Consider the following 111,018-nt stretch of genomic DNA (forward strand, 5'->3'; position numbering starts at 1 on the left):
AGCAAAAATCAATTCTACAAATGCTTACGTCTTGAAATACTAATGCATTCAGACTGTTTTATATGCTGTAGCTGCACATGATTGCCAGTAAGAATCCTTCAGGTTTCTATTATTTTGGTCACGGGCCAAGTGGTATAATAGCATAAACTCAGCTGAGACATAAACTAAGATATACATACTGTACACGTCTCATTCTAGTAGACCCTTCATATGGACTATAATTATGAAGTGCATATACAGCTTGGCTTAATAGTAGTAGGATCTTCCATGAAGGATCTTAACAAGAACATCTTAACCTACTAAAATACTCCTGTTGCTGATTGTTTGATTTTGCAAATGCTCTGTATTTGATTTTGTTGTTATCTTATAGCAAATATTAACTTCCCCAATTGTAAATCTACAGTATTACAAAGCTTTAAAACCGCACTCTGCTCCTTTTGAAGATATCCCACATGTTGCCAGAGGGAGGTTGGATAATTGTAAGGCCATGGCCGCCTGATGTTAACCTAATATTTAAATGTGATTCGGATTTAAATTACAGACCCATCCTGCCACACGACAAACTCGGTATCCTACATCTGCCTTGCAGAGTTGTTTACCCCCATAGCAACGTTTTAAAGCCGATGCAGCTCATATTTTATAGCACATACAATTTTGAGGCTTTCTTTGATTTTCAAGTTGACGTTTTTCTGATCTCCGTGTGGATTTTATGACGAGGAGGAGCCACCTCGTTGGAGACAATTAGATACTCTAAGTTTGGCAGTGAAGCAATGCTTCAAAGTGGTGTTGGAGTTCCCCCTGGAAAAGTACCAGCAACTTTATTCGAGATAAGGGGGGAAGCAGGCAAAAACAAAACATATCGTCGCCAGAAAAAAGATCACATCACTCATCAACGTCCATGCACACACACACACACACACACACACACACACACACACACACACGTGTATGCTCCAGTCATTCCCCCTGCGGTCCTACGTGAGGCCAGACACCCTGAGAGCTGAGAAGCCCATTTGAGAGGCTAAAAAGACGAGTTAATGTTGAGTGTGACTGGGCGTAATTAAGTATTGCGCCACTTTCCCTGGAGTTTTGGAGCATGTGAGTTGAGTTATTAAAGTATGCAGGCCTCAGGGGCCCCGTGGTACATTACAACAGTGGAGGGGGGTATGTTATGTTGTTGTAGACTGTCTACCTGGATGCACGTGTGTGCTTCCAATACTAATGGGGATCGACTTTTTATCCACGTACTACTCACTACTACTACATACAAGTAAAGCTATCATTGCATTTTGAATTTTAGGAGTTCAACAAGAGGGTGATACTCTAAATAGGCCCATAAAGAGATATACTGTTAATGTGTGTCTGACAGCCTGATTTATTCGGAAGTTAAATATGGTAATAGTAAATGTTTTTCTTTTAGACAGAACCTGACGATCAGATTTAGGATTAACACAAGTTGGCGTTTAGAAAAGTCGACCTTTCTGCCAGAAAATTTCATATAAGAATTTGAAAGGTATTTGATACTGTGTTGATAAAAACATTTGGGAAAACTTGAATCTGCTGTTTAATCTGGAATTCCAAGGCGTCTGTAAGCGTGTGTTCCCCCCCCGTCTGTGCCAACAATCAGATTTCAGACGCATGTTGGATGTATCCCTTGGCCGGTGTGTGTTTGCCCTCCCTACCCCGCGCTGGCGGGATATGAGAGGTGTCAATGAAAGAACACTGTCCGTTTGCTTGCCGGGGGCCGTAAGAACCTGATGCACGTGCTACTGAGACATTCCTGTGGTCCTGTGGATTTTCCGTCCGTCTCCACGTCTCTTTTTACATACACATGCACTGCACTTTACAAAGGCACGCAGTGGTGAGGCGGTGACCTGGACATATGGCTCTTAGGGTCACACAAAATGTAAATGAGAGGCAGAATACCATGTTTTACAGTGTTAATTCCGACAGTATTTACCTAAGCAGTATAAGAATGATAAAAAAGCTATGTAGCATACAGATCATATGGTGGTTCCTACATGTTTTAACAATAACTTTCCCTAAAACCTAACCTAAACCTAACAAGAAAAATGTCAAAATGAGCCGTTCTCATCTTTTTTTTCCAGCTCCAGAATTTGTCTTCAATACATTGAAAATAGTTAATGTAAAGAGAAAGAGAAAAGGTTAGAGAAATAAAATAGCTACACAGCTGACAAGCTATTAGCTTGGCAGTCAAATAGATGTTCTGAACACATTTAAGTAAAAATTTTACAGCCATACAGTATTTAGCAAACCCATATTAAAATGATGAGAAGCTATGACGCCCACAGACTGTAAACATCACGGTTCATACATCTTTAATGGCATTCAAGGACATTTTCAAAGATATCCATTCATACCATGTGCAGGACAGACTGATTGGTTCAAAAATAGTTATTAATGGGCAGGTTTTATTTATGGCCATTAAAAGAGGCTATGTATTTTAACTGAATCCCAGTCTTTACTCGAAAAAATACAGTATTTACAGATAAGTATTGAGATTTTCTTCTGCTTATTAATGTGAAACTGTTCGGCATTCATACCCACAAGCATGCAAACAAACACGGGCGGAGCATATTCTCAGTAATTCAGTGTCTGTTATGAACACATGCAACTCAGTCTGGTTCTCACCGTTCAGAACGACTGGTCTGATGAGATGAGATTCCCACAATATCCCAGAGTCGTGTCATGCCCTGTCAATTAACCTGACGTGTGCACGCTCCTGAATAAATAAGAACCACGCAATGAGAGCAGCTTTACTGGCATCATTCATGTCTTAGCATGCCTTGACATTTTAAATACTGTGGTGTGGAGTATGTCTCACAGGACTGACTGCAAAACACACAACCGATGTACGGTCACACCTAGTAGGTGTTTCTCAATCGAGTGGCAAGACAGGAAAAGTATTTTCATGAATTTATTCACTTCTACCTCCCTAGCACTAGAGAGAGTATAAAGTTACCTGTTGAGTGAAAGATGCAGTGGAACCTGATACTATACCTTCAAGAGTAATTTATGTCCTATGCAGGCTATACGAATAATATACCTTAATATGTCATTTTAGCTTCCACAGAGTCATTTTAGTTTCCTTATCCCAGCACAAAGTGAACATGCGGTATGACATCTGCTGCATTTCATCCCGGCCCAAGGGTCTGCCCTCTGAGGGGGTTTTAGTGCTACACGAATAAAACTAAATTTGACCTGACTGTTCCCTCAAAAGGCTGAAAATAGATTAAAGACTCTTTACATCATCACCCTGTTTTCCCGTAAAAAAGAAACACAACAGATAAAAAAGTGACCTAATGCAAATCAAGACTGTAAACCCTCCTTCTTGGTGTCTCAGTAGCAGACAAACACTTCAACGCAAAAGGGTGTGCTAACTGTATAAACATGCCTTCATAAATGTTTCCACCTGGTTCCCAGGATTCAGTCATCAGAACCTTACATCACGCTCTCCGCAGCAGATTCGTCCCCTGGGAACATCCTGGCTTCTGGTTCTGTCTGTCCGAACTTAATCTCTGTGATGGACTATGCTCGCATCAGGGCCGGCTTTGATGAATCGCTCCGTTCTAGTCAGTCATTGCTAATCTATCAGAAAGAGAAATCTAAAGAGGAAGCTTGGAGGTCATTATTGGGCTTCTAGTTTCCTCTCTCTTCTCAGTCGGCTCTTTCATAAGACATGGAGGATGTCAACACCCTTTGTGCCATGTATGTTTTGCTTAGCAGTAACATGCTAACATGTGTTAATGCATAAGCATGTGGCTGTGAGTGAATGCAAGTAATGCTTTGTGGATGGTTTTGTTATTCAAGACTCTTTTTTTCCATTCATAAGCTTTACGTCACCTGACATGGATTTGACTGCTATTTCCACAGCACTCAGCTGCTGACCACTTTCACTCCTGCCACTGTTTTAAATCCTACTTTCTCCCTGTCACTGTCAAGTATCTCTCACAGTAAGACGTGCTTTGTTCAGTTTTCTTCAGATTTGACACTTTGACAATGAAATGAATCCCTGTTTGGTGTTTTTCTTTCTATGATTTGACTTCTTTTTTTTTCTTTTCCTTTTTTTTGTTTTTGTTTTGCTAATTGAATCTAGAAACATGCCCAGGTACAGTATACTTTTCATTCTGTCATCTCAGCTCTGAAAGAGCAGATGGAGGGCTGAGCTCATCTTCATTCACAGGATGTTGTTTGTCAAAGCGCTTTGGCTTCTCATATGACTGTCTGAGTTTAGGGAAGTTCAAGTGAAGAGCTCCCTCTTGTGGTGAAGAGGAATTATTCATTCGAGATCCATCTGCTGAACAGTGAATGAGCAACATCTGGAAATGATGGCTCAACAATTAAAAAAGCATACCCATTTGTTTGTTTGCTTTCAGGATATCAATGTTTGCATCCTGGAAAATTACCCTGAGTGCTCCAATCCTCGAGTTTTCTACATCATCCCCTACTTCTGCGGACAACACCCCCAGTGCAGGTAGGTCTGGGGTTCTCTTCAAGGTGCCTGACTACTTTAGACTTCTTTCCACATTGAACAGTTTGGTACATTTACATTGTGTGTCTGTCACAGGGAGCCCGGGGTGTGGGCCCTGGAGAGAGCCAAGCAGAACGTGCTGGAGAACTACCTCATCGTGGGTATCTTGGAAGAGCTGGAGGATGTTCTGCTCATGCTGGAGAGGCTCTTACCTCATTACTTTTCTGGAGTGCTCGAGATTTACAAGAGCCCTGGTAGGTGCTACAGTATCTTATTAAAGAAAAGAAACTCATTTAGCTGATGGTTCCAAAAAAAAATAAAAATAAAAATTAGCATTTTTAGGCTTTATTGAATTAGAAAGTCTTGGAAAGGCTTCTAAAAACCATTTGTAGATGGTTTCGATGTCAGAGTAAGAAAGATTATTCTCAAAGTGATTTATTAAATAAATAATGACACAGTGAAAAGGTCAGAGCACTTTACTACACCATAATAAGATACACTATGATCAGATTGTTTTTATTACGTTCTTATACGCCCACTCACACTTTAAAACAAGATTGAAAGAAAGGTTCCAAGTTTTCTTTTTGGTCATTAAAGTTTTTTATTTATTCATACACCCATAAAACATACAGTCAAACTTGAAAACAAACATTAGCAGCATCATCAACAGACAGTATATATCCAGCATACAACCGTATATACAAAGGCCTCCTGCAGATCTACATCTTTTTATTTATTTATGTATTATTTAAAAACAACCAAAATAAACATTCAACACCATGTCTAGAAATGTCCTACCGACAAAAAAATACATTCCCGGGCCCTCCTAAAATGTTTTTCATCATTGTTAATTCTAGCCAACATTCCGTGCATATGATGCAACTTCTGACATAGTTTCCATCCATTGTTTTGGGGCGACTGTACTCTAAGAATTATTCGAGCAGCTGTGACCATCCCATGTTTTAAAATCCCCGATCATATTTAGATACATTTGGCATTTCTATTTGGTCCCTTGACAAACACAGTCTTAGTGACAGAAGTATTGCCACACCGAGCTGTTTACTTTCTCCCAAAATGGGTGCACTAGTTTACATCCCCAAATTACATAACTGCACATAGTTTTCTAGCAACACCACTACGAGGGTAAACTTAAAAAAAAAATCATGAATAGTTAAAACTGTATCTGACTTTTTGGTCTTTTTTTTTTTCATTTTCTCACTGCAGAATACAAAAAAATGGGCAATATGACAGGAACGGTGCGCAAACAGACACCGACTCTGGAGGCCCTGCAGGTGCTCTACCATCGCATGCGCTACGAGTACGAGTTCTACAACTTCATCCGAGACCAGTTCCATCTCATGAAGAAAAAAATTGGGCTCAAGTCCATCTCCAAGCCCCCCGCCTACTCCCCCGCTTTCTTGCGCGAACTGTCCCGCCGAACCCCGGAGCCTCTGAGAGAAGACGAGGAGCTGGACTCAGAGCTGGAGGATGCCAACAGCTGGCTCGTCCATCCCTAGAGGCTGATAGATGAACAGTGGATGAAGTAAAACAAAAACAAAAAAAGAACTAAAAATCTGTCTAAAATTAGCTACAGAGAGTTGGAGGCAGCCTCGGTGCAAAAGGCAGTGTTGCACATCTCTTGGATCCTGACACTTGGGGTTTTTTGAGAATTCTCTTTTCCATCTGTGGAGTCCTGCTATGACAGCCTCAGCCCTCAGGACTTGAGTAATTGGACGGACAAAAAAACACACAAAAAAAACAACTGGCCTTTGACAGCGGGAAATCATATTAAGCTCAGTTTCTTGAGTGGAGTTTTGTTTTTAATTTGAGCTTGTTTTAGGGTTCATGTAAAGAAAAAAATAACTGTATTCACTGTAATCTCCAGGAGAGATTGGAGCGAGATGTGGACCGATGTACGTGTGGGGAAACATGTTTAATGTTAGCGAGGACTTCCCTGGAAAGAGCGTCACACTTTATGAAAGGGCTGATGTCCCTAAAAACTGGATTGGGACATGAATTTAAAAAGTGCCATGAGTTTTGTATGTATATTAGTTGTGCAGAATGTCTGTACGTGCCAAACGTGATAAAGAGATCCAGCGACTGTGAGAGAAGGAGCCCTGTGTTTATTGGCGATGTGATACAATTAAGTTGCTCGTATAAATCCTGGAACATAACTTTTTTTTTTTTGGTTTAATTTGTAAAATATTAGGTATAAATGAGGGTTAAACTGTATGCGCTCAATTATGAATTCAAAGAATTCCAACTGTGTGCGTACATGAATGAATGAGTTTTCCAAAATCCAGCAGTTTGTTTTAACATTTTTTAATTATTATTATTATTATTATTATTATTATTATTATTATTATTATTATTATTATTTGGGAAAAAAGTTCACATTATTACATGCATTAAGAGTAAAATGCTAAAAGCATTCATGGACCTTTTTTTTTTAATCCAAAGTTTAAAATAATTGAGCTTGCTAAATGCCAATGTTTCAAATGTGATGCATTAAAAAGCTGCACAAAAGCACTGCAGGTTTTTTTTTTTCTTTCTTTTTCTTTTTTTTGTGAGCCACACTTTCCAAATTTCTGCAGCAGAAATGAGGGATTTGGATGAATATCGACCGTTGATGTAAGTTTTGGTTGCAGACCATTTAAGGGATTTCCCTTCAAACGTTCTCTGTTGAAAGAGTGTGAAGTTTTGCGAACTAACTAACAATTCTTATTTACCAAACAGCTACGCAGACTACGTTTTCCTCGTCAGTCATAGAAAAAGTCACCCAGAGAATAGTAGGCCTAACCATAAGCTAACATGTGATCTCCACACTTTTACTTCCCCTCCTACTCCATCGCCTCTATCTTTGTTCATGTGTTCTGTGTTACCTTTTATGGCAGTTTAATTTATTATTTTTGTATTCATTTCCTCTGTAGATAAAACTCTCAGGAAGGAAAACCATGTCCAATAACTTGAGCATTTGTATCTTGGGTTTCTGGTGTGGTCTTGGAATTTAAACGGTGATTAGCGCAGACATATCAACAGCTCGGTCCCTGATAAGAAGAGAAATGCATTCCATCATTTATGGTCTTCAAAATAAAAGTCCTCTACCTACGGAAGCCAAGGTGTCAGGTTTTGCTTTTTCCTTCACATGTAATTACAGCTGGTCTCATTTCATATTTTCCACTCTGCTGTGGTCCAGCATGCTGATCTGCTTTCACCATGTTTGCAGCTCCATCCCAGAGGCAGCCTTTCCATCAACTGTAAAGTTTTGTAACATCTCAATCTGATGTTATACATTTTTGAAAAGCTCTTAACTTAAAACACTTTGTATCATCCCTTTAAAAGGTTATTCGGTGTGTCAAATATGCACTGCATGCTCTATTCTTTCAGAGATATTTCTTTTCTATCTCTTCTCATCCTCTGCTAGCTGGATCCACTGGGATTCATAACTTTTTTTTTTGCTAGAGTGTGACAGGGATTGTAAAGTCCATTTCAGGGTGCTTTGAGCAAGCAAACAGGGAATCTGTGAGTTGATGAATATAACAAAGAATAAGTGAAGTAATTTATGAGAGAGACCGTTTTAATGACATACTCTAGAAGCATTTATCACTTTTTGTTATGGTGAATAATAATTTAATTCGTTATGAGAGTTGTAACTGGAAAATTATAAAACCATAAAATGTATGAAAGCGAGAGAAGACTTTGTTTTCTGAAGAAGATTTTAACAATTTTCAGGTGTAAACTTTAAAAAAAAAAGTGTAGCACCTGCTGAGTGTTAAAGTGAACAACAGAAACCTTGCCATCCACTGATGGATGGATTGGTGAGACGTATCAAACATAAGCTCCAGCTCGCTGATCCCCGCTGCTCTCCAGCATATACTCCTGAAGTTTGTAAGGGATACTGGCTGTGATTGTGGTCAATGGTTTACCATCCCTCCTGTTTACTCACAGGGAAAATGCCCCGGGCCTCCTCCAGGTTCGTATCATCGTAACTGTTGTATATGCGTGTAAGGGGACCTCTGGCATTGCTGACATGGACCTAGAAGCTTGCACAAGATGAAGGGAGTAGGAATTTTGTCTCCCAAGATGTTGAAATGAGCAGGAGACCATAGAAGATGATAGAATTAGCCTAATAGAAAATTATAAAGTCCCAGTACCACAAGACTTGGCTTGATAAGCCAGCATGCCATAGGCAACAAGTCATTACTTGACACTTATTTTTATCAAATCTATACCACATCCTCAGTTTCAGTGTCGCATACCACAACGGCAACCGAAACGAATGCTGCCAGAGCTGAAATGAGGACCAGCAGAGTTCTGCTGGGACCTGCGATCTCTGGCAGAGTAGGAGCAGTTCCAGTAAGACAACAGGATGCCATGTTAAATGTTATTTCAGTGGTAAAATAAGAAATGGCCACTGCATTTTGCCCACACACATAATTAACAGCACAACAAAATGCATTCTCTTTGAAATTAGAATAACTTTATTCTCAGCTCAGAGGCTATGCTCAGAAGTAATTACGTGCAAAGTAGCAAAAATGATGACAGCAAGCCAAACAAAAGCACATGCTCCTGGTCATACATAAATGTGTTGCTTTAATTAAATTGTACTGGATGTGATACAAAAACAATCCAAACCCCTCTATGGACATTTGAACATGGGTTGCAATGGAGATTGACTCAGTTTTGAAGCCAGCCCCCAGTGGTCAGTTTAGGAACTGCAATTTTTCTTTCTTCCTTGTTGGTTTCGACCCCAAGGTTGAAATGAGAGGGCTGCAAGTGTGAGTGTCCTCAAGAGTGGAGAGACTACCAATAGAGGCAAAGGTTTTGATGATCAGATCGGGGAGGGGAGGAAAAAGTCGCGGTTGACCAATACATGACCTCACCAGGAATGTAAGTCATATGTCATATGATCACGAAAACAGATGGAGGGACTGTGTAATATTAAACTATCCAAGAGTTGGACAGTTTTCTTCGGGCAGACCTAAGTTAGGAAATCTACTGTCCTTCAACTGGAACATTATCACTTTACTGATCCTGCATTATCCACAAGGGCGATTCCCACTCATGAATGGCATTAAATAGAAATGCCTGATAAATGAATGTTACATGATATCCAGGTAATGCATATTTCATTGAACACGAAACTGTGTTTAAAAGGGAAGAGTTCATATGGGTCAAGGATTCTGGAGCACTTTCTGATTTCCCTGACAAAAAAAGTGGACTTGATTTATCAACAAGCTTTATCAAGTGCTCAAAGAATAACTTCTTTAATCTATCGTCTGATGTTTTGATGAACGATGGGCTCAAGGTACAGTTGGACGTCATTTACATACTGAGGTCTTTTGAAGCAACACAGCAGAACTTTTTCACCTTAAAGGAGCTTGAGGCTCCTTTTAAGAAATGAGACTCTCTAGCGCCACCCTTCACCACGACGGCCGTCGGGGGTACTGCAGCCAACAGTGAAGCCGGCACGGGAGAACGGGGAGAACGCACATGCAGCGTCATGTGACGTCACATCCGCAGCCCAGCGCGGGAAATTCGGGACCGAATTGCAGCACATTTTGCAGCACACAGCCTGTTCAAGGCAAAGGAGAGATACGCTAGAGGGCTCATTCTTTTGGGTTTGGAACGCTACATCTGACATTATTACTAGAAAACTTAAAATGTATACGGATTTTTTTCATAAATCTTGCCACAATCCGGCCTCAAGCTCCTTTAAGATTTACTTTGAAAATTCTTCTGATGTTTCATTGATATATATTTGAGTAAAGGGGAAATATAAAACGGAATTCTCAACCACAGAAGAAGACACAGCATCAAACACTGAAGGACCTTCAGGAGGAACCGTCCGCTCTGTCCAGTCCAGTTCTTTGTCCAGGTGAACGCCCAGCTATGTTCAGTCCCCCGCCACCTGCACCTCTCCTCCCACGATGGAAATTGTGTTTGACTTAGTCCTGGTAGTCCTAAAATCCACAATCTTCTCTGTTGTGTTGTTCACATCTAGAATGAAGCGATTGTTCCAACACTATGCCAAAAAGCAGATGCCGTTACACCCCACGGCAGCAGGGACGTTTGAGGTGTACACAGTGAAGAGAAACATTGGGAGTCCAGCCCCCTGCAGTCCCCCTGTGCTGCTGACCTCCTACTCAGACACACAACTCCTTGTTCTCAGAAACTATAGTTTGTGAAGAAGTTAATACTCCAGACGAGTGCGGAGGCGTTCACCTATGTTTTCCTAAGTGTTTTCACATAGAAGCGTAGGCTGTACTCTGTGTTAAAAGCACTGAAGCAAAGAACACGATCCTCCCAGTGTTGCCTGTTTTGTCCAGATGAGAGTACAGGCTTGTTCAAACTCTCATCGTGTATGACGTTAGGACATCTGGTCATTGATGGATGGATGAGAATTTTAGGTACTGCAACAGGGCAGGATGTATTTCACAGCACCAGAACCTTTTCAGGGCTCAGGTTGAGGTTGCGCCAGCCTAAAGGACCCAGGGGCTGCAATCTCTGGACATGCAGACGTGTTCTGCTTCATAGACAGAAGACAGAGAGGCAGGATGTGGAGACAGAGGTTTCAGTCTATTAAGATATGTGACTGAGGTGCAATATGAGACTTCAGAGCACAGGAGGGTTCAGGGTGGGTTATATTAGTTTGGCAATTTTTAAAAGTGAAAGGTATATTATCTGAGAAATCCCCTGCATAACTCTCGCCGAACAAGAAGTGAGTAACTTTGACGTACTCACCCACAAAATTGAGTATACAAACACACAATCTACACTTTACAGTAATGAACAAAAATCTATTCGTGGCACATCAGAGCTAATACAGAACTTGAGATTAACGTTAGCAGAAAGATTCAAGTAGAGCACTTAAAATTTTCCACTCACATGAGCCGGCACACACGCATACATCCACACACAGGTCATCCATCTGCAGTTTTCCACTCGGAGGTTGAGCACAGAGGGGTTTTTATGTGAGGGCTGGCGGACGTGGTGCAGAGTGAGCATGTGTCGTTGCAGTGGGAACCTCCTGTTCACCGGCAAACAGGAAGCTGCAAATGTCAGTGAGCAGCATTCACAATAGATAAATAAATGACTCTTGCTGATGCACAGTTTTCCAAAAACAGGATGAGGAAGAATGCCTGAAATGTTTTCATCAATAAAACCAGGTTTATTTAAACATTCCTAGTCTACTTTCAGTATTACCTTTAAACTATGGTTGCAAAAACCAGTGAATACAAATAAAACAGAACTTACAAGTGCACTGTTGTCAGACACATCATTTATTGTTCCAGAACAACGAAAAAAACAACTTACAAAGAAGCTATTCATAGAAAAAATCAATACAGTTGATTGTAAAACTGCCAGCTGGACCTGAGTTTTTTCAGCACCAGGTGATTAAATGTCTTAAGCTCTAGTATACCAGTTATTTCATGATTTACTCCCATAGTAGTAGACTATAACAGAATCCACTATATAAATCACCTTACTATTGTGGTTCAATCTGTTTTTGGTCCAAACATCTGGCGAAAAACGCTTGACTCTTGAACACACAGTGATGCAGTGTGGTTTTATGTACTTTCTCTTCAGTACGTCCAGCATCTAGATTGCAAACATGATAAAAGCATGTAGAAAACCCAGGACATCAACTTAACAAACGCACTCAATAATACACACAAACACACAAAACACGCCCACACATCCACTCACATTACATTGTAATGTAAAACTTATCAATGGCATCTTAAGCAAAATGAAACTGAAGATGTTTAACAGATGTAAAATTACAATATGCTTAAGATTACAGCTTCACAGCGATATGGATGCCCTGAGATCGATAGAAGTATGCTCAAAAGGTGATTACAATTCTAAAAAAATACAATCTGTTATATTACACTAACTTATTATGTTGTGTAAAACATGATACAGTGTGTGAGTTGTTTGTTTTTAAATGTAAAATATGCATTAAGGCAATGATCTGGACTGACTTTGGTTATTAATTAGTAACTACCCAGCCAGGATGTTCATGTGGGCCCTGTGTGGAGATGAAGTGGACTGCAGAGTGCACTTAGACTTGGCAAATTCATGTGTCCTTTATGGTTTCAGTATTATGAGCCAACTATAGGGAGCACAAGCTAAGTAAGGAGCAAAATAGTGTGGGTCCATAGTAGTTTTAGTAACTAATTATGGCCCACATTAGAAAATGAACCACCTAAAAACCACATAGAACCTCCTATCAGACATTTCTTGTGGACAAACACCATGGAACCTGTGGACAAATACACTTTGGGCCCATTCTGCAGCCCACTTTTATCTTGTATAGTATTTATCACATATTAATGCTAGCTTAGTAAACTATGATTACCGTTGTTGCCTCCTTTGTTTAGCAAATTAACTGATTAGTTTCTATTTTAAAGGCAGGGTAAGGGATTCTGCACAATTTCTAACCCAGAACACCTTTTGTCACATTCATGCAATCTCTCCTCAGCTTCCGCTAGCTGGATAACTGTCATCATGCACAGCCCTCCTTCAATAAACTGGGGACAGTTGGGATAACGCTCCCCCAAACCCATTACAAACATTGCTCCAGCCAATCACAGACAAGAGGAGGGTTCCTGCTCATGATGGACTGTGTTCTGCTCAGGATGGGAGGAGAAGGAAGAGGTAGCTTTCTTGATGGTTTGTTACAAATATCAGCAGACTTGACATCATCCATACATCCCTTACCCTACCTTTAAGTTTTATTTTTGTAGTCAGTTCATCCAGTAATATCAACCCTGAAGTATTTTCTGTTACTAAGTTGCTGAAACTCATGACATCAACAACAAAAATAAGACTGAAATTGAATTGAAACTCTCCTTTGGTAATTCATGTGACTTGTATTCTTGAGCTTGCAAGTCATGCACAAAAAGACTACACATAGTACATGATGTTGTTAAGATCCTGTATTTCCAATCTGACTCATGTATGCATGCAGAAGGGTTTGTGCAAGTCCTGAGGACCTATTTTGTAGTACACTATTGGTCATGTTGCAGGACAAAATGTCAAAATAAATCAGTCAGTTCACAAGTTTAGATAAATGCTTTTTTTCTTTTTTTTCCAATGCTGATGTTTCCAAATGTCTGGTTTTCCTGAAGCGTAGAGCTCAGGCCTTAGCTGCATGTTGGTTCAGCTCCACTCCATCCTCGCCACCTTTGTTGTACTGGGCTGAGCTTTCCTTGTTGGGTTTAAGACCAAGAGATTCAGCCTCCGCCAAGGTTGTAGTTAGAGGTTTACCCAGGGTCTCAGGCAACAGCATTGTCAGCACTCCAATAATGAATGCCAGGATTCCTACGATGAGCTGCACAAGCATCGTGTTCAATTAAAGAAAGAGCACATTTGATATAGTTAGTTTTACTGAAAGTACACATTTTTTTGGTGAAATATAATAAAAAACTAAATATGTAAATGTGACTGAATGTCAGCAGAATAGTCAAACATTTGTGAAATCAGACAAGAGATTATTTATTTCATGCAAGTCTATATGAACTCAGTGCTGGAGGGCCATATTACACCCAGTTTTGAACAAGTACATTTTATGATAACATCATGTTGCCAAAATCCAAATACAGTCATGTAAACACCTGTTTGGCAGTAAACAGAGCAACATTGTGTTATGATGCCTAGAAGGGGCTCTTATCTACTCTGTTGTACAGAGAAAACACAGCCGTAATACACAGAAATGACAAACAAAGCAGAGAAGATTCTCCAGTTTTCAGGCAACCTATCGTGTTTACCTTCATTTTTTGGGCATTTTTCTGTGTAACACCACATGATTTAAATTAAAAATCCTAGTGGATGTCCTTACTGAAACAATCAATAATGTGTAGTTTACTGTCTTGGCAATATTTTAAGGATGAATAGTGCATACACACATAACATAACCTGTAATTATATTCATGCTCTTATTGGGTTTATTATCCACCCAGAGCGTCATGCACAACCTCTGATGACACAATCTCCAACAACAAGAGCCTTGTAAACCTTTGGAGAAAATATATTAGAAGCTTCCTTCGGAACCACATAGAAATACTAACATAGATACAGATCAATACCCTGGTAATCTGGGTATTCAACATTGAAAACTATGTCTTGGGCCAAAGGGTTTGCCATGAGAAATGATGGGTATACCTGAGGTAGATAGATCCAGACGTCTGCCAAGTACACACAGAAAGGAGCCACCACACTGCCAACACGGCACATCATGCTGCCACTACCGACTGCCAGAGACCTGGAAGAGAAGCATACACACTCCAGGTCAGATATTCAGTTACAGGGGCGGAGAAGGGTGGGGATGAAATGGCAGAGAAAGGGGTTCCATGATGATGTTGCATCTGTTGATATTCTGGTTTGGAATCATGTATAATTGCTTACCCTGCCTTTATGTTATGATAAAATCATTTTTTTAACATTATAACATAAATGATAAATAGACATATCTCATGTTGTTACCTTGTTTATTACATCTTACCTGATGATTGTAGGGTAAAGCTCACAGGTGTACAGGTAGACGAGGCCAAAGGCAATTGCAACAGCAAACTTTCCTATCATGTTCAGAGCAATAGCTAGAACCTCAATGTCCTGTTGAGAAGGGGCAGCATAATAAGGATAATATTAGATGGATCCTTGACAAGTAAAAAACAACATCCCATTGATTTTTGTTCTTATGGGGAAAGGTCACACACACAAGATGGTACAGTGACCAAGCAGTTACACATAATCCATTTTCCAAACTGTGTAGTGCACATACACTTTATGTATGTACTGCATGTTGCTATGATTGCCATAGCAACAACTGCTCTGACTGACTCCTGCTGTTGTCGTGCATTGCATTCTGGGATACCTTTATAAAGGTAGACTGATCAATACCAAACAAGCACCAACTATCTAGCTTCCGGACTGAGGCTCATGCAGAACTAAGATACGTTGCAGTTCCTGGACTGGCCACTAGAGGCCGGCTGCAGAAGTGAGTCTATCGCCATCAACTGTCATGTTAAAATGTCCAACTTTAGAGCAGAAGCAACCAGCCATTTGTACTAACCCAGCTAAATGTGACAGTAATTTTTGATTTCACCGTCAAGTCAGTAGTCGCGTCTCCATTATCCATAGATTTACGTAAAACCCAAATATTGAAAAGAGAAAATCTGTAATGGAAACAGCTCCTAATTAAAAAAAAACTCAAATACTGCAAAAACCTTTTTACGCTTTCACAAGGGGGGTTTTCAGGTGATTCAATAATCCACTTTACTGTGTAATGGAAATGCCAATTTCCACGTCACCAGCAGCGCTGGATATGTGACATAGCCGGTCAATCTAAAGTAATCAAACACTAGTTTCCAGCTGTTCTTGGCCTTATTAATACGATATAGTTGTCCTGTAACACTACATCATTGCACATTACTTAAGCGCTTTGCCTCTGAATAATCATTTGAATGATCATCCGGTACCTTCATCATCTGGCTATTTTCTCAACAGCAGGAATCGCAATATCAAAGACTAAAGATGTTTTCATCCATCTTCTTCAATGTTATGATTTTCTTTTTCGTGGTTTTGCAGAGAAGTGTTGCAGGACGAGATACTGAGAATTATGCTTTTTCGAAAAACATGTTGAATGGAAACACCAACCCCTGCAGTTTTCTATTATGTTAAACAGTATGCAGCTGTAAACATCTGCCAGCTGTCTTTGGCAGGGATCCCCTGAAGGAGCTGGTAGCCAGAGCTAACTTTGATTGACTGTCGGCTTCCCGAGAAACATGGCTGAGCCCCATACGAAGAAAAAAAACATCAAAACTGCTCCTCAGAAACCCATGGGTCACGTGACCTAAAGCTTTGTCCATTGTTTCTTCAACACTAGAAATGTTCCCATAAGCAGCGATCATCTCGCCTTCTGCAGCATGCACAATTGTACAACTGCATCTCCTGCATTTTTGTAGAGAATTTAAAAGACTTAACTAAAAAACTAACCTGTCTCACGATGGTCTAAACCCAGCGTACCCAGCTATTAGTGTGTGAACAGTCGAACGCTTGGTGAATTCTGCTTCACAATGATAGGAAGAGCCGACATATATACAGTATGTAATCATTCTTTTTAACACTGGAGTCTTCCCTAAAATTAAAAAAATAGCAAAAAATGTGATTTTGTATGCATATTGTGTGTATTTTCTATGCATCTGATTATAGCTCTTGGACTCATCCAGGAACATTGTAAACAGCGCATTATTATAAATACATGGTTTACTTTGACTAATGCAGCCTTTAATTTATCTAGAGACGATAGACAATGGTTGTCCATATACGGTACATGTTCATGCATATGGGTGTTTTTAGTGTATAAAACTGCCTGAAATGAATATTTCATGCTTGTGTGTTCAACACAGTTAAAAGCAAAGGCTTGTATTATTGTTTTATACATTGTGGGTCTTCGTGGGTCACTGTTTGTAACTGTACACAAAACCAAATCTAAACCCTGATCAACAACGCTCCACTGCTTGTTTTACATGGATAATTAAACTCACCCTGTTACTGTGATGCAGCCTGTTGCCATATTATAACCTGCAGGGGGAAGGCAGCTGTCTGACGTAACCCCATCCAAATAAGGGATACTCTCCTGTTTGCACTAGGTCTAAAAAAACTTCAATATTGGAGATGTCCTGGTGTTAAGCACAAGCAGCTAATTTATCTAGCTTGTTTTTATTTTATGCTATTTCGTCTTATTTTAAGCGCCGCATTGGGAATGTATGGCACAAATATGTCTGTTTCTGGAAAAACACTGTCCCGACCACTCAGACCGAACACAGGGAATCTTATTTCTATCACAAGGAGTCAGTTGTTGAAAGAGTGGATTTCTTCCATGCTGCACAGATGGCAAATTTCCCAGAAACTCCCAACACTCTGCTAACAGAGTTTATTTGTAATATTTTGACAAAAAACAGGCAGATGCAGTTTAAGTGGTCACTGATACAAACACGGATTAGTTTATAGTTAGCTTTCAAGGAGCTATTAGTCCTCCTTACACCTCCGCCAATATTACAGTTGCTATGCAGACAAACAGAAACAGTCAGAGTAGCCATGGTAATGTTGCCCTTCTTTTTGAGAACTTTAAGCAGTTTCCCTAAATAATTTGGTGCCGTTTCACAGACCTGAAAGGTAAATTTATTCAGTCTGCTGTTGTTGGAGTACACATGCCGCCTCTACATGTTTGACTCTGATAAGATAGTCTTTTAAAGACAAAGATCATATTTACAGAAATGTTAAACAACTCTAGCCATCCAGTGGCCCAGGGCACTCCAAATAGTTTGCTCAAGAGCAGGAAATGCTTTAAACAACCCATTTTACTCTTATCCTACTCTGTTTCTGTTTCTGCTGTGCTGCTGACATTCAGCTACTTACATCCTGCTGACGGCAGCAGAACGGCCACATGCCATGTTTTAAATCATGATTTGACAAATGTTGGTGGTTTGACTGCAGAACTGCAGGACAACTAGCATACCATGAGGGTTTCTTTTGCCTCTACATTTACATTCAGATTTTGCAAAACAGTGCATATCTGTGCACGTACAGAGGGTACCACAATGACGAGCATACAAGCCACCCCAGCCAGGATCAGAGCCGGTGCACACGTCTTCTTCCTCCCAATCCGGTCCATTGCAAAACAGCCAACCAGGTAAGAGGGAACCTCCACTGCACCTGGAAACAACCAGTCACACTGGTCAGAGGTTCCCGTGGCCCTTATACAATGACATTCCGGCTAAGGGACATTAATAATTATCTGAGATGTTGGAGAAGCACAAATGACTTTAGCTGACTTTATGTCTGCAGGAAGTAAAACAGGGATTACTTACATTCCTTATCAGAATTAAAGCGAAAGGGCAACACATAAACATCATCCTCAGTGCAAGGATGCAAACATACCAAGTTGGTGAAGCATCTCTCAAAGCACTAATTTACATTTTAAAATATATAAATGTAAACCAAGTGGATGTAAGAATTTAAAAAAGTTATGTTATCACTCCATGTTTAACACATAAGCCCCTTTCACACAGCCAGTTCGAGGCGGGAACGTTGCGCCTTTAAGCCGCCTCGCTGTTCTGTGTGAAAGTCACGGAGGCGGAATGGGGGGGCCAAGTGGCCCCACCAATAAGCCGGCAGCGGAGGTAGTCACAGAGCCGAAACGGGGTCTGTGTGAATGACACAGCCGGCATGCCGGCATGCCACTAGACGCTGACGCTGTCGTCACGCCTCTGATTGCGGAACGCCGGCATGCTGTGTGAATTTACAGACGGGAGCGGCGTTATGCCGGCGTTGTATGGTTCTGTGTGAACCAACAAAGGCGGCGTATTGGCAGGACTTCTTTACACCAATATTGCGGAATCTCTGTGTGAAAGGGGCTATAGATTCACTGCGATGATGAAAGCGCCACTAAAAATACAGCAAACCTTGTTGTAATACCTGTCTGTCCCACTAGAGGTGATATAAATCCTTCAGATGAACAGGGAGTACACTGGCTGATCAGATACTCTGCTACTATTTCAGTCATATTAAGACATCCCCACAGATGCAGGAGTAACAGTTTTATGTCAACTCCCTCTCCTCAGGATGAACACACACCTTTTTTGGATGAAACATGTTTCTAAATTTATCAGTGACCAATTGGAAAGACAAGCAGTATCATGCTGAAAAGCTGCTGCATAGCATTTTCCTCATCAAATGATAAAAAGAAAATTAAAAAAAAAATCAAGATTGCACTTATATCTCTCAAAAAAATAAAGGATTGTTAAAGGACAGATTTGAAGCTCGAGGGTACCGTAATCCCAAGAGCAGGAAAAAATGTAAACTGGGACCAGACCAGCCGTTAAATATATGTTTCTGGCAATCCATTCTCCATATGTCCACATAAGCAATCGGTTCTGATGCTAAAGGGATAGTTGTCAAATGTGTTTCAGTGAAAGGACAACTGTTTGAAGTATGTCATCTGCAGAATTATAACATAACATTATCCAAACTGAACGAACATTCCTCCATCACAATGAGTTCAAGTTTTTCAATCCAAGGCTGGTGAGTGTGGCTCAGCAATGACATTATACAGCTGTTTACTCTAATGGGCCAGATGATTTGGGCATCAAACAGCTACAAAGCAACGCCTTTATATCAGCAAACACAGCAGTCTGACCAGCACTTAACCATGCTGTACCCTCCTATTTGATTTCTTGCTTGTGTTGTTCTCTCAGACGTAGATCGATTTGGATAAAAGTGTCTGCTAAATGACAGTAGTAGTAGTAGTAGTAACGCCTTAATTCTACACTCGCTGCTGTAAACACAGAATACAATCAGTGGACTGGCATGATGAGGGAGGTGGATACTGTGCACTTAGTTGTGTTGTGCACCAGAGGCTGACGTAAACTTTCTCGTTATACGCTGTACCCATTTGGTCTAAAGTGTCATGGTTACATAGTGTACCTTTAAATATAACTTACTAACTTTACACATTCATAAAAACAAATATGTTAAGATACATTAGATGTAAGAAGAATTAGCATTAAAATCAAAAAGTTAAGGGAAACCCTTTGCTTTCAAGGCAACTTGACTTGAGTAGTTCCTCAGTTCTTGATCTGTTTATCAGAATGTTGTATTACTGCAACCAATCTCATTTTCTCTATTAGCAACCACGGGGAAGTAATTTATATCAAGATAGTTTGGCTAATTGCTTACAGGCTACTTTTACTTTCTGTCATCATAAGTAGGGCAGTAAAAATCGATACACCAGACAACAGCAGAACAAACTAAAGAAGTGACAGAAAAGCTGAGGGATCAACATGTATCTTACTGTAAATGCTTAAGTGGAAAAAAGATTAAATATTTTCTGAAAGGCCAAATATTGGAGGCAACATATGGGTTCAACTCCTCTTTTGATTGTAAAGACAGAACTGCTTTTTATGTGTGATTAATGTCCTGTGTCATGTTGTGTCATTATGTACTGTCCTGTGTATTGTAATTGTACTATGTGTTTTGTTATTAATGTAAAGCGTCTTTGAGTGCCTTGAAAAGCGCTATATAAATAAAATGTATTATTATTATTATTATCATTATTATTATCATCATTATTATTATTATTATTATTATTATTATTATTATTATTATTATTATTATTATTATTATTATTATAATAAAGAACAGTTTCATGGTGTGGACAAATAAAATCCAAACTGAAATGTTTTGGATGCCACAAGCAGAGGTATTTTTATAAGGAAAACGGTTCCAACATTTAATGCCAATGGCAACATGTCTGAAATAGTTGAGCCTTTTGATGGATCAGTTATGCTTTGGGCTGCAAAAGAATGGATGGACAGCATGAACAATACGCTGGTGTAGACTATCAGTCATCCAGGTTATAGTAACTCTCAATGGCTTGAATCAAGACAACTGGACTTGCTATGCTTTTGGTCTTGAAGACGTTTCTGCCTCCATCCAGAATGTTTAAGAGACTGGTGGGGGTTTAAACCTATGGAAATCCAAACTGGCCATTGTCAAGTCAGCCATGACCCCCCCCCCCTCCCCCCCAAAAAAAATAAATGAATAAATGGCCACAGTATGGACCTCAAGAGGCACAGCTGTTACGTTTTTGCTTTGGGTATGGTCCTCACTTAAAGCACCTTGTAAAGCACCTTGAATTGCCTTGTTGCTGAAATGTACTATATAAATAAACTTATCTTGCCTTGCCTTAAATTAAGATGTCTTGAAGGAAGTGAACAAAGATCATTCAAACAAGACTGTTCATATTGCAAAGGACAAAGGCAAAGGAAGTGTTAGATAAAAAATAAATAAGATCACCACGAGGAGCCTCAATTATACATTAGGAGGCCTAAACCTTTGCGTGTCAGTGTACGTGGGATTGAAATGGGTGTAAATGTACATGGCAGAGGGTAAAAATACCATTTGCAGGTTATGTTTTAAATTTCTATGTTTTAGTAGAAGTCGGTTGTTAACTTTCCTCCATTTCCTACACTTCAGTCATCAATTCATCACTTACCAGCAAGAAAAAGGTTAACGTACTGGTTTCCTCCAAGATTGACTGAACCCAAAGAGAAGACGTAGTAGCCCAAGCTGCCGATGAACCAGATGGCCCACACTGTGCACGTGCGGCCCGCCATCCTCCAGCTACCAAACAGGTCCAGGATGGTTAGCTTCTTCTCAGGCTCCAATGGCCCCTGGCCCCGCTCCTGGTCCAGCAGCGCCTTGCCATTCTCTGTCTTCCTGGGGTCCAGGAGGTCCTCCGCCTTCAGCCTGCTTTCAATACCGTTGACGGCGGCTATCTTGTCCAGCAGGTCCTGCGTCTCCTTGTATCGACCTTTAGCCATCAAGTAAAAGGGCGTCTCGGGGAACTTCCAGCAAAAGAGCAGGTAGGGCAAGGTGCAGGTGGAGAGGATGATCTGGTAGATCCACCAGACTCGAACCAGGTAGCCGGTCAGAGCCACCACCATGATCCCGACTGCGAAGGCTGCATGCACATGCATGGAGGTCCAGGTGCGTACCTTGCTGCCGGTGAACTCTGTCACATACACAAACACCACCACCAGATAACCACTGGACACCTGTCAACAGCAAAGGGGGGACATTTGAGGAGGAAGGGGATGGAGATCTGGTAAAGATATACTGTTTTAGATTACTACTTGCAGGATTTGGTCATTTTAAAAGCTTGTAGTGAAGAGATGAATTGCATTTATGGACACTGTGTGTCAATATTGTAACCACACAATGTACACTGTTTGCTTTTTTAAGTATTTAAATAGTGCTAGATGTTTCTTTTAGACCACATATTCAGCTTTTCAAAGTTTTACTGACCAACAGCCTTTGTTGCAACAAGAAGTCGCCATAAATAAAGTTAAGTACTAAATTTGAGGGTAGGCTAAGCAGAAAAGACCAAAAGGAAACAAAAAAGAAGAAAATTAGCAGTTGTGCTAACGTATGTGTCCTTAGTTTCTTAAGCCACCAGTCACGCATGGCCTTAGTTTGAATCACATGTGAAATCACTTCTTTATTTCTTTATAATTTAAAAGTTGCATGCTCTTGGCATTAAAGGGATTGCAGCTACAACATAGCTTCAAAGTGTGGCTGTCCAGTTACAGCCTGCATTATCTGAGCTCCTGGTTCCATGTGAAAAACAACAGCTGTAGCTGAGGAGGGGGGGGTATAAAACTCACTGAAGGGTCCCTTTCATCACTATTTCATTACCATGTGTGCCTCCAACTGCAAAGACCCCTTTACTTCCCTGTATAAATGTATTTTCTATTGTTTTTTTTTAAAGGCACATGCTATCTATGAGGTAATTTTCTGTAACATATTTGGAGTTTAGCATGCTCAACTCACACATCTGTGCTAACTATTTGCTATGAATAAGCAAACTGATCAAGTTTTCTGTCTGTTTCATAGATGACTCTGCAGGGTCAGGACTTTCAGTGTACTTTCATTTTCAAAAGGTAATGCAATGTTATCTTGTTGGGTATTTATCAAAAGCTGTGGGCTAAAACATCTGCTCAACTTACAGTAGATGTAAACGTCATATTTTTACTATACATACAGTTTACAGGTTAGCATGCAAGGGAGAAGGAAATCCTTCCTTTGGTGTGCACTTTTGGGGACATTTGAATTCAGATCTTTCCAAAACACGCATTACTTTGTGTAATCGAATATTTTACCTTCACTGTGATCTTTTTTTAAGATGTATTGTTGCTTTTCTGGGAGAAGAAGTTTTTTTGTAATTCCCTGACATCTTTCATGAATACATGAAGCTAGAGTAACACAGTCGAATTATGCGGAAAAGCAAACATCTTGCTTTGATTTCCACGTTGGCCTGGCTGCATAACGACTAACAGAAGGTTAATCTGGAGGCTTTGCTTGGGGATATACGTGGCTGAGACGTAGTTGTGTAGAGGCAAAGCCAGAAATGCAGAAGAGAGTGAACCTGCTTGTTTATCAGCAGACTATGTAAATTACTACATTTGACCCATTACGGGTCACTGAACTCACCATGGCCAGTAGGAAGCGGAGCACCACAAAAAAGTAGTAGTTTCCAGAGAACGCCACACTGACCCCGAGTCCAAACTGACAGAGGCTGGTGATCATCAGAATCCGCACACGGCCAACTCTGGTGGAAAGGCACGACCCCGGCAAAGATGAGAAGGAAGACACAAACAGAGAAAGATGGCAATAGAGAAAGAGGGAAAAGTTATTTGTACAACTAAATCATCCATGAATAAAAGCTGTGCATTTGCCAAATCCAGTGGTTGAACCACTGGAGATGAAAGAATTCCTCAGCTGCACAAGTATTGCTTAATGCTGCAATCATACTTTTGATGGAGCTGAAGTTGCAGATTTAGGCAACAGTTGATTGTTATTATATAATCAGTCTATCTCTGTATTATTTTCTAAATAAATCACTACAAAACATAAAAAAAAATAAAAATAATTAAAAAGTGTGAAAATGGCTACCTGAGGTGAAAACTTATATTATTTGTACCTGCATCGGATAAAGGTCACAATAACAGTAGATCTTTACATCAAGACTTTCAGAAATAAGAGCAGAGGAATTCCCTTTGCTTTGAACATGGAAGCTCTGCTTCCTTTGGGAGCTCAGTAGTCATGAAGGAAATCAACAAGGGCATGTTGAAATTGCATTTCAGCTGATTTTCAGTGCTTGGTCTTCATGATTCTTTCAAGTCAGAGAACATTTTGCTCTTTGACTGGCAAATTTTGAGGCAACGAGATTAGGGTCTACATTTGGACCCACAATAACTGTGTCAAACGCAAACTTTGTGACCAGTATTCTAGTAGAAGAGATAAGCAGTATAGTATAACACTATTGCAAAAAGCAGATGGCATTTGTGAACAGTATTTTTTTTCATTTGAATGACTAAACGGCTTTGCAGCTCCATTGGAATAATGTTTTATGGCACCAAATTACCAAACAAATACTTACCTGCAGAACTCATAAAGAAATAACTTATGAAATTAACCCAATATATATTATATAATATATATAGCTTTTTTTATATATATGGGAATCATTTTCACACTGTTTTATTAGAGTTGATTAAACTTGTTTGTTAGAGCTGGGTCTGATTTACTGTAATTGGGTTGGTCAAATTCATTTTATATTGGCACAAATGACAAAAGGAAGGAAGGTAAAGTGCAGCAGTGTGGACCAACGTGGAAATACTTTCCAGCATTAAATAACACCAAAAAACTCTATTTTATGACAAATTTCACAACCTGTCAAATAATGCAGAGTAATCCCTTCTTGGTTATGTAATATGAACACCTGAAATATTTTTATGTATAAACAGCATGACCAATTTTCCTGTATTCTTCTTCTTTTGTCTCCTCTCTTGAGTGGTCGCCACAATGGATCCGTTTCCATCCTACCGTGTCTTATGCATGTTCCTGTGTTACACCAGCCAACTCCATATCCTCTATCGCCACATCATGTTTAGTTATCTGATAACTGAACTATCTCCCTGGAAAACAAAAGGGGGCTCAGGGCGGATCCTTGGTGCAGTCCCACACCCACCGGGAAGCCCTGTTACGCTACTACACAACCTGCAGCTGCCAGACAACCATCCTGCACAACACTGTACTTTTCTGCCACACTGGACTTTTCATGGAATATCACTCTGTTGCAGGATTTCTCTAAGAAGACATAACACAGCGTCCTCTGATATTCTTCTGAGTCTCCTTTCTCTTAATTCGAACATTTTTTGAATGATGGGGAAATTATAAAAAAAACAATGTGATCTGAGGATGAGACAAAAGCCTGTTTTGATTGTGTTCAGCAGTTCAGCATAAGTTGAAACTAAACCGGTGCTCACAGATGTACACAATGATGTAATGACATGGCTCTGTGATGGATCGAGTCTGTGGAAAAGCAGTCTGATGGAAGGTGAGGCTCCCAACACTGGCCCAAATGAGAAAAGAGCAGAACTAAGACTCTACCATTGATCACATTGCTCTCTTTTGATACGATACTGTAAGTCAGTGTCTCCCAACCTGGGGTCCGGGCCCCCCCTGGGGGGGCGCCAGAGATCTCTGGGGGGGCACGAAACTTTGTCTGCTTTGAAATTATGTAGTTGTAAAAATTATATTTGCGAATGAGTCATTCATAAGACATTGTTAGGAATAATTCATGAATGTCTTTGAATATTTTTATACACTGGTCACAAACACAGGAAATTATTGCATTACTTATTATTATATCATTACTCAACATTTAATCTACTCCGACAGGTTGTTAAAGGAAAAATGTTAAAACATTTTGCTCTCATATTAAAAGAGACATTTCTCAGAAATATTTTTGTCCTTTTGTGCATGTTATACATTGGTGACACAAAATGAAGGTGAGAAAAACAAAGTCATATGTATACAGGGTAAACCAAAGAGAAATTTATCAAAAAAACATAATTAATGTTCATTTTTTTCAATTAAAGACTCTTTTGGTGCTAGTACGTACGGGGGGCCCGGCTGGTCTTAGACACATATAGGGGAGGGGCTCCAAGGAAAAAAGGTTGGGAACCACTGCTGTAAGTGATAAAGTCCTTAACAACATGGTATACTATATAGTGCAATGAGAAATTGTTCAAAACCACCTCTGCCATGTGGCGTTACTCTTAACAGTCTTTGCAGTGATATTCTTTACAGATTATTTTGCAGATGCAAACACATTTACTTCAGGTGATGATTTCCACCTGATGGGGATCTTGTTGCCATGCACAAATGAACAGAACTTCCTCATATGGTGAAACCCCTCCCCTGTCCTTTTATACCCTCCTTCTCCTATACTGCAGCCCTACTTACCTGTCAGCAATGTCTCCAAACACCAGCGCTCCAATCAGCACACCCAGCATGAATGTAGGTTGGCACAGCTTGGCCAGCCACTCTCTGTCACACACCAAGTCCCAATCTGTGACAATGCTTTGGTGAACCTCGCTGTGGTCATAAACGTATTTCCCAAAGCACTCTTTGACAGTTTTGTTGCCAGTAAAGTCATATGTAAAGTCCTGAGGGCCGATGCGGAGGGCGCAGCTGCACCGACTAAGCTCCCACTGCTCCCCAGCAGCAGTCCTCACGACCAAAGGGCCACTTCCTGACATGACTGGCAGGATTTCTTCCAGACTAGATGGCGTTATGTTACCATATAGGACATCTGTGATGTTCCCGGGCACAGAACACACAAAGTTGGGAGTCTCAACCAGGAAAACAGAGGCCAGGTAGTGGATTCCACACGCTATAGCCTGGAAGACTGCTGCAAAATACAGACATGCCTGGTATCTGGAAAGACAAAGGACACATGAAAATATGTTTTAATGGCAAGTCCATCTGGTGTCAAATCTAATGTAAATCAACATTATGATTAATTTTCTATTGATTGTTAGGAACCAATCAGGGAGATTTTTTTACATTATGCAGAATAAATAATGTTTAATTAATAAAAGAAATTAGGCCTACTTTTAAAAAACAAACAAACAAAAAGTCCAAACAGGTTTAATGTTAAAGTAATACCAATACATTTTCGGCTAAAAGAATGTTAAGAACAACTTTTGATTAATAACATGGAATTTCAAAACTGCTTGATGTGTCTTTTAAAAGTAAATACACAAAAAAAATAAAGCATTTACAAAAAATGTGTGGTGATTAAAAAATAGTTTTGTTATTAACTGCATGGAGTTGAAATGTAGTAGACTGTGATCGGAGCATGTCCAGTTATTTTTGAAATTATTGCTAGTAGGCATAACCGTTACTTTTTGTTTTCTCTGTAAAATTCTGTAAAATGATTTGAAAATAAAACATTAAAACCATCAATGAATACTGCCAATCCTCGTTTGTAATGTGCTTTTTAAACTTGGACGTCTGCCTACACCAGAATAAAAATAACCACTCGCCTCAGACTGGACATGCCCCCCACCGACTCATTGCCAGAGCAAAGGAAATTAAATACAGGAATAAATCAGAAGTTTGCAGAAAGTTTGAAAGTCAAACTGCTTACTTTACCTTTTGAAATGCCCGAGCTCGTCGAATATTCTCTCCACCGTCATTTTTGCGGCGGTTTCAGTGCGCAGAGGCTCCAGATGCGTGTCTCCGAGGAGGACAGCGGATCCATGCGCGCCACAGCGATAAATAACGTAGATCCGAGCTTTCACCGACGCGCGGTGGGAGGAGCGCACAAATTTAACGCTGATTTATGGTTCTGCGTTACACCAACGCAGACCATACGCCGTACCCTACGGCGTAGCCTCTGCGTCGATTTAACGCGGACCCATAATTCAGGCTTTACGCACGTACTGTATAGCGGTCCTGCGCAAGGAACCAGAGACCAGACGCGCCACAAGCTAATGTCAGCGTTTTAAAAACCTCACCCCTGGCTGTAAATGAGCTTTTTTTGAAAACAAAGACTAAACCAGAATCCTAATCTTAGTCTCAGACTGTGTTTGTTTATAAAATACTACTTTTTTATCATAACTGACTGGAATGTGGTGAAAGGCCCAGTCAAATGAACATAATCAATCCCAGCCTAACCCAGAATGACCCAGAGAAAAAGAAAATTCACTTCACATGTAACCTTATACCTGAGCAGCTTGAGCTCCTATTTTAGGGACGCGTTCTGGTAGCAGTCTGGAACCTGGACTGCAGCTCTGTTGTAAACACACTGTTGCATAACCCCATCCACTGTGACACTGTGCTTCTTCACATCATGAGTCACATTACTACCCCTGTCAAAATAAACATTTTCAAAACTACACTAACAAACAGCTGCTGTGAGCGTGTCAGGTGTTTACAAGATACACGTATGCATAGTGGCAATGAGCTGCAATCATCAGGAGCTCATGGTTATGCTCAAAATCCGCAGCATCCTGTATCCTTATCATTTATGCCATCTTTCCAGTTGCTCCGTTCTCATGGACTAACAGCTGCAATTATTGGTTGTTTTCACCTGAACCTTTTGTCATTTGAAATGTCAAAAATTAGAAGTACAGTATTCACAACAAAGTGTGTGTGTGTGTGTGTGTGTGTGTGTGTGTGGTATCCTTGAGCCAGAGTCAGCTAACAGGCAGCGTCTTCATCAAGCTTTTACCACTTTCCAGCTTCTAAGCCATAAATGCGTGAGTATTTTTGACACGAAAGCCTCTGTGTGTCTTGACTCTGTATTTGTTCATATTAGAGACTTCCATCAATGATTGATATGGTCAGTATTTGTAGCTGTATTGACTCACTTCACCCTGCCTCGGCTGGATCCAGCTGGATCACTGATATACAAGCCGTGGCAGCTAAACAGTCTTGCATATACTGTATGTGTTACACTTTTCACTGTTTCACCCCCTCAGACTGAAGATAAGTTGATTTGTTTTAAAGTGTCAGCAAAATACCTCAGGTTCCAAGCACCCCAATGTATTTGATTAATTGACTGAAAAGAATTTCATTATACAGATGTAGTTCACGTCCTTATTTCTTTAAGATACATGAGGCAAATAAGAGATAAATGATTGGTGTTTATTTCACGTACTTATGTTGGTATTTTGATGCTGTTATGACTAAAGCTACCAATATCAGGTCCAAGGATGACACCGGGTAAGTGAAGGAGGACATCACTGGGCTGAATAATCAACATACTGTAAATCTGTATGAGAGATAAGAAAGAAACCACTGGTGAGTTTGATAACATTCAATGACCACAGACAACAGGGGTAAGTGGATGATCACAGAATATTTTCCTTGGTAAAGAAAAACCCCCTCCACAGCATCAACAGAAGTCAAGAATACTCTGGAAAATCATTGTCAAAACTGTCAAGACGCACCTATAATGTGAGTATAGAGGGTTTACAACAAGGTTCACACCTCTGGCAACATTAAAGAAGAGGGAAATCAGATTGGACTTAACAGAAAACACAGAGGAAAAAAAGCCTCCCATGTTCTGGAATCAGATTCTTTGGATGAATGAAACCAGATAGACATGTATCAGAATGATCGGAGGAGAAACATATGGAGAAGAACAGGAACAGCTGAAAGCATCCATCATCAAGTGTCAAACATGGTGGAGGCAGTGTTATGGTATGGGCATGTATGTCTGACAGTGATTAGTTTCTCTGATGGTATGCCTATCCAATGCCATTCAGGGGCAGCTTCTCTGGCTTCTATCAGGTCGCTGTTACATTCAGAAGGGTTTAGCATGGACCCCTGCTAGCTAGAGAGGAGAGTGTACACAGGAATAGTCTTATAATGTTTAATGGTCACAAAAATGATCACAAAAACACAAAACACACCAACCACTCGTGGAAAAAAACTAAAACAAAATCCAGAGGTCACACCGCAGGATGGAACTATCTGGCAGAGTAGTGGAGGTTTAACCAGTCTTTTAAGGGGAGCTTGATGAGATGAAAAACAGTTGTGCCTCGATGAACCCCAGAGGAAATAAACAGCCACACCTCCTGCCACACACCCTGCAAAACCATACACAACGGGAAGGGGAAAACAGAACACAGACAAAAAAACCAAATACAACACAAAACCCCAGACCATGACAGCCGCCCTGCAAATCCAAGTCATGTCCAGAGGAACCAAACTAATCCTTATTATTGGCCAGGCTAAGCAAGTTCTCCTCAAGGTCTCCCCAAGGTCAGGCATTGCAATGTTCAGAGAAACTGCAAAAAAACACAAGAGAAACATCTCAGACTGTAAAGACCTACATTAGCAAACCAAATGTAAAACTGCATGACACTACAATTAGACATGTTTGGAGGAGATGAGGCCAAAGTGAAGATGCCTGGCCACCACACATAGCACCGTGTTACTCCTCTGTATACTTTTTTTTTTGGGTCAAGTGCAAGCGTATCCATCCAACAGCCAGAATTTGGTTCAAACTGGGTCATGCAGCAGGAGCACGAATGGTGCACCCAACACGCCAGAAAAACGAGAACAGAACGGCTGAAAAGGAAGAGATGGAGATGCCGTGTTGGTCCCAGTCAAAGGTCAGACCTCTCCCAAAATAAAATGCTGTAGAGAGAGACTTGACAGAAGTGAGCATAAACAAATGTGCCACTAATGTCGATACACTGGATCAGCTCTGCACAGAGCAGAGGGTCAAAATCCCTCCACCACACTGATAATATTGACAGGAAACTTTTACTCAAGGTCATCCCACAAACTCTTCATTCATTGAGTTTTTCACACACCACTTTTGCCTGTTCACTGTGTGCGCTGTTATTAATCTAAGATTGGATTGACCTAATTGTAAGGAGCAGGTTTTTATTATTATTATATTATTATTATTTATTATTGTATCATGATTCGTAAAACCTTTGAATAGAAGTAGATAAACTTTCTTTTTAACATGACTTTAAGTGACAAACATTTAAGAATCTTTACTGCTAGTGGTCTGTGTATGATTTTATTTTTATTTATTTATATATTTATTTATTTTTTGCCCTTAATTTATGTGTTAATTTTTGGCATTGTTATACTTAATTATATGGGCATTACTTTTTTTACTTTTTTTTTTTTTTTTGTATTTGCTTTTTGTTATTACAATTATCTATTCATTTGTTGTTGTTATGTATCAGTGTTTTTTTTTGTTTTTTTTTGTTAAAATATCATATACATGCCCCATGTTGTTTTTTCAGAAAATGGAAAAAAGAAATAAAAATTTGATCACAAAAAAAAGAATCTTTACTGCTATGCTCTAAAACCATCGCACAGGTGTACGAATGCCTCACAGGATTTGCAATTTGTTCTAAAGAATGAGAAATAACCTTTATGGCATGTTTAAGTGACAACATGGTGTGGAAGTTGCAGATTATTTCTCTGCTCTATTGTTATTCTAGGGCCGGTGCTGCAGCAGGTCTTCTTTGGGAAAAAAAAAAAACGTTTTCAGCATTTAAACATGAATGAGTCTGGACTTAAAACCCATTACTGCCGTATTGCAGTCGTGTGGTTATCGGCTGCCTGCGCCTTGGAAATGTCATTATCCCCTGTTTACATGTTTCCTGTAAAAACAGGCGCTAGAGAGGAAGCCTCGCTCCTAAGAAGTCCAGTCTGCTATGATTAATGAACGTCACTTCCTGACTCAACCTATTGATTAAATTCAGGATTGAGGAAAATGTTTCCTGACGTGCAAGATTAGTTACAGAGAAATAGAAAAGCGCCAGTCTGTATTTTCGTTTGCACTGTTTGAACTAGCATGAGGGTGTGTGCGTGTGTGTGTGTGCGAGTGACTTCTTGGGCACCGGCTGAAGGCAAACACACGCTAACCTTCACCTGCTCCTGTCACAACTGGTTGCTTCCCACTGCGTGAGATTTTTAGTGGGCTACCTTTATCCAGATCGGAGCTCGCTCTGCGACCATAAAAAAAGCCTTGACTTCGCTAAGTGTTCTAACCTATTTTAGTCTGGTTCAGTCCAGTTTGCTCGGTGTGTTGTGAAAGCTGAACTCTCTGTAGCAGATAACAGAGGAGCTGCTGCCTATTTACAAGAAAGTTTCAATTAATTCCCACTTGCAATTGTCTTGAGGACTATATGCTGAGATTATTTGGCAGCTGTGCAAACCAGAAGGGTTTTACTTGTTCTTGTTTATGCTACTGTCATCTTTTCCTCTTAACTTATTCCCAGGAGGGTCATTTTACCTTTGGTCCTCAGCTCTCAACCCTTCAGCAGCTGATCTGTTGGCTGATCCATGTCTAATGTGCTATGCAACATTTGGTCTGAGCTGTGTGTCATGAGACGAAGATGATTATTTTCTTCGTCAGCACAACGCAGAAGCTAACTTGTGAACTGACCTCCTGTTGATTAATAGTAGACCTCCAATCGACCTCTGACAACTAACCCCATTTCTTCAAAATGGGATTTGGAAGTCAGAGAAAAAGAAAAAAAATCTCTGTTTTCCGGAGCTTGTTTTGGTGGAGAACAGGAAAGAAGAGAAGAAAAAGAAGCAGGCATACACAGATTCGTTCCACGTGGCAGCAAGTTTTGGCCAAATCCCGACAAATCAGTGCAATATGTTGAATACTGACTACACAGGAAACCCTCCTGTGTTTTATCTGAAAAAAAAGCCACTACAGAAACAGTTCTGTCTTTGTGTTTTCTGGAAATAATGCTCTTCCTGTTCAGTCACAGGTTATACTGTAGCAGCACACATGAGCCGTGCAGTTCAGATGTCTCACCCTTATTTAATCGTGTCAGCGTCTTTCACTCACTTATTAGCCATTATGATTATCAATTAAATTACTGATTTACCTTTCCAAGGCAGTATTAGTTTAAAAAAAGAATCAAGTGTGTTACAAACTTACAAATACATACACCAACATACAAAGCCATTTTTACCCTCTAACCTCCCAGATGTGCTCATTATACAGTACATCAAAATCCATCATTTGCACTCAAGTTGTTACATAATTGTGTATGCATGGTCAGATGTGCAGAGAGTAGGTCACATTTGTGCACAAATCAGCCTGTGCACATGGAATTTTGCGACTCGTTTCACACCCTCTTCTCAGATCAACAAGTCCACGTTGCATTTGTGAGCTGGTGGAAAGCTTCCAAGGTGGGAAGGTGGTGTCAGGCCAGCGTTTGACTATTTTAGATTTGAAAAAAGTTCATATAGACATAGATGCAATTGTTGAATGTATGCTGTAATGAACTAGCACAACGTTTATTATTCTACTTTGAGAGCAGCTGGCCAATGTCTGTACTTTACAATGTCCAAATGTTCTTTCCATAGACCTCCATTACACTGGGCGTTCAGAGATTCACCGCGATACAGACAAGTGCCCACGATCAACCACTAGGTGGCTGCAGAGATTCTCTTATGAAATTGGCCCGTTCATGGTCTTGGTCTGGGTTTACAGCTCAAATTAATTTAACTTAATTAATCTAACTGTCTCCCTAAAGGACTATAGTAATAATAATAATAATAATAATAATAATAATAATAATAATAATAATAATAATAATAATAATAATAATAATAATAATAATAATAATAATAATAATAATAATAAAAACAAAGAAATACATTAAAAATGTAAAAGTTTTAGAGCTTTTATTTCTGGACAATGAAGACAAGTACATCTATGGATACATCAATACATTAATTCAGTCAGTAAAATAAATTTTCAGTCTAATTGTTTTCTGTTATGACAATTGATCTCCCATATAGCAACGCTGTTTCAGTAAAAAGCAATTTATAATATAACAATGAATCCACCAATTACCCAGTCTACAACTTCCTCATTTGGTATATTTAATAATAAAATCAATCACAACACAATATCGAGAAGACTGAACAAGGATGGTTTCTTTGGCTGGGCCTCTTCTGTCTTCAAAGATCAAAATTTCTTCTAATCAAACCAGAAGACCTCTGAAACAATCTCCTCTGGACAGATTACACCCAAGTTGAGTTGAGTTGCTTTAATGTGCAGGGCAGTGTCAGGAGACAGCCAAACCCAGCACTTGAGCAGAAGCATCTCACACTGTCAAACACAGAGGTGGAGAGGCAATGATTCGAAAGCGTGATTTTGACACACATACATACACTCACAAAGTTGTATTAATATCGGCAAATAACTGAATGGAATGTCGTGAAATTTAAATCCATTCAGGGTCGATTCAAATGATGCTAATGTACACGGACCTGACCAACTCAACCAATTGCAAATCATGATTCTGCATGGTTGGTACTACCCATGATGGATACACAACTTAATCCAGCAATCTTCTTGCTCTGTTGCACCCATCACTCAGGAACAGAGACCAAGGGAACTTTTCCTGTCAGACTCAAATCATTAGGCTCCCTGGCAACTAAAGCCTTTTTATTTTCAACTGGCTTTAAAATTAAAGGGTTTTATTAAGGTTACAATGAGGTTTAGTCTACAGATTGCACATGTGGAAATGTTCTTATTTTCCCTTTTAAACAATGAAGTGAATTGTATTGTGGAGGGTTATTGAACAGATTCAATAAATGTTTTAACTGATCCTGCAAATATGGAGATTTTTCAGAACTTTCTTCTTCAGAAACGATTGTTCACCACTATTCTCACATGTTTTAATAATGCATAAGACATTCCTAAGCTTAAAGTGAATACTTCCAGCAATATCTTGCTGTCTGGTTCTGCCAGGTCTTGATCTGTTTCCTTTCTTCAGTTGCCTGGTGTTTGCTCAGGATGGGGGATTGTTTCGATGAAAAGTTTTGATGCGATATTGTTATTTTATTGGCTTTTAGGTATTAATTGGACTACTTTGGAACTAGTTGATGAACTGTATTGTTGAAATGCCTTGACATGACATTTGTCAGTTATATACTGTAAATAAAGCTGAACTGAATTGATTTGTTTTGTTTGCTTGATACAAACTTCTTTTGACATTGAGCAGCACATTTTTCCACAACCACATAGTCACTGCATCAGTTTGGGTAAAGAACCTGTTCCCTGCCGTACCTTTCCAACGTGAGGCCCCTTTCTGTTCGCTTAGTCATATCCCAAGTTTCTTTTTTACTCTCCAAGGGGGCAGTAGAAAACATTTTATGAGGTAATATCCAAGCACAGACATTTGTCAATGACTGTAAACAACGGAAATCATCTTTATCACTATCTTACATTTTCTGGGATTTAGATCCAAGAGAAGCAGTTGTGATGAGTCATTTCCTCCATCCCAAACATAATCTGTTTAGATAGCTCTGATAACTGTCCTCTCTTATCTAACAAACCGCCAGCACATTTAATAAATGGCTTCAAAAGAAAGAGCTTTGATTATCAATTTGTCTTTGAACATCTACTGACTTATTTGGTCCTTTGAGGAAAAAATGAGAGGGGCAGAAGACAGAATGGCTGGTTTTTAATGAAGTTTCTGCAAGACGCTCCGAAACTACCTGATTAAATGCAACACAATTAATTCAGGAATGAACACAGGAAGAAACATCAAACTTTTATGATTTAGAGCATGATTATGATGCAGTATCGGGAAAGAGAAGTTGTGCAAGCAAAAGTGCAACTTCTTCATGTAGCAAAACATTTGCATGACAAAAACACAAATACAAATCACTAAGCACGGCATATTTTCTGGAAATATTTCTGGAAATATTGTTCATATCCCCTGAACCTTCACTTGTATACATGGAACAGACAGGGATAGAGATAGACTTGAGGAATGCTGTGCATTCTGAGCTGTCGTGTTTGATGAGGGAGCTGCTGAAACAGATGCTGAAAGGGCTCCTGCATGAACCCAAAGCAGAGCAGCAGGCCCTGCCCATATCTGGAGCTGCACAGTAATCTGAGATTCAGCCGGGCGGGAGGAGCCACTGCGAGACCGGGCAGAGTAACAGAGGGGTGTGTGTGTGTGTGTGTGTGTGTGTGTGTGTGTGTGTGTGTGTGTGTGTGTGTGTGTGTGTGTGTGTTTATGTGATGTGAGCCTGATGGAGCGAACAACGAAAGCAAATTAAAGGGGCGTGTGTGTTTTTGGTTAAAGTGGGACTTTCGAGTGCGTGGAGGGAGTTCCCAAAGTTTTCAAAGACACTATAGTTCAGAATCTGTTTGTAAGGACTCAAATTGCTGCTTGAGATGCAAACTCACGCGTGGGATGTTCCAGGAGCTGAGGTGTGAACTTGAGAAGAGAAGAGAAGAGAAGAGAAGAGAAGAGAAGAGAAGAGAAGAGAAGAGAAGAGAAGAGAAGAGAAGAGAAGAGAAGAGAAGAGAAGAGAAGAGAAGAGAAGAGAAGAGAAGAGAAGAGAAGAGAAGAGAAGAGAAGAGAAGAAAAAGAATGGGATAAATAAAGAAAAAGATGGAAAAGGCCAGACCTAAACTTCCAGTTGGGAAGATGGACTGAGGAGACCCAGAGAGACGTGGAGGACTAATCAGCAGATGGACATGTGCAGAGAGCGACTCAGCGTGGGATGGCTGCTACGTCTGGGCTTGGTGCTCACCGCCGTGTGTCTGTGCATTCTTATTTACCTGGACGCACGTTGGCAGGCTGCTCTTGCACCCCTGGTTCTAGGAGGTCCAACCCAATCTAATAAGAGTCAAAAAAGCAGACTGAAACCGGGTTCTGCAGAAGCACATGAGCAGGACACAGGCGTCAAAAGGGAACTCTCATATGCTCACACACTGGACGGTTCGACAAAGTGCTGCCCACCTCTTCACCCACACAAAAAGGTACACTTAAAATGTTTTCAACTCATTTGCTCTTAATTGTTGTGAGAAAGACTCTCGTCAGGTTATCTGATCCCTTTTCAGTGTAGCAGCGCTGAGGGTGGCTCAGACAGGAGCTGCGAGTCACCAGGTTGACTCTCGGTAATCCCAGGAGGGTGATGAAGGCAGAACAGGCAGCAGGATCAATGCGTGCTCAATGAGTGCCTGGGAAAACGTTGAAGTTGAAAGCAGCATTTGTCACTCCGGTTCCTAGCAGCACAGAGCTCTCCGTGTCATTTTTCTTTTGTCTTTTTATGTCACATGTCTTTAGTTTAAACTGCTTCAAATTGAACACACACCATAACTCAGACATACTTCTCTTGTCTTTGCTGCAAATCTCAGCATCAATAACAAAGGGCTGTTCAAACGCAACGTCTTTTGAGGCATACATGCTTGTTCAGGTAAATAAACGCTCACACTCACAAACTCCAGACAGACTTGACCTGTAAAGGATGCTTGAGGCTTGAAGCTTAACAAACCTCCACTTCCCTTTGTTCTTCCTCTCTTTACAAGTGTTTCTCTTTGATTCTTATCTGCTCTCTGCTGTTGTCTTCATGTTGTCATTTGATCTCCACATCCATCTATCTATCCCTCCATCTTACAGCTGTCCACATATCCACATCCACCATCCACACAACAAATGTGCCCTTCCACCACTCCTGACTTCTTCCTTCTTGTCCATTGCGCTTCCTAATTTTGTTTTGTCTTCTTGTCAATACATGCTTGCTCACGTTCGTCTTTAAATCTTTAACAACTTAACAACAGTGCTGAATTTTAAAGAGCCACAGAAATGACTGCAGGGCTATCATACCGCAATGTGAGATGAGCACTGGAGCGCCATCAATATTATATACAACTCCATATGCTCATTCTCCCTGAATCTCAGCACAAATTCTGTCTCCTAAGATGGCCTGGAGGGGCCTGGATGAAAACCCTGTGCCATGTGCTCTCCTTTTTCTTTTTTCAATTTAAAACTCTCCACTCTCCTTCCACCTCTCGCCCATATTTCTCTCACTGCTGATAGATTTTTCCTTTCAACAGATCTATAATCATACAATGCAGATGTTGATAATGATAATGATATGCTTAGACTAGGCGTTTATTGTGTTTTGCATTGTAGCCCTTTTGTTTTATAGACATCATAAAGCACAATTAAAGAAAATTACGCCCAAATTTCAGAGCTACATTTTAGTTACCACAAGATAGTTTTTTTTTGCTCATGTTAGCTCATGCTAGCCAACTATGATATGATACCAACTAACATTAGCTACGCTGCCTGTGGTGGCTCAGAGCTCAATCAGCTCGCTGTTGGGTTGCGTTGGTTAGCAGCTACCTTTTTAATCAACCTGAAAGGGTCTGAGGGGGACGGTGGCTTGACTGGAGCCCCAGGCTGTTTTGGTTCCTACATCAGGTAGCAGCCGATGAAGCAGAAAGTAGAGCATGTTGGGCTTCAGCTCGCTTCCGGTTGCTCGGCTAAGCTTTGCCCATGGAGCCTACCTGGCCAACCCAGAGCCACTCAGAGCAGTTAGTCTAATTAGCATACAATTCCTAGGCCACAACTATGCTCTGTGACGTTCAAAGCTCAGAAACCAAGTTTACTTAAAGTGTTTAGTAGCTAAAGTGACAACTATTTGATGCCACAGACCGCAACCCAGTGATCAGAAAAAAACTACACACACCATACGATTATGCATAAGTTTGAAGCTTATAATTTTGCACTTATTTATTCTCTGACACTTGTTTTGGCTGTATGTTTATTTGTGCCGTAAAGCTGGACATTTCCCAAAGGGAGTTAGTGGAGATCAACTAATGTTTGTTTGAGGAATTGTTTCGCGACATCTTTTTGAACTGCAGATATTCACATCTGTTTTTATCTGCACTTTCAGACCATATTTTATATTAGAAATATTAGCAATAATCCTAGCTAATATATTTAATACTTTCAGTTGTGCATATAGAATGCAATAGCAATACCTCCTAAGATTGCAAAGATCTGAGCCACAGAATGCTGAGGGCTCAGTGAAGGTGGGATAATTTCAGGGAGCATTTTCAGATTTCAAGGTTGAGCTCATGTGTAGATTCTGAAAATAAATAACTAGATACATGTTTGAGCCTGTGGAGCCTGGGGCATTCGGGCAGAGATAAATTATTTGTCTCCCTTTTTGCCAATCAACCTAATTTTCGTCTTGTTTCCATGGTGATCACATACACTCCTCTCCTGCATAGTAGATGGAATGGTACTTGTACTATAGACACATATGCAGGTAGAGGCAGAGCTGCAGTTGCAATTGCTTGAATTGTGATTATTTGGGTCTCCCCGGGCTTGCGGGGCTGCGGCAGGAAGGGGATCCGGTGTAAAAAGGGGCTACATCGATGTGTGGACTATGATCCGCTGTGGGGACCCTTCCAAGAGGGATTAAGCTGAAATGGTTGATGATTTGTTTGTGTAAAACATTGAAATTGTACCAGTCAAAAGTTGGTGGAAACACCTGCGCATGTAACATTATTGAACACGTGAGTGTGTCCAGATGTTTGACAGTTATTGTTTGAACATGTACATGTGAGTGAAAAAGTGAATACTTGTCCAGGAAGTTCTTGTTTCATCTGAACATGCAAACTGCTCAAAATATGTTGAACAGATTGTCTTCTAAACTTTTCCTGATGTGTTACCCACAGACACACACACACATTTATAATTATAATGATAATAACTATGACAACAAAAAATAGATTTTTTTGATAATATTCAGATCACGAAAAAGATCAGTAATATAGAAAAAAGAGCAAGTCAGTCCCATGTTGAATTTTAGTGACTTCTTCACTGCTGCAAATATAATATTTGACATCAAATGATGTGAAATCCTTTGTAAGGGCCAATCACTTTATTCAGAGCAGGCTGTGAAATATATGCAGCCCAACAAAAGAGAGCTAGATGCAGAAAAAAAACTTTTCACAAATATCAAACTTTCATCAGAAGATCCTCAGCAAACTCCTGCAGCTGAATGATGTTCAACAATCAGAAGAAAATTACACAGATTTAACCTGAATGGGATGGATGCCAGGAAAATTGCTGTTTTTCTTTCTTTCTTTCTTTTTTGTTTTCTTTACATGACAGCCTCAGGGATGGGGCAGGTTGCTGTTATTGAATCAGCTATGAGTTCTGCTTTATAGCAGAGAGCGCTTGAAGATACAGCGAGGCCATGTGTCGGAAGTTGAAGAGGACCTCTGGGACAAGATGATAATCCTCAGCACACTAGCCCGAATAAAGATGGAAAAGTAAAAGCCAAACATTTTGCAGTTGACGGAACACTGCACACACAAAAAAAAAGCAGAAAGCTGCTGGAAGAGTCTGTTGAACATTTATGCAAAATGCCTGCAAGGTGTAATTCCAGATAAAGCTAACATTTGAAGCCAAGAATGAACTCACATTTTTTTCAGATGGGAGTATTAAACATCTAATTTCTGTTTGGATGTGTGATGGAAGATTGGCGGCTAAGAATATTCATGTGATGTTGTTCAACATTTTGTTCATTAAAACTGAGTTTTTTTGTGCATAACTTTCTAATAGACACCAACTCTTCACATCACCATTGAATCTGAATGAAAATTAATTAAAAAAAAAAAAACTCAACAGGTTAAGAATGTTTAGCTTCGAACAAAATAAGGTCAGAAATAATTCATAAAGATTGTGCCGTGTGGGGAGGTGACAGGGGAGAATGTAGCTGACAAATTTTGTCCCACTCACTAAACTGCGTGTGTGTCCGTGTGTTTGAGCACGACTGGCCTCGGGTCTGTTTTTAGTAATAACCAAACTCAAAGGAAACTTGTTCTCTTAGCTGTCAGACATCTCAATAAATACACACCCATCTTCTTTAATCATTTATCTCGCACAGGCTTTGCTCCCCGCTGGGAAAAGAAGACAGGGATGAGTTGGTAAATTATAGACGGATGTGAAACAACAGCAGGGAGCGCAAGAGAAAAATAGAGAGGAACAGACACTGCACCGATGACTCAGCCAATGACATTAACGCAAAAATAAAAAGACTACTGTCTTGAAGTCACAGCGCCACATCTAGCCTTCACACTAGAGTGAAGTTTAATCTCTATGACTGACATGTTCTTCTGAGGAAGAAACAGCTGCTGGCAGCTCAATAGGTCACCAGGAGTCACCACATGACATCATATTTTAAATGACTTTGCCTCTCGTGTCTGTTTTGCTGTCACCTAACTGCCGGTGGCAGGAAGAGACGTGAGGCATCAATCTCAGCTGGAAAACAGAAGGATCTATTTAAAGTCAAGTTTGTGAAATGTTTCTGCAAGTAAAAGCAAAAAGTCAGTCTACACGGGACCAGCTGTTTGGCCTCAATCGAGTGCGACTTATGCTTCTTCGTTGCAAATACAGAGATTGCCAACATACGGATATACAGTGCGTTGTACTTTTATATGTGTTCATTGCTGTTTATGTCGCTGCGTAATCACACCAACAAATGATGGCAGGGTGGGTTCTGTTCTGCAGCGCTGTAGCCACAGACTGCATGAGGAGGAAACCTGTGATGTCACCCAGAGGTATTTTTGGAGGTATTTTGAAGCGTCTTTCTGCCTTGTACAGCTCGACGCGATGTTGCAAATAGCAGCTCTGGAAGCTAGCTTGAACATGCCCACCTTAGTTTAGTCACTGCAAGTTGGCTGATTTAACTTGGCTGACCTTGCTTAAACTATGATGACATTTTATGACTTTGTATTCTGATCCGACGTGTCCAAACATCCTCATTTCAAATGTTGCTACCAAAATGACATTGAAAATGAGTGAAGTGCCAGAGCTGAAGCAAGAAGCTCCGCTAGGACCAGCATGTGCTGGGTCTCTGGAAAGCGTCTAGAGACCACTGTTGTAATAGATATAAACAGTAACATCAAGCCTACTGTTGTAGCCCGCAAGTAACAAACTGAGTGATTATGGCTCCCAACGGACCTCCACCACTTGTCGTTTCCACTCTGGCAGGTCCCGGCAGCGCTCAATTCAAATGTCCTTTGCTAACAGTCCAGTGAGTCAGCTTTGAATGATCCTGTAATGATCTAAGTTGAAAGTCACTGAAATGAAGGACTTTGCCCGTTCCATGCCAGCCCAAACCCAGCTGCTGTGGTCTCTTAGTCCACTTAACAGCACAACAAGCCATATCATTGTTACAATAAAAAAGCAGTCAAGTGTAGACAGTGCTGAGCGCTAAGTCTCTGAAGCGATGATGGCTAGCTATACCTGCTGCCAGCCATCAGACCATACTCCTAATTAGGCACAAATTGTGTGTGTTACAAAATAAATTCACTCCCAGTAGCCTATATTTAGTCATTTGGTGTAAAATCAACCGTTGGGGCCAAAACTATTTTAAAAAGCAGGATGTAAATATGTTTATTTATGCTGCATTGTTGGACAAGCTGGCTTTAGGAGTCAGCCCCCAGTGGTCAGTGGACTAACTGCAGCTTAATGTATTTCCTGGTTTGCGTCAAACTAGGATGCTATTTCTTTCTTCACTTGGCTCTAAGCCTTCAGTGCTGAGCTTTGTTGTGTCTGCTTCCTTTATGTGTAGCTCAGACATGGCAACAGGGAAAATAAAGCATAACTTATGGCTGTTGGAGCTGACAAATAATGAGCCGCAGTCATCTCTACTGACATTGCAGCAATCTATCTCTATTTCATCAAACAATTTATGTCCACAAATTCCCTGTATGCTAATAAATGCAGTCCTCAGTGCAGAAATTTGTGCTCAGAGCACCAGTTGACAGAGGAGCTTTTCAATTTTTTGCAACTGCTTCCTCCCAAGAATAGACTATTGCTTTTACATAATATGTTGAAAGTCAGTGATATTTTACCTTTCTCAACTCAAGAACATCTATGTTGCAGCTTCTGAGAAGTTACCCTTCTTATCTGAAGAGTTGTGTAAATCAAATCCATGACTACATTTGGACTGCTTAATCCTGTTAATGCCTCTGGTCTCACCGCTCTTCGACAGCGAAAGCGCAGCACGAGTGTGGTCACAGCAATGCTTTTCTGAAGGAATACTTCACCATCATCATCATTGAGGGCTTTATCCAAGATAAACTAGCCATTATTCATGTATTACAAACAATGAAACCTCATAGGTCAGAACCACGTTGCAAAGCAGAGCCGCTGACTTTTTCAGACCGGCGTTGAAATTTTAGGACATTTCTGAACATAAAACACGACGGGGGCACGGTGGTGCAGCTGGTAGTGCAGCCGTCTCACAGCAAGAAGGTCCTGGGTTCGATTCCCGCCGGGGACGCTGTGGGCGCTGAAGTGTGTGTTAGTTCCCCCATGACTTCAGCGCCCACACCCTGGGTGGGGTTGGCACAAAAACATGCACACAGTCCTGGGTTATACATGCCCCCTCTGGCCAACCGGGGCGCCAGATGGGGTGGGGAGGATCTGGCCGGAATAACGTGATCCTTCCACACGCTACGTCCGGCCGGAGAAACCCCACCCTGTCTGGTGAAAGGAAGTGGCCTGCTCACTCCTCAGGTTAAGGAGGAGACAATGAGCTCAGTGCAGGGCCCTCCCTGGGGTGGTAGAGGATGGGAATGCCCAGGACTGTGTCTTTATATTTATCTGGAACTAAAAGACTGGTACATATAACGATGATGATAATTTTAATGATAAACGAACCAGTATATTAATTATGCAATATAGCTATTCGGTGTGTTTTATGATTCAGTGTGTTATTTCACTAAGATAGAAGTTTGGTTAATTTATTTGCAATTCGGTTGTGATTACATTTGTTTCAAAGAGCAAGAAAACAACTGCCACTGACGACTACTTGCCTCATGAGGAGTGATTAGCTCTGTGTGGCTAGCAGCTTTGACAGAAAGGGCCACTGTGTGGATTTTAAGCTGCTATTGAGTGGTCATGTTTGGAATATCGAAAGCTTCGGCCCAGCAGAGACTGATCAAGAAAGATGGGGGTTGTTGATAAAGAATGAGAGGGTTTGATTTCTGTAAGCCTAGAGGTGTGATGGGAGTTAGTTCTCAGGGATCTTTGACCTCCAGCTGGTTCGCCTGGGGATCCAGGGAGTCACAAGAAATCAGCGGCTGAGAAGTTGACATGTCACCTGACTCAAACCCTCCTCTCTTTACCAGGGTTTCCTGTATTTTACCAACGGTGCATGCCATGAATGAGATCCCAGCTTAGACCATTTCTGCACTGTTCCTCTATATTTCTTGTTCTAAACCCATTTTGCAAATGCATTAAAAATCAAAATGGACATCATATTCAAATGCAAATATGATTTTTGTCTTAAGACTTATGTTTCCTGTATGAGTTGATCTTGAATACTTCAGGACCATAACACTGCAGATCTATTCTAGTATGAACGTGCCAACAACCCTAAAGAAATAAACACTTCTACACAGGCTCATACTTCCTCAGTGTGGGATTAGTATCCAAAACTGACCACAAGCAAAGCTGGCTATGAGTCTGAGCCAAGTTATGAGGGGAAAGTGCACAAAGAAAGCTTTTAGATAATCAATCACCCTTTCACATCAGGTTTATATGAGTACTTACTAAGTGATATCTCAGTGTATCATCCCAGAGCTCTGAATAATTGCTTCTTTCATAAAATGTTAAGCTGAAAGCTGGAAGTATCCCAACCTTAAAAATGTGGTGATCAAAACCAAATGTTACTGGTGAGAAAACAAAAGCTTGTCAATGCACTTTACAGTCGGTCTGTAGCATGTGCTAACTGCTTAACGCTGGACAGCGGTGGGAAGGCCAGCGGAGGGTGACGGGGGGGATGGAGTAAGGCTCAAATTGTCAAAAGTCCAGGGTCAGGATCGCACAATACGCCCTTCAGACGTGGATGCCTTGTCTGGAACATTCCAGAACGTTTTTTTAGGCTCCTCCGCAGCTGATATGAATGAGTGCATTGACCTGGAAACTGGACACAACAGCTCCCATCTCAGCAGCTCTCCTCCAACCATGAACACATGTTCACACAAGCTACGATTCCCTGCTTCAAGACAGCCACACTTTGTCTTTCACAAAGAAAACAAGGTTGTCTTCATGCAGCAGAAACCCTTCCAAGTAACATTTCCCATTAGTCATGTTTGCAGTTATACCATATATTCTCACTCAAAAGCACCAATCCCCATCAAAAGTCATTAAGGGCATTGACGGGTTGTATGGAGAGAATAAACATGTCCAATACAAGTCCAACTAAAAAAAATGAATAAAATCCAGTTTGTTATGATTGATTTACATAATGTTCATGTAATACAAATTCCTAAAAAGCAGTCTGGCTAAGGATGCCAGCAGATTGGTTTTGTCCTCCGTCCCAGGCATGTAAGGGTCAGTGGAGAGGAAGATCTCCCTGGGAATCTGTTAGTCTCTCCCAATATGTGTTCCTGTTTGTTTTTATGGTCCTCTGCAATTGTGATCAATCATAGTAAAAGTTCTGTTACAGTTCAAAGTTTGCATCTAAACAAGTACGAGGAATATCCCCGGATGTGCTTCTGCTCCTTAAGCAGAGATTTAACACTCAAGTAAAAGTACCCTAGAATGCATTTCACATCAACAAGCAGCTGTAATGGCTCTCACTTCAAATGCAGACATGAGAGAGGGCACTTTTGTCGTGACTTTCAGGTATAAAAGGTGCGCTGGAGATGTCCTCTTCTTTCCATCTCCGTGTTCATCCTCATTCCTGTTCCCTCCCCAGTGTCCACTTTTACAAAGCATTCTGTCTTTCTGTGCAAAGACGGCCCATTCCTTGTCCATGGATAGCAACAAGTCACCAATGTCTCTGCTCACTGCTTTGGTCAGCGCTGGCTGAATAAAGAATGAATGAAGAATGAACCTGCTGTGTGAATGGGGCTTGTCTCTGCTTGCATTTCAAATTCTTGTTGGAATTAGAGCCACTGCTGCTGGACACTAATCTCATCGTGAACCAAAAAAACATAATGTTTGCTGTCTCTTTCTATTAATATAGAAATCAAAGGAGAAAAAAGAAAGAAAATGAAGAAAGAGAATCAGCAGAGTGGAGAAATCACTGTTTCCTTTGGTCTATCTCGCTGTTAGTCCGTCATGCTGCCGGTTACCGACTCCATCTCAGGAACTAAGGGTCATATGGTGCTCAGCGAGCTTCCTCTGCTCGTCCCAACTAGGCATCAAACCCTGCTCTCATATCTGGGATATTTTCCAGGAAGACAGTCGCACACTGAGCTCGGCAGCTTCACACATGCAGACACACAGATTGATATTGCTAACAATAAGACCCCAATCTGTCTCATGCGATGCAAGCCAAGAGATCCCAACTCAAACAAGATGCTATGAGAGGACAGTGTTTACAGCATTCGTTTTTGGTCCAATGTAGATATCATATACAACCATTTCAGTCCATGTTGCGAGGAAGAAGAGCAGCCATGTCTCAGTACTTTATGAATGTATTCATGAGTGAAGCTTCTATGATGTGATTGGAAGGGAACCATGTTACCAAGGCAACACCCATCACTATGGAGAGTAAAGTTCATGGCACATATCATGACAAGTTTGAAGACTACATGGAATACAATGGCGTTCAATATTTATGAAGCTGTCAGAAACAGATTTAATGTAAACTGAAAAGTCAAGAAAAGTCAGATACATGCAATGCTCCTGAATTGTTCTAACTATTGTGCCGTGATCGCGGTGCAATGTTTAAATTTGGGATGGCTTCATTTTAATATGGCTTGAGGAAAAATAACCACAAAAACGTCTTTCATGCTGCACCTTAGGAAGTGAAAGCCTACAAAGCTTTTATTCTTCTCTATTACAACAGTTCTAGCCTGTTGTAAGGGTTCCATTTTTTTTCCCTCTCTGCTTTTTAGTCGCACGCTCCTGTAGTGTCTTACAGTAAATGCACTCCAGATGTGGGTTTGTTAGTCGCCCTTTGAATAAGAAACAGTACAGAAAGTAGAACCACTTGTTCATTCTCCATTCACACCGTCTGGGCCTGAGCTTCCTAGTTTCCACCATCTCCTTCACTCCTTTGAACGCTTCACCTTTAGCCAGACTCTTCATCATCCATTCAGTCCTCAAGAGGGTCTCCATGCTGTTGAGACTGAGGCTTAACTCTTCGAAGATTACTGCCATTTAAAAAAGAGAGAGAGAGGGAGATCAGTGTAATCCCCAGCTTTAATTCTGTTAGACTCCATGTCTCTCTTACAGTGAGCTGGGATTGGCCAATAAGCCAGGCTTGTCAGACCACTAGAGATGACATCTCAGGAACTAGACAGATGCATCTTCTCCAACGGTCTGTCTCCGTATTTTCTGAAAATATTCAGCTTCAGTACAGTTGTTTCTTTGTATAATCATATATATAGATGTGTCCAAGATTTTTTCTCTTTTTATTTTTTTAATTTGGTATTTTCAGATGCCTTTTATTTCAGATTCCTGAAATAAAATAATCAAGAGGTGATCAAAGTGTAAACTTCTAGCTTTAATTTGAAAAGTTCCACAAAAAAATAGCATTTACCTTTTAGGAATTAGAGTCATTTTAAGTGACTCAATAGCGGTATTGAGAATTAAGTATTTGGAATGAAAAGAAGGTCAGATGTTGTAAAAGAAGGTTAAATGTTGTAGTTTTAAATAATAATTTTCCATTCGATAACAATTGTACAATGCACAACAAGAGATAAAGTTGATATTTCTAGAGGGGCAGTCATTCATCAAATTTAACAAGTAAGCTTTTGTTTTTTACCTTTTTTCTGTGCAAATACTTGTTAAATATAAGAATGAAAACCGTGAAAGTCCATTCAGACCAAAACATTTTTTTCTTTTGATATTATATATTATTTGAATGACCGGTTTTAATCATTGCCACTTGTGAACTGTGATAACAGAGTGTTTTAAATCCTTTGAAATAAATATAAATGAATGAGTTTGTGTATACACAATCACATATATATATATATATATATATATATATATATATATATATATATATATATATATATATATGTGTGAATATATAAATAAAAGCACTTTCTGTCACGAAGGTGGAGGATAGGACCCATATGCAGGAGACCGGAGTTTATTTTCCAACTTCAACAAACAAAAAAGCGCTGCATAGCAGGATTGCAAAAACCATGAACATGACAAAATCCAAAATAACCCGACACATGGAGGAAGGAAACAGTACAGACCAGCAGGGAACAAGGGCAAGACAAGACACGATATACACAGAAGGCTTGATGAAACACAGGTGCAGACGATCAGGGCAGATGAGAACAAGGGAAGTCAAGACATAACTAAAACACAAACACACGGGTTTCCAAATAAAACAGGAACTCAACACCAAAACCGTGACACTTTTCAAGTTGGGTACAACAATAGTTTGCTGCAATGTCTGTACAAAAAAACTAATGTTCAACATTTTTCAGCTTTTCACCAATTCACACATAACACGTACTGTATTCAGCCTGCTGTTATCTGAGCTACATGCAGGAGGTAAACAAAAGGAAACTCTTCGGCACCATACCTAACCTGCTTCCTCGCAGTTGGTGACGCAAACAATAACGCAGAAGTAACACCAGCGAGGCTGTAGGTGGGACACAGAAGCATAAATCAAGCTTAAAGCATGAAGTGACATCAAATGCCAGCAAGTGTGTGAAGGATTTTTGAATAGAACATTTGGAGGCTGTCGTAAATATATCTGAGTAAATATCGATAAACACCACATTCTCCAAATCAACTTCCAATTGTTTCATTAAACCACATCTCTCGCCAGCCACCTACACGTCACATGTCTTTACCTTTTTATGGCATCAGCTACTGTTCAGTTGTCGGCCAAGTGGTCAGAAAAAAATGGCCTGTCGAAATCATTTTCTGAAAAAATAAATTGATGAACTAAAAGCTCTTGGTCTGCCAAAACCATTTTCATTTTCCCTTTTTCCATAGTGTCAAGATAAAAGATTGAATATGCTGTTGAACTAAAAGCTTTGACCGCTTACTTGCAGCGCTTGGTGGTATTTTATAGCATCTGGAGCTCAGCGGGAGCGGTTGTAATAAACGAGGAGCAGGTCTGACTCTTCGCCATGCTGGCTCTGTACCAGTGGGCAGGCCGACTTGGCAGCGCTCCCTCCACCGCCTTCTGCTTTCCAACTGGTCAGACACAACTCACCTGTGGCTCGGTCGCTCCACGGCATTTGAAACGCCAGTAGCAATTTGTTTATTCCGGCACTGATTGTGTTGTCCCCCCTAGTCCTCCTCTGTGTCCTCATTGGTAACTAGAACCCCACATGTCATTGATCACTATGTCTCATGTATTCTTGATGCACATCCAAACACAGATGTGGCACTCATTCACTAATCTTTGGCATTGGGAAGCATCCATTTTCCATTTCCCCTTTATACATTTTCAGCCTCGCCAGGCTCTTGTCTTCTCTCCTCAAGCGCCTCATTGTTGTAGCAGGCAGTCTTTGCATGTCTTATCCAGTCATCTCATGTTCACCCATCCATCCCTCTCTTCCCGGGGGGGATTATTCATGCCTGGCCTAACTTCTAACACCTCTCTCCACACACCCAAGCTGTGAGGCACAGATCCAAAAACAGCTTCATCCAAACAAGCAGGTCGTGCAGCAGGGCAGATTTCATATTTGGCTGATTTTCTTTTCCAATCCCTGCAGCATACCCACATTAAAGCGGTACAAGCCTTCAAATGTTAATGTGGTGCACCTTTATGTTGTGGGTAGAGTACTGGTAAAAACAGTGGTACGGTACATGCAACAATACAACCCGAGCAATAGTTTATAGTGGTACTTAGAGGTTGCTGTGCAGCAGTTTATCTTTCATGACTGGCAATCATTAAAAAAAATGACCGATATCTAATATTATCCAACAGGACCATTTAACCACGTTTCTTGCTGTCACACAACCGCAAAGCATAATACTCCCACCCCTTGCTTTAAAAGCAGTCATCAAGTTCTCATGATAAACCGCTGCTCTATGTTTTGCTTTTTTCACCAACACACTATGAAATATTCTGGCCAAAGTGCCAAAGCAACACTTCTCGAGTTCATAAGCCAACACTTGTTTTCAACAACTCTGGTGGATGTTGCTTTACAGACTTAAGACAGGCAACTGTGAACAAGAACTGAAATGGAAAGGCAGTGGGACAGACCCAGGAGACTCTAGGGAGAGGGGGGGGGTGTTGTTTCTCGGCTGGCCTGGGAACACGTCAGTACTCCCTCGGAGGAACAGTGAGGTGGCCTGGAAGAGGGAGGTCTGGGCTTGTCTGCTTAGGTGGCTGATAGGTGACGGGCAGACGCTAATGGGAGTTAATAGAGAGACAAATGCATGAGCGGAACATATACAGCACTTTTTCCTCCAAATTTGAAAAATGCAATCTCAAACCTCGGTTGAAGTTCAGATGAAGAACGCACAACAAACTACAGTCATATAGTTTACAAAAACTAATCCAAACAGCTGTCGATAACGACCAGATGTGAGTAAGCAAGTAAAGTGTGTTTATACGGCACTTTTCACAGGTTAGAAGCCACAAAGTGCTTCACAAGCCATGCATAAAAAGATAAGGCACAAGCATAAAAAAGAAGAAGCATAGAACAGAACATACAGAACATACTATCAAGCTTGTCTAAAAGAAGTGGTGTGGAGCTCTAAAAGGTCAGAGATGTAGGCAGGAGCTCAACTGCAGAAAGGCTCTGACAGTGAGAAGTAAAATTCTAAAATAGGTTCTAAAATGCACCGGGAACCAGTGCAATTTTCAAAATTATGTTGGATAAAAGCTCAGATGTGAAATAGAGTGCAATTTCTATTTCACACTAGTATACTCATAGAATGCTGGAGGTTTTGTTGCCAGTGAGGCTTGTCGTCCTACGAGGGAAGATTAATTACCTCTTTGTTTATTACTTATCAGCACATGTCAAATCTTGACCAGTGTTAGACGTTCTTGTGAATTAATTACAGCTCAGTGAGATGTTTGACAGGGAGAAAGATGCACAGATGAGTCACTGTGACTGTTATTTCTTAAACTGATAAGAAATAATGTTAAAATTAGCACACTAAAAAAAAAGTACGTTGGCCACACAGGTTTTTATTCCTTTCCACGTCTGTGACAAGAGAAGGAGTTTTATCCTCTATTTGACAGTTTTATGTACACATTTATAATTAAAACAAACAACAAACTACAAACAAATGTATAGACAAAGGCCCGGTTTCCCAGATCAGTTAAGAAGCTCTTAACAGCAAAAGGCTTCTTTCAAACCTTCTTAAGGAGCCTGTGAAAGAAAAACGCGTTTCCCAGAGTCACTCTTAGCTTAAGAATCTCTTTCATTAAGAAGGAAATGTAAGATGCTGCTGACCCAGTCTTTACAGCCTTCTTAGTGAACAAAGACTCAGGCCGCGTTCAGACTGCAGGCAAATATCCGATTTTTAGCCCATCCAGATTGAAACTGGATGACTCTTTTGAAGTCTGAACAGTCCCAAACCGCATGAGATCCGATTTTTGCAAACCAGATCGAAACCACCTCCGGGAGGTAGTTTCATATCCGATCGTTATCGCATTTGGGCAGATGCGTCTCAGTCTGAACAGCTCCAAACACTCAGATCGGATATGACTGTCCCAGACGCTCCAAACCACCCGCCCATTTCCAGTTGTGGAGCTACTCATCCTTTCACAGAGAGCATGTACAATCTCTGATGTCACGTCAAAAACTATTATTTGTAGTTTAAGTGTTGCAAATTCACATTACAACATGTTTTAATAGCAGAAAAAAAGACCGCATTTCCACGTACGGTGCATGTCGCCGCGTACCTTACGCCGTAGGTCTGCGTTGGTGTAACGTGGACCATAAATCAGCCTTCATATCTTCCTATCAGTCGCGCTGAGAGCCTGAACCTGCAGCCCGTCAGCTCATCAGCTGCCAGTTGTTCATTGCTGGTTCGTTTTGTTAACTCTGAGCTTTGTTGGTTGGTTTGTTAGTTTGCTGGTGGTTTTGTTCTGAACACTTTTCTCTGTTTCTCATTTTGCTGGGACGCCGGGTCCCTCCGCCGAGACACAACTTTTGTGGTATGCGTTCATTGTTATGTCTAAAAATGATGCGCAGTGCCGACCCAATCAGAAACGGTACAGATATATATATATTTTTTTTTATATATATATAAAAAAATAAAATTATAAAAAAATAAAGGATCCCCATAACCTTTGATCGGGTGGGCAGGACGCACGTTTGGGTCCAACGGGAGGATTAGAGTGAGATGGGGCAGTGTCAAACGATTTAAAATATTGCACAGTGTATGCCCAGCTTTACAGGTATGGAACAGCATGTGAGCTGGCTCCATATTGTTATTGTTTTTGATGTCGCAATTACATGACTTCACACAATACACGCGCTGGGTGACGCCTCCGCTCCGGCGTCGTTGCTACGGCAAACTCGTCAGATCAGTCAATGATGTGGCCCAGTCTGAACAGAGCCAGATCCGATTTGGACACTTGCTAAAAACAGTGTGGACAGTCAGCCCTGAAAATCAGATATGAGAAGGTATCAGATATATATCAGATTTGCCTGCAGTCTGAACGCGGCCTCACAGATCCAGGCGCGTCAGGCCATTCTGTCTTAATGTGTGCACCTACCCACAGGTCATTTTATATCCTCAGTAACTGATTGATGTGCGTAAATGGATGTGATTGCTACTTGGATACACCTGTCACCTATATGTGTGGTGACAGGGAATTAGTGCATTGAGGAGCAGCGCTGCGTGTCTCCACACACCCGCTGCGTGTCTCCAAACATCCGCAAATACCACGTTGATGAATGCAAGATTCTGCTTAATAGTGAATAAGGTCAAGCAGCTAAATAAACTTCAGAATATTTTTTTGAGGTGAAGGATTCTGTTTTACTAGTCACGAGGATACAATGTGGTCCTATATGCTGATCGTTAAGATAATTTGTCCTTTCGTCCATCTTTCACATTTAATAAAAACAATACATTTCCTCATTATTCTCTTACCAAGACTACTTCTTATTTAGTTGCAGTCTTGTTTTCATCACATAACGCACAGGCAGCAGGGAATTAGTGCGTTAGGTAGCAGTGCTGCGTGTGAAAATGCGCTGATAGTGATCGGTGATCGATTTTCCTGGCATCAATTGATTTGGTTTCAGAACCGGACAGCTCCTCCAAAGAGCTTCTGAAAGAGCGAAACTAAAGAGCGGTCCTGAGAGCGGTGTTAAGAAGTCATCTGGGAAACACCCGTATCTTAGGGCCCCTTCTTAGTTGAACCCTTCTTTGGACCCTTCTTAAATCCTTAAGAGAGGTCGGATCTGGGAAACCCGGCCAAAGTCTGTTATTATCTGCTTGCACTGAAGGGTTCAGCTTTCCGCATTTATGCTATAAACTGTCCACTTCAGCTTCACCTAATGGGAACTGACACTTTTCCTGCTTTGTCAAATGTTTCTCACCCTCTCAATTAATCAATAAGTTCCATTGTATCCCCCATTCACTTAAAGACAGCTACCTTAACTGCATAGGCTTACTATGTGATTACATCTAATGTTAAAGCATCAAGGTGCACACAGCTGAGACTCACCAATTCCGAGCGATGTGTGCAGCTGCTTCCATCTGTCATCCCTGAGGAGGACTGGTGGTTGCTAGACTGAACATGGGGCTTTAGACTAATCTCATCACTGCTCACTGATGATTCACCCGTTAGTAGGAGCATTTACTGCAATGCATGCACAGACACAAAGAAAAAGCTTGCACTTTTGAGGATGAGCATTATTCAACAAATATGTTGGTTAAATACTGGATTCATTTTCCACAAAACAACATCAAGCTAAGAGAATAAGGATTAAACCCTTTACATACCAGCCTAATCTCAGGCATCTGCTCTCAAATGACATGTGCCCCCCTGTACAGGGGGCTCTGTTAGTCTGCTTGTGAAAAAAGCAGGTCCAACCAAACATATCAGCTTTGTTAATTACCTTATGTTATTACTTCTAAATAAACCCTTGATGCATGCCTCAACCTGCAACAAAACCTTTCAGTATGTTATATGTTTCAGGATATATTTTACCAGTGGGTGCACTACAAACTCTCATTGTGCTCAACGTGAGTTTGCAACTCAACCTCCCAGAGAGTCCATTGTCCCAGATAACTGCCCTCTGATCAGCAGCCCAGTCCCAGCTTGTATCACGGTGATGTATGGTGTCTGACAGCTGAGCGGGTGCAGCAGGACTAGGATATAAAGGGCAGGGCAGACACACACAGCTTTGGGAGCTTTCAGAATTCCCAGGATACAGAGAGGTAGATGTGATCGGTCTCCCTGTAAATGGATGTCCAGGCCCTCACACAGTACTTTCCTGCATGCTGTAAAACTTCCCTGGCCTTGTTACAGTCTAGTTGAAACAATGCTGATTGGAACTGGCATTATTGTTTTCCTCTTTTGACAGGTATTGTGTGTCAGCTGGTGAGGTCTTCTGGAGAAATGTCTGCTCTATGCTTGTAATCAAGATTTTATGAAAAAGCTAAACAACACAATTTCTGTGTAGGAGCTTAGCCAAAGGGCAGAAGAAATGACAGAATCTTTGGAACAGCATTTTAAGTGAAATTGAGTCCAGTAAACACCATTTTCTTTCCCTAAAATGGGTACAGTGCTTGTATCATAACAAATGAATGATGATGACATACTTAAATAGCTGTAGACTGCTTTCAACTTACAGGGGTACAGGTTCAGCTCATCAGAGGTGGACAGAGTACTCGACCCCAGTACTTGAGTAAGAGTACAAATACTACAGGTCAAAATTTACTCCGTTACAAGTAAAAGTAGCTCAGTCAAAATAGTACTCGAGTAAGAGTAGAAAAATACTTGCTTTTAAAAGGTACTTAAGTATCCAAAAGTAAATGCTTTTAAATTTACTTTAAGTAAAAGTAAGAGTAAGAGTAAGAGTAAATTTCTTATTTTCCACATCAGTAAATTACTATATTTTTTCTAAATTATTTGTCTCTGTCTTGACTTGTTGCGGCTCTGTCTTGACAAACGCAGGCTACTTTGGCGGTATCGTTTTGAGGAGGCTTGACGTATTTCCGCTTTACGTACATCCCAGTGGAGAGCGTGCACTGTGATAGGTCTCCTCCTTTGACAAAAACAGCTTGTGTCCAATAGGATTTTAGGGAAGAAAAAAAAAGAGCAGACCTGAAAGTAACGAGTACTTTTCAGCCTTCCTAGAAATTTACTCGAGTAAAAGTAAAAATATTTGTCTTGGAAATGTATTCAAGTAAGAGTAATAAGTACCAAAGAAATCTAATACTCAAGTAAAGTACAAATCCTCTGGATATGTACTTAAGTACAGTACTCAAGTAAATTTACTCCGTTACTGTCCACCACTGCAGCTCATCAGATGGGCCTGTATTCATGTGAGCCCATTAGAAAAATATTTTTTGACCAATTGAACCGTAGTTTTGGGGCACATCAGGTGAATGAATCTTGCCAGGTCTCCATGGGTGACTGCAAGTGCATCCTTCAGGTACACATACCCCTCCATGGGAATTGCTAATTTAAAGAAAATCTATCGGTGGAAGGAAGGTTGAGGTAATTTGTTCAAAGGAAAAAGTACACTCTTTTATAGAAATGAGCAAAATGTTATTCCCTGTGGCCATATTGACATAGTAAAAACGACATAAGGCAACAATATACAGTAAAACATGACCATCGGCTGCCTTATCAACCTTTTGATTGGGCGTCTGGTAAATTCATCATCAGACAAAACAATAAGCAGGTACAGCATCTATTCAAAATACATGAATGCTAAATTCATAAATGCTTGAGTTATTTGTGCAAATGTTCCTCAGGGCAATCAGGATAGACATTTTCAGACTTTTTCCCCATTTCACATTAATGACAAGTTTGTACAACAGTTACAACAGTGTGCTCAGTCACACCATCTGGTTGTACTCCGTAAAGATAAATACTTTCAAATTATCAGGTATACTGCAGCTGATTAAATACTTGAGACAAAGATTGTTAAAATAGTAACATTCTGAGTCATTTTTTCTTTTCTCTGAAGCTTTCATTCTCCGTAGAGAAAGTATTTACTCCAGCCTGAATGTCGATGCAGACTGTTTTGATTCACCTAAACAGTCATAAAAAAGAAGTGCTGCATATATATATATATATATATATATATATATATATATATATATATATATATATATATATATATATATATACATATATACATATATTTGATATATGTAAGTATGTACTGTATATTTAAGACCTGGTGTACACATATGTGGACATCGAACGTTTTATTGTCTATGTCATAATATTCCATTTCTTAATGGGGGGCCAACGCATCATGAAAAAAAATGCACCAGCGTTCAGTTAAAGAGAGACGGACATTAAAAGCAGACAAACAAGTAAAGAAGAAGCTGTGTGTTAGAGGACAAGTGAGGAAAGGAAATGGGAGAGGAATTAGGCAACGCAGCAAGAGGAGGGGAAGAGTTGAGGCATGACAAATGCTTGGATGATTTGACACCCAGCAAATCGATCTAAGGCTGAATGCCAAAGACTGAACAGTAGCTCGAGCGCTGCAACCATTCATTCTCAAAGAGCTGGTTGTGTGTGTTGGCAGGTCCCAGATCAGCATCACTGGAGGAGTAAATTACACAAATGGTTCTGTCAAAAAGTGTATCAGACCACTGAGTGTGTGTACAAGCCTATATGAAGTCAGTTTCTATATGCACAGCCCAGTAAATGTGTAATAAATACTGTGGTCCACAGTCCGAATCTCATTATCTAGGGAAAGACAGAGTCTGAATTTACTGAGCAAAATGAGTCCGGAAAATGGAGTCGCTGCCCCAGGCGCTACTGTGGAATTTAAACATTTTGTGTGCAGCGCGACTGAATCAGTCGCGCTGCACAATCTCACAATCATGAAATCAGATTTCAATCATGAAATCATTTTGATGTACTATGAATTGGTTCATGTGAACTGAATATCAACACTGCAAAAAAAATCCCAGTTAGCAATATTTGTACATGGATGAACATTTAAGTACTGTACATATACTGTAGGCCCATTCTGTGTGTGTGTGTGTGTGTGTGTGTGTGTGTGTGTGTGTGTGTGTGTGTGTGTGTGTGTGTGTGTGTGTGTGTGTGTGTGTGTGTTTAATTATTTAAAGCAACACAAAGGATTTGTTTTTCAGCTCCACAGATCCTCCTACAGGTACAGAGGTTGAGTCACTTTTTCAACACTGACTCTTGCACTAAAGCTGGATGAGGGCTTTGACATGATGCAACTCAAGTGATGAATGTTGTAGAGCGACTGGTATGTCTTGTTATGTACATTTAAAATGTCATTTTCAATAAGTGAACAACATAAACAATGTCAAATATGAACTGTATCATTTGTGTACTGGAAATGCAACGTCAAAAAGAAGTGGAAGAGGAGGAACCCCGAAGTGGGAGACACCAAAGATGCATCTGCAAAAACAAACGCGCTGCCTTAAGCCTGAATTATGGTTCTGCGTTAAATCGACGGCGTAACCGTACGGTGTGGGTTGCCGCGTACCCTACGCCGTAGGCTCTGCGTTGGTGTAACGCGGAACCATAAATCAGCCTTTAGCAATTTGTGCCATTCTGTGCGGCGATAAATGAAAAAAGATTAGACAACGTCGTGATTGGACAAGGAATTGGCTGGGCAGATGTGGGAAATGTGGTCTTTTTTTCTGCTATTAAAACATGATTTGTAATGTGAATTTGCAACACTTTAAACTACAAATAATAGTTTTTGATGTGACATCAGAGATTGTGCATGCTCTCTGCGAAAGGATGAGGCAAATCGGGTCGTAGCACTGCTTCAACTGTGCGATTCCTTCACGAGGAGCGACCAGAATTTCAAACACGTTTGATTTTCTTGCGAGCACTTGATTCGTGATCGGGAGCTCGTCGTGAGGTGTTAATCTCTCGTCGTTACCCCACGTATACTGCACAACCAACAATTGGGTCGAAATCCGGCCCGATCCAAAAAATAGTCGCACGAGTGGAAAATCAGTTCAAAACGAGCCGATAATCGCACAGTGTATGCCCGGCTTTAGTTTACCGTAAAAAACTGATTGCAATCCCTTTGTATTTGTTTACTGTTTTCCTGATTGACATCAAGTGGGGTGAACTTTTGCTTATAATTTCACAAACTAGTATGGACATAGATTAGATTAGATTAGATTAGATAAATTTAGATTAGATGATGAATCGATGACCAAAATAATCAGAAGAGGTTTTAATTGTCTTCTAGATGTGTTTATTTGTGTGTTCTTCAAGTGGTAAAATGAATAATTGGAGAAACAGATACATTTGTTATAAAACTATAAGCTACTTTGAATAATCAAACAAACAAACAAAATATGTTAGGTTAAACAATAAACAATAATAAAAGCGGTAATCACTGCATGGTTAAATAACATTTTCAATTCAGATGACTTAAAGGTGACCTATTATGGCATTTAATGTATATTTTAAACAGGCCTTGAATGTCTTAAAAACAATCTAAAGCTTGTTTTTTCTACATAGATCATAAATCCAGCCTGTGGGCCCTGTCACTAGTTTTACCGCTTCTAACCTCTTTTTCTGCGCCTAATTTTTAGGGAAGGGGGGCTTGGTTGTGGGCGTGGTTTCAGCAGCGGAGGCTGAACCTATGGAAATCTGCTCCCGTCGTGACGTCACGACGGGAGCAGATTTTAATCGGCCCAAAAAAAAACACGTGACACTGGGGGACTCTGTCCGGCGGGGGTCAGAGAGCTTGCAGAAATTCATGGTATTTTGTCTCCCCTGTGCTGGCAGGCTGAGGGGAGACCACTTTATATATGTTAAAACAAGAAAAAACGTGTTTTTCATAATAGGTCCCCTTTAAAGAAACAGAGGAAACTTAATTGGTGCATGAACCCAACAAAACAGCGGAACTAGTGTCATGGTGTCTGAGGAGCATCTGCAAGCTTAGTCCAAATATTATCCATCATTGGTGGATGTGGTCGAGGGTTTCACTGCAATAAAGACAAAACTGTGGAAATACTCTTATCCTCAGTGGCAGGGATGTTTTCTTTTTCTTTGCACAATTAAAACATCATGAATGTGAGTTATATAACAAAGTAATGTGTCTTATAATCACTCCTTTAAATGTTAACACAAACAGTAACTAAACAAAACATAAAACATCATATTTGTTTTCATTAGAATGTTGTCATTGTGAGGACTGATGATAACCAACATTAGTATTTATTTAAATGTAAAAACGTGAATAATACTTTTACTGCTGTGATTTACATAAGTAAAGAAACACGTCAGAACATAAAAACCTAACCAAACATGTACAGAATACTGTTATGGAAGATTTTATTTGAAATCAAACATATTTCTAGAAACAAATCTGCTCCATTTTGTTCAGTGTGAAGTCAAGTGAATATTTATTTACATAAAACATTCACAGTGTCAGTTGATCAAAAAGGTGTGGAGAATAAAACAGATATATCTCCTCCAAAATCAATAAATAAATCAATGTAAATTGAAAGAAATTAATAAAGCAATAAAAGTCACAAGTAAATGTTGTGCCACTTAGTAGCTCTTCCATCAACAGGTAAGAAAGATGTGACAGCACGACTTCAGGTTGCTCTACGTTAAAGAAGGAAACATGTAAACATGCTGAAGCACAGTCAGCTTCAGTTTATTGACTTAAAAGCTGTCTTTAGGCTGGCATCCACAATTTCTGATTGCCTTCAGCATCTCAGCAAAGCTCTCATAAAGATTGTGAGAGAATAGAAAGATATTTTAATCAGATTTAAATGATAATCAGCGTTAGACTGGCTTGAAATAAATAAGTAAATAATAAAAAATCAGAACAAAGTATTCACCAGTGTTCACGGTCTACTTACACGGATACATACAGCAGATATGAACATAAACTCATGCGGTTTGAGTTTGAATTTACTTAGAAATGTCATTCTCATAAAAAAAACAAAAAAAAAAAACATTTTAACCGTCAGATGGGAGTGTAAACATGCACGCTCAGTTTTAGGTTGTAGTGATGGCTCCACGTGACTGAAAAAGGCCAGAAAACTTGTATTTATTTTTTTGGTTATAGTCTTTTGTGCCAAAGTTTCACTGCATAGTTTATTTTGAAGCAAATTTGTGATATAAGATAACATAGAAAGTATCCACAAAACCTTTGATGATAGGGGTCCTGTTTCATTTATTCTGTGTATTACTCGCACTGTGCTGTCGGTGGGTGTTCTTCCACCGCTACCCCTTCAGATCTGATGCAAGACATGCAAGCTTCTACTCTTTAAACCTTTTCACGGAATGTAAATGAATGTGATAGCTTATGTATGTAAGTATGCATATGATGAAAATGGAAAATTACAAAGTAACTCCAAGAGTGAAGAGTCAACAGTTGAAATTTTGAAATTTCAAGTACCGTATTTGAATGAATGACGTGTAAAGGGATTAAGTCAGATGCAAGGTGACAATATCAGGATAATTTATAAACGTGTTTTTTAAAACAAAAGAAACAGCAACAAAAAAACAGGCAAAATTAAATTTTCAATAAAACTCAGATATTTATCTTTCTCTATATGAAATCCTCAGCCTGCTGATTCAGGTTTCATTTTTTATTTCTACCCCCTATAATTGACAGCACACTAAATTACTTCTGTAAGTCTTGTTTTAATTAAAAATCCAACTGTGTGGTCAGAAAAACTTTATTTAACCGGGAAGGTTTAATTAACATCAAGGATCTCTTTTTTTAAACAAGAAAATCCTATCTAAGGTGGCGGCAGCATGTAAGTACGAGATTAAACAAACAATTAAAACATGTGCGTCGTGGATAACTTTAAAATAATCTCCAAATCAGGTCTGCAGCCGGTTACAGGGTTACAGGGACCCCAGTTTATGCTCCAGATAACAGTTTTGTAAATTATTCTGCTTTAATGAATGAGAACAACTAGAATAAATGAACTAAGGACTGCAACAAAGTAATAGTGTGTGTGTTTGGGTGGGGGGGAGGGGTGCACCCATGTACAAGTGTTTTCATAAAACACTTTTACAACTGAAAAAGGTAATTATAGATGAAAGTATCCTGGCTTTGAAGTCTCTTTTTGCCTGCAGTAACTGTGAGTAGAAAGGAAAAAAGGCTCCCCTGGAAAAGTGGGAGTGACTTACAGTTCAGGGATATTTTCCACAACAGACAATACCCTTTAAAGGCTGCTCACCAGATGTGCCCACAGCATCATTCTAACTAAAACACAGTCTTGTTTACTTGAGCCAACTATGATCCGTGCACAACCTTGGAAAATGTGAAGATAAACTGCAAGGCCTGAACGTCACTGATGCAGACTTCCAGGCAGGGAAGTGCACGGTCATAAAGCCACCGAGGGTAATGCATATCAGGGCTGCTAACGAACGCTCGGCCATAGCGCTTGACCCAAGAAATACGTCATTGCAATGCTATCCGTCTCTCTTTTCTATCAGATGACTTGCTGTCTTGCAGCTTCTGCTGTAATCAAAAACAGGCACATTCCAGTAAGAATGAAGCTCTTCCAGCTTTCAGGAATGCAGCAGCAGCACCGAGCTGCGACAGGCAGCTCATGGTGAAGTCTTATTTTCCACAGCCTTCAGACACAACTGAATCTTTACACCACACTGTTTTCTCTGCACTGAATCCATATTAATCACTATGCACTGTAATTTAACTAAAATAACATTTCCTACTAACTTTATAAATGTGACACGTATAAACATGTAGGATAAATTCACCACTGAGAACACTGTGACCTAATTCCATCAGTGGCTGTTCACAAGTGGGTTATAATACCTGAAAGACTAAAGATCCCTTTGCTGTTTTCCTTGCTCTGGATTTCCTGTGAGTGCCCTACTTCGATGTTACTGTAGGTAATTGTCATTAGTGTCCTTTTCTTTGTAACCGATTATGCGTGTTCAACAACAGACTCCACGGTGGCGGATAGAGCTGCAGCCTTGGGCCAGCGAGAATCAGTCCCTGGAGGATGAAGCTAAAAGGTTCCTCAGATACATCACCACCCCACAAGTGAGTCATTGTCTTAACTCTCTCATGTGACACTGATGAAGCCTTATAGTCGATACGCATAGCCTTGTACCGTATTTTGGAGGGGAGATTACCTCTTAGCTTGACTGTCGATAGTAGATATTAAAATATCTACCATGGTTAGAAAACACCTAAATGCTGATGTTATGTAGAAATGACCTATAGTTCCAGATGTCAAATGCAGTCAACATACTTTACTGATGGTGGCTGAGTGTTACAGACATCCATGCACTGCAGGGCACTGCATTCCCCAGACACCAAGCAAGAGCAACGAATCAACTAACCACAGGCTGTATAAAAAGAATTGGATAAACCCCCGTGACTTCCAGTTAATCCAAATGTGGGGAAATGGGTGGAACGAGCCAACTTGGATGCCACCTGGAACGTGCCAACCAAAGACTGTAACCATTGCTAGTCAGACCATTCATGATGTCACCCATTGGCCTTTTGAAGCCTCTTTTTCTTCATGATGCGCCGTACCAGAGGGCGGAACAACCAGCCCCAGGAAGCCGACTGGAACTTGCCCATCTCATGTCAATCAAAATTAGCTGTGGCTACCAGCTCCTTCAGCCAATCCATGCCGGAGGGGCTACAGAGCTGGCTCCAAACGTTTGCAGTGACATGCTGTCTCAGGTGTCTTTTTGGTGGCAAAATCAGAAATGACCACTAACCTTCACTGCATGATGATATTGGCTTAGCTGACTGCTAAACCCCTATTCATTTTTCCCCCCGCATACAGCTAACTTACTCAGTCTTCTGGTCCCTGGAGCTTTGTCAGGGGTGGGTCCCAGTCGAGGTCCGAGCAAAGTGGGTCAATCTGAAAGGGTGCAGGGCACCTTGGCTTGGCTTTAAGAGCCAGCTGGTCCAACTGCTGCAAGGACAAGAGGTGGTCGATGAAGGAACTAATGTAAACATGCATTCTTTATCCAGAGATAATAATGGGGTGTAATCTAAAAATGCCTTTTGACTGGATTGGGTGGGGTTTCCCAGTCAGGCCTGCAGGGACTACAAACACTCAGCAACAGTTGCAGGCTCATTAGTGGGACTAAACAATGTTCTGGATACTTCACGCTTCTATTCTATATCTTTATCATTTGCAGTTACATGAATAATTCATTTTATTTGAAGGGTAATTTAACTTGTAAAGTAGAGAAAAATAAGTGAGTCTTTTTCACTTCAGTTCAAACTTAAAGGGGACCTATTATGAAACACATGTTTTCTCTTGCTTTAACATATATAAAGTGGTCTCCCCTCAGCCTGCCAACTCAGAGAAGGAGGAAAGCAACCAAATTCTGCAGTTTCTGTACAGCCGCACGGATGAGCCGTCCAGTGTGATGTGACTTCTACGAGCCGTTCGGATTCCGATTTACATAGGTTGGCCTCCGATGCGTGAAACCACGCCCACAACTAAGTCTGCCGGCCGGAGCTTCCGCCATTTTTTCGTAGCGGTGTATCGCGTCATTCAGGCAGCCAATCAGCACAGTGCCTCATTATCATAGCCCCGCCCACTCAGAATCCCGCATAGATAATGAGGTTAGAGAATGGGAAGATAAAGACATGGCTTAGAGACTGAATTTCTAATTTATTTAGCAAAAACAATCAAAAGCTTGTTTTTAAGACATTCAAGGCCTGTTTAAAATAGGTATTAGATGCCATAATAGGTCCCCTTTAACATGGAGAAAACACAAAAATCGTGTAAAACGTGAAGAATTAAAAAATTGAACATCTAAACATCTTTCAAACAAATAATAACGATTTACCATACTGCAACACAACATTCAAACCTAGTTACGTATTTACTGTAAACTTTTGTACATTTTTAACCACACCTAGTATATTTACAGTGCTCCTTAGATTAGTATTCTTTTGATAAGTGTCTGATCTCACAGTCCGATTCATACTCAACCAATGAAATGCTAAGAATCAATTAAGATATTCTGTATCATTTCAAATACTAAGGGACTGACAAATCTTGAATAAATGTTTTTGAGACACGAGTTTTGTTTCTGTCATTTAAAATATAGTGAGATGTTTTTTTCCCGACCCGACTGAAGTCAGAACACAGTACCCCGCTCACAAATGACTGAGCGTCCCTTTATGTCTTCCACAAAAACAGAGATGCAGCTCATATTGAATTAGTGCTGGGATATTTGTGTAGCCACTTTTGGGTGTTGTTGTGTGTGTGGAAGAAAAGGACAAGGACAAGAGCAGAGCGGAAGATATTGTATGAGTGTGTGTTAGTGGGAAGCTGTGAAAGGGAACTGTCCATCACTGACGGTGACAGGCGAGGGTGGAAGGAGTTGGTGTGGGGAATCGCAGCATCTTCAGCTGTAATGCTGACTGACACAGTGCCTGGTAGAACTGGAGATGGCCTGAGACACAACTGCCCAATCAGGAGCAGTCAGTGGAAGTTTTCCATACAAAACATTTTTGAACAGCATAAACGGAAAAACAAAAACAAAAAAACATAAAATTCCTGTTTTCTTGTAAAACTATAAGTGGTTACTGTTCAATTTGTTGTAATGCAGCTCAATGAACACATTTGTGATATATCAGGTTTCTGTTTAACATATCTCAGCAGTCAACAGATCAATGCATGTCACAGCACACTGTGCATTGTGTACTAATGAATGTACTCAGCTTGAGTGCATAAGATAATGACAGGCATAATGGTGCATGTTTTAAATGCAAATGCTTCGCCGCATGTATAGTTCGGTACTTTTGCTCCTTGCATTAAAGAAACAATGGGGGAGTTGTATTCTTGGTCAAATGATGACTCTGCACATGGTTGAACTGGTTCCAGCCTGCCTGTGATGTCACTGAACCATCCGATCGGAGCAACACATTTCTTTCATGGAACCATTTCTTTCATGGAACCATGCTGGCATTCTGTGCCCGTACTTTATTTTGAAAAGCATGAATCATCCATCCATCCATTTTCTATACCTACTTTATCCTTTGCAGCGTCACGGGGTCCATTACAGGTGAGAGAAGCATGAATCATTCTGTTCTTATTAGTGCACCACAATAGCAGCGGTGCATTTATTGGGCGGTGAATTTATCCCCTTAATGATGATAAAATGGAGACAAAAATTAAACATGATGAAAAAAAGAGGAAATAATGTAAGTGGAAAATACTGTGTCACTGCACAGCTCCACATCTCTTACTTGTGAGATGCCTGTCACCATCTGTTGAGAACTGCATGTGATCACCGATGCCCTAGAAAAAACTTGCTGTTTTGGTGTCAAACCCAGTTGTGCTAAACTAAGTCTTCAAAGAGGAATGGTCTCTAGAGCCTTACGGAGTGTGTAGAAAGGGAGGTAATTTCTTCAGGTACAAGAAAAGGTGATCTCTATTTGCACCTGATAGGTTTTAATTACCTGCAGTGACCAGGCAGTGTTTAGACTGACAGTCCCCTGCCATCTTGAGAAGGATCCTTGGCTAAGAAAAAGGAGCAAGAAGATCTAACAGCCAACATTCATCAATCTAATATGACAGGACAGGACAATGGACTTGTTCAGAAAACCTAAAGCGCTACATTTGATCATCGTCTGCCAGCTCCAATGTAAACATTTGTTCATTAAGCATGAAACACAACAATCAAAATCTGTTTTTTTAGAGCTTATGCAACTGCATAAGTACTGACAATTGAAATTCATCAAATGAGCACTTGGGGCTCACTGCAAAAGTGAGTCAGTCTCCAGCAACTCCAGATCATAGCACCGCCCCCACAGGTTTGCAGGCTGATGGGATCACTTCATCTACCTCTCTTCTTACCCTGATAATATTTTTTTTCTTTACAGTTCACATCTTTATTATGTAAAGCACCTTGAATTGACTTGTCGCTGAAATATGCTATACAAATAAACTTGCCTTGATGCACCCATAACTCTGGAATTCCAGAGTCTTATCTCTACGCTCCCTATCAAATTAAAGCCTTATTTTTTCTGCTTATCCTCACTGTTTGGTGGTTTTCTCAAGGCTATACAGCTGTTTAGTCCCAATCTTTTAAGTTCCCTTTGCGTGCGGAAATGCTCTCCCTTTCACTATTAATCATAGATGTGAGTTCTGTTGTTTTTTTACGTACAGTATTGGACAGTTCCTAACTAAATGTTAGTAGTTTTAGCAAGAAATGAGAAATCGCTCACTACATCAGTTATTATGAAATAACTGTCAGCTGAGCCATAATCATCTTCATTGTAATAATCCAATGAGAGGTTCTTATTTGATTAGTTAAATCCAGGTGGTGACTTTCTGAGGGCGGGCAGTGTATTTACGTCAATGTAAATATACCTTTATATTAGACAACTTCGTCATCAATAAATAACAAAGCGCTTCAACCTCCCGAACTTCTAGAAATGCCTTCAGAGATGGAGGCTCATCATCGATCAAGTGTCACTAATGTTATGGTGTTATGTTTACACTTAAATAGAGTAGGCCGCTCCTCTCTAAGCAAGCTGAATCTCTGCAGCTAACAAGGCTCAGAGTAAACCAGGGGGCAAACATTTGAGCAGCTGCTGAATCTCAGACACTTGTGAACCTGCAAATGTACACAACACAAAACCAAACATGCTTACATGTATATGAATACAGCACATTTGGACAGTCTGTGCAGGCACAGGCTTAACATAAAGAACCTTACGTAAACATGTTGGGTGTCGATGGGAGAGCGCTAGGACCGGATTTAGCACATAGTCAAAAAGTAAAACATTTCAGCTCATGCTGTTGCTTATTAGAAATTATAATTAGAGACATTCTTGGATTAATGGGTGCTGACAGTTCTCAGCTTTGCAGCAACAGTGTCAGTTAATGAGGGGTTTATAAGAAATGCCAACTGACTCATGAAGACAAATGGCATATCAAATAGGTTTGTGCATTCAATTATAAAAACTCAGGTTTGGACATGTCAGGGTTGGACGGAGTTGGATGAAATCATTTGTCTGTAAGGCTATATGAAACCCTTTTAAGCACCTCTATCTTATAATGCACAGAGGTCTGCACAAAGCTACTGACAAAAAGAATGCAAATCTCTTCTCATGTTTTTCAGCACATGAAGGAATACTTCAGTCACTTCCTTGTTAACCATCCTCATTTCATCCCTGTGGGACTTGGCAGTGCTGTTGAAGCACCAGCCCCTGTGCATAATCATGAATAGTTTAAATGACACTGCAGCCCAAACACATAAATCGCTGAGGGTCAAGTTCAGTAGCAGTTTACAGTCATTTCAAGTTTTACAAACTTTTGAGTAAAAGATCTTCACAGAAGAGCGGGTCAGTCAAGCTACCAGTCCTGATTTACCTTTTTACAAACAACAATTTCTTTAACCCCTTGTTGACAATCGTCACAAATTGTCACAGCCGAACACACATTTTTTTTTTTTTAATATACATCAAAATATACTGTACGTATTTGGGCAGCAAGGGGTTAATGCTTAACATTCTCAACCATTCATGTTCAAGTATAATGGAGGCTTTTATTCATTTATATATATATATTTCTGGACTCCAAGTTTGCCAGATAACAAGAAGAAGTTTAGCTTCTTTATATAGAAACTGATCAGATTGTATTAAACATACATGTGTGTTATTGTGTGTTTGTGTTTGCAGGTGTCGTGTGCATCATTACCTGATAAGAAAGCTGCTCAGGAAGGATCCGCTGGCGGCTGGGCTGTATGCCTGCATCCTAAGTATAGTCTAATCCACAGGATACGGAGTAAACGCTGCAGGGTCTACTCTTTTGGGTGGGTACGAACAGACATACTGCCACTAACATACAATTTTTATATTTGGTTGGTGGCCAAAGCTAAAACATTAATTCCTTTAATCATCACCTTATACTAAAACCTCAACAGTCCACAGATCTCCAACACAATGGTTTACTTATCTACAGATGGAGGTTACTCAGAACAAGCTTTAGGACATGCTTGGAAACTTCAGATCCCAATTACCATTCTTGACATTTGACCTATTAAAATGCTTATTTCTTATATCTATCTTCTCAAAGAATATTTTCACTTTTTTCACCGGTTGGCACAATTTATTTAGGTTTCAGTGAAAATTCTAAGAGATGCTTGGGTCGACATTCCACATAGAGATAGTATAATTGTTTACACCAGTTGGTTTTCTGAGGTGCAATGAACCGTCTGACTCCAACCATGTTTTCCACGAACTGTTCCATAATTGTTATTCACACTTTTTGTTATGTGATGAGTGGAGAGCACCCAAAAGCAGGAGAGGAGGAGGCAAGAATTTAAAAAACTAAAATACTTTATTTAACAAAAAGTGCTGCACATACAAAATGCAACAAAAACAGTATCATAAGTCAAATAGAGACAACACAAAAAAGACCAAACAGGTAGATCACCAAACAGACGAGATGGAAAAACAGACTTACCAGGTGGGAGGAAGGGAAGTAAAGACAATATATAGACGGAGCTGACAAGACACATGTGCATACAATCAGGACAGATGGGAACAAGGGAAGTCAGACTGGAACTTAACCCAAGATGTGGACTTTCAAAATAAGAGCAGGAACTAGAATACAAAACGAGGATGTCCAAGACAAATGTGAGAAATAGTACCTATATATAGTACCACACAACAATTTCATAACTTGAGTGGCACTTTACAAACACAACTTGTTTGTACTGATTCCTTTTTTAAGCACAATACTGTTAAAGGTCATAAATTGAAGCCAGCCCAAGACTACAAAAGAGAAATGGATGTGAAATAAAGATGAAAAGATTAATATTTATTTTAGCTTCATAAATCCTAAGTTTCAACATCAGTCTTTTCATTTGTTTTTCATTCAATTTTTCAGGGATTTGTACAGCACATTTCATTGACAAAAAGCAACTCCAACGGGCTTTACAAATAGATTGGCATAAAAGAAAGATAAAAAAAATAAGAATACAAATGAGATACATAAAAAAATCTCAAAAAATACATTTGAGCAGAAAAAAAGAATAAAACAGAGCTTAGAAGGCCAGTGTTGTGAGCTGCCCACTGTTGTCTGGTAAAACTGATTAGTTGAAAATTAAGGCAACTGCTCATTCTTTGGTTGAGGCATGGAAAATTAGCAGATATGGAAATATTGTTGGGTTGATATAGGCAACAGAAGAAAAGCTTTGACCACCGACGAGGAGCAATGTATTTTACTCCCTCTTTTGGTGGTAGAGGGTAGATAAAGTATCCCTGGGTTGTGTGAGGAAGGACATCCAACATGAAACCTGACCTGTAGTAATATGTGCAACATGATTATCTGCTATGGTGACCCCTATAACAGTGAAAAGCCAAAAGAAATGTGGTTGCAGGTAGTCTTTTCAACTACATACATTTTTCAGACACAATGAATGGTATACAGCGGTTTGTAATTGGTCATTGAGCTTAGTCACATAAGATTCTTTTCAGATCATTTTTGTATCTCAAAGTGAAATTGATCATCCTGAAACAAAGTTGGATTTGGCTTGAAAATATGAATATGTAAAACTGAAGTCCCTCCCTCTCTGCTGTGCTTCGGCTCCCCTGTAAAGCCGTTGGCTGCAAGGGAGGCCACTGCAGTCTGTCATGGCAGTTCTGGAAGTGGCACTGATAAATATTTACTGAAACTTTAATGCACACAATTTCTAATCATTTTCTGATTTTTCTGTCAGGGCCTAGTGATATTTTTGAACAATATGAGAACATATAAATGCATTAACTTAAATGTTTATTAACTAAGCCCTGTTTTTACTTCTGGGGATAGCTGAAGACGATTGCTGTCTCCAGTTTATTAAGTACTGAATAATGAAGGCCTAATGTGCCCTACATAGAAAGACCCATTCACTCCATCAACACTTCCTTCAGTGAGTGGAATCTTAAATCCAGTCACCAGATCACCCAGGTATTTGACCTTACAAAGACTGGAGAGTCAATCAGTCTCAGTCGACTTTGTGCTGTGGGTCAGCTTGGCCTGGTTCTGCCCTGCTGGGTCTCCACTGTGCTGTGGCAGAGGTCTAAAGTGATTCTTCTTTTCTGCAGGCAGGGAGCTTATTAGTTTGACTGTTGAGAGACGTCGTGGGTGTGCTGTCATCAAGGCAGGTAGGGCAGAGACACCGATGCGGGAGAGTGTCAGGGGAGTCTGTGTTTCTGACTTCCTGATTCTCTGTGGAGATGGGGTCAGAAGTCAAACGAAGAGAGGGAAGAAAAACACATCTGATATCCTCTGGCTGACTGAGAGAGACAGTGGAGTCAAACTGACAAGACGCACAACGTGCACTCCTATAGAAAGGAATATTTTTATGAGTCTCACACAGCTACCTTTTTTTTAGTCAATCATAGCTCCATTGGAGTTATTCCTATAGGGCCTTGGGAATTAGATCAGTTAACTCTTAGTCACCCCTCAACTTTGGTTAATTAAATAACTGAGTTGTCCTTAAACATTTAATTCAATAAAAGAAAAGTATGTTAGCAGAGAAAAACTTGAACTTTGTTATCAATTGAAAACTGGAACAATCCTGGAATACCAATTAAGCTGAACTTTAAAGTTTTCCCTGAAATGTTTGCTGGTATCCCCCATCTGACCTTGATTCATTACACACACCGACTTCTTGGTCATACTCTTGACTTCATGCCAGGTATGCTGAGTATTCTGCTCTCAGGACAAAGCTGCACCGCGGTAGAGCAGACTCCAAAATCAAAATTACAGTCCACAGCTGCACACGAAACAGGATTTAAAAGATGTGTCGAATGCTGCTAGGGGTGTGTGTGTGTGTGTGTGTGTGTGTGTGTGTGTGTGTGTGTGTGTGTGTGTGTGTGTGTGTGTGTGTGTGTGTGTGTGTGTGTGTGTGTGTGTGTGTGTGTGTGTGTGTGTGTGTGTGTGTGTGTGTGTGTGTGTGTGTGATTGGTGTTGAATTCAGCATTTCAACTTGTGCACACAGTTTTGTGTGCATTTGATGCGCCTCATTAGCATCCCGTTTAATGAGCCTTGAACAACTGTGCTTGAGAAGGATGAGCAGCTGTTCACTGATTGGTTGGTCGCATGTTGCGGGTGTGCAGCCCGTAGCGTGAAGCGGTTGCAGGCTGTTTTTCCTCACAAGAGCAGTTTTCTACCTTTTCAACTTCCCTCGTTAAGCTTCCTTCTCATACTGGGTTTCACTTTAAGCATCCACGTCTGTTTTTTCTTCATCAGGAGAAGGCTGTCCACAGAACAGCTTAGTTGCTGCCACCGCCTAGCAAAAGTTAATAAATGATGACTCTCATTAATACTAATTGTTCCTCTTGTCAGAGTGGCAACTGTTGTCAATATTTGCTTTGTCAGAAAGCTTCTAAGCAATTATTTAATGAGTCACAGTGCCGATTCCTTCACCGTCTTCCTTAGAGTTAGATTAATTTTCCTCCACCCTACAAACAAGTACATGCATCACAACCAAATACACACCAACAACATGCAGATGGGAAACAGCAGGGAAAAACAAGGGGTTGTCAGATGAAAGGCTTTGCATCAACAGAGCCCTGCTGATTTTGCCTTGCAAGTTCTAATGCAGATATCCGTGCTAGTTGAAATTACACAAAGAGGCTTCAGTATGCACAGCGAGTGTGATATAATATTTTATTTTATTAGTCAAGAAGAAGACTAAAGACCTTTTATGATTAAGAGGTGCAAGGGCCCAAACATAGCTGTGAGACAGGCAGATGAGCACTGAAGGATGACTCATCACATCCTGGAAAACAGTATGCAAGGTGTAGGGGTGGAAAACACTGGAAAATGTTGCCAGAAGTAGCACACCAGTCTGGTGTTCGTGTTTTTTCCACAACCCACAGATTGTTGTGCACAACCCATACAATCTGTGGGGTTGTGACACCACTGATTATTTAATTAGATTAATTTCTTCATCCCGTTATAAACACAAAATGGACCGATCGGTTGCACAAAGCAAGCTTATTTGTAGAGCACAATTCAACAACAAGGGGCTTTACAGAGACATTATAACATTGTCACACAGTAGAAAATAAAAAATAAAATAAAAAGCATGATTTAAGACCAAAAAAAAAGAAAGTAAGAAAAAAGACCCTAACGCATGCCGCGTCCATCTACCTTTCTGACTGACATTACATATTGCCACCCTGCAGCTTTCCTGCTCTTTTGCATTTCCTCAAATAATGAGGACAAAACATGGATTTTGCAGTTTTGCATGATTTTAATTAATACAAAAGATGAAGGAAACCACCCAAATAATGAGTTCTTTTGAGAATCATGAAACGACTGATAACGCCACGGCTAATCAGGCGTTGAATGAGACAGTTTACAAAAGAGACGGCTCATAAACTTGTAAGATAAAAGTCTATGTTTTTTTTTATTCGTGGATGGAACGAATAAAGACGTTTTCACTCACTCAATTCTGCCTAATTATGTAGCTGTCTGAGTCTAGAGTTTGTTGGCCAGTATTGATTGCAAAGTCTGTCCTGCCCCTGTGGCTAATGTTTATTTCATAATGACGCTCCCTCACTTATGTCTGCTTATAACAAATCGACAGAGAAACTCAGGGTATTCCCACTTCTGCAGGCATCACTGCACCGCTGGCTTAATTTGTGGGCTGAAAATCGGGCTTATGCAGTTTTCAGACCGCATCACGAGTCCATGTTTGGTCAATTGAGAGGCAAAAGAGAAGAATAACAAACTGCTCCCCACTGCCGTTTATACAGATTGATTTTCTTTTTATTTTGTAATGATCTCTTCTGTTTGTACCTCTTCTGAGACAAGGCCCAGGTCGGATCCAAGGGTTATCCTGCTTATGAGTCGTGCCACCAGCATTTCTGTTCTGTTGCTCAGTGTTTAAAAGGTTCAAAAACGCAAACATTTGATTTTGACCTAGCTCCAATACTAGCAAGCTGTAAAAGTATGAAAGCCTGACCTCGTATTGTGATTGATCAGTAATTTGAAAGGATCACGGAACTTCTCTTCTCCTTTAAACCCCAAAATCTTAACTAAGGAAGTGGATTCACCTAATGGTTCCTTATTTTAATGTTCACTTTGTTCATTATTCTAAACGGAGGATGCTGTCACAAAGTCCGACTCTCCATCTCCTTTAAATGCATCACCTCCAGCTAAGCTGCAATTCAACTATGTCTAGAAGTTACACATGAACGGCAGAAAATACATTTGCTATCCAGACTTGGATCACTCTTGACAACCTTCCTTGCAGACTGAAGGCCGTGCAGCAAATTTAGAGCACTTATGTAGGCTAAAGCACTACAGGGGGAATAAAAATACCTGCACTTCATCATTAATGGATCATGGACATGCTAATGTGTGGAGGCTCGCAGTCAAGGATACAGAGACCTTGGTATATGAAAAACGAGGTAAGAGGAAAAAGTAGTCAAAAATACCATCATGTGGAAAAGTTCGTACCCCCCCTGTATATGTGTGTGTAAACATAATTAAAAAATCATCTGATCATAGTTGGTTCTTGGTATAACACAAATATAACAACAAAATAACACTTCATGATGTCGCATGTGACAAAAAATAAGATAAGAAACATGTGGGTAATAATAAGTATCCCCATGATCATCCTCTAGCAGCAATAACTTGAAGTCGGTACTTCTATTCTTTGAGGTTTTTGGGGTATTACCATCAGAGCATTTCAATTGGGTTGAGGTCTGGATTTTGACTAAAGCATTCCTGAAAGCTTGATCATTTCCTTTTGCACCCATTCCAATGCAGATTTACTATCCCTGTTGCATGGCCTACAGTAGTTTTAAACAAACTTTTACCTCTGAATACTCTGCTATAGAGAGAACTTAATGCTTGACTCGACGACAATGAGACCTCCAGGTCCTTCGACTGCAAAACGACGCCTCAATTATCACCCTCTCCATTTAGCATCCGGCATTAAAGTTAAACAACTCCACTTTGATTTAATCCGTCCATGCGGATCTTCCAGAAGTCTTGTGGTTTGTTCAGGTGCAGGGTTGCAATTTAAATTCCCAGGTCTTATCTTGGGACAGATTTGCTGAAAATCCACACATGGGAAAATTAGCAACTGCTGTGAATACTTTCAACATGTAAATAATCTTTATTACTATAAAACATCGATCCCCATTTGTTTGGAAGTGGCTTCACACAACCCTTTTAAAATTGATGTGCGGCAACGGTTTCTTCTATGAGACCACTGTTTATGTCTTTCCCTTTTGGCATTGTACTAAAAAAAAAACAAGAAAACATGTGCTCTAATAGAAGTCTGTGCACATGCTGATTATCAGTTCATCAAGAGCTGTTGATTAACTGACTATTCTATTCATTGGTCTAAATCCACAGTTTTGTGTGTTAACTGGATTTTAGGAATATAGCCAATACTAAATTACAATCAGGGAACATTAGATATTTAGGCATAAATATCTCCCCTAGGCTGTCAGAGTTAATAAAATTAAATTATGTTCAGCTTTTAAAGAAAATAGAAGATGATCTTTCCAGATGGAACTCTCTTCCCATTTCACTCATGGGAAGAATAGTCACCATTAAAATTATGGTTTTACCAAAAGTAAATTATTTTTTCTCAATGATACCATCCAAACCCCCTCCTTCTTGGTTTAAGTCATTGGATTCATATGTATCAACATTTCTGTGGAAGAATAAAACACCACGTATTAGTTTGAAGACATTGCAAAAATCCAAAGAATGTGGAGGTTTGGAGTTACCTAACTTCCAGTATTACTTCATAGCCAATAAATTACCGTATATTGTAAAATGGTAGAAAAATCATTCTTTATATAGTCAATGGCTGGACTCAGAGCAAGTGTTTTGCAATGATCTGGAAATCTCAGAGTTACCATTTATTAGTCAAAGCATTAAACATCATAAATGTTTCAAAAGCATTAATATTAGAACAACTCTGACAGCTTGGTGGAAATTCCTTAAAGTAGCTAAAATTTAACTTTTTCCATATGTCCGTACACCCATATGGAACAACCCAGATATCCTGAAAAATGATAAAAAAGATGGTAAACTTTGCTCAATGGAGAGATCAATGAATACGGTATCTACAGCATGTAATCATAGGAGGACAGTTTGTACCTTATAGGTGCGCCATAGTTTGTAAACTTATGGCGCTTTTGCACTAGTCCCGCCTCCGCCGGCTCGGCTCGGTGCGGCCCCGTCTTGCACGTTTGCACTAGGGGCTAAGACGGGTAGAGCCGCTCCAAGCTGATACTATTTCTGTAACCATTCTGGCGAGGTTCTTTGCGGGCTGAGCCGACTATTTCTGATGTCACCACCCTCCGCGCCACTGATTGGTCGGGGGGGGCGGGGCCGTCATCACCCTCCGTGCCACTGATTGGTCGGGGGGCGGGGGCCGGCAGACATTTGAATCAGGAAGCGGGAGTCAGCGCGAGAGCGACCCGCGGCTCGCGGCGATTTTATTATAAAGCGCAAAACGTCTGGTGATCCAACTCTGAGGTGCAGATGTTCATAAACCTGGTGGCTGACGAGAGAATTAAAAAAGGGATGTAGACGGGCTGTTTTACTCTCAGCCGCTCGCGGCTCCAGCTGATTTCTGATCAGCGCCGACATGAACAAAGCGGTTGCGCAATCGAGTACGTCACAGCAGCTTCACCCCAACCCCCCCACTTCTCCCCTGGCTGTGGAAAAACAAACGGGTAGAGGCGTGATGAGCCGAGTCGGGCTCAGTAAGTCCTAGTGCAAAAGTGCCATTACTGTTCAGTATGGAATTAGCAGTAATCAATTTTTAGAATACACAGACACACAGCCACACAAACATATACATACACATACACACATATACACACACATATACACACACATACACACACACACACAAACAAACAAACAAACAAACAAACAAACAAACAAACAAACAAACACACACACACACACACACACACACACACACACACACATAGCCACACAGACATATACATACACGCACACACACACATAGACAGACACACTGGCTTGTTCACCTGCATGCTTGCTCCGTAGTTTTTTGGGTTAGTCAGTAGCGGTAGCTTAGCTTAGACTGTGATTAGATCTCGAGATTTGGGTCGATTGCTGCTCATGTTTTGGTCGGTTTCGTGTTTCGTTTGTGGTTTTTGTTGCAGATTTCCCGTGCTTGACGTGTGCCTCCGTGTGCTCTTGCTTCCTGGGTTAGCAGTGGATGTTACCCCCCCCCAAAAAAAAAAAAAAAAAACACTCACTGAGTTTGTATGTGTATATATATATATGTATGTGTATGCATATATATATGTATTTATATTAAATATAGTAATAATGCACATATATATGCCTTTGGTTTTTACCGGCATGCTATCAACGATTAATATGTGTGCAGACAAGGTAAAAAAAAAAAAAACATATCTGACAGCAAAATACTTTTAAATTTTCAATCTTATGAAAACAATGAGGGGATACTTAGTATTGACCACGTGATTTTTTTTATTTACTCTTCCTTTTCAGTTTCTTGTTTGTGAAGTACAGAATGGCCTGATGAAACAAATATTTGCTGTTGTATATCTGCAGTTGTTTTTTCCTGATTCTAACATCCAATATGATCAGGATATTTCATTTTAATGTTTTTATACACAATAAAACATAAGACTAAAAGAATGGGTACTAACATTTCCGCATAACTGTACAGTATAAATGTAGATCCTTTCTAATCTTAACCTGTGACAAGTCTTTTCTAAGGTTTATAGCTGTTAGTAAAAGCATCCAGAAAGGTTTCTGATGCTCGATGACTGTGCTGCTCTGTGAGTAATCCCTGCAGTGATTCCTGGCAAAAACATGCCACAAGGAGATGGGAAACTCTCAATGAAACATTTAGTGCGCTAAAAAGAGATGTCTTGTTGCATCTTAATCCCTCGCATTTTCTCATCTCTCATCTTCCAGCTCGTGGGATGCTTTCAGGGACTCGGTACCTCATCTGTGACAGATACGTACTCCCACTGCCACAATTACAGCGCACAGCCGCAGCACAAACAAGACACGGGGGAGCACGGGGAGAGAAACCGAGAAAGGGAGAGAGGGGAAAGATTACGGAATTAAAGGAGGTAGAGGTGGAGGGAACAGAAAATCAGTGACAGAGGTTGAAGATATAGTGAGGAGGCAAGGAAAGAAATCATGAAAGAATTAGAAATGAATGTGTCTTCAAATTTTTACACATGCAACAAAATGTATACAAGAAAATAGGATGTACCCCTGCTTTTTGCCCAAAAAGAGCTGGAATATGGCCTAGATGATCCCTGTGACCCTGCGTAGGAATACAAGGGTTTAGATAATAGATAGATGTGTGGAAAACACAAGAGAGAAAGATCAAACAATAAAAAAGAAAACATTAGGGACAAAAAGAGGCATTGAGTCTCTCCTTGCTGAAAACTTTTATTGCTTTTCACTCTAATTATTAGTTTCATAGCAGTGTATCTACAGGTGCAGTCCAGATCACAGTCACTTCTTGCATTTTACCCCAAATCATTCATGTTGCTGCATTTCACATTTGTAGCAACGGCTGCAGATATTTCATAGTGAGAAGCAGAGCTTTACGGGCTGCGTTAGAGAGAACGTTTCGATTGGTCCAATCTAACAATAGCCTCATATAAAAATAAAATCTGGTTCAGGTCTCGTGCTGAAACAGGCAGCGAGTTACATCTTTGAATGTATGGACTAAGAATGTATTAAATTCACAAAGGTTCATTCATGCAGCCCTTTTTTTCAGGAAATTAATATTGCTAAGACAATCATATACTATATGTGGTTGTTTTTTATCCTACAAACACCCATTTTATGCAGATTGCACATTTTGGCTCTGTGGATGGCCACGTTGGTCAGACTGCTCTAACTGCTGGATAGATTGTCACATCAAGTTCCTTATTTTCAGATGATAAATCCTTCAGACTTCCTCTGTTTTCTCTACAACCATCAGGTTGGAATTTTGAATAAAGTGTCTTAACTATCACCAGGCAGACCGTCATCCTCTACTTGGAATGAATCACTATTGTAACTCCTTAGAGGCAATGATTATTGCATTAACATTGTTCAATGTTCATATTAAACTTGGCCAAAGCTGCAAATTATGACAGAAATGTATGTATAAAAACTCACTGTAAGCCAGAAGGCCAGGCTTCAAGATGCTCTAAATACCTAATTTCCAGCAGGTTGGTCTGTTTTTGGGTTTACCCGTGGAGAATGGCTGGACTAGCGCCCCAGCAAGGGCATGTGGTGCTAACACACACTTGATGAGACCTGATGAAAGGCTTCTAATGAAGTCAAATCAGAAGGCAATGGTTTTTTAGAGAGGGGTACTGCTGGAGCCCGCAGCCAGCAGTATTTTACTCATGCAGAAGATGAACTGACAGGGATACAGAACAGCTTTTGAGCTGCATCTCATGCAAAGCTTCCCCAGTGGAGTCCCTGATAATCATAACATTAAGCTGGAAATGAGCATAACACGTTTTTGAAAAAGTTACATCAGCGTGGATGTAATATTTCATCATACTTACACTGGCTTGTCTTGTGTTATGTACGCCGCAGGCTGGGAGTAGACGATTGGTCCCTGGAGCGTTTTCTCGCCGGATCAGGGTGTGAGGTCCACGGCTTTGATCCCAGCCTGAAGCAGCTTCACCTACAAGAAGCTGGAATGTGGCTCCATCGGCTCTCCCTGGACTGGAGAGATCCCAACCCCGCCGTTGTCGCCCAGCGTCAGTATGCGAACAGCAAGAAAATGGCCACCATCCTGAATGACTTTGGGCACAGAGAGGTAAGCACGTCCCCTCCTATTCACCTCTTCCTCATAAGAGGTCAGGTTTGCTTGAGTATTTGCAGAAACATTTTGATCAAAGTATCACTAAAGCTTCATCTGCACTCCAACTGATTTTCAACATCATTTGCAGTCCCATCAGTCATGGGTTCTGGTCAACCTCCCATCTTAAGCTACAGAAGTAAAAGACATATGATGACATTATTCCGGCAAATGAAGGAGCAGGACACAGCTTTAGTCTCTAAAGCTCATTTGTCCCCTCGGGACGACTACACGCAAGGTTTCTTTACTTTAAACCCTAAAATGTTATTATGGTGGGGCTGCTTGGTGTGCTTAGATTTTTGCTCAGGTCCATTCCTTCAAAGTTACTTCAACAAGGTGTCGTTTTAAAACTCAAGACTTTAAAATAGTAACCCAGAAACATAAAAGTGAGGTTTATTCCATCTTTTGAACACAGTCAGCCTTTTGAAAGTGAGATGTGGTTCACTTCATCCTCCTCTTCTATTGCTCTCTCGGAAATCTAGTTTAACTCAGTAAATAACGAGGTAGCGTGCAGAGGTTATCATGAATGTAGAAGCAGAGATAAACACAGATAGGGTAGTACCTTTAGAATAACTGACTGCAGTAGAAACGTGGCGTTTTCAGCAACATTTTTGCCATGTATTTGTTTTTGCTGGAGGTATTGTTTTGCACTACTCAAGGACATAGGGTGTTCTTGTGTATTTGAACAAAGGTTTACGCAGCCCACGTGGCAATTTTTAATTGCTATGGAAATATAATTCATGCAACTTAAATCCCACTGTTCTGTTTCTTTTTTTACTTTTGAAGAGTTACTTCTTTCTTCTTTTGTTAAAATATAAAATGGAATACAAAGCTCTGTAGCTCCAACTTAAAGGAGACATATTTTATAAAAGCTCACGCAATCCGTCTCCTGGGTTATTCATGAAACCTCTGTGACTTGAAGTCCAAATAACACAGAGATGTTGTACAAAAGCAGCCTTTTTCAACTGCATCTCTTCAGCTCTGTCCATAGAAGCCAGGATAAGGGGGTGAAGTTATTATCTTAAGCCGAGGACACACCAACCCGACGTCGCCTGCTGTCGGTCGACTGCTGTGTCGCCTCGCGTCGCCTGTTTCGGGCAGGGTCGGGCTCAAAAAGAAGCACTTTGACACACCGCAAAGACGACACCCAACGGCCAACTAGCACGTACATTCTGCGCAGTCTGCGTTTCAATTTGCTGCGATGTTTTCGGAGAAGAGCCGCCGGTCCGGGATGCAGCAGCAGCTCACGTAGCCTACAGATGTGATCACCAGGTCAACCTGCCGTCGTCCCGGGGAGAAACCTGCAGCTCTGTGGAGAATTACCGCTGGCTGAAATAAATCATTTAGGAAGATAAATGTTGGTTTAAAGGAGCTTGAGGCCGGATTGAGGCAGAATTTATGAAAATAATTTGTATATGTTTTAAGTTTTCTAGTAATAATGTCAGATGAAGCGTTCCAAACCCAAAAGAATGAGCCCTCTAGCGTATCTCTCCTTTGCCTTGAACAGGCTGTGTGCTGCAAAATGTGCTGCAATTCGGGCCCAAATTTCCCGCGCTGGGCTGCGGATGTGACGTCACATGACGCTGCATGCCCGTTCTCCCCGTTCTCCCGTGCCGGCTTCACTGTTGGCTGCAGTGCCCCCAACGGCCGTCGTGATGAAGGGTGGCGCTAGAGAGTCTCATTTCTTAAAAGGAGCCTCAAGCTCCTTTAATGGATGAAATCTAACAGTTGTAGCTACGCCTGTTAAGAAATTTGCTCCGAAAATTTCAGGATTTCTGCCTGCCTGCCGGCTCCGGAGCTGATTTATGGTTCCACGTTAAATCGACGCAGATCTGAACAGCCAATCACAGAGTGAGCTGTTTGACCAACGGCCGACGCCGATTCGACATGTCGAATCGGCTGAAAAGCTGCCGACGGGCGGCCGACGGGCGGCCGACCTGTGGCGACGTGCGGGACACACCGGGGAAACTAGGCCGACAGACGCGCACCGACGCTCATCGACGCTCATCGACGGCCCGACGGCCGACAGTCGGCTTGGTGTGTCAGGGCCTTTAACCCCACTCCAGCCCCACAATTTTCCTGTTTTGAGTGACCCAGTTCAGAGATACAGCACAGGCAAGATGTGACATTAGTGGGGTTAAAGATCAGGAAGTTTGATATGTTTTTCATCTGGAAACTTGCTAATTCTGGTTTTAGACAAATAAGCTGCAACAGATGTATCTGTAGTTTAGCATATTTTCAGCTGAGCGCCTTCCTATCGTGGAGTGAACATTGCATCCACAAATATGCACAATAGATGAGCTCACGACTTCGTCCTACAACTTAAAGCCTTAGGCTAAAAGATCATAATTTAAGTGAAACTATTGAGGATCACGTCGGGCTCTGCCTTAGCTGATAATGGCAAGTTTGCGTTGTTAATTAATTTTCTGCATTCAAAATCAAAGCTGTCTGATTCAAAGTATCTGAGAATGAACGAGCATGCTGTCTGTGTGTGACAAAATGTAACACCGATGTGTGGAGCGTGTGTGAGGTTGTGTGTGCACTGTGGTTTAGAGATGGTCCTTAACTGTTTTAAAATGCAGAGCCAGGCTCACGTCCTCTTAATGAGCTGTTAATGGCAGTACACAGTGTGCCGGAGGAGCAAGCAGCCGAGGGAGATATGTTTCTTCTGAAAAGCTTTCGTTCAGTCTCTGAGTTTGGAAGCAAAGTCACAAAGATAATCCAAGATAAACAGATGAGTTTGAGACCGGCTGAGAAGGCAGATTCTGACACCGCAAGGACAAAAGTTGTTGGCAGGAAGTCAAATTTCATTTATAGAAAATAAATGCATATTGGAACATTGATCATAAGCCAATAACATCATCACTGCCTGTGGCACTACCACATGAATTCAAATAGGGCAATGCCAAGGCCAATCCAAGATACTTCTCCTTGGTTAAGGAAAAGGCAAACTCCTGCTCCTTTTGGTTTGCTTCTTATATCCTGCACTTCCCTGTCCACTGATAGCCAGAGGCAGCAATATTTATTTATATGGCTTGGGGCGTGTGATCTGCAATAATTAGGGTTGCCACCCGTCCCGTAAAATACGGAATTGTCCTTTATTTGAGAAAAAAATGTTGCGTCCCGTATTGAACTAATACGGGACACGATTTGTACCGTATTTTCATTAACTTTTACACCATAATCTAGTTGAATTATTGAAATAAATGAACCTTTACACCATATTCTAGTTGAATTATTGAAATAAATGAACTTTTATACCATATTCTAGCTGAATTATTGAAATAAATGAACCTTTACACCATATTCTAGTTGAATTATTGAAATAAGTTCACTTTTACACCATATTCTAGTTGAATTATTGAAATAAATTAACTTTTACACCATATTCTAGTTGAATTATTGAAATAAATTAACGTTTACACCATATTCTAGTTGAATTATTGAAATAAATTAACTTTTACACCATATTCTTCACCTGTGGGCTATATTACATCTGGGCTGATGTGGACATAGGAGGATATTTCAGCTGCTATATGGTTGGCTGTCTGTACAGTCATGCAAGTTCAATGCTATTAAAGCACTTTACACTTTAAATCAAAGCATTTTGTTTTTTCAAGTTTTGGGGCTTTTATTTGGCTCCTGCGCGGCTGAAATCAGGGCGTCCCTTATTTCTATTTCTGAAAGGTGGCAACCCTAGCAATAATGCTAACTGCTAACTACACAAACAGACATTTTGTTATCTGTAAATAATGCTTTTTCAGACTTCTTTCAACAGAGAACCATCAAACCTTGTAGATTGCTAAATTAGATGTCTTGAATTGTGATCTTGGGCAGCATGGTGGTGTGATGGTTGGCAAAGTTGCCTCACAGAGAGAAGGTTCCTGGTTGAGATGTCAGCTGAAGTATTGTTTGTGCAGAGCATTCCTGTGTTTTTTGTGGGCATTTTTGAATTCACAAGTAATTCTAAGCTGACCTTTAACCATTTGCATGTTGAGTGAAGGACAAGTCTTGTGGAGGCTCGTGGTACATTCAATAGTCTGAGGAGCCAATTTAAAAAAAAAAAATTAATGGATAATGACATATTTGAAGTTTGCAGACAGATAGCACCAAAACATGAGGCAAAAAGCCAGGGAAATAAAGAAATTAAAACACCCCTGGGTGTATGTTAAGGACAGTAAACCTTCATAAGGGACAAAAATGACGTGAACTGAAACACTTTTTAACAGAACACTGCTATTTTTAGCCTCTGACAAAGCTCTGGAATGTCATTATACTTAGATAACACTCTGGATAGGTTCCTGACAGGAAGAACAAAAATGAGAAGTTTATTTTAACTTTGTAAGTGTACAGACTGTGTATGTAAAGGACAGTTTGTACAGGCATCTCCATCCAGAGAGTTTGTGGCCTCTGCTTCCTACACTTGCCTACACTATTTTGTAGATATTTAAGTACTGATCCAGTTCTACGGAAACTGGCAATGAACTCTCCTCCTTTTGTTTCTAATGACCGAGGTCGGTAGTCGACTTCTGTACAGACTTATGACAAGAAAGTAAGACTAGATAAGGCCTTTTTATACACTTCTTGCACACAAATTAGATGGAAGAGAGTCAGGAATCTTAGTGTCAGCAGAACCCATATCCACACTCACTTGAGTGGAATGGCATTTTTGAGTCTGATCGGAGGCTCATAGCAGTTTATTCTGACGTAGCCCCTTTGCCGTCTGTGCTAACTTTACATTTTGCATAACCAGCATTTAATTCTGAACTATGTCAAAATGTTCTTTTACTAACATTCTCAAGAGAACAGTCTGAACTCTTGCTATACAAATGAACATCTTGGAGTGAACACTTTCCTCTTAGGGAATTTGGGTCATGCTGACATTTGTTTAAGAAGTTAAGATATACCTTGAGCTATAACCTGATTCTCTTACTCATGAGCTTCCTGTTGGTACTGTATACCTGTCGAGGTGTTTGATGGTCAACAGCTGCTAAGGGCAACGGGTTCAGCCTCATCCTCTATAAAAGCATGTCACCGTCTTTGTTAGCTTCTTTTTTCACATTTGGCTCAGAAAGATCCCAGATTCTGCGGTCTCTTTGATTGTAATAAACCTTTTTACGCATTTAAAAGTTGTCTTTTTTATCCTTTTTTCTCAGAGAGAGAGAGAGAGAGAGAGAGAGAGAGAGAGAGAGAGAGAGAGAGAAAACCCAAGTAACCACACAAGCTAATTTTTGTTTGTAAAAGTATGTGCAAAACCCCTGCTGTGAAGACTAATGTGGTTTTGCACCAGGCTACTTCTCAACATTTCGAGGATAATACATAGCTGATAAATAATCCAGCTCAAATCAGTTCACAACATTTTTATTTTTAATCATGCATCCCGTATTCCAGTGCGATATCCTCAAGCTAAGCTGTGCTAAGAGCTGTAACTTCAACAGTTAGTGCTCTGTTCTTTTGCAGACGCCTTAACCTCCCGTCACTGAAGAAAATGGAAACCTGTCTTTTTTAATAGGCTATATTATTTTCTTTTTGGGATGTTCTTTTCTTTCCCAGAAGAAAACCTGTCCTCAAACATGAGCTAAGAAACTGAGCCATTGGCAAGCCTTGGGGGTATGAAAGAAACATCTCCTGTGAGACCTGTAAACCCATAAATACCAGACAGTTGGCAGCTTTTGGAAGAAACCCAAGGTTCTGAAGATGTGAATGTGACCCTTACATGAATTTTACCTCAGGGTGACGTTAGTATTCATCTTATGATGCATTTCCACCCTCTTTTCCATCACAGTAATCCTTGTCTGACTCCCTTTTCTGCTCAATCCATCAAGATTGCTAAAGCAAGAACAAGAGGCCACGCTTCGCCAGCTCCTTTTCATCTTTTAATGGCTTTTGCATTTAATAACGCCACATGGTTTAATGTCATCCCAGCGCTAAATTAATTCTCCCTGCCCCTGCTCTAGGTGGATGTCATAAAAGCAGACATGGAGAGCGCAGAGTGGAAGATTCTGGAGAATCTGATCCTAGAAGGAGTTCTGGACTCGGTGGGCCAGCTGCTGTTGGAAATCCACCTGCACTGGGCGGGGTTCGAGGTGGGCGGAGATGACCCGTCCGTGGTGCGGTACTGGTTCAGCGTCCTCAAGGAGCTGGAACGGGCCAACTTCCTGCTCTTCCACGCCCACAGAAACCCATCCAAACCTCAGCTGTTTCTACACAAACACGTCCTCAACGCCAGCAGCGCTTACACCTTGAGCTGGGTGAATGCTCAGTGGAAGTCTTGAAGGATGCGGGAGAAAACATGGAAATAGTAACGGCCAACGTGACTTTGACCGGTGAGCAGAACTCCTCAGAGCTTTCTCATCGGGCCTGACCTTCTCACAAAGCTCCCTGCTCCTACTTAGACTGCAGCTCATCGCCCCGAGGCCGGCAATGACCCGAGCGGTGTAGAGGGACAGAATAATCGCTCCTGAGGCTCCGTGGTTTATTCTCATAGTGGCTGTATTTGTGGCTGCAGGTCAGTATGATTCAGTCGGAATCATCACAGCACTCTGAGCCTGCCCCAAAGCCCCACAGCTTCTTGAAAGAAAAAAGAAAATAAAGAAGAAAAACCCACTAAGAGAGCATATCCCTTGCAACCCTTTAAGTTCAAAGTAATCCTGGTCGGTATCAAATTTTAATGTGCTCTCTGGTGCATCTCAGCTTGGTGATTCTGCCTTTCTGCTCATAAACCGATCAGCATTATAAGTGCGGCAGCAGCAGCAAATCAGACCTGATCTAATTATGTAACACCAGCCTGAAAACTTCCCTGTGTCAATTTGACAAATCACTTGAAAAAGAGGATTTCTTCTCATGTTTTTTTGTTGAACTATGAATAAAGACTTTCCCAATGAAACAATGCTCCAATTTCATTAAACAGTAATATGTACAGAAGGTTTATTTCCACAGTCATATCACTGAAAAACTTTACCTTCTTTATAGATTGATGACATCTAAAGTGTACTGCACAAGACTTTTAAAAAAAAAACAAAAAAAAAAAGTATCCTCCAATTCTCCTTTTGCAGTTGAGACAATGTTTAAAATTAGCATGTGTACACGTTCTAATTCTCATTACAGGATAAAAAAATACACTTTTCCAATAAGACTGGATACCAGTCCTTTGGCTTTCACTCAAAAAAATATCATGCTTCACAGTTCAGCACATCATTCCTCAGGAGATGAACGCGAACTCTGCGACAGATCTAATCCCAGAGTTTGATCTGTCCATCCCAGCCGCAGGTGATGACCTTGGAGGTTTCGTGCGGGTGCCACAGGGCGCTGATGCACACCTTGTCGTGAGCCTTGATCCTGTGGTAGAGCTTGGTGGTCTTCCAGTCCCAGATGTTCAGCTTGCCGTCTGCATCTCCTGACACCACGTAGCTGGTAGAAAGGAAAGGTTGAGCAGAAAGAGGTGGAGGAGGATGGTATGTTTAGCACTCGTCTAAAAATGGACCCGCTTCTGTCTTTCACCCACCAAAAGGTGAGTCAGAATTGATGCTTTTTTAAAGTCTTCTCTTGGAATTTGAATGTTGCCATGGACACAGAGGAAGTGAAAGCACCTGCTCACAGACGTGGGTGGAGGTGGGTGAAAAAGAGGGACGATGAGCCTAAATATTGGCTAAAATTAGGGAGGTAGAGTGTCCTAGTTTAGGCTCCTTGTGGAGGTTTTACATCAGATAACATGAAGCAGATTTTTCTCCTCATCTCTTCAATTAATGAAAGTATTCAGACACCAGAACAGGAATGTTTATAGTTCTGCTCAAATATGCATTTTGCCCTGTACCCTTTTTTCTTGTATCTTTCATTTATTTTTCTCCTCATTCAAGCCGGATAATTCATCGGTAATAGAAGTAATCTAATTAATCTCCTCTGACTCGCCTGTTACAGTGGAATCATTTTAATCATCTGTGTTGCCCGGCGTTTGTTATACATCAATTAAAAAAAATTAACAAGCTTTGAGAGTCTCATTCTGGTTTCTGTCAAAGAATCGATGCCGTTTATCAGAAAGCCACCGCTTACCTCATGTCTGGGGAGAAATCCACTTGGCAGGCATAACCAGCCACCATGTGACCCTTGAAGACCTTCTTTTTGTTCAGTCTGAAGCGGTTTTGGGCTCCAAAGATAAGTATCTGGTTGTCCATGGACTGGCACGCCAGCCATTTACCTGAATCACAAAACAGTAAACAATATGTAAACAAAAGACTGAACTTGTTAAACAGAAGAGTGCTTTAATGGCATTCGTTTTCCCCACATTTGGAGCAACAACCTTTTCAGTCCAGGGAGAGCTGATGCAGACTTTAAATTGTCGGCTTATAGAAGGATCAAGTTGAAGATATTTATGGTAAAGAAGGGAATATTCTAACCTTTGAGGAGCTAATTAGAAAATATAAAATCCCACGCAGACACTTTAAAATATCTTCCACTAAGGAATTTTATCAGGACAAACCAAACCTATTACAGTATATATTTTGTCCCTCTCTTGCCATGCCGGAGAAAGTGTTAACAAAACTCCGTCTGGAAAGGGCATCATCTCTGAAATGTATGATGTACTGAAAGATTTTCCCCTGATTCGTCTGAGTCTAGATGTAATGCATAGAAAACAGATCTTCAGCTAGCATTGGAACTTGGCGAGATGTGCGTAAAGCAGCTCAGACAGGGACAGGTAACACACGCCTGAGACTCCTACAATATAACTGGGTGATGAGGGTGTATATTACTCCAGCAAAATTAGATAAATTAAATCTGAATATCCCAGACACCTGCAATAGATGTGGGGCAAATAAAGGCACTTTAATCCACCGCCTTTGGCAGTGTGCAAAAGTGAGGGAGTTGGACTGTGCAGGATATTCTCTCATTCAGATCAGAACTGGATCCTAGGCTCTTTCTGCTCAGTCTTTGCCCAGAGGGACATAGAATAAAGCATCATGAAAAAATGTTTATAAATATATGTTCACTACAGGATGGCCAATAGCCTTAACACGGAAACACTTTGGGAAATCTGCTAATGCTGTGTTGCTTGGTGAGCTATGTTCCCGTCTCATATTCTTAAGGGCAGACAGGAGCTTTTCCAAAATGTATGGTGTCGTTTCATCAACTATATGAAGGGCGATGAGTTGTAACGCCTGCTGGGCGGCCCTGACACCTTATAGGTGCATCCTCGGCATGATCCATCTGGCCCTGTTCTCTGGACTGTGTGACAAGGTTCTTCTAAGGACTCATGACTATATGCCTTTTGTTCTTGTTTCATTTTGTTGGTATGGTTGTAAAGAGCAACTACGTCTAGTAGAATAACTTGACCTGACTGTGAATGCTGTACATTCCTGTACTATTTTCCACACTTCTCTGTTGTTATCTGTTCTTGTATGTCTTAGTTATAAAATGATCCAATAAAGCAGCAGCAAAACAGCAAAATTAATACATTTAAGCTTTAATTGTTTCAAATTGCGTAATAATCATGACTTATTTATTTATGTTTTTTTTTTCATCATTACATTACAACTTTTGGTTATTTTTTTGTTTATCCCCAAAAAAGGAACGTTTTGTTGGACATGAGAATAACTGGTGCCATGTTTTTGCCTTTAAATATGTTTAAAAGGTATGAAAACATTAAAGTGTTAGGTTATAATTGCATAAATTGTCTAGATTTCATTACTTTATATACTGTTTTGTGGTTACGTTTGCAAAAAATGATAAAAACCAAATGCTCAAAAATTAAAAACCAAAAATGGAACAAATAAAAACGGAATGTGGGAAAAAATAAAACCGATGTCATCCGTCTCTGTTTCCTCCCTGGATCTGTTTGGTAATTCTGACCCACGATGTTTCTGAAAGCAGTTCTATCAGCATTCTGGGAGCTGATTGGTCCTTACAGCATCATTAGCTGCAATACTTGCTGTTTAATCTCAATATAATACTAGTAGTAATATTTTGCATAACTACAGTCATATAATTCATGCAACAGCTCAAAAAACTGTTTTAACAACACTAACCCAAATCAATATCGGAATCGAATCGGGTCAAATCAAATCTTGACATTTGAATCGATCCCAGCCCTAGTGATCCAGAAGGATCTTTCAGAGTCAAATACTTTTCAGCTGGAATTACAAGGTAAATCAGTAGAAACGTGGATGGAAGACAAAAGAAAAACTTCAAATCTGAGTGGATGCCACTCTGAAAAGGGTATGAAGTCATTATTCTACCATCACTAAACTGGAGAGACTGGGGCAATTTGTGGAAGAATAAAGGTTTTCTTCCCTCATCAGTGGATGTTAAGATCCATTTTCCACAGTATTTCTTGACAACACTAAAGTCTCGAGTCACTACGCGGCAGTAAGAAGCTGCACTTCAGTGTCAAATCATTACACGACTCACTGCGCTTCTTAACGGTAACACGGTGGAAATGATTAATGTGATATGAGAAAAGGATATAGCGTTAGCATGTGTGTGCGCCCTTTCTTCCAGCCGTCGTGACAAAATCTCAGTGAAAATGACAGTACTATCCACAAACGTCAAACATAATAACCCTGGAGAATGAAAACAACTTGACCACTTCCATCACAGCAGTCAGGGTCTGTTTCTTTCAGTAAGATGAAAAGAAAGGGTGGAGAGGAGTAAATATGAGAGAGGCTGAGTTCTGTGGCGCCAAAGGGGGGCTGGGTGTCATTTAAGCGTGAGAGAAAAACTGAATGGCCTCCCACTGAGAACACATTCATTATTCACACACGCAGAAGAAAAGCAAATCATGTTGGGACAAATATGAACAGTGCCCAAAGGAGGGAGGACAGAAAAAAGACAATGAGAAGAACAAAGTATGAAGAGAGGGAAGTAATAGTTTGACAGTAGTAGATAATGACGGGTTGACTGAAGTGTTAGAAGTTGAGATTCTAGTAACGGTGTCACAAATGGGTTTCTTCACATTCCTCATGTAAATCTGGGTAATCTGTTCAGAAGCAGGCTGCCCTCCCGTCTGCAGAGTACTCACAAATGTCCTCACCCACACATCTTGATGCTTTTATAGCAAGTATCTGACAATATCTATGCACAATACAAGTGTTACATAGTCCCTACAGCCAGGCAGTCCTGCATAAATCATGATGGCAATTTCAACACGCCCGTGCTGAACAGCTCTGCCTTTAAGGAACAACTTGACATTTGGAGAGATTTGTGCATTCATGTGAAAGCTGATTAAAAAAACAAAAACATCAATCCCATGTTTGCATATGGATGATCATGATGAAGCTGGTTTAACCCTGTCCTAATAAAATCAACCCAACAACGTCTTCATGATTATATGTTACAGCACGTCATTAAATATGTGCAAAACCATCGGTGTTTCAGTTTTTTTGAGTAGTAATAATAATAATCTCTTCTTTGACCGGTAGTGAAATTTGACAGAGCGTGCCCACTGTTTACATAATCAGGTTAGTTACCCTACCAGGTGCACCTAACTGATCTTCAGGGTAATTGTCTTTAATCACCCTAGTACTGGCTTGTTAAAAACTCTAGTAAAAATGTAAAAAACAAGCGAGGTGAACTGAGAGAGAAGTTGAAGCCTTGTTTGCACAAAGAGCCAACGTTCAGTCGAGCATAATTGGGTATTACTGTCAAAACATCTCAAAATACAGAGCTTGTGGCGCACATGCAAACCCCCCCCAAATATCGGCAGCTCAATGAACAACATAATCTATCCTGCTCCGGCTCTTGGAGGGTTGGAGCTTCTCCCAGCGAGATAAAACCCTGGACAGGTTGCATGATTAGAAGTCAAAAACAGAACAGCCAAGGAAATCTAGCGAGGATCGTTTTAAAGATTTATCACAAGTAAAAAAAAACAAACACCAGAAACTATGTACCTGAGCACATAGGGAGAGACGTGCAGCACGGACAGGTAGGATTCATTAAAGAAATAATAGAGAAAAGCTCCGGCATGAATCTGAAGATGTGATAAAGCTTCAAAGTAAGAATGTCAGCATCTATTTTGGTCCATGCAGTTATATAGATTTGAAAGTTAGAGAAGTGCATCATCCAGCCAACTAATGACGCAAAACACACCAGTTCGCTGATGAAAACATGGAAGATGTAAAATACAGCGAATTATTTTACTGAGAAAAACAGGAAACCTGTCTAAACATAGATTTTAAATACGTTGAAATTATTTTATGAAACATTTTCTGACAGACATATAAGCGTAAGCTTCGTATTGGCCTCTATGATTGTTAATCTCATACATTTTAAGTGACATCACAAATAATAAAAAGTATGGACAAGGGGATGTAAAAAGAGAAGGGTCCACGGGACTCCTGCTTGCATTCTTTCGTCTATAGGAATACATTTTTTAAATTCTATAAGACAAAACTGGCCTTTGAGATGAAAAATAATGGCTTTGTTGGTAATAATGCCTTGCCCTGTCAATGCCTAGACATAACTGTCCTGTGAGACATCACATCCCCTGTTCCTCTAAGCAACGACCAGCATAAGAAGGAATAAGTAGTTCACCATGGGTTTGTGGTTCCTAGCTACTCCACAAGGTGCACCTGTGAGTGTTTTATTAGGATTGAACTACTCACCGTTGGGAGACAGAGTCACAGCTGGCATCGAGTGCATACTGGGCTCAGCGATGTACTTGAAGTCCACAGGGATGTCCCTGAAAAAGACACAAAGTGTGTGAACATGTGCAGCCAAAGAAAGGGAAACATCTTCACATGGTTTGTTTGTGAAGCAATACCAGATCTATATAGTAAATAAATCACTCAGTGCTAAAGAACCTGGAAGATGCTTTTGATGCTGATCTGTGACTGTACTGGAAATATTCATTAATGAATTCCGTTTTTAGCATTTGCTTTGCCCCCAGCCCCTAAAATAATCTTAAAATTATCAGTCTTGAGTGCGATCTTCTTTGGTTTGAAAATAAAGGGAACAAACGTTGCTGTCTCTGCCTCTTTTTTTTTTTTTTATATATATATATATTTGCATCAAATATGGGTTAAGAACAAAGAGTTCTGAACACATCTTGCAATTTGCTTCAAATGTCTGTTTCAGTCGTAAATAATAGTTGAATCAAAAGGAATGGAGGGAAAAAGAGAATTTCAAAGAGGAGATTAAGTAGTGAGAAATGCAACCCCTTGTGCAAATAAAAAAGCACCACTTGAATTAAGGCATGCAAGTGCAGGGAATTAATAGGAGCCCCTGGATTTGTCCGGGCCGGCGACAGCTAAAGAGCCAAACTAAACTCTCAAGACTTTATATCTTTACTGAAATCCAGAAATAATCCATCATGTGGCGAAAACTTGGAAAGGAACAAAGAAAAACAATTGCCACACTGGGGGCTTATTTGAAAAATCGCTGTTTTCATGTTTCACGCCAATATAATTTAGGGGTTAAAGATGCAAACTGACATAATTACAATTAGAAGCAAGGTAACTTAAACACTCTTCTCTAAAATCTCTGACGCAACAGTGACTCTTTTGTAGAACATATACCTGGTGTTTAATTGCAGCAGGAACATCAGAGGGATTTTGAAAAACGCTGAAGGTAGACCAAATAATCAGTTGGAATATTAATCAGGGAAATAAATCATACCAGCCAGTAGTAGTAGTAGTAGCCAAAACTTTGACGCCTGCTGTTAAACACTTCACACTTGTTTTATCTAATATTAATTTTATTTTTTGATATTAAGTAGATGCATATTAAAGTTTCTGGATTGTTTGTTTATAAACTGTTATAACTTGTCATATGGAGACCAAAAGAAAAAAAAAGGCCTTTTCAAATCAGCTGACGGCAGCCCAGATTTCTAAAAATCTACAATAAATGCATAAATAAAACGACAATGAGAACAAATTATCTATTAAAGCTGAGATTCCATCTATGTCTTATTATTTATTAAGACACAGACTTATTATTTATGTCTTATGTTATTTTTCAATTCTTTCTTGCTTTTTTTGTGTCCCTCCGAACCTGAGGTTTCATCATTCCTTTACAAATCAACAGATCCTTCCCTTTGTTGGCAGTGAAGCACATTTTGGATGGATTTTTTTTTGTATCGACTGTGATTCTGCAGTTCTCTTCTCTGGTCATGACGATCCTCCGCTACATACTATCAAGTAGTCTTCGTCTCAAACGTTTGAGCCTATGTGGAAGATCAGGGTAGAATCCAACCACATGTAGGCATTTGGACCACGATAGAAATGGTTCTCCACGAATGCCACTCCATTACCCCGCTGAGTCCTCCGGCCTCCACTTTTATTCTAGCAATAAAGTATGCAGTAATGCAGGGGACAAGTAGCTCACATAAGGGTTTAACCAGATTTGTCTCAAACGGAGACAGTCAATGCGCTTTTTGAACTCACTGGGTGTCTGCTTGCTGATAGTCCATAACTTAAGAGTGAATTTAAAGCAAAAATAAACTCTGTGCTAGTTAATCTCTTTCTCACATACCACAGAGGAAAACGCAGAGCCGGGAATTTTTAGCAAGGATGAAAATCAAAATTAACCAAACAAATGGCTGCGCTTGAATACCCCCCCTTCTTTCAACCGTTCATGCAACCTTTCCTTTATCAGCTCATCTTTAAATATTTATAATCCTTAAGGGCAAATAGCAGCACTTGTTTACCACCAAAGAACTCCCCAGCCGACATCAAAGTCAGTCTTGGTGGTCTCTCGTGAGTGTCCACTGAACATAAACACTGCAGCAGGACTTACACACGCTCGCACACACACACGTAAGCTGGTGACCACTCAAATCATTCATGATGGTGTTTGTACTAAAGCAACACAAGTTCAGCCTTTGTTTCAGCAAACTTCAGTGGGGACTGGGGTAGTCATATCAACACATCTGCATTCCAGATTATTTTAGTTTTACTTATTGAACTTCGTTAATTGATGGAATGCTGTAAATTAAAGTTAAAGGTCTAGGGGGACAAAAAAGAAAGTCCTTGCATAATGGAGCCATGGGAAATTCAGAGCAGATTAGCAGCACAGCTGGATGAGCAGTCATCTGGGAAGTTTGTTGATGCGTTTTCATTTTACTCACAGTTTATGAGCGGAGCAGAGGGTTAAAGCAAGAGCAGGACATGATGCTCCATCATCTGTACTCTAAATGTTTGCTTTCAGTCTTTAATAGAAAAAAAGTCCTGCTGTCTACAGTTTAGGGCTGCAGCTATAGAATATTTTAGTAATCGAGTATTCCACTGAAAATTCCATCGATTAATCAGATAAAACATATTTTTGTTTAGTTAAAGAGCAATTATAATTATACATAAGATGTTAATTGACATTACTAAGACTAAATTATATAATACAGTAGGTTCATGGCTGTGCATTTAAAAACCCTGAACTTACACCAGTTGACAAAATTCCCTGCCTTCACTCAAAAAACTAAGGATCTTACCAAGAAATGTTCTTATTTCTAACTTAAAAATGCAATTACACCTGATAACACGCATCACTTAAAAGGTTAGGTGTTTTTCCCACGTGTTTCAATTGAACTTTCATTTGTGTCAAGCAAATTTTAAGTTCTAGTTAAGTTTTAAGTTAAAGTCTTGATAAGATTTGGAGTTTTGGCAGTGTTCAAAATAAAATTCTGAGAGCTGCTGTATTAGAGCACATTAGGCACCAGTGCTGCTTGATGTTTTATCCATCAATGACTACAGAGCTAAAATTGACAACTACCCAGTTAGCTTTATTACGTTTTTATTTTTCACCCTCATCACTGTATAGCTCTGTGTTTTTACAGATTAAATGCGTTAGCCGCATAAACAGTAGTCATAATTAATACAAACCTAGCCCTCCACAGGGCTAACGTTATGTTAGCAGGGTACCGTAACGTTAATCTCATTAATTAGTGCTACGTTAACTTAATTTTACCTTTTCTCGAGTGACAGTCCTCCGCTCTTGGAGTAAACAGTGGAGGATGTACGCAGCATTGAGGACGTACTGTTGTGGTATCAAGCGCTGTCTTACAGTGAAGACATGCAACAGTGTTCGCCTTGGTGTCCAGCTTGAAATGCTCCCACACTTGACATTTTCTGCCTTTTCTTTTAGTTAAAACCAAACATATCCACCGCCTCTTTCTTCTTCCTTAACGTGCGTGGCGTCAGCGCGTTGGGCCGCATTTAACTTAGTCCAGGCTAAATACCCTGCTTTGAGCTGGCGAAATTAAACGATTCCTCGAGGCAGAGAAAATTCCTCGATCATTTTTTGTAATCGAATTATTCGTTTCAGCCCTACTACAGTTCATTATTAAAACCCACATTCCTGTCGAGTTATGCTTTTCTTTTCTTATGACAACAAATTATTTTTTTCATTCATATAGCAGATTGCTTGTTGCTGATAATGAAAGCAGCCACCCATCATAAGCCTGTGAGCTTTAAGAGGCGAGATTTCAGTTTGCCCGGAAGAAACTGCAACAAGTACTCTGACACAGCGTGCAACGAGAGGCCATCTGTACATACCACTCCCAAACTCGAAGACTCTTGTCGTCGGATGTGCTCACGAAGCGGCGATTTTCATCAACAAAGGTGATTGTGTTGACGGCACCCAGGTGGCGATCATACTCCTGAACCACCTCGCCAGTCCTGACATCCCACTAACATACAGGAGCAGAAAAAGGAGACAAGTAAACATACTAGTTACACTCCACATATCAATATCCTTGTACAGTGATGATTACAGATCTATAAAGAGAAAAATCTGGCTGTGGGACACCTCCTGAGCGCGGCCGTAAACCGTGCCAGCATAGTGGAATTATCCAACTGCTGTGATGTGATGACGAGCCTTAGCATCCAAGCAGGCTGCGCAGCCTTGAACATTCTTTTTGGCAAACAGCATGTGCAAATTAAAATGTAGAGGCAACCACACAGAAGCTGCTCCCCGGGCAACAAACAGGAAAAAAAAGACACATTTCAGTCCAACTCCATTTGTGCTCTTATATTTAAATCTTACCTTTGGGGCGAGCAGCCATCTGTGCTCATAACCCAGAGGAACGCTGCATAATTTGACACTAGCCTCGATTGCTGTGCCAGACTGTGATCATAACTACTGGTCAGATGGAGAATTACAGAGCTGACGCTAATAATTTGTGATAACATCATGGCCCTTTTTTTGTTCTGTCAGCACACTGCTGCGATCGAAATTAAACTCTTATTTGCCCAAGTTTCGTGTTGCTCATTTTAAAAGTTGTTTACCTGATAATGGGATCGGATAAGTTGTACATTTTCTTCTTCCCTTTTCCTTTTCTATACCCTTTTGTTGGCTGTGATTAATGACTTGCTCTAATCCTGTCAGCCACGGTACATCTTGAAACTTGCACACAACTAAACACACAACCGCTGAAGGACAAGACGGGAGCATATTTCATGGTGCGGCGGGCTCAGGCTACGTACAAGAGGAACCTGCACGTGCATCTTCTCGGACAACGCGACAGGATCGCTCTTGGTGCTTTACCTGAACAATCTTCTTATCCGACATGCCGGCCACAAAAAGGTTCTGTTTGTCCTCGTCTGGGTTGAACTTGACACAGTACGGAACTTTCCTGTTGGTGAAGCGGGAAATACACTGGCCTGTGGAGGAAAGAAAATTGAAAGTCAGAGATCCAGAATAATCCACGGCGGCTTTTCAGAAAAGTGCACTAGAGTTCAGAGTCGACAACTTTCAGAGCTGTTTTGCTCAATCCCTGCAGCAAGTGACAACCCAGCTGTGAAGCAGGAAAAAAAAACTAATTTCCTCTGCTGAGCACATACAAGCATCCCTCCCTCAAATACTAAAAATGACAGCACAAATGTAAAGAGGAATGTAAGATTGTAAAGCTGTTTTCAACAGCATTATTGTTGTGTTGTAGCCAGCAATTAACTACAACAGGGACAATTGTGGAATAAAATGCTAAAACTTAAAAATGTTGCATCTGTGCTAAAGCCTCAGCAGCAAGAAAGACACAGCGCCTATAGCAACAAAATATAACTAAGAAAAGGAAGGAATGATTTTCACCAAATTCCAAGTAACACTGACATGAGTTATTTAAATCATGGAGCCTCTGTGTGATCAACAGGTGGGGGATTTAACTCTTTTCTGCCCTCTGCTGGAACAGCAGTCTTGCACTCTCACGGGTGGCAATTAAGTTGTGATTTACAGCTTTCTGAACTTTGAACATCAGAATCCAAGTGAAATGAAACTTACTTTTGAGTCGTGAAATAAATCAATGAATGAATAAATAAATAAATAAATAAATAAATATTGGCTCATTCAGTTCCTGCTTACGGTGGAATGGTCAGGTTGCATTTTTAAAAAGCCGTCATTATTATTAGAGCACAAGAAAATAACTGGAAAATAGTTTGAAAATGTGGATATGCAATTTCTTTATGTAATCAAGAGACAGCAGCAGCATCTGTCTGTAACAGAGGTGGAGAGTGGCGCCTAAGCCTTCATAGAAGAGGCCTAAAACACATTTTGTTTCCTGCACATCGACTATAGCTGATGAGACTTCCTTCCCATGCATAAAGACGATAAATATTAAATGCATTTGGATACATTTACAATACCAACGAACTACTAGAAAGCCAAATATAAGCAGAGGGTATGAATTAGCGGGTTGTTAGAAGATGCACACTTTGTAAGAAATATCTGATCTCAGAGTACCAACAGGAAAAATGCCTTTAAAATGAACTTAAATGGCTTAAGTCAGTTATTCATTTGAAATACATTGATACTGTGATTCTGAAGAAACACTTCACCTGTCTCAGAGTCCCACAGTTTGAGATAGCGGTCGTATGCAGCACTGAGAAACTGGGTCCCGGTGTTGTTGAAGCAAATGTCTCGCACCGCTTTGCTGTGACCTGCCACATAGAAAAGTTACACATTTACTACACTGATGCCCACAGCTTTGAAGAATATGAAATGTACCCAATAAACAAAAATAATAGATTTTCAAGAAGAAAGATGATGCAGGATATGAGAGGTGAGGAATAAAGAATCTTTAAATGAGCCTAGTACAAAAAACCCCAAAACAAATAAAAAAGAAATCACAAGCTTTAACAATCTTTTTAATGCCTTTCCGGTTGTTTTCTTCCCCTAATCCCAATCTATGCAACTATTCGGCTCTTTCGCATTCAGACAAGGTGATGCGAGTTCCCAGCGGTATCCGTGCATGCAGACACCTCCCTTGTTAAAACTCGCTTTTATCGGAGCTACACGCTTTCCACTGCGATAACAGAGCCCACCGAGGCTAAGTGCCTGCCTTCGTGCGTGCTTGCTCTGCCCCGACTCGCTGGCAGACCAAAGGAAACGGAGCCGCTTCAGAAAGAATTGATGTTTGTGTACGCAAGAAGGAACAAAAACTTTACTCCTGCTGAAACTACTCGAAGCAGAGCACACCGAAAAGCAAACAGCCCAACGACTGAATTAAACATGAAAATATGACAATCATATGCATCTTCCCACCATACATACAGTCCCTACAAATGTAGAAAAAATTGGGGTTCAAGAATATGTGAAAGTAGCAAATCACACCTCATGTTTCTGTTTCTACTTTGTGAACAGAAAGCCTAAAAAAAAAAAACCTGAGAAAATAGATAGACTCAGAAAACATGTATATGCCATACAATAGATGATCAAACAGCACAGCAACAACAAATTGAAACTCAAATATTCTCTTTACAAAATAACCGAATACAACTTACACTTTAGCAGAATGAGAGAGCGAGAGAAAAAAAAAACATTGTAAACTGAAGCTTCTCCTACTCACAACCTCCTCAGCTAGTCACTCGCTGTCAGTTCATTCATTCCTAAACCGCATATTCTCTTTCTGTTCTCCACCTCCTCCCATGTCTTGTGCCTTCCCTTGCCCCCCCATCCCCTTCGGCCCCTGAGCTGCTGAATAATACATGTTCTGTGAAGGAGCTGACAAGCAGAACCACAGCTGCAAACAATCTTTATTCTGACAGCGTGCTGTCTCTGGGATGAGTAGAAGAGCATCCTGCATGCATAAGCCTAACACTCCCCTCCTCTGACCCCATAACAATTAACACAAAAAATAAAATTTTAAAAGAAAAAGAGAGATCCATGGCATTTCTAAGAGCAGTCAGCAGGCATTGATGCTCCAGTAATGCTGAGCTCGCAGCCTGTCACTGCTCTGCATTTCCCAAAAGGCTGAGCCCATTTAGACCACCAGCATATTTAACGTCAGCATGTTTGCCAATGATCCATTGTTGTTACATAAAAGGTCTAAACAAAATATTTAATTCAGGATTTAGTTTTAATAGAAGATGCAGGATGACAACTTTCTTACCGATGAATGTCCTGATACACCTCCTCTCAGCGTACACCTCCCACAGCTGTGGAGACATTGAACAACACATGAACACAGAGTTTTTAACAATGCATGCGTGTGTTAGGGACCTCCTGTCAAGATCCAAAGTCATTTATCCACAGTGAAGACATGATGTTGTCTCAAACAATCTCAGTAAGGCTGACGGGGAATGGGAGGGCTGGAGGAGGAGATGTGTCCCCACCAAGATTAAAGTTGAATAGTACCGTCCTCCCTGGAAAGTAACAATTTTATTCATTTTTTCCCCTCACTTTAAAAGCCAAGTCCAATGGGTGTCTGATAATTAGTTTGAATCTTGTCAGTAAACAATGGCAACATTTGATCTAGTTAAGATGTAAAGCGCACAATTAAAAAAAAAAAACACCAGAATCTGAACACCCACCCCCGGGATATTCTTAATATTACACTAATTTTCGTTTTACCACGAAAAAAGAATCAAAAGGACACGCTTCTTGAAAACAATACAGAAAACACAAATACAACACATTAGGCTAAACACGGACTGAACACGGCAGCCAGCCTGAAAAGAATATATAGTATGTGTATATTTAGAGTTTGGTCCTGATGGATTAAAACTCTACCCATGAGCAGCCATCTCCTTACACACACAAGATGATTAACCCCATCAAAAATAAAGACGGATGAAATATGTCCCGTTTCTATAACACCCTGTTGATTATTCACCTTGATCTTGGAGTCCATGGAGCTAGAGAGCAGCAGGTGACCGGAGCTGGGAAACAATCGGATAGCGCTGACACCCTGAAAAGTAAACAGAGGAATGAAAAATTAATTCATTTTAAATGTGTTTCTCTTCATAATTTTAGTGTTTGTCACCACTCCAGATCCAGACTCCATTAATGAAGCAGGAGTACCTGTTTTGCATATCCACCACATGTCTACCCAAACACAATTTATATCATTGTTCAGATGTGTTTCTGGGGCATTTTTAGGTTTGGTAAGACATCTGACGAGTCATGAATTTCAATGTCGTTTTCTGTTTTACTTCAGTTTAAATGAGCCAACTGAACTGCTGTGTTCTAGCTTGAGGCAAAAGCAGCATTACAACTTATTTTAATGTCCACCCCATAGACATATGTTGATTAGTAATTTTTTGGAGGAGGCCAGGCTGTTGCTACTGAGGCACTTTTTGAGTAAACAGCAGCTGAATTATAATGGGTCTAAGGTGGAATATGTGCAGAGCAGACTTTTCCTCTAAAAGCACTTTCCTGAAATGTTTCACAAAACTTTTGTGACACCACGCAGGCCATTTTCTGACTATTATTTCAACATGAGTGCTTCCATATGCTTATTTTTCACACCTCTTTCAAATTACACTCTGTAGGCAGCTATTTCGTGCACAAAGCAATAAGAAGTCAATTTAAACCTTGAGTGATTTTTCTCTCCCTAAAGCACACGGATACATCGAAGGCTTCAATCAGATCTTTCTTGGAATAACCATGTCCTTGGTGTTATATCTAATATATAAAGACATTATTTTAAAAGATTCAGAAGCTATGATACAGCTCCTATAAAAAAAAAAAAAACAATATATGGATATGTTATCACTTTACATCAACACAGTTGTGGCAACTTTTACAAACGTAATTCCAACATGGGCTGCACAAAGGAAAATATTTTGTCTGTGTGAAATATCACAGGAGGGTCAAACTGTCCTTTCTGCAACTCAACATAATCATAAAAATATAACCACAGCAAAAAGGGACGCAAGTCTGAACAGTTAACGTAGAGAATACACCACTAGAATTTTCTTATATACAAGAAAACTACTTGGACTCACCTTGGTGTGTCCAGACCAGACATGAATCTGTTTCTTCGGAAGGTAACACTTGTCCGGGGTCTCTGCAGAACGCAGGTTGATGCCCACGTCCTGTGGAACATGGAGGTATGACCTGCCTTGGTAGTCATACATGTCCTTGACTGTGGGAGAAAACAAAGAAAATAAAAAACAAATGTTAAAAAAAAACAAAAACATTCAGCAGTATTTTTATCCAAGATCTTTTTTTAAAGAGTAAACTGATTAAAAGTCTTAGCTCTAAGATTTTTAAAGGAGAACATGTTTTAAATCCTTGACTTTCAATTAGTGTAACAAAAGCTCAACTACTCGATCAAAGTTGCATATATAGATTGGGATTTCTTTACATTCGTCAAAATCTGAAAATATACACAATTCTGCGACATCAACAAAGAAATATTTGGAAGGATCAGAAACACACAGAGAGATTGATCTGTGAGATCCTATTTCAAAACTCTGTTCAGCTCACAACTCAAACTGTAGTTTCAATCTAAAAGTGGAAAGATTAAATGATCATGTTCGGTGAATGCCTTCAATAGTCAAAGCCAAAGAATAGTTCAGTACCGTGGAGAATTGTCTTCTCTTCTCCAGGAGCCTCCTCCTCATTCTTCCCCTTCTTTTGCCTTTTGGCTGTGATTTCATCCAGCTCCTTCTGCTCTTCCTGCACAATAAAAATGAATCATGAGACAATTACCAAGCACATCTTATCTTTTACATAATTCTGAATATAGAACAAGCACAGTTCAGTTACTTTAGTCTCAAATAAATTCTTGAGTGTAGAGATGATTTTATTGTGCACACTACATGAGATTATTGGGTTTCAAAGTAGGAGCATGTTCACACTGCATGACTGATCAGATGCAGGGATCACACAGAGATAGATTTTTCACCATACTCACTGATTTGTCTGGTTTGGAGAAAGCTGCTAGAGCCATTGTGCGAACATTATGAAAACAACTTTCTTTCATCATAATAAACTAAAATCTAGTGAATCAACATGTTTTGTTCACCTTGATGTTGAAGACACACCATATCTTCTTTATTAAATTAATTGATTATAAGTATCTGGCAATCCTGAATATTTCATCAGTTTCTGTTTCAGTCTAAGGAATCCCATCTTTGAAGGGTTTACACAAAGCACTTGCTGAGCTCTCACTAAAGGCCTCTGACTTCAGGCATTTGTTGGCAACCCCAAAATTTATGACCAAAATAAAAACTCAGGCTCAAAATATTGCGATATGCACCTTACTTAAAAAAAAATAAATTCTGTGATCGAATGGGGTCAGACAGTCGGTGGTAAGAAGCACAAACCATACAAAGTTGTAGAAAAGGTATCACAGAACTAGATACAACAATTTAAAAAAAAATATATAACAACGTCAAGCCTCTAGAAAAGTCAACTATCAGGTAAAACAAGTGAGTCTTTTCGTTCTCCAGTGACTATTGTGCATGTGGAGTTTCATATTACTTCTGAATGAACCCTGAACTATTTATCTGCACCATACCAATCAACTAAATATCAATATAGCATAATTACAATGAAAATGAATCATAGTACGAGCCACTCCATTGTTGGGGCGTGAGAGAGCGTCCTGTGCTGATGTGTGCGCTCGTGGGAGGCTCGCGCTCATTTAAAACACTCATTTAAAAAAAGACCATCAAAGTTTTACTCAATCAGGATCAGTGTCAGCCAACAACATGTTGGTTATCTAGTGGTCTTGACCTGCACTGTACAGTATTTTCTTGCCTTGCTACAATTTTAAACAACTCAACTACGTAAAGCCGGAATATGTCCATACATTGTACAGTATATTGGGAGGAGGGGAGAAAAAAAACTAAAAACACACATACCTCTGAGGGTTTCGCCACATCTTTCTCATCTACATATTTTGCCCATGGCCCAAGGAAGTTGTCTATATCTCCAGCTGCTCCACCTTTGATCTTCCTCCTTTTCTCTCCCTTCTTCTGACAAGTTTCAAACACAGTCAACCCTGGAGGAAGAGAAGTATAAAACACACCTTTTAAATATGTGTGGGACCCATAGTGGTTTTGAGCATGTTGGTGGACACTGGACACCCCCACCCCATTCTCATGTATTATTTTTCATTGTTTTAATTTGTCCTTGAGTATTATATTATCTGCAATCTCAACTTATATTTTGGTAGGTTAATGTAGGTAAGATGAGTAAAGCGCACACAGGCACTGAAGCCAGCTAGATGCCCTCAAGGGTCCTTTGAGCAAGGTGCGGGCGGCTGCGTCATTCAGACAACGGACAGCCTGCAGTTAAGGTGCTGATGTTGCTTGTGTTTCTGTATTTTCAGGTGAGCAAAAGAGTGTAAAGATGCATAAAAAGCAGCAACACAGATGTATAATGAATGTGTGCGTGTTATGGACTGTGTGTAACGCAAATATAAGATTATTGTCGGAGTATACACTTTAACTACCCAGTTGTCGGAAACGGTGCTCCACCTAGCGGTAGCAATTAGCTGAAAAAGTGACGGTGTAACCACCTGTAGCTTGCTAAAATGTAAATTGAGTGAGTGTGCAGAATATTGTGAATATAAGTTTATTTTGAAGATTATAGACAGGACACGGACATTTTATGCTTATTTTTGGTTTATGAGCAAATGTATATGTGCCAACGGACAGCCTGCAGTTAAGGTGCTGATGCTGCTTGTGTTTCTGTATTTTCAGACAAAGAAAGAGTAAAGAGTTCTTGATAAAACCCCATGCACGCCTGGACGTCCATGTTTTGTGTCCAAGTGTGCAACATATGCTCAAACAATACTTCACGCCACAGATGGCTTAGTAAAAAAAAAGATAAAACACCTTTTTTTCCATTGATAATTACCTTTGTTTTTCTCGGCCTCATCCACTGCACCAATGTAGCTACTAGAAGATACTTGGTGTGTGTCAACAGAAGGATCTAAAGCGTAACCTGTTAGCAGACATGGGAGGAGTGATAGGTCAGTGAAATTTAAACAGGATCAATGCACAAACTACAACATTCATAACTATCAAAGAATTATACATAATCTTACCATACGTGGAGAAAGTCCTTCTTTGCTGTTCAAACATAAAGTCATTGACGTGAGCAGGTTCTGCATAACCAGATAACATGTTCCTGGGAGCAGACATCTGCTGGGTCTTAAAAGGATTCAATGGCCCAAACTACGAAGAAAAAACATATATTTACCAATAATGCTACAGATAATGGATTGAAAGGTGGAGAAATAGAAATTGTTAATCCAATCAGGAAATCACAGCTACCTGCACACACAATTGCAACAACCAAAGACATTCTTACTGGATGTTTGTGGATCCTTTTAGTGAATCTGTTTCGTTAGAGAAAAAAAAATCTTTTGATTGGAGGTTCCTTTTATATATATCTTTGCTGGATTTAATGTGTTATTTTCTGTCTATATGACATTATTTTTCCAGCTGTTGAGGTCAAATTTCAAATAAATTACCTTTGAAAATCAATCATTCAATCAATAAAAAGACTCCTGTAGAGAGAGTATAGATATAAGGAATATTTCTTCTCTCTTCTCATAAAAAGCGTATACTTTTTGCTATGAAACCAAACCAGCCAACGAAGGGTTAAAAAGTAAAAGCTATACCTCATACTTTTGCATAGTGTACTAGGCACTGTTTGTGATAATGCAAATGAGACTGGTTCCCTTTCTCCATTTACTGATGTCAAGACAAGGAAAGTTTATTTGTATAGCACATTTCAGCAACAACGCAATTCAAGGTGCGTACATAATAAAAATAAATAATAAAAACATTTACAATGCAGTGGCAGTATAAAGAAAAGTCACACTTAAATTAGAATTACAATTTAGTACTAAAATCAACATTGTTTAAATTTAAATTCAGAATAGTTTAAATAATTAAGTCAAAGGCTGCTGTAAACAAATTAGTTTTAACTGTGATTTAAAGGAACTGAGGGTTTCAGCATTCTCACAGTTTTCTATAAGTTTGTTCCAGATCTGTGGAGCAAAAAAAAGTTCAACCCTGCTTTTCCATGTTTGGTTTGGATTATAGGGGACACAGAGCAGACCTGAACCAGAAGACCTGAGATCTGGATGGTTGATAAGGCAGCAACATGTCTCTGATGTCACTCCAGATGTTCACTATCAGTTCTCATAACACACTCCACTTCAGCACTATATTCACAAACAGTTATGGAACAAATACAAAACATATTGATATTTGTTTCATATTGCTTGATAACAACTTGTTCCTGATAATAAACTCTGATAAGTCAATATGGGGTTTGAACTGAATTTTTGGCTAATTATATATATTTTTTAAATTTCTGATGAGTTTTAGTAATGTGCTTAGCCAGTAATTCATATTACTTGAGAGTGAAATTAGCTGTGTTTTTCCCCCATAATATACAAGTTGCTTAGCTGAATGTGATTTAAAAAAAAAAAAAATCAAACAGATGCTGGTGAAGTAGGACTTATTTAAATCTTTGACATCTTGGACCAGATCTTTACTTTGCTGTCATGTGGTGTCATTGTGGCAATCGGTTTTAAGTATACTCAACTATTTGAAACTTATACATTTCTTTGAATAAACCATATCTACAAGTTGTGACGAACAAAATGTTTGATGCCAACAGCACAGCAGTGTACATATCTGACATGATAAGAGTGTTCTTCCTTTCCAACTTAAGCATTATTGCAAATGTAATGCTTCAAGCTTTGTATTATACCATGCACGAGGACAGATAAAACATATGTCTTTAGGAATGGTCAACATTCATGGTCCAGATGAAAAAAAAAAAAAAAAAGGAGCTCATCCCAACTGTTGAGTAAAGCCTGAATTATGGTTCTGCGTCAAAACGACGCTGTGCCTACGGCGTGTGGTTTTTGTACACGCAGAGGACACGCCGTCACATGCGCCGTCACTGACGTGCACCTCCCGAAAATTGTAACTACGCGTCGAGGAGACGCCGACCACACGCAGACCGAGAGGGCTGTGATTGGTTCGTTTGAAAGCGAAGCATTTCCGGTTTCCGGTTTGAATCAGTAGTGAACTTCCAGGGCTTTTTTCTTCGTTTATATGTGATTTTTTTTGTTTTTTGCACAATAGTTGTCCTTATTTCTTTGATTTACTGTGACCGGAAAAAGTCGGATAAACCATTCAGAAAAAGATCGCTAACTAGTGGCCGCGGGGGGTACTGCACCGCGACCAAATGGAGAGACGGAGAACTCTGAACGATTCGTGACGGTGTCACGGGTGCGCCATGTGCTCTGCGTGTGTGTGACGCAGAAGCATACCCACACCTTAAGGACGCAAGATTTCCCATAGATATGTTTGAGTTGACAATTCTGGTCACATATAAACTAAAGTAAGTCGAGTCAAAACCATACCTGAAACACATCTGACTGTGCACAGACTTACCTCGGGTGCAAACATGGTTTCAAATGTTGGGTTGAAAGCAACTTCTTTCAGTGAAGGGTCCAAGTGTATGCCAGTCAAAACAGCCTCCTAATAAAACATCAGAATCAGACCAAGTCAGGTTAAACAAGACAGGGAATTTGACCCGGTTATTTTCGCTCACTGTACAGTAAATAGACAAATAACAGCTCTTATTAACATATATACCGTTTTAACAACAAACTTGAGGTTGTACATGAATATAAATACCTAGGTGTCTGGATCGATGACTCCCTCACTTTTAAGCAGCATATAGAGAAACTTGTGAAGAAACTTGAGGATAAAACTGGGTTTTTACTTTTGAAATAAGCTGTGTTATTCCTTTAATGCTAAGAAGTGACTTGTTGCTGTTACCTTTTTACCAGTACTAGATTATGGAGATATTCTGTTGCTTAATGTCTTCATATGATCGATACTGCATATTCTGCTTCCCTGAGGTTCATTACAAATTGTAAACCATTGACACGTCACTGTGAGTTATACTCTCGGGTTGGATGGTCTTCTCTGGCCACCCGAAGGCTCAGTCATTAGTATACTTTTATATATAAGGCAATGCTTGGTCTGCTGCCTTCTTACATCTGCTCCTTGATTGTACAGAGAAGTCCTGGTTCTTACTTGCTACGTTCACAAGACTATACCTGTTGCTCTCTGTTCCTTTTGCCCGTACTGAACTGGGCAAAAGAGCCTTTGTTTATTCTGCTCCTTCAGCCTGGAACACATTACAATATGACTGGGGGCTGGCTAAAAGGGTTAATTTCTCTGAGAAATTTTAAATCTAAATTGAAAATACTTGAGGCCGACTCCATTACATGTACCTGTTTTTTGTGATTTGCTTGCTTTTTTTAAAAATTGTATTTTATCTGTTGGTGTATTCCGTCATTTATAACTATGTGTTGTAATTGCTGCTGGCTATCTTGGCCAGGTCTCCCTTGGAAAAGAGGTTTTTAATCTCAATGGGATGTTCCTGGTTAAATAAAGGTTAAATAAAAAAATAAATGTTTAAAAAGTGAAAGGTGCAGCAGTATGAGGTAGACATAGTTATTGAAAGGTGCACCGTTACAGCATATGATTGTGGTTATTATTATTATTATTGCACAGTGGTTGAAACTATGAGTGATGAGATTCATCAGAGCAACAGCTTGGGGGAAGAAACTGTCTCTGTGTCTGGAGGTTTAACATACAGGACTGTCTCAGAAAATTTGAATATTGTGATTTTCTATACTGCAATTACAAAAACTAAAATGTCATACATTCTGGATTCATTACAAATCAACTGAAATATTGCAAGCCTTTTATTATTTTAATATTGCTGATCATGGTTTACAGTTTAAGAAAACTAAAATATCCTATCTCAAAAAATTCGAATATTCTGGGAATCTTAATCTTAAACTGTAAACCATAATCAGCAATATTTCAGTTGATTTGTAATGAATCCAGAATGTATGACATTTTTTTTTTTTTTTTTTTTTTTAAATTGCATTACAGAAAATAAAGAACTTTATCACAATATTCTAATTTTCTGAGACAGTCCTGTATATACCACACCAACTAAGGGGATCATACATAGCAATACATCGATGAACTTGTTGAACTTATTACAAAATCATTTTTAAAATTAATCCTAATCAACTACTTTCTGAATCTTAAACTATAACAGTGAATTAATGATACTATGAAAAGCGCCAGAGACGCTACTTTACTGCTAAACTCAAGCGTGAGCTCAGACACTGCGATCATTGATAAAAATATTCCCCACTTTCTCCAGAAGTTGCTCTCATTTCCATGTAAATACGTACAATTACAACTATAGATGTATACACGTGTATTTAATCTACAGGTGCAAATATCCAACTTCTACGCGGAGCTAACGCCAGCTAGCCTTTACTTAGCTCACCTTTACAGCGACTTCAGGGGCAGAATTGAGGACAGACAAAGTCAAAGCTCCGCCAGACTTCACGGGTTTGAGGTGAGCCATGGCATCCGGACCCACTGACTCAACCTTCTGGGTTCTGGCTCCGGATTCTGACTCGTTTTCCGAGTCAGAGTCGCTCCCGTAGGAAACGAGGGAAGAAACGGCGGCAGCCATGTTGAATGTTGTGACTCCGCCGGAAGCGGGAGGGTGGTACTTCCGGTGACTGAAAGAAAGAAAGAAAGAAAAAAAAATCTAAACGGAAGAATTAAAACAAGTGAAAGAGAAATAAGTCACATTCATGTATTTCTATAAATAAGGCAAAACATACATAAATACACCTATTTCAAATTATTCCGAATGTACGCTGCAAAAGTCTTGTTGTTTTTATCAAAGTTATACACAACAGAAAATTCAAGAACCTGTCTCTCTTAAACCTAATGACAGTTAAGATCGTTTTAAACATCTGTATGGGACAGTGTCATTTAAAAAAGTCAAATCAGTGCTTTGTTAAGTAGAATTTTAGAATAATTCTGTTCAATCTTGAGGTAAACTGAACATTTTTTTTTTCCTTTTTACATCTTGTCAAAAAGAGAAAAAAATAAAACACAAGTGGCCATTTAAACTTCTATCAAACAACAATACTTGGGAGTACTTAACTTTTGCACTGTATGTATAAACTTGAAAACTACATTAAGTTGTTTTGGTGTGTGACTTTCAGACCAAAACTACAGATTAGTTAGATTTTTTTTTTAATATTTGGATTGTGAAGCTCCATTTTATTTTCTCCAACACAGATTTTTATGACAATCTTATTTGTGTTTAATATTTTGCTGACGGTCTGATTCCCGGGCCCGGCGGGGGTCTTCCTGTGTGGAGTTTGCATGTTCTCCCCGTGCTTGCGTGGGTTCCCTCCGGGTACTCCGGCTTCCTCCCACAGTCCAAAAACATGCGTAGTAGGTTTATTGATGATTATAAATTGCCCGTAGGTGTAAATGTGAGTGTGACTGGTTGTTTGTCTGTATATGTGGCCCTGCGATGGACTGGCGACCTGTCCAGGGTGAACCCCTGCCTCTTGCCTGCAATTAGCTGGGATAGACTCCAGCAGACCCCTGTGACCCTGGAAAGGATAAAGCGGGTATAGAAAATGGATGGATAGATGGATGGATTTTGCTGACATACAATGTTTTGTGTTGACATACAATTTTTAAAGGGGACCTATTATGAAAAACAAGTTTTTTCTTGCTTTAACATATAAATAGTGGTCTCCCCTCAGCCTGCCAACTCAGAGAAGGAGGAAAGCAACTAAATTCTGCAGTGTCTGTACAACCGCCCGGATGAGCCGTCCAGTCTGATGTGGCTTCTACGAGCCATTCAGATTCTGCTGATTTTCCTTACGTAACCAAAATGCAAACCAAGCCCACAACTAAACACCATGTCCAAACTGCATGCGAGCGTCCGACTATCGCGTCGCACTGTGTGACAATGGACGCCAGCTGCCACTTTATTGAGGTTTTTGTGGTGAAATGAGGAGGTATCATAGAGATAACTTCTCATTTCAACTAACTGGATCAGCCATTTCTCATCCATGACTGTTTCCTACAACGCTTTCAACCGGCTTTCAACGCGAGCAACAGGAAGAAAATAGAAGCAGGGCGTCCGACAAATATTTAGCTCAAAACGGCGCGCCCCGTCGCGCTGCGTCGCTGCAGCCAGTTAGGACAGTCCATTAGAAAATAAAGCAATGGAATTGATTTTGTCGCTGACGCTCGCTCGCATCGCATGCAGTTAGGACACGGTGTAACTCCGCCGGCCGGAGCTTCCGCCATATTTTCGTAGCGGTGTATCGCGTCATTCACAGCCTGTCCTAACTGCATGCGAGCGTCCGGACTGTCGCGTCGCACTGCGTGGCATCGGACACGCTCTGTCCACACTGAACGCGTTATTGGCCCCCATGTTCTACCACATTCTTTTGATTGACAGCTGAGACTCGCCTTTTAAAAGGCTGATTTATGGTTCCGTGTTACACCAACGCAGACCTTACGGCGTAGGGTACGCGGCGCACTCACCGAATGGTGGGCGTCGCCGCGTACCCTACGCCGTAGGCTACGCCGTTGATTTTACGCGGAACCATAAATCAGCCTTTATTCACCCACCCGTGCGCTCCTGAAAGAAACTCCTAAAATTACTCCTAAAAGAGTAAAGGGACAAGTAAAAGATGAGTGATTACTTGTAATCTTCCTACGTTTGTACTTTCTAAACAGAAAACAAGCTTATTATTCAGTGGAATAAGTGGGGAAAAAACCGAACGGTGATGCAATCAAACAGCGAACAGTGTGGAGTGACCGACGTGTGGTGTTAAATGCAGCAAACATGTCAGCATGTCAGATCATTACTGGGATGTGGGGAAAAAGCAGAGGACACGAGAAATCCGGCAGGATCCGGCACAAATTAAGCCCTAATAAGATTAAGATAAGATTCTTATTATATCTTATTATCTTATCAGAACCTTCCAGCTCCCTGGCGATCTCCCTCCAGCCAGCTGCCACTTTATTGAGATTCTTGTATTGAAATGACTGTTTCCTACAGCGCTTTCAACTTTTTTTTTCAACTTTCAACCGGCTTTCAACGCGAGCGACAGGAAGAAAATAGAAGCAGGGCGTGCGACAAAAGTCCAGCTCAAAACGGCGCGCCGCATCGCGCCGTGTCGTTCGCAACCAGTATAGACAGTGCAATAAAAAATAAAGCAATGGAACTGTTTTTGACGCTGACGCTCGCTCGCGTCGCATGCAGTGTGGACACGGTGTCAGGCAGCCAATCAGCACAGTGCCTCATTATCATAGCCTCCCCGCCCACTCAGA

The 111,018-nt window shown here is 40.3% G+C and overlaps 4 protein-coding genes across 6 annotated transcripts in view; 2 read left to right on the top strand and 2 right to left on the bottom strand.

Moving 5' to 3' along the window:
- usta (uronyl 2-sulfotransferase a) overlaps positions 1-7,599 on the top strand; it is a 62,284-nt gene extending 54,685 nt beyond the window's left edge. For both annotated transcript variants that reach the window (XM_061707110.1, XM_061707111.1), the window contains 3 exons: positions 4,398-4,495; positions 4,589-4,746; positions 5,717-7,599. In XM_061707110.1, coding sequence (XP_061563094.1) covers positions 4,398-4,495; positions 4,589-4,746; positions 5,717-6,009 — 549 coding nt within the window. In that variant the 3' untranslated portion in view covers positions 6,010-7,599. The remainder of the gene's footprint in view (positions 1-4,397; positions 4,496-4,588; positions 4,747-5,716) is intronic.
- A 4,153-nt stretch (positions 7,600-11,752) lies between these two features.
- On the bottom strand, positions 11,753-27,714 carry slc22a16 (solute carrier family 22 member 16). Its single transcript, XM_061706939.1, has 8 exons — positions 27,569-27,714; positions 26,375-26,848; positions 23,555-23,672; positions 21,558-22,119; positions 18,090-18,217; positions 15,003-15,112; positions 14,663-14,762; positions 11,753-13,832 (listed from the first exon to the last, which is right to left on the bottom strand). Exons 1-8 carry the CDS (start codon positions 27,610-27,612, stop codon positions 13,638-13,640), a joined length of 1,731 nt encoding a protein of 576 aa, XP_061562923.1. The 5' UTR covers positions 27,613-27,714; the 3' UTR covers positions 11,753-13,637.
- Positions 27,715-36,029: 8,315 nt separating this feature from the next.
- On the top strand, positions 36,030-85,799 carry mettl24 (methyltransferase like 24). 2 transcript variants are annotated; one of them, XM_061747042.1, is made up of 5 exons: positions 36,030-36,707; positions 61,737-61,835; positions 67,461-67,594; positions 78,376-78,601; positions 84,601-85,798. In XM_061747042.1, exons 1-5 carry the CDS (start codon positions 36,417-36,419, stop codon positions 84,916-84,918), a joined length of 1,068 nt encoding a protein of 355 aa, XP_061603026.1. In that variant the 5' UTR covers positions 36,030-36,416; the 3' UTR covers positions 84,919-85,798. The 2 variants fall into 2 exon arrangements, with proteins under 2 accessions (XP_061603026.1, XP_061603027.1); XM_061747043.1 differs by lacking the exon at positions 36,030-36,707 and adding an exon at positions 37,090-37,144 and having other exon boundaries at positions 84,601-85,799.
- cdc40 (cell division cycle 40 homolog (S. cerevisiae)) lies at positions 85,590-108,341 on the bottom strand. The gene is made up of 15 exons (XM_061747041.1): positions 108,143-108,341; positions 106,213-106,299; positions 103,839-103,968; positions 103,649-103,735; positions 102,649-102,788; positions 101,362-101,458; positions 100,783-100,922; positions 99,669-99,743; positions 98,946-98,991; positions 97,393-97,494; positions 96,110-96,225; positions 95,119-95,252; positions 91,237-91,313; positions 86,693-86,837; positions 85,590-86,053 (listed from the first exon to the last, which is right to left on the bottom strand). Exons 1-15 carry the CDS (start codon positions 108,332-108,334, stop codon positions 85,876-85,878), a joined length of 1,746 nt encoding a protein of 581 aa, XP_061603025.1. The 5' UTR covers positions 108,335-108,341; the 3' UTR covers positions 85,590-85,875.
- Positions 108,342-111,018: the final 2,677 nt, after the last annotated feature.

Source organism: Cololabis saira, chromosome 18 (assembly GCF_033807715.1).
Source record: "Cololabis saira isolate AMF1-May2022 chromosome 18, fColSai1.1, whole genome shotgun sequence".
Classification (NCBI taxonomy): Eukaryota; Metazoa; Chordata; class Actinopteri; order Beloniformes; family Belonidae; genus Cololabis; species Cololabis saira.

Excerpts from the sequence above, each read along its gene's own strand:
- slc22a16 (XM_061706939.1), bottom strand. The coding sequence starts at position 27,612 with ATGACGGTGGAGAGAATATTCGACGAGCTCGGGCATTTCAAAAG. Across the intron at positions 15,113-18,089 it reads TCGTCATTGTGGTACCCTCT|GACATTGAGGTTCTAGCTAT; the intron begins GTACGTGCACAG and ends CCTTCTCAACAG. Across the intron at positions 13,833-14,662 it reads TCTGGATCTATCTACCTCAG|CTCATCGTAGGAATCCTGGC; the intron begins GTATACCCATCA and ends ATGCTTGTGCAG.
- mettl24 (XM_061747042.1), top strand. The coding sequence starts at position 36,417 with ATGGACATGTGCAGAGAGCGACTCAGCGTGGGATGGCTGCTACGTCTG. Across the intron at positions 61,836-67,460 it reads GATACATCACCACCCCACAA|GTGTCGTGTGCATCATTACC; the intron begins GTGAGTCATTGT and ends TTGTGTTTGCAG. Across the intron at positions 67,595-78,375 it reads TGCAGGGTCTACTCTTTTGG|GCTGGGAGTAGACGATTGGT; the intron begins GTGGGTACGAAC and ends TGTACGCCGCAG.
- cdc40 (XM_061747041.1), bottom strand. The coding sequence starts at position 108,334 with ATGGCTGCCGCCGTTTCTTCCCTCGTTTCCTACGGGAGCGACTCTGAC. Across the intron at positions 103,736-103,838 it reads AAGGACTTTCTCCACGTATG|GTTACGCTTTAGATCCTTCT; the intron begins GTAAGATTATGT and ends GTCTGCTAACAG. Across the intron at positions 100,923-101,361 it reads AGAGAAGACAATTCTCCACG|TCAAGGACATGTATGACTAC; the intron begins GTACTGAACTAT and ends TTTCTCCCACAG.